We start from the raw sequence: 144,179 nt of genomic DNA, 5'->3' as shown, positions 1-144,179 counted from the left end.
ATAGATAACAGCAGCAGCTAGAAGTGGGCTGGAGCACACTGGAAGTTCTTGGGACAGAGGGAGGGCACTGACAGCTCCTTTAACAGTCTTGTAGGTGCTGACTCCTCAAATGGGTCTCCAGTCCAAACTCATTTAAACTCATATTCAGCTGCCCTACTGGATATCTAGTTGCACTTGAATATCTAATAGACATCTGAAACTTAAAATGACCCAGAAACTTTCCCCCAGAACCTGCACCTCCCATAGCTTTGGAAGAGTGATAACTCCATTCTTCCAATTGCTCAGGAAAAAGTCTTGACATCTCCTTCATTTTTCTGTTTATCTCATATCCCACATTCAAGCCATCAGCTTAATACTATGGATTTAACTTCAATATTATATCCGGAATCTGACCATGCCTCACCATCTAAACCACCACTGCTCTGGTCCAAGCCATCATCATCTCTAACCTAAATAATCTGAGTAACCACCTAACTGCTCTCACTAATTTGGTCCTGCCTCTCACAATTTGTTCTTAACCCAGCAGTCAGTCATCTTTTTAAAAGTAAATCAAATAAATGTGTTTCTCACAGGGGTTTGGGTTAGTAGTTCTGAAACCACTTTACATAGTAAAATCAAACCCATACATATATTGTAGATAATAACTGAGTTTCTCACTGTTAGAGAAAGATGTTTGCATATCAAGAAAGGGGAAAGGCTATAAAAAGAACCCTGTAGTGTTGGATTGAATCCAAATATCAGTGTAAATTTATGGTTTTAGTATGTAAAGGTGTTCTACTTCCTTTAGGGATGTAAGGGAAGGGAAAAAGTGGGAAGAAGATAGGGAATAAGGGAAGAGTAAGGTCCGCCAAAAATCTCCATAAAACCAATGAAAACAATGGCAAAAACTGTCAGAATAAACTTTTTCAGAACTTAGGAAATCAACTAAAGGCTTGCAACAAGCCAAGGATTGTTTGTTCAAGGAAAATAGCTGAATCTCAGGGAGAAAAGCCAATTGCATTTTAACCTCCCCTAAACCCATTCCCCTCGCCCTGTCTTTGTGGTAGCTTTGAAGACCAAAAGCACCATAACTACAGTACCTGTGAATGCAGCAACCACCGGAGAGAGCAGAATGGATATGGAGTTCCCCAAAATCTTCAGCGCCACAGAATTGCCACTGTTTGACCTGTGTGGCAGCTCACTGAAAATCTCCATCCTCATGGCTGGTCTTTATTCAACCTAACTCCAGCTCACTGTGCAAACAGCCCTACCTGCTGTAGGCAATCAGTGATGATTAGTTAATATTGCAGCTGCCTGAGGCAGCATTACTAAGGCCAACAAGAGAGTAACCCAGAAACTTAAAGAGAAACATAGGGGAAGTAGATGTCCATGGCAGCTTTGACAAGCTTGAACATGTTCCTAGGAGTCCAGAAGTTCGTGTGTATGTCAGAGCTTTGTGCATACTCAGGGAAGACCTGAGAAGGCCCTAAGCACTGACCTCTGGCTGACCTTGAAACTACTTGTGCAAGAAGTGAAGGCAAAGGCCCAGTTGTAAATTGCTCTCTGCAGCATTGACATGGCTGAACAAACTGTCTCTCACACAGACAAAGCTCTTCAACAAAAGCTTGGAAATTTATTAGTTCAAGGCATTAAAAGAAATCTCTGTCCAATCATCAATATACCACTAAGCTGAGACTTCAGTGACCACACATGAGAAAGAATACAGCTTTACAAAATTGGTCCAGGAAAGTCACTAAACAAAGCAACAATTACAAACCCTGGGGAGAGGGTAATCTGATTTTCAGAGTTAACACATATTACTCTTTTTGTGTGTGTGTGTTACACGGGCCTCTCACTGTTATGGCCTCTCCCGTTGTGGAGCACAGGCTCTGGACGTGCAGGCTCAGCGGCCATGGCTCATGGGCCTAGCCGCTCCGCGGCATGTGGAATCTTCCCGGACCGGGGCACGAACCCATGGCCCCTGCATCGGCAGGCGGACTCTCAACCACTGCGCCAACAGGGAAGCCCAACACATATTACTTAAAATGTCCAATTTCCAACAAGAAATTATAAGACATGCAAAGAAACAGGAATATATGGCCCATACACAGAAAAAAAAAAAGCAGTCAACAGAAACTGTCCCTGAGGAAGCCCAGATAAAGACTTTAAATCAGCTTTTATAAATATGTTCAAGGAACTAAAGAAAATCATGTGTAAAGAATTAAAGTATGAGAATGACATCTCACCAAATGGAGACTATCATTAAGGAAGAAGAAATTATTTTTAAAAGAACCAAATAGAAATACAGAGTTCAAAAATACAATAACTGAAATAAAAATTCACTAGAGGAGCTAAAAGGCAGATTTAAACTGACAGAAGAATCAGTGAACTTGAAAACCGCTCAATTAAGATTATCCAGTCTGAGGAACAGAAAGAAAAAGAATGAAGAAAAATGAACAGAAAGTCAGAGACCTATGAGACACTGTCAAGCATACTAACATACCAAGCCCACCAAGCTTCACAGGAATCCCAGAAGGAGCAAAGAGAAAGGGGCAGAAAGAACATTTGAAGAACTAGTGGCCAAAAAGTTCTGAAATTTTATGATAAATGTTAATCGTCATATCCAAGAAACTGAACAAACTGAAAAACCCAAATGAACCTTTCGGCCTACCCAACAGAATAAACTCAAAGACCCAACAGCTAATGTCATACTCATCAGTGAAAAGCTGAAAGCTTCCCCCTAAGATCAGGCACAAAACAAGGGTGACCATTCTTGCCACTTTTATTCAACATAGTATTGGAAGTCCAAATAGGGAGAAGTAAAACTGTCACTATTTGCAGATAACATGATATTATAACAAAAGAAACCCCTGAACACCATTAAAAAAAAACCTGTTAGAACTAATAAATCAGTAAAGTTGCAGAATACAAAAGCAATATATAAAAATCTATTCCATTTTTATATACTAATAATGAACTATCAGAAAGAGGAATTAAGAAAACAATCCAATTTACAATTGCAATAAGAAAGCATAAAATACCTAGGAATAAATTTAACCAAGGAGGTGAAAGACCTTTAAACTGAAAACTACAAGACACTGATGAAAGAAAATTGAAGATGACACAAGTAAATGGAACAATATTCCATGCTCATGGATTGGAAGAATTAATATTGTTAAAATACTTCCCAGGGCTTCCCTGATGGCGCAGTGATTAAGAATCCACCTGCCAATGCAGGGGACATGGGTTCGAGCCCTGATCCAGGAGGATCCCACATGCTGTGGAGCAACTAAGCCCGTGTGCCACAGCTATTGAGCCTGCACTCTGGAGCCTGCAAACCACAACTACTGAAGCCTGCGCACCTAGAGAAAGCCCACGCACAGCAATGGAGACCCAACGCAGCCAAAAATAAATAAATAAATAATAATAATAATAATAATAATAATACTTCCCAAAGCAACCTACAGATTCAATGCAATCCCTATCAAAATTCCAATGGCATTTTTCATAGCAATAGAACTAACAATCCTAAAATTTGTATGGAACCACAAAGCATCATGGAAGCATCATGGTCCCTAATCTCAAACTGTATTACAAAGCTATAGTAATCAAAACAGCAGTATGGTATTGACAAGAAAACAGACACATCATGGGACTTCCCTGGTGGTCCAGTGGTTAAGGCTCTGCACTTCCAATACAGGGGATGTGGGTTTGATCCCTGGTCGGGAGCTAGGTTCTCACATGCCATGTGGCGTGGCCCAAAAAAAAAAAAAAAAAAAAAAAGCCAAAAAACAGATACATTAATCAATGGAACAGAATAGAGAGCCAAGAAATAAACCCACACACATATGGTCAATTTTATGACAAAGGAGCCAAGAATATACAATGGGGAAAGGACAGTCTCTTCAATAAATGGTGTTGGGAAAACTGTACAGCCACATTCAGAAAAATGAAACTGGACCACTATCTTACACCATACACAAAAATTAACTCAAAATGGATGAAAGACTTGGACATAAGACCTGAAGCCAAAAAAGTCCTAGAAGAAAACATAGGTGGTTAATTCCTTGACATCAGTCTTGGCAACGAGTTTTTGGATTTGACACCAAAAATGAAGGCAACAAAAGCAAAAATCAACAAGTGGGGCCACATCAAAAAAGTTTCTGCACAGCAAAGGAAACCATCAACACAATGAAAAGGCAACCTACCAAATGGGAGAAAATATTTGCAAATCATATATCTGATCAGGAGTTAATATCCAAAATATATAAAGAACTCATACCACTCAATAGCAAAAAAACAACAATCTGATTTTAAAAATGGACAGGTAATCTAAAAAGACATTGTTCCAAAGAAGACATTCAGATGGCCAACAGGTACATGAAAAGGTGCCCAGCATCACTAGTCATCAGGGAAATGCAAATCAAAACCACATGAAATATCACTTCATACCTGTTAGAATGAGTGTTATCAAAAAGACAAGAAATAACAAGTGTTGGCAAGGATACAGAGAAAAGAGAACCCTTGTGTACTGTTGGTGGGAATGTAAATTGGTACAGCCACTATGGAAAACAGTATGGAGGTTCCTTTAAAAATTAAAAATAGGATTACCATATGATCCAGCAATTCCACTCCTGGGTATTCATGTGGAGAAAACAAAAACACTAACTTGAAAAGATATATGTACCCCATTGTTCACTGCAGCATCATTTATAATAGCCAGGACAGGGAAACCACCTAAATCTTCATCAACAGATAGGTGAATAAAGAAAATGTGGGGTGTGTGTGTGTGTGTGCGCGCACGTGAATAATTCAGCCATAAAGGAAGGAAATCTTGCCACTGCAATGACATGGATGGACCTTGAGGGCATTATGCTAAGTGAAATAAGTCAAACAGAGAAAGACAAATACTGTATGATCTCACTTACATGTGGAATCTAAAATACAAACAGAAAAACAGCTCATAGATGAAGAGAACTGATTTCAGGTTGGTAGAGGTGGAGGATGGTGTGTGTGTGTGTGTGTGTGTGTGTGTGTGTGTGTGTGTGTGTGTGTGAGAAATGGGTGAAGGAGATCCTAAGATTAAAAATTCCAGGGCTTCCCTGGTGGCGCAGTGGTTGGGAGTCCGCCTGCCGATGCAGGGGACGCGGGTTCGTGCCCCGGTCTGGGGGGATCCCACATGCCGCGGAGCGGCTGGGCCCGTGAGCCATGGCCGCTGAGCCTGTGCGTCCAGAGCCTGTGCTCCACAGCGGGAGAGGCCACAGCAGTGAGAGGCCCACGTACCACAAAAAAAAAAAAATTCCAGTTGTAAAATAAATAAGTCATGAGGATATAAGGTACAGCATAACCACTATATTTGCATATTTGAAAGCTAAGAGACTAGATCTTAAAAAGTTCTCATCACAAGAAAAAAAATTGTAACTACGTATGGTGATGTAACTAGACTTATTGTGGTAATCATTTTGCAATATATACAATTTTTGAATCATTATGTTTTACACCTGAAACTAATAATAATGTTATATGCCAGTTATACCTCAAAAAAAAAATCCCTCAAGAGATTAGCACTTAGATGCATCCTAACCAAACTGTCAGAAAACAAAAGAATCTTGGAAGGAGCAAGACAAAGCAGTGAAAAAGCCTCAATAAAATTAACAGTTGACTTCTCCTTAGAAACAGTGGAAACCAAAAGTCATACTGGGATGACATACTAAAAGGGCTGACTGTAACCAAGAATTCTATATCCAGTAAAATTATCCTTCAAAATCCAGAGAAAATAAGATATTTTCAGATAAAAAAAAACTAAGATAATTTGTCTCCATCAGACTTGCCCTACAATGCTAAAAGAATCCTTCAGGCTGAAATTAAATAAAACTAGACTTAAATACACATGAAAAACAGCTCCAGTAAAGGTAAATACACAGGTTAATATAAAAGTATAAATGTATTTTGGTTTATAATTCAGTTTTCCTATCTGATTTAAAAGATAACTGCATTAAGAATTAATTTAAACACTGTTGATGGGCTTATAATGAATAAAGATGTAATTTATATGACAATAATAGTATGGGGGAGGGGGGAGACTGGGCTATATAGAAGCTTTTTTTTTTTTTTTTTTTTTTTTGCGGTACGTGGGCCTCTCACTGTTGTGGCCTCTCCCATTGCGGAGCACAGGCTCCGGACGCACAGGCTCAGTGGTCATGGCTCATGGGCCCAGCCGCTCCGCGGCATGTGGGATCTTTCCGGACCAGGGCACGAACCCATATCCCCTGCATCGGCAGGCGGACTCTCAACCACTGCGCCACCAGGGAAGCCCTATATAGAAGCTTTTGAAATAGAAATTAAGTTGATATTCATCTAAGCTAAAATGCTAATTTGTAATCCCCAGGGCAACCTGGGGAAATAACAAAGGAAATAATTAAGGAAATAATAAATAACAAAGGAAATAATTCAAAAAACCTATAGTAGAAGAAACAAAGAAACTTAAATGGTATACTCAAAATTATCTACCTAACACAAAAGAAAGGAGTAAAGGAAGACTAAGAAAAACAATAAAGGCGTGAGACAGACAGAAAACAAATAGCAATTTAAAAAAATAGCAAAATGGCAGGCATAAATCCTACATTATCAGTCATTACACTAAATGTAAATGGACTAAAGATGCCAATCAGAAAGCAAAGGTTAGGAGAATGAGTTTTTCCAAAAAAAGTCCAACTGTATGTTGTCTATAAAAGACATGCTTTAGATACAAAGACACAAATAGGTGGAAAATAAAAGGACAGAAAAAGAAATTCCACACAAACAGTACTCAAAAGTGCTGGAGTGGCTGTACTATATCAGGCAAAATAGATTTTAAGACAAAAATTGTTACTAAAGACAGAGAAGGTCATTCTATAATGATGAAAAGTCAATCCATCAGGAAGACATAACAATTAAAAACATGTATGCACCTAACAATAGATATCTGAATGCAAAATATATGAAGAAAAACTGACAGAATTAAAGGAAGAAGTAGACCATTTCAACAGTAATAGTTGGAGACTTCATTAACCCACTTTCAATAACAGACAGAATACATAGAAGATCAACAAGGAAGTAGAAGACTTGAACAAAACTATAAACCAACTAAACCTAACAGATGCCTGTAGTACACTTCATGTACAAAAGCAAGATACACATTCTTCTCAAGTGACATGGGACATTCCCCAGGACAGACCATATGTTATGCCATAAAACAAGTCTCAAAAAATTTGAAAAGATTGGAATTGTAAAAAATATGTTCTCCTACCACAATGGAGTGAGATTAGAAATCAGTAACATAAAGACATTTGGGAAAGTCACAAATATGTGGAAATTAAAAGATACACTATTCAATAACTAATAGGTCAAAGAAGAAATTGCAAGGGAAAAGACAAAAGATTTTGAGATAAATGAAAATGAAAACACAACACCCAAAACTTATGGGATGCAGTGAAAACAGTGTTTGGAGGGAGGTTTACAGCTGTAAATGCCTCCATTTAAAAAGTAAAAGTGATCTCAAATCAATAACCTAACCTTCCTACTACAGACTGAATGTTTATATCCTCCAAAATTCATATTTGAAACTTAATCACCAATATGATGGTATTTGGAGGTGGTGCCTTTGGAAGATTATTAGGTCATTAAGGTGGAGCCCTAGTGAATGGGATTAGCGCCCTTATAAAAAAGACCCCAGAGTGCTTCCCTTGACCCTTCTACCATGTGAGGATACAGCAAAAGGATGGCCATCTCTGAACCAGAAAGCTGGCCCTCACCATACACCAAATCTGCCAATGCCTTGATCTTGGACTTCCCAGCCTCCAGAACTTTGAGAAATAAATTCTTCTTGTTTAAGTCACCCTCTAGTATTAAAAATACCAGTCTATGGTATATTTTTTAACAGCAGCCCAAAGCAGTTAAGACAGAAATAAGTACCAAGAGTAAGATGCTGCTATAACAACCCAGAGAATATACAAATGGCCAATAAGCACATAAAAAGATGTCCAACATCAGTAATCTTTAGGGAAATGCAAGCAAAGCCATGATTAGGTATCACTTCACATCTGTTAGGATGGCTATCAAAAAAACAGAAAATGTGTTGATGAAGATGTGGAGAAACTGAAACACTTGGGCACTGTTTGTGGAAATGTAAAATGGTGTAGCCACTATGACAGTTCCCCAAAAATTAAAAATAGTATTACCATATGATCCAGCAATTCCATTTCAGGGTCCATATCCAAAAGAACTGAAGTCATGAGGTCATACTGATATAAACAAGTGCTTAATTAGACAAATGAAAGAGGGATAAGGAACAGCTCTTCTTTACAGTAGAATTACAAATGACAAATGTAGAAGAAAAGAGGCAAATAGAAAAATCACCATTAGGCAAATACCACAGTAAAAAATTTTTCAGACAAGATCCACTGATGGGTGCTAATATTAGTGGGCACAATTTGAAAAGAAACAGAATTTATATAGTCTCAAACTATCAATATATTTATTAACTAAAAAGAGAAAGTAACTTTATAGCAGAGAAACTTCGTAGAAACCAGTTTAACCAAGTGACAAAGGTCAACATCACCAAAATAAGATATACTGGCATCAGGAATCCTGTGATGTGCACTGAGGACACAATTTCATTTCTGTGATATTGTTGCCAAAAAAACGTTTAACTTTATTTCACTTATGAGAAAACATCAAGATTGGAATTGAGGAACATTTGACAGCATAACTGATCAATACTGAAAAGTGTCATAGGTTATGAAAGACAAGAAAAACTAAAGAACTGTTACAGACTGCAGAAGACTAAGAAGAACTAATAATTAAATGCAATGTGGGTTCCTGAGTTAGATCTTGGAACAGGAAAAGGACATTAGTGGAAACACTGTTGAAATCAGAATAAGATCTGGGGACTCTAAAGAGTCCACCTTCCAATGCAGGGGACGTGGGTTTGATCCCTGGTCAGGGAACTAAGATCCCACATGCTGCGGGGCAACTAAGCCCACGTGCCACAACTACTGGGCCCATGCACCTCAACTAGAGAGGCCACACAGTCTGGAGCCTGCATACCACAACTAGAGAGAGAAAACCCGCAAGCCACAACTAGAGAGAAGCCCACACACTGCAATGAAGAGCCCACATGATGCAACTAAGACCCAACACATCCAAGAGTAAAATAAATAAAATTAATTAATAAAAATAGAATAAGGTCTGTAGTTTACCTTATATTAGTAAACCAATTTTTCTGTTTTTTTATAATTGCACTATGATTATTGTATACAATATGATATACACACACACAGATTGTTGTGTGAATTATTTGCATAAAACATGTCTTTCACACTAGGCTGAATATTTACAAAGGCAAAGATTTCATTTTTAGTTTAGGAATGAAGTACTTATCATATATACATACACCTACTAGAGTGACAGATACCAAGATATTACAATGATTATTATCTGGATGCTGAGATTATGGGGGTTTTTCTTTGCACATCTGCATTTTACACAACATTTCTGTGTATTTTTTAAAACGCAAAATACTGATATTGGAGAATGCTCTTCATATATGTTGACTGAAAAGAAAAAGATGGTAAAAGTTGTGTAGAATATAATCCCATTTTTGTAACAAAATATAAACGTACATAAAAAAGGACTGTTAATAGATACTGAGGTGTTATCAGTGTCAGGTCAAAGAGGTGCAAGGTTAGTGTTTCCTTCTCATTGCTTGTCTCTTTAATAAATTCTCTACATTAAAAACATATATTCCAAGTAAAAACAAGGGAATGAACACATAAACTCCCACCTGATAACCCAGTAAGATGAGAGTAACTGAATCTTTAAAGGTTTAAACTCACCAAAATGGGAGAAAGGAACAATAGCAACAGCAGTTTGAAGGGTAGAAAGCAGGCTGACAGCAGACAGACTACTTGGTTGACCCCCCAAAACTGAATCCTAAACCAGCCATAGAGAAGGTGAGACCTATTCTGATGTATAGATTCCTCAAATGCTCAGGAACAGGCAGAAGACCAAGTACCTCTGGATGGGGAGTGGTTAAAATAAGTTGGAACTTGGTTTAAGGAGCAGTTAAATCCCCATTTCCACTCCTCAAAGATGAGTGACCCCACTCCAACAGAAGATGGAAGTGTTTTTTTCTCTGGAGAGGGTAACTAGACCAAGAAACACTAGGCACAGTTGAGAGGGGCCTAGCTGTGCTAAAATCAGGGCACTAAGTGAATAATTAACAGATGCTGGGACCCCCATGCCCAGCCCTCTACGCACCCTTGGCTGCCAAAATGCTGTCAGCCAGGCTGGAGACATGGTGATTCTATTCTGGGGAAGTTGCCCCACCTGCCACAAAATGACCTAAAGAAGCTCGTGTGGGAAGTCCCCCAATGAAACAACAAGCCAATGGCCCTCTAGTAAACACCACCACCACCACCACCACCACACACACACACACACACACACACACACACACACACACTCAAGGCTTTCAATCTACTGTTAGTCCTCCACTCTTAAATATGATCAGGGAATCCCGGATCACATGATATCCAAGGAAAGTCCATAACATGAAAGAAAAAGATCAAAATAAATTTAAAAGAAAAAACATGGAGGAAATAGAGACTATGTATGGAGAAGGAAACTTTTAAAAAATACCAATTATCAGTAAAAATTTCAGATTGCTAAGAAAAGATATCCATCAATGAAATAAGAACTTGATGCAATTAGACACATGCATATTCAAAGAAAAGTATAACACCCTTGGGATGGAAGATAATGTTATGGAAATATCCCAGAGGAGAGAAAATTTTTGAATAAAAAATAAGAGAAAAAGATAAAATCAGAGCACTAGTCCATGAGGTATATAATCCAAAAAATGTTAGTTCCAATAAGAGGGAAGAGATAGAATAGAGGGAAAAGTCATAAAACATTTAAAAAATATCCCAATCTAAGTGTGAATATAGAAATATCTTCTTATAAAAAGTGAGAAAAAGCAAGGTGCAAAATGTATATAGGATGCTACCTCATGTGTAGAAACAAGATAAAAATAAGACCATATATTCATAGCTGCTTATATTTATATAAACTCAGGATACACCAAAAACTTAATAAAAAATAGTTATTTGGGGGGGAGGGTGTTGAGGCATTTCACTGAATTTTTTCATATATTTCATTTTGATTTTTGAGCCATGTGAATGGAATACCTATTCAAAATTAGAAGTAAAAATAAAATTACTCTGCAGGAACCAGTGTTGTGGTAGGGAAACTTGAACTATAACTGATGAGTTGCTGGAGACTCAGCATGGTCAAGTCTGAGAGATAAAAACTCCAGGGGACCCAGTCATGGGGGGCACACTTTTGTGAGTTTTGCCTCCAGGATCTCACCAGGTCCTCACAGTGAATATCAGAGAAAAGTCACCTCATGCTTCAGGCAGGGGGAAGGGAAATGAAATATTTTGAAACATGCCAGAGCATTCTATTCTACTTAACAAGTCTGCCCTCAGGAGAAACTATTTTTTTAATTTATTTTTTTATTTTTGGCTGCATTGGGTCTTTGTTGCTGTGCACGGGCTTTCTCTAGTTGTGGTGAGCGGGGGCTACTCTTCGTTGCAGTGTGCAGACTTCTCATTGCGGTGGCTTGTCTTGTTGCAGAGCACTGGGCTCTAGGCGCGTGGGCTTCAGTAGTTGTGGCACATGGGCTCAGTAGCTGTGGCTCGCGGGCTCTAGAGCAGAGGCTCAGTAGTTGTGGCACACGGGCTTAGTTGCTCCGCAGCATGTGGGATCTTCCAGGACCAGGGCTCGAACCCGTGTCTCCCGCATTGGCAGGTGGATTCTTAACCACTGCGCCACCAGGGAAGCCCAGGAGAAACTATTTAACTAAAGCCTAATCTGCTGGAGTTTTATCAGAGCCTGACTGGCCTAAGAGAAGAGAAACACCCAGCTCCAGCTGGCTCTAGCCATTCTGTCCCACTGAAGGGTGAGGGAACTTAGAGGCATGTGTGAAGTTCATAGTCCAGAGGGACAGGCTCACTAAAAGACTAAGACCTACTACTCATAGGACTACAGAAAACTACGCCCCCAACATACACAATTTACCATCACATTAACAAAGGCATATTTACAGCAGTTCTTTTTACCCAATACATTATATCTGGCTATCAAGAAAAAACTATGACATACTAAAGGCAAAAAGCACAGTTGGAAGAGACAGAGCAAGCAAGAGAACCAGACTCAGATATGGCAGGGATGTTGGGATTATCAGACCAGGAATTTTAAACAACTATAAGATGCTAAAGGCTTTAATGGATAAAACAGACAAGATGCAAGAATGGATGGGCAATGTAAGCAGAGAAAAGGAAATTATAAGAATGAACCAAAAAAAAAAAAATGCTAGAGATCAAGAACAATGAGAAAAATGTCTTTGTTTTGCTTATTAGTAGACTGGATGCAGCTGAGAAAAGAATGTCTGAACTTGAGGATATCTCATTGGAAACCACCAAAACTGAAAAAAGCAAAGAGAATAAAAGAGAGAGAAAAAGAACAAAATATCCAATAACTATGGGACAACTACTAGAGGAGTAACATAAGTATAATCAGAATTCCAGAAGAAGAAAAAGAGAAGGAACAGAAGAAATATTTGAAACAATAATGATGGAAAAATCCCCCATATTAACGTCAGACACCAAACCACAGATCCAGGAAGCTCAGAGTACACTGAGCAGGATAAATGCCCCACCCCAACCCCTCTCTCCAAATACACATAGGCATATCATTTTCAAACTACAGAAAGTCAAAGATAAAAAACTCTATTTATTCATAGAAACCAAGACATGGAAACAACCTAAATGTCCATTGACAGATGAATGGATAAAGAAGACGTGGTACATATATACAATGGAATACTACTCAGCCATAAAAAAGAACGAAATAATGCCATTTTCAGCAACATGGATACAACTAGAGATGATCATACTAAGTGAAGTAAGTCAGAAAGAGAAAGACAAATACCATATGATATCACTTATATGTGGAATCTAAAGTATCCTGTGATAAACCATAATGGAAAAGAATATGAAAAAGAATACATATATGTATAACTGAGTCACTTTGCTGTACAGCAGTAATTAACACAACATTGTAAATCAACTATACTTCAATTTAAAAAAAACTCTAAAAGAAGCTGGGGGTGGGGTGTGGGAGGGATGCCTTACCTATAGAAGAATAAAGATAACAGTTACACTTGTTTCTCTTCAGAAATCATGCAAGCAAAGAGTGGAGAGAAATATTTTAAATGCTAAGAGAGAAAAAAAAAAAAACACCACCAACCTAAAATTTTGTACCCTGCAAAATTATCCTTCAGAACTGGAGGAGAAATGAAGACTTACTCAAGTAAAAATTAAGGGAATCTATTGCTAGTAGTCTGAACTTGTAAGAAATGACAAAAGAAATCTTTAGTGAGAAGGAAAATGATAAAACCCAGATCTGCATAAAGAAAGAAAGAAGGAATAAGTGAAGGTAAAATAAAAAACATTTATTTTTTCTTATTCATAATCGATCTCATAATAATTTGTTCAAAGTAATAATGGCAACAATGTATTTGATTATATATGCTTTTATTTAAATAAATAAATATCAATACACACACACACACACACACACACACACACACACACACAGTTGGTCCTCCATATACACGAGTTCTGCATCCATGGATACAGAGGGCCGACTGTAAAGGACTTCAGCATCTGTGAATTTTTGTATCTGAAGAGGGTCCTAGAACCAATCCCCTGTGGATACGAGGGATGACTGCACACATATATAAACATACATGCTTATGTATAAGTGAAATGAATGACAACAATGAAACGAGACGGAAGAGAGGAATCAGGATTATTTTGTTATTATAAGGTACTCACACTACCCATGAAGTGGTATAGTGTTATTTGAAAATGAACTTGGATTAATTGTAAATACATACTGAGAACTCTAGGGCAATCACTAAAAAAAGTTAAAAGTATAACTAATGTGTTAATAAAGGAGAGACAACTGAAGCATATAAAATGCTTAATTAAAACCAAAAAGGCAGAAAAAAAGTGAAAGGCAAAAATAGCAACAAAGAACAAGGAACAAATAGAAAACAGTAACAATTACAGTAGACATTAATTCAACTATATCAATAATCCTTTTGAACATCAATGGCCTAAATGCACCAATTATTTCAAAGTAGGTCAAGAAACAAGACCTAAGTATTAATCTACTTTAAATATAAAGACATATATAGAATAAAATAAAATTGATGGAGAAAGATATACTATGATAACAGTAACCAAAAGAAAGCAGGAGTAGCTATATTAATACTAATAATGTATTAATTTTAGACAGAGCAGACTTCAGACCAGGGAAAGTTATCAGGGATAAAAAGAGGCATTACATAATGATAAAAGGGTCAATTCTCCAAGAAGCCATATCCATCCTTAATGCATATGCCTCTAAAAACAGAGGATCAAAATGCATGGGGCAAAAACTGATAGAACTGCAAAAAGAAATAGATGAATCCAGTATTATAGCTAGGAGACTTCAGCACCCCTCTATCAGAAATGGAAAGATTCAGCAAGCAGAACTTCAGTAAGGACATAGTTGAATTCAACAGCACCATCAATCAACTGGATATAATAAATATCTATAGACTACTTCATCCAACAACAGCAGAATGTATATTCTTCTCAAGCTCGCACAAAAAGTTCACCAAGAACACCAAGACACCAATGCCTGCTGTCATACCACAAGGAAATTAAACTAGAAATCAATAACAGAAAGCTGGAACACCCCCCCCCCAACTATATGGGGATTAAACAAAATATGTCTAAATAACTTATGGGTTAAAGAAGAAATCTCATGAGAAATTGAACAATATTTTGAACTAAATGGATATGAAAACATAACATCAAATTTTGTGGGATGTAGTGAAAGCAGTGCTTAGAAGAATATTTATAGCAATGAAAACATACAGTAGAAAAGAAGAAAGATCTAAAATCAATCATCTAAGCTTCTACCTTAAGAAATTAGAAAAAGAAGAGCAAACTAAATCCAAAGTAAGCAGAAGAAAAGAAATAATAAGAATTAGAGCAGAAATCTACGAAATTGAAAACAGGAAAGCAATAGAGAAAATCAACAAAATCAAAAGCTGGTTCTTTGAAAAGATCAATAAAATCAATAATAGCCAGGTGAACTAAGGAAAAAGAGAGGGCTCAAATTACTAATAACATAAATGAAAGAGCAACATCACTATAGATCCTATGGACATTAAAAGGATAATAAAGGAACAATATGAACAACCCTACAGTGCTCGCTTCGGCAGCACATATACTAAAATTGGAACAACCCTATGGCCACAAATTTGATAACCTAGATGAAAATGGACCAATTCCTTGAAAGATACAATCTGCCAAAACTCACACAAGAATAGGCAATCTGAATAGGCCTATATCTAACAAAGAAATTAAATAGTACTTAATAACCTTCCAAAATAGAAAGTACCAGGCCGAGAATTCATGGGGAATTCGACAAAATGTTTAAGAGAGAAATTAAATAAATTCTCTACAATATCTTTCAGAACATGGAACTAGAGAGAATACTTCCTAACACATCCTATGAGGCCAGCATTACCCTAATAACAAAACAGACAAAGATATTACAAGAAAAAAAAGTACCGATCAATATCTGTGATAAAATGCAAAAATCCTCAACAAAATATTAGCAAACTGAATGCAAAAATGTAGCCAAAGAATTATACAGCACCACCTAGTGGGATTTATCCCAGCTATGCCAGGCTGCTTCATATTCAAAAATCAATTAATATAATCCATCACATCAACAGGCTAAAGAAGAAGAATCACATGGTCACATTAATAGATACAGAAAAAGCATTTTATAAAATCCATCACCCATTCATGATAAAACCTCTCAGTAAACTAAGAATAGAGGGGAACTTCCTCAATTTGATAAAGAATATCTACAAAAACCTATAGTTAACATCGTACATCATGGTGAGAAACTTGAAGCTTTCCCACAAAGATCAGAGACAAGGCAAGGATATCTCCAATCACCACTGCTTTTCAACGTCATACTAGAAGTCCTAGCTAATGCAACAAGACAAGAAAAGGAAATAAAAAGAATACAGATTAGGAAGAAAGAAAGAAAACTTTGTTTGTTGATGACATGAGAGCCTAAGTATAAAATCCAAAAGGATCAACAGAAACTCCTGAAACTAATAAGTGATTATAGCAGGGTTGCAGGATATAAGTTTCATACACAAAATTCGATCACTTTCCTATATACCAGCAATGAACAAGTGGAATTTGAAATACTGTTTACAGTAGTACCCCCAAAATGAAATACTTAGGTATAAATCTAACAAAATATGTATGAGATCTATATGAGGAAAACTACAAAATTCTGATGAGAGAAATCAAAGAACTAAATAAACAGAGAGATACTCCATGTTCATGGATAGGAAGAATCAATACTGTCAACATGTCAGTTCTTCCCAACTTGGTCTATGGATTCAAGCAATCCCAATCAATATTCCAACAAGTTATTTTGAAGATATCAACAAACTGATTATAAAGTTTATATGGAGAGGCAAAAGATCCAGAATATTGAAGAAGAACAAAATTGGTGGACTGACACTACCCAACATCAGGACTTATTATAAGGCTACAAAAATCAGGACAGTGTGGTATTAGTAAAAGAATAGACAAATAGATCAATGGAACAGAACAGAGAGCCCATAAATAGACCCATATAAATATAGTCAACTGATCTTTGGCAGAGGAGCAAAGGGAATACAATGGAACAAAGATAATCTTTTCAACAAAAAACGCAGGAACTGGATACCCACTGGCAAAAAATAAATAAATAGGGCTTCCCTGGTGGCACAGTGGTTAAGAATCTGCCTGCCAACGCAGGGGACATGGGTTCAATCCCTGGTCTGGGAAGATCCCACAGCCGTGGTGGAGCAACTAAGCCTGTGCACCACAACTACTGAGTCTATGCTCTAGAGCCCACGAGCCACAACTACTGAGCCCATGTGCCACAACTACTGAAGCCCATGTGCCTAGGGCCCGTGCTCCACAACAAGAGTAGCCCCCGCTCTCCACAACTAGAGAAAGCCCGCACGCAGCAACGAAGACCCAACGCAGCCAAAAATAAATAAATAAAATTTTTAAAAATAAAAAATAAAATGTTATATATATATATATATATATATATTTATATATATATATATGAATCACAGACCTGAATGTAAAACACAAACCTATAAAACTTCTAGAAGATAGCATAGGAGAAAATGTAGATGACTTTGGGTTTGGTGATGACTTTTTACATGCAACACCAGAGGCATGATCCATGAAAGAAATAATTGATAAACTGGACTTCATTAAAATAAAAAATTTCTTCTTTGCAAAAAACACTCTCAAGAGAATAAAGACAAGCCAGAGACTGGGAGAAAATATCTGTAAAAGACATCAGATAAAGGACTGTTATCCAATATATACTTAAAACTCAACAATAAGCAAATCAACAGCCCAATTTTAAAAAGAGGTCAATGACCTTAACAGACACCTCACCCAAGAAAATACACAGACGGCAAGTAAGCGTATGAAAAGCTACTCCACACCATATATCATCAGAAAAATGTAAATTAAAACAACAGTGAGATACCATTACATACCCATTTTGTCAAAATCCAAAACACTGACAACACCAAATTCTCACGAAGATGTGAAGCAACAGGAACTCTCATTCACTGCCGGTGGGAATGCAAAATGGTACAGTCACTTTGGAAGACACTTTGACAGTTTCCTACAAAATTAAACATACTCTTACCATATGATCCAGTGATTGCATCCTTTGGTACTTATGCAAATTGAAAACTTATGTCCACACAAAAATTTGTACATGGATGTCTATAGAAGTTTTATACATAACTGCCAAAACTTGATGCAACCAAGATATCCTTCTGTAGATAAGTGGATAAATAAACTTGGTACACCCAGACAACAGAATATTATTCCACGCTAAAAAGAAATGAGCTGTCAAGCCATGAAAAGACATGGAAGAAACATAAATGCATATTACTAAGTGAAAAAAGCCAATCTGAAAAGGTTACATAACGTATGATTCCAACTATATGATTCTGGAAAAGGCACAACTATGGAAAAAGTAGAAAGATCAGTGGTAGCCACGGGTTAGGAGTGAAGGTAGGGTGAATAATAGGTGGAGCACAGAGGATTTTTTAGTGAAATGAAACTACTCTCTGTCTCTCTCTCTCTCTCTGTCTCTCTCTCTCTCTATATATATATATGGCAATGGATATATGACATTACACATTTGTTAAAACCCATAGAATGTACAACACAAAGAATGAACCCTAAGGTAAACTATGGACTCTGGGTGATACTGATGTGTTCCTGTAGGCTCATCAATTGTACCACTCTGTTGGGGGATGTTGATTATGTATATGTGGGGTTAGGGAGTATACGGAAACTCTCTGTACTTTCTACTCAATTTTGCTATGAATCTAAAAAAATCTTTTTTTTAAAAAAGCAATGGCTTTACAATAATTTTTTAAATAAAATAATAACAGAGGTTTAAAATTTTTTTTAAATCAGAATGGTCATCATCAAAAAAGTCTACAAATAATAAATGCTGGGGAGGGTGTGGAGAAAAGGGAACCCTCCTACGCTGCTGATGGGCATGTAAACTGGTGCAGCCACTATGGAAAACTAAAAACAGAGTTATCATATGATCCAGCAATCCCAATCCTGGGCATATATCCAGAAAAGACGAAAGCTAATTTGAAAAGATGCATGCACCCCAATGTTCATAGCAGCACTATTTACAATAGCTAAGACATGGAAGCAACTGAAATGTCCATGGACAGATGAATGGATAAAGAAGATGTGGTGTATATATACAATGGACTACAACTCAGCCATAAAAAAGGATGAAATAATGCCATTTGCAGAACATGGATGGACCTAGAGATTATCATACTAAGTGAAGTAAGTCAGAGAAAGACAAAGATTATGACATCACTTAAATGTGGAATCTAAAAAACAGTACAAATTAACTTATTTACAAAACAGGAACAGACTCACAGACATAGAAAACAAACTTATGGTTACCAAAGGGAAAGGAGGGAGAGGGATAAATTAGGAGTATGGAATTAACAGATACACACTACCATATATAAATTAGATAAACAACAAGGATTTACTGTATAGCACAGGGAACTATATTCAATATCTTTAAATAACTTATAATGGAAAAGAATTTTTTTTAAAGATTATATATACAACCAAATCACTTTGCTGTACATCTGAAACTAACACAATATGGTAAATCAACTATATTTCAATAAAAATTTTTTTTAAAGAAAGAAAATTTCCCAGAACTTAGTGACATGTTTGTTTGAAAGAGCCCACTGTGTCTGGCATCATAGATGAAAACAAAGCTACACCAAGAAACATCACTGTAAAATTTGGGGCATGGGAACCAGGAAATTTTCCTACAGATTTCCAGAGAGTTAGAAAAGATCTGGATACAGAATGCTTTTGGACTTCTGAAGATAGGAGATACTGGAAGATAGGAGGCAATAGCACAGGTATTCAAAATTCTGAAGGAAAATTATTTCCTGCCTGAAATTCTGTGTTTACTTGGATGTGTTCCCCGCAAGAAAGAGGAAGACCTGGGATGCAAGGAATAGGAGAGCCACACAGGAAAGAGGAGAAGGGAATTCCCATGGCAGGATGACAGGAGTCCTCAGCACGACAGCTGTATAGAAGTTGTCAGATGGCAGCTGTCCATGTCTGAGCAGGTCAACAGGCTCCAGGGGAGATTTTCTTGAGAAGATGAAATTGTGAAAATAACTGATTTACCCAAATCTGTTAAAAGGAGATTTATGTAAGTGGCTGAGAATTTAGGATTAAATCACAGAGGAACATAGAAAAACTAAGCAAATGGAAAAATAAGACAATTATTAATTATTAGGAAAAAAGTTTTGAGGGAAGATTAATCTTAGGTAACTATATGTTTCAATTGAGAATATATTAGCATAATTATGTAAACAGTAAACAAAGCTTTTGGCCAACCCAAATTATGATCTACGCATATTGGTAGAATGAGAAAAAAGGAAAGATGCAGTGGAAGAAGGACAGCAAGGAGGAGAAGAATTAAATATTCATCGTAAACCACAGATACTGCCTGCATTTGAAAATCGAGAAATCCAGAAACATGGAGGAGGTAAATACCAAAAGAAGCAGTTACGGTCGTGGTTCCTCTGGAGAAGAGGCCAAGGGGGTAGGGGTGGGGAGCTGCTTGTCAACAACTGAAGGCTCTGAGATTTTATCCCACTTGCGTGCTAACCAGTCAGCTTGCCACAGTTTCATGGAGGCTGGCAGAAGACACAAGACTCCTGCATCAGAGACAAAGAACAGATTGTTAGACGCAGCACTAGTAGTATTAGAGTATTATCTTTTGTTTGGTTCCCTGAACCCCAGTTCTCACAGAGTGGTGCCAAGAGAGCCAGTTGGTACCTGTACACACAGTGTAAGTACAGGAGAAGAAGCCTGAGCTGAGACAGCCTGAATTGCTAATAATGGACAGTAAGTCTGCCTGCCTTTTTGCTTCAGAGGAAGATGCTGTCTCTTCCAAGGTTGCTTGCTATGCAAACATGTCGAAAAAGATTGTAGGGAACAAAGTAGGGCAGTCAGTGCCTCACTCACGAGACGTGAAGACCAATGGAGGAATTCTCAAAAGTGATGTTTTTCTTAATAAACCTCCTCGAATTATTTGATTTTTTAAAAATTACATGCACGTATAACTTTCATTAAAAAAATGAAAATTTACTTAGGAATTTTACGTTATTAAAACAACTTGCCTGACACTCCTACTGACTGGGTATCTCTTCTTTCCAATGGAGAGCCAAAGTCGGAAAAAAAATTGGAAAAGGAAGTTTTCTAAAACTTCGTGCAGGGCGGGCTGGCCCCAGTGAAGGGCGGTCCCAACCCCAGCTGTCCAATCTGTGCTGAGACCCAGGCGGTGAGGCCCGCGAGCCCGCCCTTCCCTGGCCCTGGCCTCGCATCGGGGCAGGCTCCATACGCCCCGAGCGCCCGGTTCTGCACCTGCAAGACCCGGATGGGGCGGCCCAACGCCGTGGCTGGTGGAGAGATGCAAGCCACGTGTGTCAGGTGCCCGGAGCAGCACTTTTGTAGTTGTGTTGATTGCAATGATCCAGGATGTGAACCAAGCCTCGCTGGAAAAAAAAAAAAAAAAAAGCATCATGGTCCAGTTGACTAGCCAGCGGGGGCTCATTCGGGGCTGAGGGCCAGAGCGGGTCTCCAGAGCACAGCGCAGGAAGAGCGGTGGGCAACTCTGCCGTGTCGCCGCAGGATCCCCGGGCCCGGGGGACGAACGCGACATCCCCTCGCTGGTGCGCACAGGCGCCCTGGCCCTGCAGGGCGCTCGGACCGCTCGCTCCCGCCCTTGCAGCTCCCTCGCCCGGCCTCTGACCCGCACAATCCCAGGCCGGGGACGGGCGTGGGCGCTTCTCCGAGAAGCGGGTCTGCACTCCTACCCCTCCCTCCCTCCCTCCCTCACCGGCCGAAGCCTTCGGCCATGGAGGAAGCCTGGCCTGAGCGGATCCCGTTTATCAGCCCCATCTCCCATTACATAAGGCGGCGCCTATCTCCAGGGCATCGCCACAACCGCGGGCCTTCTCCCACGCGCGGGGGCGCACCTACCCACCGCTTGGTTTTGCTGGTCCTGGAGGGGGAGGGAGGCCTTCCACTCATCTTGACGCAACCCACGGTGGTTCCCCATTCCTTCCGCCAACACAGGGACCCCCACGGGAGATTCTACTGACCCTAGTCTGCAGATAAGGAAACTGAGGTCACAGAAGCAGGCGGCGGCACTCCAGGCACTGGGGAGCCACGAGGGGCAGGGCCCAGCTTGCAAGCGTTAGGGCCTGCAATTGTGCTGGGAAACTTGGGGCTGGGAGAGAAGAGAGGGTGGGAATCACATTACCAGTGAGAGGAGAGGGTGGGCAAGGCTGGGAGTCTTCTAAGCAGGGGTGACAGCCCCAGCGTCCCTTGGAGGACCCTTGTGAGGAGGCTGAGCCCCATCGTCATTGGACAGAGAGGCAGCCTGAGCAGACAGAGAGGGGGCCGAGATGGGGAGGCACTGGCTTAGGGGAGGAAGTGGGTGAGGGAGAGACTTGACATCAGCACCCAAGAGGCAAATGCTGTGGCCTCAGTTGCACGGGTTTCTGGAGGACTTCTGGAGGAATGAGGGAAAAGCAGGGAAATGGCTACATGCCAGTGTCCCTGCAGGGGGTGGGCTGCCCACAGGGGACCCTGGAGTGGGGGCAGGCCCAGGAGTCACACTCCACAGCCTTCAATCTGCAAGGGAAACTTGAGGCCTCAGAGGGCAGAGGTGGTCGCCCCAGGTCTCAAGTGGCAGTGGGAACAGTGAGTCTCCAGGGCTAAGGCTGGGTTCACCTCTTGCCCGCCCCACCCACTGAGGGTCTCCCAGCAGGACGGACTCACACTGAAGGCTGGGTGGGGCACCCAGTGTCCAGGCTGCGCATGCTGAGAGTTATCAGCCAAACAACTTTTCAAAGGAAAGATCCCAGGAGGATCCCTGAGTCTGACTGGATCTTTCAATGGAGACCTGGGAATCTGCACTTCCATGGTCCTTCCCACAGCGGGGCCAACAGGGAATCAGGTGGGCCAAAAGAAGTGAACTTCACTCTTCTCCTTTTATCCTGTTTGAATTTTGTACCCAGAGCAAGTATTGTTTTGGTAATGTAACAGACCAGTTCACTGAAAAAAATAAAACCCCCAGATTCCCACATCTGATAGACTGTGGTCACAGCACTGTCTGCCCAGCATTTCTGGTGACCTAAAGGGATCTGAGGACAGGAGCTGGGTGGGCACCTAGGGTGGACACTGGGCAAAAGTGCTGGATTTCTAGCTGGCACAGTTGACACCAGGCTGCCCTCAGGGCCCTCTCACCTACCCCACAAGTAAGCTCATCCAGATCTTGGAAACTGCCCCAGACCCCTCTCAGTAATAAGCCTACAAGAAATCAAATTCTTTCCTTTATGTGACGCTGGATTTTCCACAAAGTAAAATCAAGATGAGTAAAGATGTGGTTTGTAGATAGTGCCCGACAAAGCGGAGACCAGGGTGTGAGGCATCACCACTTGGGCCTATAAAAGCTGCCACAAGAGGACAAGGCCACAAGATACTCAGCTTAGGCCAGCCTATGCGTCTGCTTCTCACTCTTCCTGTGCTGGATCTAGGCTCCATGGCGCTCTGGTTGACTGTGGTCATTGCTCTCACCTGCTTTGGTGGCTTCGCCTCCCTGGGCCCTGTGCCTCCCTCTACAGCCCTCAAGGAGCTCATTGAAGAGCTGGTCAATATCACCCAGAACCAGAAGGTGAGTGCCTGTTGGCCAGGGTCCCAGCTCTGGGGGTGCAGGGGTGGGGGACTCTCAGGAAGGGTACTGGTCATGGTCTGGGCCATGAATGCTGGGCCTGGTCCTAAGATGCCTGTAGGTCAGGAAGAAGCCCCAAGGACTAGGGGATGAGCCTGGCCATGGGGGAGGGGAGCCAGGTTGGGGTGGGGGATGCAGTAATATGGGCGGACCCAAGAAGGAATGTGGCAGAGTCCCCAGAGTTCACCTGCTCCCCTGGCCTGGCCCTGCCTGCCACGGCCAGCTCCTACTCAGCCGTTTCTGAACAGAGGAGACCAGAGAAGGGCTGGCAACCTCCTAGAACTATTTGGCATTTGCCAGTTGGCTTTGAATGTGATAATGGGGCCGTTATTCACAGCATCTTAGTTAAGTCCATTCTTATGGAAGAATCCATCAGTAGAATCAGCTCCTCTCCCCAGTGGTGACGGCCCACACTTTCTGAGCACTAATAATGTACCAGGGCCACTGCCGGGGCTTTACATCTCATTTCATCGCTGCCAACCACCTTAAGAGACAGGTACGATACCCCATTTTACTGACTAAGTGTCAGTAAGGTTAACTGACGAAAGTCAGATTAAACCAGTATTGGACGACACCAGAGGGCCCACGCTCCGAACTGCGGTATCCTCAATTCCGGAGGCGGGCTGTTTACACACTAGACCCACACGGCCTCCCATCTGATTGGCCTGGTCACCCCCTCCCTCACCTGACGCTGCCCTGGACCTTCCCTGCAGGCCCCTGATTGACTGGCCTGTGTCATCTGTCCTCCTGCCCTGGCTATGGCAAGCTTCGCAAAAGGCTTGTCCCTCACTGGCTGTGTTACTCAGTTTTTCTCTCTCAGCTCCAAGACCCTGTACAATGGGTCTCCCCTGCTGTGCGGAGCAGGAACTGAAGCTCAGGAACACTGAAGGTCCCAGGCCTGCCCCTGCTCTATGGGGATGCCTGTGGGGCCTGATCCCTGTGGAGACTTGGCCTGGGCTGGCTGGGCAGGTCTGGGAACCTGCCAGCACTCAGCTCACTGTCCTCTGCTCCCTCAGGCACCCCTGTGCAATGGCAGCATGGTGTGGAGTGTCAACCTGACAGCCAACATGGTGAGGACCCCTGGGCACTGGGGGGAGGTGGCTGAGGCTGCAGCCCTCTGCTCGTCTTTTCTGAGCCTTGCTCACACGGCTGGCGGTTCCAGGCAGGCTTCAAGAGCCACTCTCCACCCCTCATCATCTGGGCTCCCCACCACCCAGACCCACCTCCACCAGGCCTCCCAGCCCCCTCCCTCCTGCAAACTCACTGAATGTGCTGCCTGACCCCCCCACATTTTCGTCCCCACAGTACTGTGCGGCCCTGGAAGCCCTGATCAACGTCTCCAACTGCAGTGCCATCCAAAGGACCCAGAGGATGCTGAGCGCACTCTGTCTTCACAAGCCCTCAGCTGGGGTAAGTCCCCCCTGCCCCCCACCGACCCTGCACCCACTTCTCCCAGGCCTGGGCTCACCCTGGGAGCTTCAGGGGAAGTTGGCTGAGCATCTGAGGCATGTGTCCACAAAGGGGTGGGCCCACTGTAGAAGCAGGGGCGTGCCTTTGGGATTTCCAAGACGTGGCCTGAGGGCTCCTGACTCCTACCTGAGCTTCAGTTCCACATCTGTAAAATGTGGGTAATAACAGTACTCACCTCATGGGGGCTTTTGTGGGGATTGAACCAGCCGGTCCCCGGAAAGCCCCTGGTAGATGCTGATCGTCCTGGTTCTGGCGTTCCACTAACATGCTGGCCTCTTTGCCCTGCAGCAGGTTTCCAGCGATCACATCCGAGACACCAAAATTGAAGTGGCCCACTTCTTAAAAGACCTGCTCAAACATTCAAGGAACATTTTTCGCTATGGAAAATTCAGCTGAAGCATGAAGAGCTAGCATTATTATTTGCAGAGGCAGACCCTGACCATCTAAGTTGCAGATTTATTTTTCTTTCAGATGTCAAAAATTTCTTGGGGAGACTGGAGGAGGGTTAGGGAGGGGGGTAAGATTTCCTTAGCTTAGACCTGAGCCTGTGCTGCCTGCCTTGAGCCCAGCCAATCCCACCTGCCCTGTGCCTTGGTGCCCGGGGCTCAGCCTGGTGGGCCTCCTCCATCTGGGGCTCTGAGCTGGGTGGACAAGGATGGACATTGCCCCACTTGACCTCCACCTCCTCAGAACAAACTAGCATTACAATGGGTGCCACCCTCGTCAGACAGCCAGTGGAGGAGCCACCTGCTTTACACGGGGGCAACTGAGGCAGAGAGCAGCCCAGGCACATTTCTTCTTGGCCTTATTTATTATTGTGTGTTATTTAAACAAGTGTTTTTGTCTGTGGGGATAGGGAGGGACTGTTACTGCCAGAACTTGGAGCCAAGGGCCTGGAGACTTGGGGCTCCAGCACTAAAGCAGCGAGCATTAGAAATCCCTGGCAATAAGTACTGTATGCAAACTTCTGCTACCTCACTGGGGTCCTGGGGCCGGGGCAGGGGACAGGTCAGAGGGCCAGAGTAGCCACTCTCATCTGACGGCCAGCATTCGGCCCTCAGCCGAGTAATTTATTGTTTTTCCTTGTATTTAAAGTTAAGTATTAAAATATGTTATCAAAGAGTTAATAATATATAGGAGAGCAGCCTAGAACACGGCATGTGGTGTGGATTGTGGGGAGGGGTCATTGGATAAGTTGTTTCATTGACTTTGTCAAGCTGGAAGCCAGAAATAAAGATGGTGACAAGAGACCTGATGGTGTTTGCCTCTTATGTTGGCATTTGGGGACGCGGGCCTGTGTTCTGAAGACTCTGAGGAGCGTTTGGGAGGCAGGGCAGTTGGAGGGGGGCCTAGGATGGAGCGGAGGGGGAGTGAAGTACAAGACCTGGGCTGGAAAAAAAGCAAGCCAGTGCCTGGGGAGAGGGGACGTGGCCAGGAGGAGTTCCCCACCACCACCTGCAGGGAGGTGGAAGAAGCATGGGCCAGGGTGTCGGGGTTCACGGAAGGTGTCTGGAGCAGGTAGAGACCTCAGAAGTGGTCCCATGACGACAGCCCTGGATGAGTGGCCAGCCTGTGTCTGGCACCACCCACACACCTGCTGGTGTCACCCATAGAAAGCTCAGGGAAGAGAAGGTGGCTTGCCCAAGGTCCCACAGCTGGTATGGAGCAAAGCCAGGATTTGAACCCCAAACTCACTCCAACTCCAAAGCTCACACACTTAACCACCTTGCCTCCCTCTGTCCAAATGCCATCTGGCCTGAATGCACGACCTTTGTAATACTGTCACCAGCCTGTGTGGGCACCTCCCCTGACGGGGAGCTCACTACTTGCTCTCTAGGTACAGCCCATTCAATGTCTGGACACCTCTCATCACAAGAGAGTGCACACTCGCCACCTCTGTGAACAAAGACGCACCAATGACTTGTGGCCACTGGACTGTGGAGTGACTGGGGTGGAAAGCCAAGGTCACAGGGCCCTGATCAGACTGCTCCTTTCCAAGCAGGTGTTTTTGCTTCTCCTTCAGTCAAGGCTAGCACGTGGAGGGCAGAAAGCAGCAAGCCTCAGCAAGCCACAGCTAATGGGCACACCCATTAGCCACGGTTTACACTGTGAATATTCGGAAGGCAGGATGCCTCTTGCAATGGGTGGTGGGTCATCAGAGACCAGCCTCAAATGCTGAGTGGGAGGCAGGCACCCTCCCTGGGGGAGCCCAGAGCCCTGTGGGAACATCTATAGCGATGCTCACAAGTCAGTGGAGGCAGCCACTCAGGAGCAGTGAGAGCTCATGCTGTGTGTGATTCAGGCAGCAGAGGCCATGGCAGGGCCTGTCCAGGGTGCAGATGACTGCGGCAGACTGCTCCAGGGACCACTCTCAAATGGAGTGAAGCCCTCATTTCCACCCAGGCAGATGTGAGGGAAGAAGCCACAGTCAACTGTGCAGGGATCTGGGGATGCTCAGCCCAGGAAGGGAAGACCTGGGAGGAGGCACGGGAGCTGAGTGTCCCATGGGCTGCCCAGCGTGGGAAGTGACGGTCTCAGAACCTGTTAAGTCCACTACATTTGCTGAGGACTGCCTGAGGCCTGCACTGCACCAGCTGCCTGGGCCAGTGGTGACCAAGACACCACATGCACTCAAAGTTTAGCAGCAGAAAGAAGTCTTTAAACAGGGGGGTTCTGGAGAAGGGTGTTCTACCCTGGGAGGGTGGGAAGCTCAAATGTCAGGGGTGAGGGTAGGAGTGAGATCTCCACTATCCTCCTCCATCCAGAGATTCGAGGATTTTAAGGTCAGAAGAATATTTATGGAAGATTGATTTTTCTTCTTCTTTAACACAAAACTTAGCTATCCATTCTCTGGTAGCATCACCTTTGACCCACGTTCTCTCTGCCCAAGCAGGGCATTGGTCTGTCTGTCCAAAAGGAAGATGGAAAGGCTTCCGGTGAAATTCCCTGTGAATTTCTCAAGAACAAAGACTGGAATTGAGGTTGGCCTCAGGGAGGACCCCTTAGGATTTCCCAAGCCACAGTCAGGAGGGCCCTGCTGCTGGGGGCACAGTGCCGACAATGCCGCCTGGACCCCACCACTAGGGGTCTGCAGTGCACCACATCCTCAGCCACCCGCAGCTCCCTGCCTGCGCCTCCGCCTCACCCGAGACTGTCCCTAGAGAGGGGCCTGTGGTCACGGGGGCGTGTGCAGTGAGCCGGAGGGGGCTGGGGGCCTTCCAGGGATGACAGACCTCACAGAGCCACAGAACCAAGAGCCGCTGTTGCTGGCAGTGGGAAAGGGGCCAGTCAGGAATGAGAGACACGGACGGGGGAGGGGAAGACACGGGCACGTGCCAGCTCCGGTGGCTCGGAACAGCACCACCGGGACCGACCCTCCAGGTGTGTGCTGGAAGTGTTCTCCAGCCATGTGGTCTCACTGCTTTCATGCACAAGGCAAACCCCAAACAGGGCCCAGGGAGAAGGGGCATCAGGAAGAGACAGAAGGCTTGGTGAGTGGGAGGGAGATGCTGGTCATGGGGCCCAGGGTGGGGAGCCCCTTGGCCCACCGGGAACCCCAGGCCTAGGAGGTTTCACTGGAAGAGGGGCTGGGGCTCAAGTGAGAAGTGAGACACACACTCAGGTTTCCAGTGAACTTGGCACCAAACACCTCTGTTTGCCGCTCAGATGAGGTGTCAGAAAACACTCCGAGTCACCTCGGGGGTTTCTCTGAGGCTGGTCGTCTGAACTGCTCAGGACCCAGGAGGACAAGGGCCTGCATCTTGTTTCCTTGTGACCGAGCAGCTTGAAGGCTGGGGTTTATCGAATGCATCAGCTTATCGCTTTTTCGTTACGATCAACGGGGCAGTGCCTTCTGCTTATGATCTTAACTTAGCTGGTCAGTTTGAACAAACTCAAATCCTGTTCCTCCCTTGAGCTGACTCCCTTCTAAGGGAGTCTTAGAAGACCCAGACGAGTCTAGGCTGACCACATCCAGACAGGGCAGCCTGGCCTGGGACACACAGGCCAGGCACCCAGCCTTTCCAGAGGTCCAAGCTGGTGTCAGAACTGGTGGCTGTATCATCCCTCCCACACGTTGCCCACTCCTACTCTGAAAAATAAAAGTCACAAAGCCTCATTATCTTCACTCATTTCTCAGCTCCACCCAAAAGCAACAGAGCACAGGGTTTGCAACAAACTTTCCCCGATCAACTGATTTCTCAGCAGCAAGGGAGGGCCCCATGACGAAGCCATTTGAGATCCCAGAAGCGATTTTCTACTTACGACCTCACTTTCTGTTGCACCCTCTCCCTTCCCCTCCTGAGTGCCTTCTCTTGTGGAAAGTGATTCTCTCAAAGCATCGTTCAGAAACACCCCCAGCCCACGTGCTGCCTGGGCAGATGCTGCTGTGTGGTCGCCAGTGACGCAGACGCCATAATTAAATATAGCAACTCTCATCAGTTCCGCTCTCTGCATCACTTGGACAAGCGTGGGGCCCGAGGGCTCTTCCTGAAACCCACGAAGGTGAGAAGGCCCGAGCTGGCTGTGGCAACCCCTGTAGACCCAAGCTGATGGCCTCTGGTGGACCAGAGGGGCCTAGGCCAGAAGGAGTCACCTCACTAGAAAAGCAGTTTCTCATTCATTGTCTTCTCTTTCTTCTAATCTCTGTCTTCCCATATTTTCTATGAATAATGAGCATACATTCATTTCCCACTGGGGGACAAAGACAAATTTAGTTTAAAAAAATAAAGCAACAGAACATGGAATTGACACCTGGTCCATGAGGCAGGAGGGAGCTGATCAAAACTGGGGTTGGGAAGGGCCAGCAACGTACCTGGGAGGCACGAGCCCAGGACCCCTCATCTCAGGTCTAACTGCTCCCTGGGATCAGCTGTCTCAGAAGAGGAGGTGGGCCTTTGTAGGGGCCTGGGACGCAGGAGGTCCTGTACTGTTCCCCTCATGGGTTGGACCTCCTTGGGCCAATCAGATCCTGTGTTTCTGAAGAGAGAAGAAGACGTTCCATTCTTGGGGGTCTTTACCTCGCCTGACCTGCCTGGAGGTGGGGACAGGGGGATCAGAGGGGCAGGAGATGGGAAAGGGTGGGCCGCCAGCCCAGCTCTGAAGCTGAAGAGACATGGATGCCCTGCGGGTAGATGGACAGCTCCTGCAGACTCCTCAGCCAGCTTCCCTCTCTTCCAGGAGAAGAAGCTACTTTACCCTCCGCTTGGCAAAGCCCAAGTCCACAGCCGTGCCTGTCTCAGCTCCCTCCTTCCATTGTCCCCTCGTCTCCATGTTGGCGGTCCTCCCTGCGTCTATGCCCAGAATCCTATTACCCCTGCCTTCTACAGGGGCTCGGGGCAAGGACTTCAGGGTCCAAACCACCCTGGCTTCAAGTCCCAGCTGTCCCCTTGACTTCCCCTGTTGTGACTCAGGCAGAGTCTCAGCTGCCCCTCTGTGAAATGGAGCTCCATGCATTCATGCAACAAGGATTTCCTGAGGCCTTTATTAGGTGCCAGACACTGTTCTAGGTGTTGGGGACACATGGTGAAAAAAACAAGATTACTTCTAGTGGGGGGACAGGATGCACAAACAAGAGAATGCAGGGTGTGCAGGGGGCGGTGAGCGCTGCAGAGGGCAACGGAGCAGTCGGGGGCAGGTAGAGGCTGCTGCCATGTTGTGAGAGGAGGTCAGAGAAGTCCCCCTGGTGAGACAGGATAGAACCAAGATCTGGATGAAATGGGAGGAGCGGGGAGAAAGCTGTTCACACAACAGAGGGAAACGTCCAGGAAGAGGGGACAGCGAGTGTCAAAGTCTTAGCAATAGCAAGCACTCGTGTGGCTGAGCAGAGGACGGGCAGGACTGGGCTTTGCTCCAGCTCTAGGTGTGATGAAGCGACACTGGCTGCTGTGTGAAGACCAGACCATGGAGACAAGGGTGGGGCGGAATGACTAGTCAGGAGGCTCCTGTGGAAACCCAGGTGGGAAATGACAGTGGATGTGGCAATGGAGGGTGGGATGTGGTCAGATTCTGGAGATATCTGGGTCATCTATATAATATACACTTATTTGTATACATAATTTACATCAACATTATATATGATATATAATCATTGTAAATAAATGTATATAATACATAAATATAAATACTAAACATATATTTAATTTTTCTACCCATATAAGTCTTAGTAACTCCCAGGTATCCATTGACCAACTTCAACAGTTAGCAACTCATCTCTGCCCCATCTGCCCTGCTTCCGAGCAGGGCTGCACTCTGCAGGCAGAGGCTTTGGCGGCAGATTGGGTGTGGGGCACGGGAGGTTTGCACCATGATGTGAGCACCCTGAAGGATGGAGCTGCCATTTACAGAGCTGAGGAAGCCTGTGCTCAAGTGTGTCCCATTTAAAAAATAACTATTGATCGTGTGTGGTCCCCCACTCCTCGCAACTAGCACCCCAACATAGCTGGCCTTCCGAAATGCACCTACACCACTGTTTCCATTTCGTGAGCCTACTGCGCACCAGAAGCCCCCTCAGTGATGCCACCGATTTTCTCCCATCACTAAACCCAGCAGAAGCCCTTCTGCCCCTATCTCGCCTGACCCTGAGGAACATGTGACGCTGCTGACCACTCACTTGTCCTCGGAGGCTCATGCCTGGGTTCCCTCTCGGGCTCTTGGCTGCCTGCCTCCTCTCCTTCCTTCTGTGTTTCCAGTGCTGCAGTCATTTCCTGTTCCCTCTCTTCCCTCGTCCTCCCATCCAGGACCACACTGTTCCCTTGGCTTCCCCTCATCCTCTGTCTACAACGCAGACCCTCCTCAGCTCAGAGCTGCAGGCGCCTCAGTTCATGCTCCACCCCCGTCAACCTCCTTCCCTCCTCAAAGGCCATCTCTGTGAATGGCGGTTCCCCAAGCCACAAACCTGGGGGTCCTCTTCCTCACCCCCATATTCAGCCAATTCTGAGTGCTATTAATAATAATGATGATGATGATGATGATAACAATGATAATGGTGATAATGACAGTTGGCATTTATGGGCTTCCTACCTGGCAGGCACACCAAACACTTTATACGCATTACATCCGATCATCTTCCCACACCCCTATTATTAGCCTAATTTGACACAGAAGCCTGGACAGGGTCACCCTTTTCCAAGTCACCCAGGCAGTAAGTGGCAGAGCTGGGATTCAGAACGGCCAGGTCCCACTGACTCCAGGTCCCTCTATTGCTGCTAAGTAACACTAGGCCCACAGCACTGACTGCCTTACACTCCACACCAGCTCCCTCCTTCACAGAACAGCCGCAGTGTTCTAACTGGTTCCCTTCCCAGGCCCACTGGCTTTCTTTGGTTCCTCGGGGAGCTCCCCCCTTTAGGCCTCCCACTGCTGCCCCCTTGCCCTAGCACCAACCTCCCCCCCTCCACCGCCAGTCCCCGATCTATTCCAATCTCTGCTAAGTATCACTCCCTTGGAGAAGTATTACTTTTTTCATGAAGAAGCCCATGAGGAGTTGGAAAGGGCTCTGCTGCGTGTTGTCTGGCACAGCTGACAGAAGAGGAGCAGGGCTCAGGGAGCCTCTGACTGACCCAGCCAGGGCCCAGCAGTCTTCAACTTCCCTCTGCGCTTGAGTGCCGCCCCACCTGCTTCGCCATCCTGGCCCGTGACTCCCGCAGGCTGGGAGAGGCTCCTTCGCCTCTGTCCTCATGTGGCTGGGTGCTGGCTGCCGTCCCTGACAGGCAGGTCCCCACCTTCCTGGCCTCTGAACACCCAGCCACACGCACAGCTGCCATGGTGTCGCCCTGCAGGAAGGGTGGGGACCTTCTGGTCACTCCTGACAGTCTGGAGAGTTTATCCTTTTTTTCCCCTGGCCTCATCCAACCATTGAAACAAAGCAAAAAAGAAGCTGTATTCTGCTTCTGAGCTATGGATCCCAAATTGTATTCCTTTTCTGACTCACATCTTTGCCCCCAGAACCCCAAGCCCAGGGTTTGGCCCTCAGCAAAGGCTCATAAAACAACTGTTCAACACGTAGATAGCTTTTCTACTGCCTCCCACGCATGCTGGGGTTCTGCCGACCTCTCCTCCCCTCCAGCTCCACCTCAACCCTCAGGGCTGTGAGAGGTGTGCTCTGCACCCCAGACTCTTGTCCCGCGTGTCTGCACTTGCAAGGCTACTCCCGTTGTAACTTGAACATTTCCTTAAAAAAGGACTATGCACCATTTTACTCCAAATAATAGTTAATATGGATTTGAAGTCTCTAGTTATCCTGGAAGGAAGGCCGCCCTTTCTTATTGATTCCCCCCCATTTGTGTAGCGAAGAAAAAACTTACCCCAGCAAAAACACAAATAATCCAATTTTTAAATGGGCCAAGAACTTGTATAGACATTTTTCCAAATAAGATATACAAATGGCCAACGAATTCATGAAAAAGTACTCAACATCACTAATCATCAGGGAAATGGAAATCAAAACCACAATGACATATCACCTCACACCTGTTAGAATAACTATCATCAAAAAGACAAGAATGTTGGCAAGGATGTGGAGAAAAGGGAACACTGCTGGTGGGAATGTAAATTGGTGTAGCCACTGTGGAAAACAGTTATGGAGCTTCCTCAAAAAATTAAAAGATAGAACTACCATACAAACCAGCAATTTCACTTCCGGGAATATACCCAAAGGAAACAAAACCACTAACTCAAAGAGATATCTGCACTCCCATGTTCATAGCAGCATTATTTACAATAGCCAAGATATGGAAACATCCTAAGTGTCCATCATGGATAAATGGATAAAAAACTTGTGGTATATGTGCAATGGAATATTATTCAGCCATTAAAAAGGAAATCCTGCCATTTGTGAAAACGTAGAACCTGAAGTGAAAACTCAGATAGACAAATACTGTACAATCTCACATATGAATCTAAAAAAACAAAACTCATAGAAAAGGGATCAGATTTGCAGTTACCAAAGGTGGGGGGTGGAAGGAGGGGGAACTGGATGAAGACAGTCAAAAGGTACAAACTTCCAGTTGTAAATAAGAACTGGGGATGTAACATACAGCATGGTGACTGTAGCTAACACTGCAGTGTGGTGTATTTGAAAGTTGTTGAGAGAGTAAATCCTAAGAGTTCTCATAACAAGGAAAAACATTTTTTTCTTTTTTGTTGTTGTTGTATCTATATGAGATGATGGATATTAACTGAACTTATGGTAATCATTTCACGATATATAAGATAAATCATTATGCTGTACACCTTAAACATACAGTGCTGTATGTCAGTTACATCTCAATAAAACTGGGGGAAAAAAGAAATAGCTATTTAAAAAAAAAAGAATTAACTTACCCAGAGAGGTCTGATCTTTGTCCTGGCTCTTGGGAGGTAACCTCCAAACCCTTTAAACAAAGAATTTGACAGGTCTTTGTCACCAGTTCCTGGGAGGTAGCCCCTAAATCCTTGGGATTTTCCAAGTTATAGGAGTATCTTTGCTATTTGTGGCAGGACCTAATAGTTTATGCTAATGAGGCCACTCAAGGTGGAGACTGGTCACACCATTAAGCTGTTGTGATATCAGCCCGACCTCCAGGGAGGGGGCTGGAGGATGAGGTCAATCAAGTGGCCAAGGATTCAATCAGTTATGCCTACTGAATGACACCCCAGTAAAACTGGACACCAAAGCTCCGATGAGCTGTCCTGGTTGGCATGCTCTATGTGTAGTCACACATCAAGGTGCTGGGGAAGCAACATGTTGTGACTCCAGGGAGAGAAGACAGAGCAGGCTTCATGCCTGGGACCCTCCTAGACCTCACCCGCTGTGTCTCTTCTTTTGGCTGGGTCTGATTTGTATCCTTTTGCTGTAATAAAACTATAACCTTAGGTATAGTGTTTCCCTGAGTTCCGTGAGTCATTCTAGCAAATTATTGAACCTGAGAGGATAGTGGGAGCTCAAACTGGTAGCCAGTTGGCCAGAAGTGAAGGTGGACTGGGGACTCCCAAATTTTCAGCCAGTGTATGAAGTGAGGGCAGTCTTGTGGAGGCTGTGCCCTTAACCTGGGAGGTTTGGCCCAACTCCACACAGTTGGTATCAGAAGTCACTGCACTGAGTCCGGCAAATCCCCTGCACAGTCCCAACGGAAGGATCCTAAATATGGTCCAAGGACCTTTTTGATACAACTATCCAGATCCTTTCTTTCACGGAGTACAAATCACTGCAATAAGAGCCAAAACGCAGGAAGGGCCTTAGCCGTCATCTTTTCTGTGTGACCTTCCAGAGGAAATCAGTAGGGAGAGGAAGGTCAGAAACCACGAGAAGGGAAGTGGAGAGGAAAGAGAAGGAGAGGCTCAGGGAGGAATAAGCAGTCGCATACTGGGGCGCAGGCATCTGAGTGAACAATGGGGGCGTGCAGCGCCTCACCAGGTCCATAGAGATTAGACTGAAGCACCAGGGCAAGTGGTGGCAACTTGATCAGGACAACTGACTGGTAAATCTGTGAAATTATGGCTCTTTTCCCCTAATTAGCTGAGGTTGTATTTAAATTCCATTTTCAAAGTGGTCATTCCTTTTTTTTTTAATTACTCTTTCATCTTTTATTTATTTATTTTGCCACAAGGCACGTGGGATCATAGTTCCCTGACCAGGGATCGAACCCTCGTCCCCTGCAGTGGAAGTGCTGAGTCTTAATCACTGGACCGCCAGGGTAAGTCCCTCAAAGTGGTCATTCCTGAAAACTCAGGATAGGCATACTTTGCCTAGAGCCTCCTTATTGTTAAAGACCTATGGACCTGATGTGACCCTAACTAAGCCCCACCTCATATTACAAGTCCTTGGCCGAAATCCTAAATTTGGAAGAACGGCATGCCTGAGTGCTAGGACAGGAGAGAATCTGTGCCTATTACTTTCCTTCTACCCAGAGAAAGAACCCCAGATCAGCTTTTCCACAAAAGGAGAGTTTCCCAGATGCCACCCATACTTGGAAGAAGCCAGGTTGAAATACTAATCATGTCAAACTTTCTTGATATTACTCTATCTTTCCCCAGGAGGGCTGCACCGAAACAAATTCGGACACCTGTGGCCTCCTCTGTCTATGCAAAGCAAAAAGCCAGCAGCAACCCCAAGCTGATAAGACTAACCTAAAGAGCAAATTATGGTGTAATTTCCTATGCTGATACTTTGTAGTTAATTTTTTTAAAAAAAGGTTTCATTTTCCTACTGGTCTGATTTCACAGGAACATTTTACCTGTTTTTGTGAGGCATTTTTTCTCCTGGAAGAGAGGTGCTGATTGGTCCCACATGACTGACAACCTGGTGTAATGAAAATTTCCAATGTAAACATTTTCCCTCAGTTTCAGCAATTTTAAATCTATATATAGAGATATCTTTGTCAGAATTGCATTGTTAGCTTCTCCCGGTAAACTGATTGTCTCACATTGTCAGTGCAAATAGAGATCTATTAATGGGTCTCACCTCCCAACTGATCCCAATGCTAGTCTGCTTACTGGCATGTACCAGCAACTTCGTCCATGGACACAAGTGCGATATTACCTTAAAAGAGATCATCAAAACGCTGAACAGCCTCACAGCAAGAAAGGTGAGTAAGCTATCTGGCACCATCTCTCCAGATGTTCTGGTGATGTTGTGCATATTTCTTAGACTGTGAAAAGAACATAACAGCTTCTAGAGAGTTGGTAGTTGGTGACAGGATGGGGAGCAGTGTGGAGACTTTTCTCCTGGCACTTTTTTCCCCCGAGGGACCACAGGAAGTTTTCTCAGTTTGAGGGAGTCAGAGCTGCTCAGCAAGGCTTACCCTGTGCAGTTGGAGGTAACTCTGTCTCTTGCTCTCTCATTCCTGCCTGGGCCAAGAACTTGTGCATGGAGCTGCCTGTAGAAGACGTCTTTGCCACCCCAAAGGTAAGAGCTGTCCCGGGTCTGCTTTGGCAGATGGGTGACTTGGGGAGGAGAGCCATCCACAAGTGTTCGAACAAGAAATTTTTTTTAACATAAAGGGAACAGGCCCAAATTAACTATAATGGGTGAAACGTTTTCAAAGACTGAGAATTCTGATCTTTACTCTCAAATACATTTTGGTGTTTCTGGTTTCACTTGATTTAGAAGATGTATAATAGAAAGCTTGGGTTTTGTAGTCATAATTCAGATCCCAGTCCAGGAAAAAGCTCTTTAGGATTTACCCAACCCAGGTCGAGTACCTGGAATATAGGAGGCACTCAATAAATGCTGTTGAAGGAGAGAATTTTTCTGGCCCATACATTTCTGAAAAACCAAATATTCTCACAAAAACAGATATTGAGATTACAGGTTGAGAGAGCTTTCATTTTGTCTAAGAGACTTCCTATGGCAACAGAAAAGGTATCGACAGAGCCCCTCCTCTTCCGCAGCCTGGTCACCTAACAGCCCACCGGCTCCGGGCATGGCTGTCCAGAGACCCTCATCTTGCTCTGTCCTGCCAACTCCCCTCTGGCCTGTCCAGAACCGTCCTCCTGGACAGGGGCCGACATATCCCTGCCTCTGGCTGCTCCTGCCAGAGCATCTCACCTTTCCTCCTCCTGCTGCATCTCACCCCCACTCCCCGATCTGCAGTGGGAGGAGATAGATTTGACAGCTGATAGTGCATTTTTCTCTGACAAACACATGACTACAGCCATATCAATAGCTTTCTGCACATCAGTTCCTGTTTTCATGGAAACACACGACTGAGAATGAAAAACCCAAAGCTTCAATTTACCAGTGGTCTCCTAACCACCTGCTTTCCACATGTACTAGAGGGTAACTTGGCCAGGAGTGAAGCCCTATGGGTTGGGCAGGGCCACATCCCAGCACCCAGGCCACAGGGCGGGCCTGTCCTGCTCGTGAGCAGAGCTGGTCTTCAGGCCTTTATCTGGACTATCTCACTTTATTAAAGATTATTCCAGGAGTCTGATATACAATGATATATAATACTGTAATGTAATTATATAATAGTATATAATATAAACGTATAATATGTAATATTACATAATACATATTATATAATTTTATCCTTCAGAATCTCATCCCATATCAGACTGTATCTGTCCATCAGCAGGTTGGAAGGACTTGGAGATTTTATATATATATATAAATTTGTATATTATATATAATGTATTAATACTTTATATATCTCATATATTAATATTGTATATATATAGAAATAAAATAGCCAAGAGTCCACTGAGCTGTGCTCTGGGCTCTCCAGAGGTTGGCTGCACTGCTGGGAGGGTGCAACCAAAGCCAAGGGCAGGGCCCCAGCAGAAGTGCCAAGGGTTTGGAAATGAGACAGTCTGTGGCTTTAGCCCCAGTTCTGCCATTAACTAACTATGTGGCCTTTGGCAAGTCTCCACACCTCTTTGTGCCTCAGTTTCTACATCTGAAGATTTGAAAGCAATTTTGAAAGTTGGTTGGAATCCAACTCTTGAGTTAGTGGAAAATGTTATTGTATGATATAACTCTTGATTAAAGGCAAAAACTGGTTGTAGAGAAGCAATCATTCTAAGAAAGGGGCCAGCATTAGGAAATGATCAAACAATCCATGACTGTGAGCCCAGGGCGACCCCACCCTGGGCTGCTCTAGAAGACCCAGCCAGCCCTCACCCCCGCCCAGGTGCAGGCTAGTCCCCGCTGCCTTCCTTCACTCTAACCTATCTCACGCCTTCTCCCGAACTGCTTCTATTCCTCCTGGATTAACAAGCTCATTTTTCCATTCTTCTCTTTTCCTCAAAGACTCAGCACTGCTTACTTATCTATTAAGATACTTCAGAACAAAGAAAGGTTGTTATTTTCAAAACCCACAAAGATGCTATGTGGGAGGAAAAGTTACTTCTTTGTGTTCTCAAGAAGAACATCTTTCCAAAATCCAGCATATTCATTTTAGTGCTTTTGGGGATCCAGAGTTCCATTATGCCCAAATTGGGTGGCATCTTGCTCTTGGCAAATGCTGGAAGAATGTGCTGATCTAAATCCTGGGTTCCACATGGAATGCCTCCCGAGTGTCTCTGAAGTTAGGTAGTCTGAGGAAGAGAAAGGTGGAAAGCAAGCAAGCTGGCTGGCCTAGGAAGGACTTCTTGGTGGACCATTAGTTGGAGGTATTTCCTACTACCAAAGGGAGCAAAAGTCCATAATTTTTCAGAGAGCTCTATACCAACCCTCAAATCTTTTTTAAAAAATGAAAGTAGAGGATTTTTTCATACATCACATTTGCTGACTAAATTTGGGCATAAGTGGAGATAATGAATACAATACATATAGGATGGATCTGTATGTCCTTAAATGAAGCTAGTCAAGACCCGTTAGAACTCTAGCAGAATCCCTGCACAGAAGACGTCTCCCAAATGGTGTGCCACCATTGCTGTATTCCCATGAGGGGTGGGCTTCTTTCTGGCAGGAGACCAGGCCTCCCTTTTGAGCCTCTTTCCTGAGCAGTTCTGAACTGCAGAGTCCGCATGGCTCCTCAAAGTGTGCTAAGCTAAGGAAGACACACTCAGGCAGCGAAAGCTGGACAAGCAGTCGAAAAAGTGGGTGGTCAGAGAGTCATCCTGTTGCCACAATGCCAATGGAACTAAAACATTAAGGTCTTTAACTAAAACTGCCTTTAGAATTCCTTCTTTTAAAAGTTTTCCATTTGATTCAAACTCTTTTCTATACTTACCCTAATCACCTTTAGAAAGCCTTTTGAAAAATATCTTTTCGTTATTTTTAAAGATTTTTTCATGTGGACCATTTTTAAAGTCTTTATTGAATTTGTTACAATATTGCTTCTGTTTTATGTTTTGGTTCTTTGGCTGCAAGGCATGTGGGATCTTAGCTCCCTGACCACAGATCGAACCCGCACCCCCTGCACTGGAAGGCAAAGTCTTAACCGCTGGACTGCCAGGGAAGTCCCCGAAAAATATCTTTAGAGGGTGTTTTCCTACCTTAAATGGCTACATACTCAAAACTGAGACAGTATAATTTCTAAGCTCCTAGCCAACGTTTTAGAAAAGGCTCATCAGATTTTGATGGAAAAATAAGCAAAGGATCTCTTCTCCTTTTGGCATTCTTGAACCTCATTGTTCTCTCTCCAGCAACATAGGCATCTGCCTCCATCTGCGTACTCAGCTAGTGTCTGCCTTCTCCTTGGCCTCCCCACCTCTGCTCACCCACAAAGCCCCCCCAGAGGTATGGTGATTTATGGGAGGTTTCTTGACTCCCAGAGCCCAGAGATACTGGTGCTGCTCTTAAATTTCCAGCCAGAGTATATGCCCTTTGGAAGGACATGTACTTCATTAAGTACATACATGTCCTTCCAAAGGCCCTGCCCATGAGCCATCAAGCTCCACAGCGGAAAGGGGAAGCTTTCGTAGTCTAGGATTCTGGCGCCTCGGTCTGGGTCAAGATCTTCCTGGAAAAACCCTAAAATATGAACTGCACTCCTAGAATTTAGCCTAAAGAAGTAAGAGATGAACACAAAGATTTATACAGATGACTTGCTGCCACCTTATTTACAGAAGCAAAAAACTGCAGTGATAGAGGATTGATCAACTATGGCACAAATATGCCCCAGGTTCCTACACAGCTCTCAATCACATGTTCTTAAATATTACTGAACGATTTAAGAAATTGCTATATACATAAACATATGCTATATGTTAAGTGTAAAAAGGTTATAAAAGAGTATCAATAGCTTGTCCCTATTGCAAAAAAAAAAAAAAAAAGTATTAAAAAAATCTGGAGAGATAGTTACCAAAATCTTAACAGTAGTTCTCTCTGGCTAGTGGGATAATGAGTGAATTCACTTTTGTTGAATGTATATTACTTTTTTTTTTTGTGGTACACGGGCCTCTCACTGCTGTGGCCTCTCCCGTTGCGGAGCACAGGCTCTGGACGCGCAGGCTCAGCGGCCATGGCTCACGGGCCCAGCCGCTCCGCGGCATGTGGGATCTTCCCAGACCGGGGCACGAACCCGTGTCCCCTGCATTGGCAGGCGGACTCTCAACCACTGCGCCACCAGGGAAGCCCCCTGTATATTACTTTTATAGTAAAAAGTTTGGTAATCAGAAAAAATACGGAAGAACCTAAAAAGCTGCTTGGACAGTGCTTTTCATATAAATCCCCTGGAGATCCTGTTAATGCACATTGTGACTCAGTGGGTCCAGAGGGAGGCCTGAGATTCTGCATTTCTAACAAGTTCCCAGGTGACGCCCACGCTGCTGCTTCATGGACCATATTTTGAGTGGCAAGGAACAAGAGCAGGTCCTGGCAGAGGCTGGAGACAGGTTTATCTGAGCTGGATTGGGCTCAAGCTAAGACACCCTCCAGGCTCTGGGCCTTTGTTCTTCAGTGGAGAGAGAGAGGACACACCAGGCCTGACCAGGCTGAGACACATTCTCTCTCCCAGGTTCTCAAAAAGAGCTGGTTCCCCACTTGTACAAGCCCTCTTCTGAGGCTCAAAGGTCCCCAGGAAGAGCCATGTGTCCAGACTCACACCAGGGCTGCCAGCATTCCAAGGAGGTTCTGACCCTGCACATTCAAGGCTAGAAGCCCCTAACAGAAACTCTGTCCAAGGCCCAGCACCCTTTCTCTGAAGCTGCCCCTCATCTCCCCAGGTCACACTCCTGGGGCACCTAGCTCTGATCCTGGCACTCACCTCTAGCTGTGTGGGGACATGTCTTATCTCCTCATACTGCTACTTCCCATGGGGAGGGTTAAATGGAGTGCTGGCCAAAGTGGCACTGTCTAGGTCAAAGGATGGGCATTCATTTATTCAACAAATGTGGGATTTCCAGGGAACCTGGATTCAAAAACTATAAATTACGGGAATAAGACAGAGCAGACTCTGATTACGAGCTGATGTACATACAACTGCATCCACAGAAAAAAGAGCTTGCATGGGGTAAAGAAACAGACATGGGTTGTAGACAGATGGCCCTGCATGCAAATCCCCACTCTCCCATTTACTTAGTTGAGTGACTTGATTCAGGTACCCCTTCAGCAAAACCCTCCAAGGGAAAAGAAATTGGGAGGTTTCAGGAAAAGGCTGCTGCATTTGCAAGTAACTGGAAGAGGTTGTTTACTGTGACGAGCAGCCTCCATTCACATGGCAGGAATACTTGAATACCTGATCCACAGTTGAGCAAATTCACCTCCACTTGTCCTTCTGGAAAGAAGAAACCAGAAGGAAACATCTCTCTCCAATGTTCAAAATCAAGCTAGCAGTGGCTACCTGTGGAATTTCTCTTTCTAGAACACAACCGAGAAGGAAACTTTCTGCAGGGCCGCGACTGTGCTTCGGCATATCTACAGATACCACAAGTGCCTGAACAAACCCCTGAGTGGACTTCATAGGAACCTCAGCAGCATGGCAAACATGGTAAGCTGCATTATGCCAAGAGCTTGCCTTCCAATGGATGGCAGCCTTACTTCTAAGATATTTCTCCTTATGAATAGTAGTACCCTTGGTTAATCAACCCATTCATTCATTCGACAAATATTTGTTGAGGCTCTATGAGTGTTGCTTACAGGTACTGTTCTAGGCACTGGGGATACAGTTCTTGAGCTTACAGAATGTTGTAACGGGTGAGTGAGAAAAGCAAACAAGCATATGATTCCAGTAGTGATAAGTGCCATGAAGAAAAATACAGAAATAAAGAACATACAGGGGTCATGAGGGAGAGGGCTGATTTAGTAGTTGGTGACATCATCTGAGCAGATATTTGAATTAAGTGACAGAGCCGGCCATGTTACTAATTTGGAAGGAACATTCCAGGCAGAGGGAACAGCTGTGCAAAGGCCCTAAGGTAGAAATGAGCTTCATGTGTTCAAAGATCAACAGGAGGGCCTGGATCAGAGTGAGGGAGGAGGATTTTAATAGGAGATCACACAGGGCCTATGGATTCTGCCCCAAGCATGGTGGGAAACTCCCACAGGGTTTTAAGCAAGGCAGAGACCACGATCTGATTTATGTAATTTTTAAAATGATCATTCTGGCTACTGTGCAGTAAATAGACTGAGTAGGGGTAAGCATAGAAGCAAGATGGCCTGTTGAGAGGCTACCACAGTATTCCGGCCTGGAGATGATGGTGGGTGTGACAGGGTGGAAGCGGCAGACATTGTTAGATTTGGGATATAACCAAAAATAGAGCCAGAAGGACTTGCTGACACATCTGTTGTGGGGGTGAGGGAAAGAGTAAAACGTGGCCTCCTGGTTCCTAGCCTGGGCTCCTTGGGGAATGGTTGGTGCTGTTATCAGATATGAAAGACTGGGGGTGATCAGGGCTGGAGGCTGAGCTTAAGGTCAGGAGTTGAATTTTATACATAGTAAGTCTGAGGTACCTACTGAATAGTCAAGTGAAGATGTTGATAAGACTGTTGAAAAAGTCTGAAGCTTAAGGGAGATATCAGAACTTGTGATATTAAGTGAAGAGTTCTTAGAAAGATGTTGTTTAAAGCCACAGGCCTGGACTTCTCTGGTGGCGCAGTGGTTGGGAATCCGCCTGCCAATGCAGGGGACACGGGTTCGAGCCCTGGTCCGGGAAGATCCCACATGCCACGGAGCAACTAAGCCTGTGTGCCACAACTACTGAGCCTGCACTCTAGAGCAAGCCACAACTACTAAAGCCCACACGCCTAGAGCCCGTGCTCCGCAACAAGAGAAGACGCGGCAATGAGAAGCCCGCGCACCGCGAGGAAGAGTAGCCCCTGCTCACCACAACTAGAGAAAGCCCACGTGTAGCAACGAAGAACCAACGCAGCCCCAACGCAGCCAAAAAAAAAAAAGCAGGGAGGCTTTTTAAAAAAAAAAATAAAGTTACATAAAGAAAGAACAAAATCCAAGGACTGAGCCCAGAGGCACTCTAACATATAGAGGTCAGGAAGAGGAGGGTCCAGCAAAAGAGACTGAGAAGTAATCAGTGAAGTAGGAGAAGTCAAAGAATGCGTGGCACCCCAGAAGGGAGTGATCAACTGTGTCAAATGTACTAAAAGGTCAAGAATGATGAACACTGAGAATGGCCACTGGATTTGTCATGAGGGAGGTTACCGGTGATGCTGATATAAATGGAGATTCGGGAATGAAAGCCTGACTAGAGTGGATTCCATAGAGAATGGGGCTGGGGAGGAGTGAAAAGAAAGGGGCACCGAGTATGAAAACTCCTTCGAGGTGCTTTTCTATAACGTCGCAGAGAAATAGAACAATAGCTGAAGGGCAGGTATGGCGTGAAGGAAGTTCTTTTAAGGTGAGGTCTATACGGAGCATGTCAGTATACCAGTGGGAATGATCCAGTAAGAGGGGAGAACTGATGGTACGGAAGAGGCAGAATCAAGAGTGGATGTTATCTAACGCCAAGTAGAGGAATGGGGGACATTCATCCACCGCCCCCCCGATGCCTTCTTTACAAGGTAATAGAACAGGGAGATGACACTACATTCATTGTCTCTTTTGAGCCTCTTAATTATCTTAGGAAGTAGGCGCTATTGTTCCCCTTTTACAAAGGAGGAAACTGAAGCTTTTATAAACGAAGTAGTTTGTCCTAAGCAATGCAATTAATAATTTGGTAGAGCTGAGATTCCAACTGAAGCAGTGGCCTGGTGGTAGGTACCAGGAATCCTTTCCACCTGAAGGGCTGCCAAGCTATGATGTTTCTGGTTAATGGGCAGGGAGGCAAATGGACTGAATCTCTCTCTCAGCAGTCCAGATGGCCACGGGCTCAAGATGGCAGCAGGCAGGTCTGAGCCTCCACCTTCATGTTACGCCCCTGAGCAGAACCTAGCTGTGACACACGTCTCCAGGGATGGCCACACCCTGAAGGCAGACAGTTAGTGATGGTACAGTGGCCATTTCTAGGAGTGTAAGTAGCATGCACCAAAAACAGGCAAACCCTGTTGGCCTAGTGGCAGAGTCAAGCCAGACTGGAGGCCCTGGTTTGATCACTGTTCAGGTGGCAAGTGGCAGCATAGGCTTGACCCAGGTAGACAGGCATGAGCAAGAGTCAAATACTTAGCAATGCAAACTAATGAAATGTTTCTTTTGTAGACCTGTTCTGTGAATGAAGCCAAGAAGAGTACGTTGAAAGACTTCTTGGAAAGGCTAAAGACGATTATGAAGGAGAAATACTCAAAGTGTTGAAGCTGAATATTTTAATTTATGAGTTTTTAATAGCCTTATTTTTAAAATATTTATATATTTATAACTCATCATAAAATAAAGTATATGCAGAATCTGACAGCATGATGTCATTTTAATGGCACAGACTATATTTACTTGCCTACTTTTGGGGAAAACAGTTTAATTTACTGAGAGACTAAAATTGGTGTGGGAATTAAAAAGGAAAGACCACTTCCCTCTCAAGGAGTTCCCTCTCTCATTGGAGACATAATGCATGAAATGATTAAAGAATACAAGGCCACACAAGATGTAAATGATAATTAAAAGAGCTTGCAGAGTGGGTCCACAAGTCCCACTGACTACCAAGTAATTCTGAATTTAAAAAGTGTCAACTGGGGGCCTCCCTGGTGGCGCAGTGGTTGAGAGTCCGCCTGCCGATGCAGGGGATACGGGTTCGTGCCCCGGTCTGGGAGGATCCCATATGCCGTGGAGCGGCTGGGCCCGTGAGCCATGGCCGCTGAGCCTGTGCGTCCGGAGCCTGTGCTCTGCAACGGGAGAGGCCACAACAGTGAGAGGCCCGCGTACCGCAAAAAAAAAAAAAAAAAAAGTGTCAACTGGATGCTTAGAACATTCTTTTCCCATTGGCACAAGGGTTGCTATATTTAGTCCACGGTGGGGAAATAATTCTAGCACACTACCTGCAGTGAACAATACTTAATGTCCTAATAATGTAAATTCTTTTGATTCTCAAGCCTTCGAACCAACCAATAGACAAAGCATGGAAGACTTAATTATGGTTACAGAACAGACTAAATGCTATCAAACTGACAACAGAAAAGGAGTAGCTCAAAATGACTGAGAGGTAAAAGCAAAAGGAAAGAGAGAGAGGTGGGGCACCAACACTGTCTAAGGTTGATGGAACAAGAACAAGAGACTTAAGTATTTATTCAAACTTGGAAACGTAACAGAAGATCTAAAACTAACTTACTATAAAAAATTTGGAAGGGGCAGTATAAATAAGGTAAACTCTCACTTTTCAATGGGGAAATCAATACAAAATATCTAAAGTTGATAAAAAAAATAGTTGGCAAGGTGGTCATGAATTGATGAATGTTGTAGTTGGGGATGGGTACATGACGGTTGATTACTCTGCTTTTACACGTGTTTGAAAGTTTTTATAATAAAAAGTGAAAAAACCAATAAAGTAAAACCAATAGTAAGTAAATCAAGAAATCTTTGGAATTATAATGGTAACCACCAGAAAAACTAAAAACAAAAAAGGGAGGGTGGACTGTTGGGAATGGGACTTGGAATAAGAAACAGTGAAAGCAGGGCAGGAGATTTTTGGCTTTCTATTTAAAGTCTATGAGTGTGACCATGTGCATAAGTGATAAAATGTTTTTAAAAGTTAAAGTACTGGGCTTCCCTGGTGGCGCAGTGGTTGGGAGTCCGCCTGCCGATGCAGGGGACGCGGGTTCGTGCCTCGGTCCGGGGGGATCCCACGTGCCGCGGAGCGGCTGTGCCCGTGGGCCGTGGCCGCTGAGCCTGCGCATCCGGGGCCTGAGCATCCAGAGCCTGTGCTCTGCAACGGAAGAGGCCACAACAGTGAGAGCCCGCGTACCGCAAAAAAAAAAAAAAAAAAAAGTTAAAGTACTAAAATTAAAAAGACAGACAATAACAAATGTTGGTGAAGATGTGGAAAAACTAGAACTGTCACACATTGCTGGTATGATTGGAAAATGGTGGCCATTTTGGAAAACAGTGGGGTAGTTCCTCAAAAGATTAAACATAGTTACTATATGATCCAGTAATTCTAATCCTAGGTATCTACACCAAGAGAACTGAAAACATATGTCCACATAAAAACCTCTACACAAATGTTCATAGCAGCATTATTCATTTATAGCAAAAAAGTAGAGACAACCCAGATGTCAATCAACTGATGAATGGATAAACAAAACGTGGTATAGCCATACAATGAAATATTATTTGACAATAAAAAGAAAAGTACTGACACATGCTACAGTATGGATGAACCTTGGGAACACTATGCTAAATCAAGGAAGCCAGATACAAAGGTCATATATGGCATGATTCTATTTATATGAAATGCCCAGAAAAGGCAAATCCATAGAGGCAAAAAGTAGAATATTGGTTGCTAGGGGCTGCGGGGATGAAGGAAGAGGGAGTGACTGCTAATAGACATAGGGTTTCTTTTGGGAGCAAGGAAAATGTTTTGACATGAGATAGTCAATAATCGTTGTACAACTCTGTGACAATACTAAAAACCACTGAATTATATACTTAAAAGGATGAATTTTATAGTATGTGACATATCTCAGTAAAGCTGTTATTTTAAAAAATTAAAGGAGAAAAACAAGTGTCAAGTCATTAAAATTTGCCTTTTAAAGACATGTTCTCTGCAAGAATATGGATCTAGTAACAGTGAATGAGCATTCTCTTTTCATTCTTGCTCACACACGTATGACAAAAATTAATACTAGTACTAAAATTATACCAAAACATGCAACATCTTTTTAACCCTTTCAAAATAAGGGAACAAATCAAAAGCTTCAAGTCTCACCCTGACCACAGCCAGTTTCACCCTGCCCACATAAAATGCCAAGGGCAACAAGTAACTAAGAGAGTCATGGAGCCTTCTAAGGCCACAATGAAAATTTTAATTTCCTTTCTTCTTTGATTGAGACTCATTTGCATTCAATGGCTAATGTGAGCTGTAGTCTGCCACAGGATATGACTTGTGGGTTATAGTTTGTGTATGAGGCCAGAATGGTAAAAGGAAAAGCAGTCGGAAGAAAGATTTAGAGCAGGCCATAGAAGGGACATATGCAGGCTCCAGGCAGGTCCGCCATGGACGGAAATACCCTGGAGTTTACCAAGGGAGTGAGAGAACATGCATCAAGGAGGACATACATAAGAAGAAGGAGCGAAGAAACTTCAGGATTAAGTGAAAGTTGAGATGCTTGTCGCTTAAGCACATTCACTTAGGAAACTTAGTTACAGCCCATACCTACTTCATGGGACGGGCCTCTTATCTGTGCATGGAATGTGTGACACTGAGAGCAAAGGCTGATCCCCTCCCTCCCTGCTATCAGCTACTTCCACCTTTTACCTATGAATACATTCTATCTCTAACTGGTATTTGTAGGTAATAAATACTTATTGAATAAACGAATGAAAGAAAAAAACATTTTGCTCAAATCTATGGCTGAATGTCTTTCATTGAAACATTCTTGGGCAAGTTAGAAATGCCGGCCTCTGATAAAAATGCCCCAGGGGCTCTCTTGTTGCTATGAGCCAGTGCCCTGTCCAGGTTTCCCACCCTCCTCTGCATGTCATCTTGATCGGCTTCTCAGGGTGCCCAAATCATCTGAGAACAGGGAATTTCAGGGCAGAGTGCAAGGTGCAGCTTTCTCATGGCCTGGCCTCCCAGCATACAAGGTTAGACTCGCAGTTCCTACCACTTTCCACTGAGGGCAAGGCAAGCACTTTCTCTAGTTTCGGAGCCGATTTCCTGGTTCAAGTCATCAGTTCAACTGGAGCTCCATTCCCAGGTAGAGTACTAAAACCTCCTAGTTAGCTGTCTTTGCCCCGAGCACTCAGATGTTCTCTCCTCAGCTCTCTAGTGTTTCTCTTCTAATCCATCCTTCGTGTCAACTTCTTCCTAGTTCAACGTTCAGTCTCTAACACCGTGTCAGCTGCTAGGAAGGAATGCTGTGCCTGGTAGCTCACCATTCACTCTCCTTCACTACAGCCCTCAACATGCTGCACTGTCATTCTCCACTTACATGGTCATGAGCTTTGCAAGGACCTTCTACTCAGCACAGCATGGGTCCACAGTAAATACAGAAGACACCTGGTGACTGAGTGGCATAACTCATGATGGAGTAGAAATCAAGGCAAACATAGTATTTCTGTAATGACTCTGGTAGGTTGGGTTAGGCAATATCCTCTTGTGAAGATTGGTATCAACTCTGAGAAATATTTTATTCAGTTGTAAAGTCCCAGTTAAATTCCTTTGTAAAACTGGAGAAATAAAGGCTCTGATTAAAAACTAAAATTTCCCCAGCCCTCTCAAAAGGGGTAGGGGAGGGGAGCAGGTGTAGAAGAATGTCTGATCTGTCATATTCTTTAGTCAGAGCCATAAACGTGTTTGGGTAAGACAAAGTGATGTTCTGATAACGTTGATAAAAGTAACTTGAAGACTGGGTCACAGGAAGCCCAAGATAAATGCTGAGAGGAAACAGGTTCTTTTTGAAGTAGCCTCTTCATAATCATTTTCCCACACATTTGTTCAACTTCCGAAGGAGGACTGAATACTTGATTTGCTTTGCAAATGAAAAAGCTTAAGAATGAGACATTCAGATAATGTTATAACATGTGCTTAGAAGGCTCCTCCAAGCTTGCTTTAAGTTTAGGCTGCAGCTTCAGAATCGTGTGAACAGTTCCTGCAGGCACATACTAACCGTGTTACCTTAGGCTGGTACTTGGGGTTTTTATTTTGTGTTTTTTGGTACTTGGTTTTAAAAAGAGATTCTTGAGGGTCTTCATAAGAAGGTGGGATGGACAACGACCTCAGCAGCATCCTGACAACACAGGCACTAATAGGTTCCCTGAGGGTGCACCTCAGTGGTGTCGCTTGGTGATAGTACCACAGCTCCAGAACTCAACTGGGGAGGAGGGGCAGTGGGTGGGAAGGTGAACTATTGCTTATCTTGCTTACACTATGGCAGGCCTCTAATTTTATTTCCATATTCTACAAACATGTGTAGGAGTTTTACACCAGCTAGCAGTTGGGAAGAGGAAGAGAGCAAGACCTGAAATGGCCAGAGAAGTCTCTTCTCTACACAAAAAGCAGACTGAAATCCTTTGAAACTTGCTGACAAACCAAAACTTCTCAATGTCCTCTGTGAACTTCTTGAGGCTGCCTAGCACAGTGCCTGGTAATCAATAAATGTTTGTCCAAACAACACATGATTAACAATAATCCGAGCAATGTTATTGTTTTGGAGATATTTTAAGCTCATTAAAAGTTTTTGAAAGAGATCATGATATCGTTACCAATAAGAAACGTCTCCTTTTACCTTTATTTTCCATACAGACTTCTTTGAGTTTCTGTTCTCAAACACCTAATGACAAGGATAACAAAACTTGGATTAAAATATTTTTGGTGAAAATAAATTTTATCAATGAGAAGGGGCATTTTAAAAAACATCTCTCCCAGGTTTCTGTATAATGATGATTTCTGTTTAAAGACCCACAACATTAAGAGTTTCTGGTGTGAAATTACACAGGTCTCTCTTAACCTCATGAAACTGAGAGCCAAGCACAAAGAACCTGCCTATTAAGATCAGGATGGACATAAACACAAAAATAGCTCAGTAAAGAAGCAGACCACTATTACAAGCATTAGGTAAAGATTTTTATTTCTTATTTAACCATGCTGTATGTATACATACAATATCAATATATACAACTTGAACAAATACAATATATACATAAAATACAATGAAAGTTGGCTTTTGAAATTAATACGACAAACTTATCATATGATTTGTAATTTTGGCCAGTATACAGTATTGTAGTAATGCTACTGAAGTTATTAATGATTTAAATTAGACTACAGTATAAGTTCAAAGGCACTAGGAAGATCTATGTTTTCTTCTAGCATTTTAGATCAAAGAATAACTAAAAAGGAAAACAAATGCATACATTAAGAAACTGGGCAGACACTGGCATACTTAAATGTAAACTCTACCCGTTCTTTAATTCACAGCCCTGTAGGAAAGGGAGGGACTTTCCTTAAGATAAGGGTTAAGGGAAAAAATATTTTTAAAAGACTAGAAAGAAACAAAACAACCTAAACCTATAATCATAATTTTAAAAACATGTTACAGTTGAAGTAGCACCACCCTCTCCCCCAAAGTAACCTTAAATTTCTTGCAGCAAAAAAAAGTCCCCTTTTCCCAGAAAGTAGATGCCACAGCATGTCAAATGGATTCTACTTGTGGAACGAACACATAGATGTAGACCCGCCACCTTGATTACTCTTATACTTCACAAGAATCTAGACAAAAATGGGGAATACTATTATATTTTAATATCATTATTACTACATGTAATTGCAAGGTTACTAAAGAACATACCACAAACAACATTCTACCAAGGCTCCTTTTAATAAATATTACTTTTTTAAATTAAAGAGAAAAATAGCCATTCAATAACCTACTTATATGTGACACTCATTTTAAATCTGCTTCTTATATCAAATAATGAGCAAGTTTGTTCATCTATAGCCTTTCATGAAATTAACACCAAAGTTACAAAATATTTCATTTGTGGACAACGACACAAAGTAACTGTGAAGAAACCATAGAACTACTATGATTAGACCTAAGTGAAGAGCTCTAAAGTCAGGTTCCCATGTTTTCACATGGATACTCAGGCCTGGCTCCAATATCTAATCTTGGTATTATATAAGATGAATATTTAATGCCCATCTGGTATAATCAGTTCTAATGTAAATGTTTAAAAAAAACTGCTAAAGTAGCCTGTTTTTTAAATTTCTCAACGTTTTGACTTTTTATAGATTTCGTTTTGTTACTGCTGTGGCGTGGAAAAGAAAAAAAAACCAAACATACTGGCTTAAATTTTCTATAATGTTTTAAAGCTTAATTCTAAAGTTATTCCTTTTCTATTAACTGGATGGTTAAAGGGTACACACGTGCATTTTTTAAAAAGAAGAAGTAGTCATATTTTTTTCCTACTGGTAAAATTAAGATTTCTCTAGAGTTATTATTAACAGAGTTAAATATGCATCTACAATTGCCAAGATATCTGCTTACACAAAGCTTTTACAAGACATAAATTCACAAGTCTTCACGGTACCTAAACAATGCCCCACAAAGTTATAAATGTCTAACTATCTTACATGTTATAAAGAAAATGCTGCCAGTTAACTGCAATTCTTATTACCTAGAAAATATTCACCATACACAGGATATTTAGTACATCACCTTTGGAATGTACTTTAAATTTATGGACACATTTTTACCACCACCTTACAAATAACGCTACATTCGCTCACTCCCATTCTATATACATCTTTGTAATTATAAACCAATATTGAACCAACTTACTAAAATAATGTTAACTTAATAAATACTCATTTATGAAGTCTTAAAACTTGTAGCCAATGTGTTTCAGGGCTGATTACAAAATTTTAAAACTCATAAAAGATATATATATATATATATATATATATATATATATATATATATATAGTGGTTTTGGAGTAGCATAACTTTAAAAAAATAAAAATTTTGTAAGCAGTCAACAAAAGAACAAACAATTCTATGACTTTTTCTTTTACTATAAAATAAAAATAATTTTTATTTTAGAGGTATGGTCTAACTGGATTTGTCAATGGAAGAAATTCAGGGAAGAATATTTTCTTTATAAAATAAGAAGAAAGACAAAACAAAGTGTTTTAAAAGCAAACAATTAAAAGATATTTTTCTTGCTTTGTCTGTATTTTCTAGAAAACAGAGACCTTTCTCAGTTGGGAGAAACAGAGCAATTTTCATCAAAATTTAGAACTCAGACACAGGAAAGCATCAGTTAATCATGTTTCAAAGTGAATTAAAAAAAAATAATACCCATAGAGGCAAATATTAGTGACCAGTATTTAGCTTCTTAATTTTCTGCAGCTGTGACTCCTTTATATTCAGGTACAGATTCAATGTTTCAAGAAACATGAAACCAAAACAAACAAACAAAAAATTTGACTTGAAGTCAAAGTGGCAAAAAAAAAAAATCAAGAGAGGTCCAGATGAAACATATCTTCAACTTTTGTTTTTAAAACATGTATACTTCTAAAGATTGACTATCGAATTATAAAATTTTCTATAGATCAATAAGATCCCCCATCTCATATTTTAAATGCAATGAATGTTAGTATAAAAATTGAACATATTTTAAAAGGCCAGGTGGGTGTTAGGATAGAATCATTTCTTAGATTTGCAGCCCATACATTCATATATAACAGGAAAACATAGGACAATTAGACCTGCAACTTTCTATGTGCAAAACATGACTTACATTTTTTTTTCTATTTTGAATATCCGGTTATCTAAATATACAGTAGTTGAGTAAATCACTAGCAGATTTATGTATACATTTAAACTGCAACTCTCTATAGTATAAGCTGCTCTCTCAACTTCCCTGCACAGTATAAGTTGAAAACTAATATGACAATTTGAACAATTACCAGTTGTACAATTTTAATGTTATATTAACTTAATATATATAGACTAAAAGTTATTAGGCAAATTATTAGTTCCAGTCTTACTGCATGATCTACAGCTTCCATTATTTGAAATAACACAAAAGTCTTCAGTGTTTTAATTAAAGGTTTTGTCCAGGCATGAGGATATCACTAATTTTTATTCTGACTTTAAGTCTGTAACATTTACTGAAGTAAAGAGTCAATTACAGTTTCAGGCTTTGCAGAACGCTTTCTGTTTGGAGAAGAGAAAAAGAAAACATGAATGCCTTCCTAAAAGACTGAAATGCAAACACTTTACATTATGTAGTAGATAATACCAGGCAGCCATAGAGTCTAGAAACAGGCCAAGGTTTGACATGCTTGACCATGAGATCAATTAATGTCTGCCTTTTCAGGCTAGGGAAAGGTCACCTCGAGTGAGCACAAGAGCATGGCCCTCCACTCCACCACCCACAGTGATGAAGGAGTGAGTGAATGATAAACTGGACTAGACAATGTGGACAGGCCAAGCGGTCTGCATGCTTGCCAGATTTGAACCCCCTGATTATCTCTTCTGGGGTATGCTAAAGATGCCGGCTTATTCAGTGAAAATCAGAGTCACAAATCATCTGAAGCAACAACTCACAGATGACTGTGTAGGAAATGATGGAAATGTTCCATTAATCTATCATGTTTATTGCAGTTTTGCTTATTAGCACACTGAAATATGTGCTTCTAATGAGGAATATCACATTGAACATTGTCAAGCAATGTAATGTAGTATCAATAAACTATTTATTGTGTATATTTGTCTATAATTATGGCCACTTACTGTTTTCATAATACAGCAGGCTAATTCTGGTACACAGAGATGCTGGGTTTGTCTTGTCGAATGTTAGCTCACATTTTTTTTTTTTTAGATTAAACCGAAAAAGTATATATTTTAAAACAAGCATTCTGAAAACTGTATCCAAATACCTTATCAAATTATTTGCTTGTTTGTTTTAGGTCCACATAGCTTTTAAAAAGTGACTAAAGATGGAGATCTCATGTAAATAATCCTGATTTCTGGCTTCTCCTTTGAAACAAGAAGATCCAGAAACCATGGGCCCTCTTTCCCCAAACTAACTAGAAGCAGGGTAACAGGCCACTCACTCCAGACAGAACACGCTCTGTTTTGCCCCAGCCCACACCACTGCCTATTTTTCTCCCACACTGAGAGCAACTGTCTTACCATTTATCATCATACTTGCACTGTTACTTTTCTTACTAACTGCAGAGTTAAGAGGAAAATACCTCCATTAAAGTGGAAAAGTCAAAGACATAGAGGAATTGGTGTTTCTTTGAACTGATTTGCTTCATTCATTAATATTACATGCATGGCTTCTGTTGGCATATGAAATGCTTTTAATGTCTGACATCTAAATGCTGAAGAATGTAAAAATTTGTACACTTTTAATATGCTACTGATTCCTCCTCCCCAAATTTATAAAACTTAGGTTATGTCTATGAGATTATGTTACACAAAAATATTAAAACTTAGACTTCACCCTACATGTAGCTCAAAAGTCTAGGTACTCAAAGTAGGGAAAAATATAAGCTTATTATTTCCTATCATTTCAGGAGCCCCAAAGTCTGTTAGTCAGTTTAAATAAGCTGAACAGTACTTAATGTAGGGAAGGGAGAGAAGAAATAAGCTCCAGCCCAGGGCTTTCACATCCTCATTTCTCTGGGCTATGTTACAATACATATAGACTACTCAATAGTCAAAAGAGAGGGAAAGACAGAGAAGTTTTATTTAACTGGTGACTGAGGAAATCAAGGTTCTTGGGGCAGTATTCATGACAGAAAAATGAATCAGCTGAATACAATACCTTGGGAGTCTAACGAGGCAAATTAATTAGCATCTCACTAGAATAATTAGTGTAAGGATTAAGGAATTAAAATAGTAATGACTTATACATTTGGAAAGAACAAAGTAAATTAACAATAAATTCTACTACTCAGGAGGGCTAAAGAAGTTGGAAGACCTTAATTCTTTAGTCAGATTTTATTTACTCAAATCGTAACTACATAGGACTTCAATATTTAGTTAAATATATCAGACAAAATACTTATCATATTAACTAAATTTCCTTTAAATGTACTTAATTTGAAAATCTCACTGCCTTTGGCTCATGGGACTCAAAGACAGTTCTTACCTTCTCCCTGTCTTTGGCCTTGCTTTCCCCTTTGAAGTCCGTGGCCTCTCTAATTTCATCAAGGACTGCCGTAGGCTCTCCTCAGTATAGGCAAGATACACATGGGAAAGGTCCACTTCAAAGGGCTATATGTAAAGGAAATAAACACAAGACATTCTTACAGAAGAATTTAAACCAGATTTGGGGGAAGATTTAAAATACTAAATAAACTCTTACGAAAAAAAGCCAAAGACAAAACCAAATAAATATCTAAAGATATCTTTTTCTAATGCCATTTATCTCAAATGTATTCACTAAGTGTTGGTGAAGAAGCCCTGACACACTATAAATTCCTTAGCAGTAAAGAAAAACTGTTGCTGTTTTCCCTAAAGCTGCTACTTCCTCTTGTTGACCTAAGACTAGGACCAGCTTTGAAAAGGACAGACTTATTCTAGTCTCTAACCAAATTCCCAAGGCCCAGAGAGATGGTGAAAAGAGCCTCCAAAGAGAACTACATGTCACGCTTGTCGTAGAAATGCCTGCCATCACAACTAAAGGTGAACAGAACTGTCCTAATAATCACCCCATCCTAGAGCCTCTATTCTCAAAATAGTAGCCTATTTTTCAGCTGAGCTGATTAATAGATATCATGATGATAACACAATTTAGTGACCCACATTCCTATAAAGAACCAACTGTAGTTTTTTTTTGTTTTTGTTTTTTAAAAAAGCACTCTTACGTCTTTCTCCTTTTTATCAGGAACTGGAGTCTGCTTTCTCATGTTATTTCCTGTGTAGGCAACACATTTCTCAAAAAAGGAAAAAAGAAGGGGAGGAGAATTATCTTAATTAGCAATTAATACTATGAATGAGGCAAATTACTATGAGATATACTGATGGTACACTCATAAAACATGATTTAAATGCTGGAATAGAAAGGGACCCCAGAGGTCATTCAGTCCTATACACCAACCTACACCATCTCTACTATGTATAACACACAGAATATTCTGTGTGTTATAACATAATTATTAAAACATCTTGTCCACCCCAGTGGCTTCTCATTTGATTCATCCTCTGGACCACCTTTCTCCACATTGTAGCCAGTACAACTCCAGTCTACAGGAAGTATTCCGTAAGTATTTCATGAAAGGATGAAGGTTAATACTCACTAGTTGCCATTCCCCTATGTCTTCATTCCAATGGACATAGTTTTCAATCATTTCCTTTTAAAAGAGTCAGAGATGATCTACTTTTAATATTTAATAACATTTAAAATACTGAAAAATATTCATGGAACTAAAATTTTAATATAGTAAGTAAAAAAAGTTAAGCCTCAAAACATTATATGCTACATGATGCCCCTTTTATATATTTTAAATTATATACTTTCAAGGAATATATGTAGATTCAATTAAACTGTATAAAAATAAAAAGCAAGGAAATAAAGAACATGGCATTCAGGATGGTGGTTACCTTGAGTGTGAAGAGGTAAAGGGATAGAAGAGGCAAGAGGGAAACCATTTGGTTAGAAACAGGTCACTACCATGGTCCTAGCTTTTGTTTTGGGTGACGAGTTCACTATAAAATAACTAACTAACTAAACAAAAGTAGGCCATCCAAGGACCATCAAGGACAGTATACTGTGAACCAAATACTAATTCTGTGCAGCTGAGGTCCAAAGGAAAAAAAATACTAAGGCTTATATTCAGACAAATTTCTTAAAGCTGTATATAGATTCAAAATAAATTTTTAAAAATCAATGTTAGAAATTAAAGAGGATACAAATAGATGGAGAGATATACCATGTTCTTGCATTGGAAGAATCAACACTGTGAAAATCACTATACTACCCAAAGCAATCTACAGATTCAATGCAATCCCTATCAAACTACCACTGGCATGTTTCACAGAACTAGAACAAAAAATTTCACAATTTGTGTGGAAACACAAAAGACCCCAAATAGCCAAAACAATCTTGAGAAAGAAAAACAGAGCTGGAGGAATCAGGCTCCCTGACTTCAGAGTATACTACAAAGCTACAGTAATCAAGACAGTATACTACTGGCACAAAAAAAGAAATATAGATCAATGGAACAGGATAGAAAGCCCAGAGATAAACCTACTCACATATGGTCACCTTATCTTTGATAAAGGAGGCAAGAATATACAGTAGAGAAAAGACAGCCTCTTCCATAAGTGGTGATGGGAAAACTGGACAGCTACATGTAAAAGAATGAAATTATAACACTCCTTAACACCGTACACAAAAATAAACGCAAAATGGATTAAAGACCTAAATGTAAGGCCAGACACTATCAAACTCTTAGAGGAAAATATAGGCAGAACACTCTGTGACATAAATCACAGCAAGATCCTTTTTGTGACCCACCTCCTAGAGAAATGGAAATAAAAACAAAAATAAACAAATGGGACCTAATGAAACTTAAAAGCTTTTGCACAGCAAAGGAAACCATAAACAAGACGACAAGACAACCCTCAGAATGGGGGAAAATATTTGTAAATGAAATGACAAAGGATTAATCTCCAAAACATACAAGCAACTCATGCAGCTCAATATCAAAAGAACAAACAACCCAATCCAAAAATGGGCAGAAGACCTAAATAGACATTTCTCCAAAGAAGATATACAGATTGCCAACAAACACATGAAAGAATGCTCAACATCATTAATCATTAGAGAAATGCAAATCAAAACTACAATGAGATATCATCTCACACTGGTCAGAATGGCCATCATCAAAAAATCTACAAACAATAAATGCTGGAGAGGGTGTGGAGAAAAGGGAACGCTCTTGCACTGCTGGTGGGAATGTAAATTGATACAGCCACTATGGAGAACAGTATGGAGGTTCCTTAAAAAACTACAAATAGAACTACCATATGACCCAGCAATCCCACTACTGGGCATGTACCCTAAGAAAACCATAATTCAAAAAGAGTCATGGACCGGGCTTCCCTGGTGGCACAGTGGTTGAGAGTCTGCCTGCCGATGCAGGGGACACGGGTTTGTGCCCCAGTCCGGGGAGATCCCACGTGCCGCGGAGCAGCTGGGCCCGTGAGCCATGGCCACTGGGCCTGCGCGTCCGGAGCCTGTGCTCCACAATGGGAGAGGCCACAGTGGTGAGAGGCCCGCGTACCACAAAAAAAAAAAAAAAGAGTCATGTACCAAAATGTTCATTGCAGCTCTATTTACAATAGCCAGGAGATGGAAGCAACCTAAGTGTCCATCAACAGATGAATAAAGAAGATGTGGCACATATATACAATGGAATATTACTCAGCCATAAAAAGGAACAAAACTGAGTTATTTGTAATGAGGTGGATGGACCTAGAGACTGTCATACAGAGTGAAGTAAGTCAGAAAGAGAAAAACAAATACCATATGCTAACACATATATACGGAATCTAAAAAAAAGAAAAGAAAAATATGGTCAGAAAAACCTAGGGGCAAGATGGGAATAAAGATGCAGACCTACTAGAGAATGGACTTGAGGATACAGGGAGGGGGAAGGGTAAGCTGGGACAAAGTGAGAGAGTGGGATGGACATATATACATTACCAAACGTAAAATAGATAGCTAGTGGGAAGCAGCCGCATAGCAGTGGGAGATCAGCTCAGTGCTTTGTGACCACCTAGGGGGGTGGGATAGGGAGGGTGGGAGGGAGGGAGATGCAAGAGGGAAGAGATATGGGGACATATGTATATGTATAACTGATTCACTTTGTTATAAAGCAGAAACTAACACACCATTGTAAAGCAATTATACTCTAATAAAGATGTTAAAAAAAATCAATGTTAAAGTTTACTAAAATATACTGGAAAGACAGAAATTTGGGGAAAAGAATAATAGAGGCTGAGATTTTAAAATTTTACTAGTATTTAGAGTTAGCATATATCTAGAGATGGATGGTAGTGGTTACTGCACAACAGTGTGAATGTACTTAATGTCAATGAACTGTACTCTTAAAAATAGTTCACTGCAGGACTATTTACAATAGCCAGGACATGGAAGCAACCTAAATGTCCATCAAGAGATGAATGGTTAAAGAAGATGTGGCACATATATACAGTGGAATATTACTCAGCCATAAAAAGGAACGAAACTGAGTTATTTGTAGTGAGGTGGATGGACCTAGACTCTGTCATACAGAGTGAAGTAAGTCAGAAAGAGAAAAACAAATACCATATGCTAACGCACATATATGGAATCTAAAACCACGGTACTGATGAACCTAGTGGCAGGGCAGGAATAAAGATGCAGACGTAAAGAACGGACTTGAGGACACAGTGGGGGAAGGGGAAGCTGGGACGAAGTGAGAGTGGCAAGGACATTTATACACTACCAAATGTAAAATAGATAGCTAGTGGGAAGCTGCTACATAGCACAGGGAGATCAGCTCAATACTTTGTGACCACCTAGAGGGATGGGATAGGGAGAGTGGGAGGGAGATGCAAGAGGGAGGTGATACGGGGATATATGTATACTTATAGCTGATTCACTTTGTTGTACAGCAGAAACTAACACACCATTGTAAAGCAATTATACTCCAGTAAAGATTAAAAAAAAAAAGTTAAAATGGTAAATTTTATGTATGTTTTACCATTCCCCTGCCCACACACACACACAGAATTAGCATCCATAAACAAGGAGAAAAGGTTAGCACAGTTTTGTTTATTCTAATTATAGGATAAAGAATGTTGAAAGAATAAACAGGACTTATACCTTTACATGAATTACATGAATTTGGCCTTCCTCCCAGGACTAAGAAACTCTTAGTCAGATACTTAGTTACTCAATCAGAGAATTGTGTATTAAGAACAGTTAACAGCTGAAGTGAAATGTGATGGCCATTAGTTCAAGAAAATTTTATCATCAGCAACCTAAATGTAAATATTTACCATTACGTAAATTAGAAATTATATTTCTTTAGTCCTTAACCCCAGCCAGGTGACCTAATACCTAAGACAGAGAAATTCCCAATTACCTGATAATCCTGAGGTATAAAGTTATCAATAATAAGCATCTGAAGTCGAAGCTCCCGGCTAAGCTGTCGAATGTTCTCCAAGAGGCCTTCAATTTCCCTCTGATGTTCCTGTTGGAGATCGGCCATCTAACAGAAAATCAATGAAAATACTAAGGACAAACAAGATTTTAAATACAAAACAATTCCATCTGACATAGGGCAGTGGTCTAGGAAACCTTGTAAGAGCTTACCCAGTTCTTTCACAAAAACAATGGACAGAATAACACTATCTATCATTGTCTATTCCATGTTATTAGTTAAGGTTGGAAATAAACAATTTAGCTTAACAGCTGAAATTAAAAATTGCAAATAAAGGCAAAAATTTTTTTTCTATAAAATTGTAAGCACACATTATGATTCCTTTAGGATTCTTAATCATACTTAATCAAAGAAATTCTTTTCTAAAAAATTCAAACTACAATAATAGGTAACTTCTAAAAGACCAACCTCTGACTTCGCAGCCATCAGCATAGTCCAAACTTTCTTTAATTTCTTGGTCTTTCCTTGCGCTTCTTCTTGCAAACTGGTATACTTTTCTTCAATATCCAAGCGTTCTTGCTATGACATAAAGTGATAAACTTCAGAATAATTTTCTTCATTAAATCACAAGTTTAATTATTTAACAAATGACATAAATGTTTAGCAACTATTATCTTTCAAAGCAATCCACAGATATGCTTTAAATTTTTATTAAGGGACTTCCCTGGTGGCACAGTGGTTAAGAATCCACCTGCCAATGCAGGGGACATAGGTTCAATCCCTGGTCCGGGAAGATCCCATATGCTGCGGAGGAACTAAGCCCATGCACCACAACTACTGAGCCTGCGTTCTAGAGTCCACAAGCTACAACTACTGAGCCCACGTGCCACAACTACTGAAGCCCACATGCCTAAAACTCATGCTCCACAACAAGAGAAGCCACCTGAAGCCTACGCACCTGGGACTTCCCTGGTGGCACAGTGGTTAAGAATCCACCTGCCAATGCATGGGACACAAGTTTGAGCCCTGATCCAGGAAGATCCCACCTGCCACAGAGCAACTAAGCCCGCATGCCATAACTACTGAGCCTGTGTGCCTAGAGCCCGTGCTCCGCAACAAGAGAAGCCACTGCAATGAGAAGCCTGTGCACTGCACAAAGAGTATCCCCCGCTCTCCGCAACTGGAGAAAGCCCACGCGCAGCAACGAAGACCCAACGCAACTAAAAATAAATAAATAAATATATTTTAAAAAATTTTTATTAAGATTATAGATATTCAGCTTTTTACTAGAAAAGTTAAATACCTTAGGTGAAGCATCAACCAAAAACAAAAATTTACATTACCTCTTTTTCCTCAAGTTCTCTGCGAAGTTGCTCTGCTCTTTTCCTCCTTTCTTCCAGTTCCATGTTGGATTCTTCAAGAAGTTTCTCTTGTTCCTCAGCTTTTGCCAACAAATCAACACCACCAACAATTACCTTCTTCTCCAGTGCAGATAATTTCTCTAGCAAAGACTGATGCTCTTGTCTGTTAATTAAAATGAGAACACTCTGTATCCATCAATTATCTACTATTCTACTAAATTTCCCCAAATTTAACAAGGATTTGGATGTAAAATTTCAAAATAGGAATATAATTATGTAACATCTCTAGCAAACTACACAACTGTGCAGTATTGCTTTTTATTACTATTCAATTTTCTTGCTTATACATCCTATGAGAAAAAACAGGAAATTTAAATCACAAATCCATCTCAATTCAGTAATACTCACTGGGCCTTAAGAAGATCTTTTTCCCGTTTCTCTAACTCAGCTCTAGCCTTGTTTCTTTCTTCTTCTTCCATGTCAAGCTTTGTTTCAAGTGCTTTTCTCTCCTCATCAATTTTTGCTTGCATTTCAACCATTTTATCTGGGGAAACTTTCTTTTTACCTATTTGAGTCATTTAATTCCAACAGTCACTTCAGAGTCAATGCTTCAGACACATAAATTATCTTCAATATAAAAGATTCATTCCTCATGAAGAGAAAATCAAATGTCAACATTTTAAGGAAATCAACTGAATAATATATTTTATTTGTATTTATTATGTCCCTAGAAGATCTTTTTAACTAACTGCTAAATTCAAACTGTTGTCCAACTGTGCAATGATAACTAAGAACAGAAGTAAGTGAAAAAGAAGCATAAGAGATTAGCAGGGAAAAAAAAGAGAAAGATAAACAGGAAAACTAAATAAATTAAAAAAAGCAAAGATATTTGTATGTCCCCAAATAACACACATCGTCAAAAAAGCAATAGGATTATTTAGTTACTTTTTTCTGATAACGAGGTACAAAATCAAGTGGCTTCTCAAAACACCTCCCCACAAAATTTATTAAAATAAATGAATAAATAAAAGCCACAAAGGGACTTCCCTGGTGGCACAGTGGTTAAGAATCCGCCTGCCAATGCAGGGGACACGCATTCAAGCTCTGGTCTGGGAAGATCCCACATGCCGCGGAGCAACTAAGCCTGTGCGCCACAACTACTGAGCCTGCGCTCTAGAACCCACGAGCCACAACTACTGAGCCCGCATGCCACGACTACTGAAGCCCGCGCACCTAGAGCCAGTGCTCCGCATCAAGAGAAGCCATCACAATGAGAAGCCCTCGCACCACAATGAAGAGTAGCCCCTGCTCTCCGCAACTAGAGAAAGCCCACGTGCAGCAACAAAGACCCAACGCAGTTAAAAATACATAAACAAATAAATTTATTTTTTTTAAAAAGGAATTTCCCTGGTGGCACAGTGGTTAAGAATCTGCCTTCCAAGGCAGGGGACACAGGTTCGAGCCCTGCTCTGGGAAGATCCCACATGCTGCAGAGCAACTAAGCCCATGTGCCACAACTCCTGAGCCTGTGCTCTAGGGTCCGTGAGCCAAAACTACTAAGCCCACGTGCCATGACTACTGAAGCCCGCGCGCCTAGAGCCCATGCTCCGCAACAAGAGAAGCCACCTCAATGAGAAGCCCACACACTGCAACAAAGAGTAGCCCCCGCTCACCGCAACTAGAGAAAGCCCACGTGCAGCAACGAAGACCCAACACAACCAAAAATAAATAAACAGAATTGATTCTTTAAAAAAAAAAAAAAAAAAGCCCGCACATCACAAAAAACAATAGCCCCCTCTCGCCGTAACTAGAGAAAGCCCACGCACAGCAATGAAGACACAATGCAGCCAAAAATAAATAAATAAATAAATTTATAAAAAAAATAAAAGCCCTATATAGGTATAAAATGTACAAATAAAAATATCAGGCAGAATTTATAAGTAGTTTTTAACATATATTTTCAGAAGTTTCCTAAAATTGTGTTTGATAAAATTACTTGAAAGTATTTTATTTCATAGTATACTTTTAAAGGAAGTAACTCTATACTAATTATATAACAGTTACATATGAATTAATCAGGCATTTTACAGTTGCTGTCACAATATATCATCATATCTTAAATGAACTAAAATAGCTTGTTATGATGTCAAACTCAGGATCCTAAATCTCCCTAAGTCAGATTAAACATTCCAAGTGTCAAATATAAGTAGAAATACTACAAAATAATGCAGCTAGAAATACAGCTTCAAAATGATTATTTTGATTATAATGTATAGTAGAGTGTTTTATGTACATATAATAGACGTTCAATAAATTTTATTGAATGAATTTCAAAATCATGAAATTAAAATGAAAAACCAAAAAAGAGAAAAGAAAAACTAGCTTATTAAAATGGTTATGAAACTGAATCAAAGATCATTCATTTCTGGTAATACAATTTCTTTGAAACATACTTTCCTTCAGAAAAACAATCAAATTTTTCGTAGAATTGGTCTGAGGCTCTCCTGAAAGCTTTCTGTCATTCTTAACTTCCTTCCCAGAGGACTACAGAAGAGTGTAAAGAAGAAGAGTTTTTTATAAACTGTTAATGTCTCCACCAAAAGCCAAACCCTCATGCTAACAAGGAAAGAGAACGGAAAAATAAAGATGATGGAGATATATATCTGAATAAACTCTTTCAGGAACCATGAGACCATGAATCATTCACAGGCTTTAATTCTTTGGGTTAAAATCATATAAAACCCCCAAAGGTTTAAAATACGTTACCCTTCACTTCTATAGAAATACAAGAAAGTCCAAAGCAAACTAAAGCCACAAAACAAATAAGTTAAATAAAAGAGTAAACAAAAGAACTGATCCAAATTCATGCTCTGGTGTGGTGTGATGCACTACAATCCCAAAGTCAGGCCATAGACCTGACTCTGTTGGATTCTTTGGCACAATCACCTATACTGAACATTCTGAATTACACTATTAATAAATAATTTTAAAAAGTAATCTAACTCCTATTCCCAATGAATTCCTAGAAAGGATTTCCCATCAGTAATACTATTTCTTAGAAATTTGAGGGGGGAAAGTGTAAGTTCAGGTATAAAGTAAGTGTATGCACTAAAAAATTATAACTTCCTTTCCACTTCAAAATTATAAATATTTAAGAAAAAATGGCAAATATGTTAAGATTAAAAAATGTATGTGTGAAAATCATAGGGGTATAGAGTAAATGGTCTGATTGACACATGTACATTAATTTTTTAGGTTCCTAGGGTTGCAACTGTTTTGTTAGTTAAAAACATACAGTTTCCAAACCCATTAAGAAGCAGTAAAATTAAAAAAAAATGTATAGGTAGAAATACAAAAGCACATGCATATTGATGAATTACTACTATGCTTGAATTGCATTAGTTATTCAAAACCATTCAGGTAATATTTTCAAACTGATGTTTTAGCAGCAAAAATCTTATTGTGCTCTCATACCATTTTCATAAAGATGACCATGCATATAAATAGCTAGGTTCAGTTTCAAAACTCTGATATTCAAGTAACATATTATTTTAGCCAGAATCAGTCTGATAAATCATATTTCTCCCCAAATAATATTTTAAGCTAAATGTGAATAGGTACCAACTCTCCTAACCAGGCACTTAAAAACATGGTATCATGAAAAGTTACTTTTACACTGGGTTTTTTTAAAGATTTTAAAAAAATATTAATGAACCAAACCAATCAACCAACCAACCAAAAAAAAAACACTTTCTTTTTCTAAAAGTGTAAATTTTCAGCACAAAATTTCAGGTAAAAAAATCTAAAAAGAATTTTAATGTCATAGAGTATTTAATTGAGCCAAACCAGAGTGGTAATATTTTAACTTCTCCTCTACCATGTGCTCTAACCAAAACTGTGAAGGTGAACTTTGGCAAGTAAAGTTAAAGAGAAGAATTTCAGGAAGTGTTAACTGAATTAATTTCATTTTCATTATACGAGCACCCATGAGCTTACATAACCAGACGTTTGATTCCTCGCTTTAAAAAAAAGTAAAAGGTTAAGTGAAAGGTTAATGGTGAAATTATGGTCATTATTTTCTGGTAAGAAGGCAGGGATGAGTATGATACAATGTCGATGGATTTCCATCAAAACTTAGCATTAGGTATGGTAAACAATACAGCCTTAAAGGGACCTGTAACAGAATATCTTTTTTAAAGTAATGAGCTATGAGTTTGCAGAGGGTAAGTCAGATAATAAGGGCCTTGGAGTGCTATTTCTCAAGCAGTAAACTGTGTGATAAAAATTAAAGATGAAGAAGAGCACGCCAGCACTTCTGAGCCCAGGAGATTTGAGTGGAAGCAGGAAGACCAGAATGGACACTTGTACAGGGGTTGAGGTATTATCCTTGAGAAATGGCTAGGCTTATGAAGAAGCAGCAACATTCCTGGGAAGCATCTTGTATGAAAAATTGATAGTAAATGGGAAGAGACTGGCAAGAAAAGGGAAGATTCAGAGCAAATGTCGTGAGCTCTGGTGAAGGAAAGGGCAGTGATGCCATGAACGCTGATTGGAGAGTTGGAAAGGGAGCTGCTCTGAGTTAGGGCAGGAGGGACTGCTTTGACACAGTCATGTCAGGTGTGTCATGTCACTCACCTCTATATTCATACAGATTTTACTTTCTATGTATGAATGAAGGGACACTCATTCCCACTCAGAACAACACTCTTTTTTAAAAATAATTAATTAATTAATTATTTTTAAAAAAGGAGAAAAATGCTTGAATATGAAATCACTTATACTTGTATTTCTAAAATTTGGCTTATTGGGTCTTTAAGAATTTAGAAAAATGATTATGCCATGTGGTTTTGTTGTCTATTTTGTTAATTAGGTCTAGAATATCCAATGTGTTTGTCACTATCAATCTAATTATTTCTGAACTGTTCCTTTAAGGAGATTATTTGGAAACAAAAATGTTCCTAGAGGGCAGACAGCAGAAGCAAGAACTACAATCCTGCAGCCTGTGGAACAAAAACCCACATTCACAGAAAGATAGACAAGATGAAAAGGCAGAGGGCTATGTACCAGATGAAGGAACAAGATAAAACCCGAGAAAAACAACTAAATGAAGTGGAGATAGGCAACCTTCCAGAAAAAGAACTCAGAATAATGATAGTGAAGATGATCCAGGACTTTGGAAAAAGAATGGAGTAAAGATCGAGAAGATGCAATAAATGTTTAACAAAGACCTGGAAGAATTAAAGAACAAACAAACAGAGATGAACAATACAATAACTGAAATGAAAAATACAGGGAATAAATAGCAGAATAACTGAGGCAGAAGAATGGATAAGTGATCTGGAAGACAGAATGGTGGAATTCACTGCTGCAGAACAGAATAAAGAAAAAAGAATGAAAAGAAATGAAGACAGCCTAAGAGACCTCTGGGACTATATTAAACACAGCAACATTCGCATTATAGAAGGAGAAGAGAGAGAGAAAGGACCAGAGAAAATATTTGAAGAGATTATAGACGAAAACTTCCCTAACATGGGAAAGGAAATAGCCACCCAAGTCCTGGAAGCACAGAGAGTCCCATACAGGAGAAACACGCCAAGACACATAGTAATCAAATTGGCAAAAATTAAAGACAAAGAAAAATTATTGAAAGCAGCAAGGGAAAAACGACAAATAACAAACAAGGGAACTCCCAAAAGATTAACAGCTGATTTCTCAGCAGAAACTCTACAAGCCAGAAGGGAGTGGCATGATATACTTAAAGTGATGAAAGGGAAGAATCTACAACCAAGATTACTCTACCCAGCAAGAATCTCATTCAGATTCAACAGAGAAATCAAAAGCTTTACAGACAAGCAAAAGCTAAGAGAATTGAGCACCACCAAACCACCTCTACAACAAATGCTAAAGGAACTTCTCTAAGTGGGAAACACAAGAGAACAAAAGGACCTACAAAAACAAACCCAAAACAATTAAGAAAATGGTCATAGGAACATACATATCGATAATTACCTTAAACGTGAATGGATTAAATGCTCCAACCAAAAGACACAGGCTCACTGAAAGGATACAAAAACAAGACCCATATATATGCTGTCTACAAGAGACCCACTTCAGACCTAGGGACACATACAAACCGAAAGTGAGGGGATGGAAAAAGATATTCCATGCAAATGGAAATCAAAAGAAAGCTGGAGTAGCAATACTCATATCAGATAAAATAGACTTTAAAATAAAGAATGTTACAAGAGACAAGGAAGGACACTACATAGTGATCAAGGGATCAATCCAAGAAGAAGATAGAACAATTATAAACATATATGCTCCCAACATAGGAGCACCTCAATACATAAGGCAACTGCTAACAGCTATAAAAGAGGAAATCGACACTAACACAATAATAGTGGGGTACTTTAGCACCTCACTTACACCAATGGACAGATCAGCCAAACAGAAAATTACTAAGGAAACACAAGGTTTAAGTGACACAATAGACCAGATAGATTTAATTGATATTTATAGGACTTTCCATCCAAAAACAGCAGATTACACTTTCCTCTCAAGTGCACATGGAACATTCTCAAGGACAGATCACATCTTGGGTCACAAATCAAGCCTCAGTAAATTTAAGAAAATTGAAATCATATCAAGCATCTTTTCAGACCACAACGCTATGACATTAGAAATCAATTACAGGGAAAAAAACGTAAAAAGCACAAACACATGGAGGCTAAAAAATACGTTACTAAATAACCAAGAGATCACTGAAGAAATCAAAGAGGAAATGAAAAAATACCGAGACAAATGACAACGAATACACGACAATCCAAAACCTATGGGATGTAGCAAAAGCAGTTCTAAGAGGGAAGTTTATAGCAATACAAGTCTACCTCAAGAGACAAGAAAAATCTCAAATAAACAATCTAACCTTACACCTAAAGGAACTAGAGAAAGAAGAATAAACAAAAGCCAAACTTAGTAGAAGGAAAGAAATCATAAAGATCAATAAAACTAAAAGCTAGTTCTTTGAGAAGATAAACAAAATTGGTAAACCATTAGCCAGACTCATCAAGAAAAAGAGGGAGAGGATTCAAATCAATAAAATTAGAAATGAAAAAGGAGAAGTTACAACGGACACCGCAGAATTACAAAGCATCCTGAGAGACTACTACAAGCAACTCTATGCCAATAAAATGGACAACGTGGAAGAAACGGACAAATTCTTAGAAAGGTATAACCTTCCAAGGCTGAACCAGGAAGAAATAGAAAATATGAACAGACCAATCACAAGTAATGAAATTGAAACTGTGGTTAAAAATCTTCCAACAAACAAAAGTCCAGGACCAGATGGCTTCACAGGTGAATTCTATGAAACATTCAGAGAACAGGTAACACCTATCCTTCTCAAACTCTTCCAAAAAATTGCAGAGGAAGGAACACTCCCAAACTCATTCTACGAGGCCACCATCACCTTGATACCAAAACCAGGCAAGGATGTCACAAAGAAAGAAAACTACAGGCCAATATCACTGATGAACATAGATGCAAAACTCCTCAACAAAATACTAGCAAACAGAATCCAACAACACATTAAAAGGATCATACACCACGGTCAAGTGGGATTTATACCAGGGATGCAAGGATTCTTCAATATACGCAAATCAATCAATGTGATACAACATATTAACAAATTGAAGAATTAAAATCATATGATCATCTCAATAGATGCAGAAAAAGAAAATTCAACACCCATTTATAATAAAAACTCTCCAGAAAGTGGGCATAGAGGGAAACTACCTGAACATAATAAAGGCCATATATGACAAACCCACAGCAAACATCATTCTCAACGGTGAAAACCTGAAAGCTTTTCCTCTAACATCAGGAACAAGACAAGGATGTCCACCCTCACCACTATTATTCAACATAGTTTTGGAAGTCCTAGTCACGGCAATCAGAGAAGAAAAAGAAATAAAAGGAATACAAACTGGAACAGAAGAAGCAAAACTGTCACTGTTTGCAGATGACATGATACTATACATAGAGAATCCTAAAGATGCCACCAGAAAACTACTAGAGCTAATCAATGAATTTGGTAAAGTTGCAGGATACAAAATTAATTCACAGAAATCTCTGGCATTCCTATACACTAATGCTGAAAAATCTGAAAGAGAAATTAAGGAAACACTCCCATTTACCACTGCAACAAAAGGAATAAAATACCTAGGAATTAACCTACCTAGGGAGACAAAAGGCCTGTAGGCAGAAAACTATAAGACACGGATGAAAGAAATTAAAGATGATACCAACAGATGGAGAGATATACCATGTTCTTGGATTGGAAGAATCAATACTCTGAAAATGACTATACCACCCAAAGCAATCTACAGATTCAATGCAATCCCTATCAAATTATCAATGGCATTTTTTTTTTTACTGAACTAGAACAAACATCTTAAAATTTGTATGGAGACACAAAAGACCCCGAATAGCCAAAGCAGTCTTGAGGGAAAAAAACGGACCTGCAGGAATCATACTCCCTGACTTCAGACTATACTACAAAGCTACAGTAATCAAGACAATATGGCACTGGCAGAAAAACAAAGATACAGATCAATGGAACAGGACAGAAAGCCCAGAGATAAACCCACACACCTATGGTCAACTAATCTATGACAAAGGAGGTAAGGATATACAATGGAAAAAAAGACAGTCTCTTCAAATAAGTGGTGCTGGGAAAACTGGACAGCTACATGTAAAAGAATGAAATTAGAACACTCCCTAACACCACACACAAAAATAAACTCAAAATGGATTAGAAACCTAAATGTAAGACCGGACACTATAAAACTCTTAGAGGAAAACATAGGAAGAACACTCTTTGACATAAATCACAGCAAGATCTTTTTTGATCCACCTCCTAGAGTAATGGAAATAAAAATAAAAATAAACAAATGGGACCTACTGAAACTTAAAAGCTTTTGCACAGCAAAGGAAACTACAAACAAGACTAAAAGACAACACTCAGAATGGGAGAAAATATTTGCAAATGAATCAACGGACAAAGGATTAATCTCCAAAATATATAAACAGCTCATGCAGCTCAATATTAAAAAAACAACCCAAGCAAAAAATGGGCAGAAGACCTAAATAGACATTTCTCCAAAGAAGACATACAGATGGCCAAGAAGCACATGAAAAGCTGCTCAACATCACTAATTATTAGAAAAATGCAAGTTAAAACTACAATGAGGTATCAGCTCACACCAGTTAGAATGGGCATCATCAGAAAATCTACAAACAACAAATGCTGGAGAGGGTGGCGAGAAAAGGGAGCCCTCTTGCACTGTTGGTGGGAATGTAAATTGATACAGCCACTATGGAGAACAGTATGGAGGTTCCTTAAAAAACTAAAAATAGAATTACCATATGACCCAGCAATCCCATTACTGGGCATATACCCAGAGAAAACCATAATTCAAAAAGACACATGCACCCCAATGTTCACTGCAGCACTATTTACAATAGCCAGGTCACGGAAGCAACCTAAATGCCCATCGACAGATGAATGGATAAAGAAGATGTGGTACATATATACAATGGAATATTACTCAGCCATAAAAAGGAACGAAATTGGGTCATTTGTTGAGACGTGGATGAATCTAGAGACTGTCATACAGAGTGAAGTAAGTCAGAAAGAGAAAAACAAATATTGTATATTAACGCATATATGTGGAACCTAGAAAAATGGTACAGATGAACTGGTTTGCAGGGCAGAAATTGAGACACAGATGTAGAGAACAAACATATGGACACCAAGCGGGGAAAGTGGTGGGGGGTGGTGCTGGGGGGTGGGATGAATTGGGAGATTGGGATTGACATGTATACACTAATATGTATAAAATGGATAACTAATAAGAACCTGCTGTATAAAAAAATAAATAAAATAAAATTGAAAAAAAAGTTCCTAATAATCTTCCTCAATAAAAACTGAAATAAATTTTTTTAAAAAGAATTTAGTAAAAAAGGAAGTTTTTTTTTAAAAAAAGCTAAAGTTGAAAGATATTTTAAAATACAAAGACAGATACTTACCTTGCAAAAAAAAATCATTAAATAAAAAAAAATGTAATGTGGTTAAACAACAAAGTTTTTTATAGTTTAAATAATTGTACTACATGGAGTGCAAATCAATCACACCAACCTGCTTGATCTTTCAGTAAGAAGTAGTAAGCAAACCGTAGACAGGAAGCATATGCACAGAGATGAGGAGGAAAAAAAGAAAAAACATTATTTCTTTTGTAAAACAAAGAAAAATGTATGACAGCGTTTATTTATAGTATAAGTATAGGATAAATCATTATAAAAACTGAAATAGAGCAGTTGTATGCAAAAAGAAAAGTATATTCAACATAATCAAAGATAATAATTTAAGCAAGAAAATAAGATTTAGTGTAAGATTACAATTCAAATCAATCTTAAGAGCTCACACTGACTCCCAAACTCCTGCAAACATAACAGTTCAGCAACAAATGGTGGACATGGAATTGGGAACCTGCTAAGACCTGGGAAGTAATCTAAAAGGGCAAACAGAAAATTAAGCCAATTTTAAATATTAATAAGTTAAAAGTAGCAAAAGTCACATTGTTCATGTTCAAAATTTCCCAATTCAATGACCTTCTAATAGAAGGATACATTACAGGTGTGCCCCCTTTAAGAAAATCCAACACAAAAACTTCCACCAACTAGAGTTTAGAGTAAGTAATCTGTAGTGATTATGTGATTAACAAAAGCATTTAATAAAGAATTTTTAAAGACAGCAAGTTCTCCCAATACAATTGATTTCCCAACTTGATTTATAAGCAACTTTTTCAGAAAAAAACATTTATTGCATAAAGTGAAGTACACCTGTATAACAACAAACTTGTATTCAACCTATTAGTAGACTGTTAAGGGTAATTATAATAATGATTCTTTAGAAGTAAATGATCAACTGATAGTTCAAACAAAGAACACCTTAAAAAAAAAGGCCATTCATATTTTTAAAAGGAAAGGTACGCACAGCAACCACATGCTGGGACAACCATCTCTCCACTTCACCAACACATCCACAGTGCAACAAAAGAATTCAATGTTATATGCCAGATATATAAAGAGTAACTAAAACTGCTTGAACTGAACAAGGTACAACTCATTTCTTAATATACTTTGATGTAACTACTTTCTAAGGATTAAAATAAAATTTTAAAACAGAAAATTAAATTATAATGCCACGCACTCAGATATTTTCTATATTTTGCAGTTTGTAATACAAAATGAGACTTCTGCATGGTTTCTAAAGCAATTTCATGTATTTTATAGGTTAGTCTATGAAATTAATTGTCTTGGTAAAATGTAAGAATTGCAATAGAGAAAATAATTCCTAATATTCTTGGAAGTCTTCCTCTAGCAAGCTAAAAGCATAAGAACAATAACCAAATGTTTTTGTTATTAGTTTTGGAAAGGCAGGTATACAGATAATGCTTTAAAAAGCAGTAAGCTGCAAACTAGTACAAGAAAGCATCAATTCTCTTTTCTTCTGAAAACTAAAATATAAATACAATTAATAATACTTTTCAACTTAATTTATTAAATTACAGTTTAAGAAAAAGCCTTTAGGTTTGAAATAAGTCTAGATAGATCCTGCATAACAATTTCGTGTGGATCTGAATTCTCTAATCACACCTTAGAAAGTTTCTTAAAATCAATCAGGTAATTCAGAAATAGGGATAAATGGCCATTTGAAATAAAATACCATTCAATTTATCTTTACTTGCTTCAAACTTTACATTTTTCTTTATTAGGGAGTTTTCAATCTTAAGCTACCCCTAAGAACAGGACACCAAGGAGTAAAATCTTTGTAACTATAAGACATGTTATAAAGGGCACTGGTGTACTTCCAAATATAAGGTGTACCTTAAGAAATTCAGGATTTTGTTATTACAGGTCCCTTACCTGACTAGGATGTATCATGAAACATAAAAAGGAACCAAGAGTTATTCTCTTATACAGCTTACTAGCTCTCTTTACATTATCTCAACTGCAAAAGCATGACTCTCTCTTCCATTGTCTCAAACATAAGCGTAAGCGTATGTTTTAACAATTATGGTTAACTGGAAGCAATGAAGAGGGGAGCTAAAGTCATCACATGCTTTGTTTTACTAAGAAGTCCAACATGTATTCTTTAGTAATGACAGGGAGCGGTGCAGCATTTCTCAAATGAAGCCCATGGGTTATGGAAAAGCCAAAGCTCTGTTAGACAATTTAAGAGCTACCACTCACTAGGCAAGAACTTATCCAGAGGTTTCTCTATGACAGAACATGTGGAGTCTGAACTACTGCTGCTGCTACTGCCTGGAAGACAAAGAAATGAGCCCAACGGGAACCAAAGAAAGAGGAAACAAGAAAATGAACACATACACAGAGAAAAATTCAATTCCAAAGAAAGAATGTTAAAGGACAATCAAGCTTTGTATTAAAGAACCAAAACCTACCTTCCCTTAAAACCAGTCTTGGTAGTCTATGCAGTATTCTCTAATTACAAAGCCATACAGGGGTATTAGAAAGTCTATTCCTTTAAGTATCTACTGTGGGCAAACCCCACTATTCACTTAAAATATAGTAATTCAGAGGGTTGGAATGAAAAGAATAAAAATAAACAAATCATTTGGTGACATTTAAGTCTATTTAAACCATTTAGGTTGATAAGCTAAAGGAACTGAGTTTTAAATTTTAAAGTCACGAACAATTAAAATTACAGGAATGATAAATTACCCTTTAATACAGACAGTTTGGTTTGTCTTCAGTTTCACTCTTTCACCTCCAAAACATCAGACTATCAGATGTGATTATATATGTTTAAGGTTTCACAGCAAAACTTTGAAAGGCTTACTGAAATTTTTAAAATTTCTAAGCCTGGAAGGAAGATATGTTACTATTAAATATTTTAACATATTAAGCAGTGGCATTTTTTTCTATTTAAAACTTTATTTTTAACAAATCTATCATCTGCTTTAACTTTGAATACTTTACTCTGAAAAAATAGATGTGAACACAAAACCACTTCTCTAAATCAGGGGTCAGCAAACATTTTCTGTAAAGGGACAGACGATAAGTGCTTTAGGCTTTGTAGGCCATACAGAGGCATGTGAAGGCAGTTGTAGACCATATGTAAACAAATGAGCATGGCTGTTTCATAAACTTTTATTTACAAAAACAGGTGGTGGGCTGAATTTGGCCAGCAGACTACTTGCCAACTCTTGCTCTAAATTATATTTTTCCTGTCTTTTGAAGGACTCTTTATGGCTTTTAAAATTGGGACACCTGATCAAACAGCGATGGGTTTATTTTCAGCAAGAACATTTTAATAAGACAAGCAAAATATGCACCAGCTTGAAAACAATGATCTACATTAATGGAAGAGAGTTCTGAAATAAATATTCAGGGTTAAAGGATTTGAAATGTAGGCCATTATAATATGTCTCTCTCTTTTGCATGTCATCTATATCTTTATCACAAAGAACACAGTCTCAATTCATACTTAGCAACAAGTGCCCAGTGTAACAGGTGAGAATGAGAGTACATTTTATAAAGAAAATACATTTTACATTCTATTAAAAATACAATCCTTCTACAAATTTATTACTTAAAAATTCAATGATTAAAGCATAATCATGTTTGAAAAAAAAATTCCACATTATCCTAATTTCCTAAAAATTTAGATTCCTAACATAGATAAAAGTCCTCACATTAAATTAAAACCCCATGTGAAATTTTAAAATGGTATATCCACTATCACAGATTTTTATAATTCTAAATTGTAAAACAAAACAAAACAAAACCAGAACATATTATATGCTAATTCATCTAGAAATAGGAGATCAGTATAGGAGGAAAAAATAATGCAAAGTTAACCAGGTATATGGCATACTTCCTCTGTTCTAATTGCTACCACAATTTAAAATGGCAAAATAAAAGGCATGCACTCGACAGCCTTAGGAATGTTAAACCATCATCAGGCAGCAATCTCATTTAATTTCCAGAACACTAAAATGAACTTACCCCTTCTTTTTTTCCTTTTCTCTCCATCTTCTCCAACCTCACCCTCTTCATCATCCTCCTCCTCTGACCCACTGATATCAGAGCCTGATATTTCTTCCCCTTAAATAGAAATTTAATACAAAGATGTTTATTCTGTGCCAGGTCACTGGCTATTTAGGAAATGCCTATATAAACTTTCTACATTAAGTTTTTGTGCCCTAAACAAACCTTATTTTAATATTCCTAGACAGTATATCAGATATGCTAACCTCAGAAACAGATAGATTTACACAGAGGCTTTATTTTTAAAGTTCCTAAAGAGAAGTTAGATTCTGATCCGTTTAAAATTTAAAGTGATTAGTTTATGTACAGTTCTAAATGTTACATGTTAGAGTTATTATTTCAGTCTTTAAAAAATATGATCACTTTTGGGGAGTATTTTCTTAGTTTTCTGTTTAAGATTTTAAATTCATTCAATCTGTTTATTTTTTTAAGGGTCATAAAACTGTCATCGAACACAATGATCCCACTTTTAGGACTATATCACATGAAGTAATTAAAAAGAAAAAGGGCTTATTTGTACACAAATATGTTAACTTAAAAAATTAAAAAAAGGATTAAGCTAATATTAATGCAAATAAGTGCTATAATACCTTCAAAGTAGTTATTTAAAATTACTACTGTCCATATATGAAATGTCTAAGAAAATAAAGGTAACTGGGGGAGGAGTAAAATATACACTAATCATAATGTAATATTTGAACCTGCAAATAAAAGATGGAAAGAAATCACAGAGTCTTGGGAGAAGAAATTCATTAAACATATTTTGTTCTTTAAGCCTAGACACAATGACACCCTGGTAGCAATGAACACACCTAATGCCTAAATCTTGGTTTCTAAATACCATTCTCCAATGAAAGGAGCCAGGGAGAAATAAATGACTTTAAGGCCAGGGTAGGGAAAATAAAAAAATGAGCTCTAAGCATCTGTGGTGCCAGAAAGTGAGGAAGTGCTCAAAAACCAAGTAAACAAACAAACTGATAGGAGCGTGCTGACAGGATATATGAACTACCCTGAAGGAACTCCTAATGGCCAAAGCTGGAACAATCTGAACAATAAAATAAATAATATTATTGTATTATAAACCCACAGACTAAAATAATTATCCATGAGTCCATACTGACATAAAAAATACTCAAATAAATAAACAAGTTGGGGAGAAGAGACTGCTTTTCCTTACAGTAGAATTCCAAACACTCCAAACACTAAACATTAGAAGGAACAACGGGAAAAGAATGCCACCATTGAGCAAATGCACAAACTACTGCTGGATGCTAACATTAGTGGAAGAAAGGATGATGAGAAACAGGACCTTCGTATAGTCTCAAAGTATTGGGTTGGCCAAAAGGTTCATTCGGCGGGTTTACAAAGCAGAAATAGAGACACAGATGTAGAGAACAAACGTATGGACACCAAGCAGGGGTTGGGGTGGTGGTGGGATGAACTGGGAGACTGGGATAGACAATATATACACTAATATGTATAAAATAGATAACTAATAAGAAACTGCTGTATAAAAAATAAAATTTAAAAAGTAAAAAAATAATTTAAAAAAAGGTTCATTCAGTTTTTTTCCATAAGATGGCTCTAGTAGCACTTAGCTGTCTTTAACTTCATTCTAAACAATTTTGTTAGATTGTATGTGACAGCTGTCACATCAATGTGTATTTAAAAAAAGACTTATCAAAGCTGGTGAATTTTTGTGTACCAATTTTAATATTGAAGATGGAAGAAAAAAGGAACATTTTTGGCATATTATGCTTTAACATTTCAAGAAAGGTAAAAACGCAACTGAAATGCAAAAAAAGATTTGTGCAGTGTATGGAGAAGATGCTGTGACTGATCAAATGTGTCAGAAGTGGTTTGCGAAGGGTCGTGCTGGAGATGTCTAACTGGATGATGCTCCACAGTCTGATAGACAAGTTGAAGTGGATAGCAATCAAATCGAGACAGTAATTGAGAACAATCAACGTTATACCATGCGGGAGACAGCCAACATACTCAAAATATGCAAATCAAGCATTGAAAATCATTTGCCCCAGCTTGGTTATGTTAATCGCTTTGATGTTTGGGTTCCACATAAGTTAAGCGGAAAAAAACCCCAACTTCTTGACAGTATATCCTAATGCAATTCTCTACACAAACGTAATGAAAACATTCCATTTTTAAAACAAATCGTGGTGGGCAATGAAAAGCGGATACTGTACAATAATGTGGAATGGAAGAGATCGTGGGGCAAGCTAAATGAACCACCACCAACCACACCAAAGGCCGGTCTTCATCCAAAGACGGTGATGTTGTGCATAGGGTGGGACTGGAAGGGAGTCCTCTATTATGAGCTCCTTCCAGAAAACGAAACGATTAATTCCAACATGTACTGCTCCCAGTTAGACCAACTGAAAGCAGCACTCGATGAAAAGGATCCAGAATTAGTCAACAGAAAATGCATAATCTTCCATCAGGATAACGCAAGACGGCGTGTTTCTTTGATGACCAGGCAAAAACTGTTACATCTTGTCTGGGAAGTTCTGATTCATCTGCCATATTCACCTGACATTGCACCTTCGGATTTCCATTTATTTCGGTCTTTACAAAATTCTCTTAGTGGAAAAAATTTCAATTCCCTGGAAGACTATAAAAGGCACCTGGAACAGTTCTTTGCTCAAAAAGATAAAAAGTTTTGGTAAGATGGAATTATGAAGTTGCCTGAACAATGGCAGAAGGTACTGGAACAAAAAGTTGTTCAATAAAGTTCTTGGTGAAGACGAAAAATGTGTCTTTTATTTTTACTTAAAAACTGAAGGCACTTTTTGGCCAACCCAATATCTCTCCACAAGATACACATTAATTACAAAGGAAATAATAAAACAGTAGATTTATAGTGGAGAAAATTTGCAGAATAATTATGAGAAAACTATAAATAAATACAAATTGAGGAACATTCTACAAATACATGACCAGTACTCTTCAAAAGCATCAAGATCATGAACAACAAATAAAGACTGAGGAATTGGAGACTGGTGGAAACTAAACAGACATGACAACTAGATGCAATGTGTGATCCACAACTGGATCTTGGACTAGAGGAAAAGGGCATTAGAGAGAAAACTGTCAAAAGTCTAGTAAGGTCTGTGGATTAGTTAATAAGTTTGTATCACTGTGAATTTCCTGGTGTCCATAATTGAACCATGGTTATGTAAGATGCTAACATTAGGGGAAACTGGCTAATAGGTATATAAGAACTCTTCTTGCTATACTTGTGAGTTTTCTGTAAGCCTAAAATTACTTCAAAATAAAAAGTTAAAAAATTATTCTTTTAATGTTTCTGCCTATTTTTAATTGTTTTTATGATTAACTCTATTAACTGGATTATTAAAACAATATGTCCTAAGAGCATAAATAAAATGAAATTTATTAAAAATAAAGTCAGTATTACCATATTACCAGCAATTCTACCTCTGGGTATATACCCGAAAGAACAAAAGAATTGAAAGCAAGGACTCAAACAGGAATTTGTACACCCACGTTCATAGTAGCATTATTCACAATAGTCAAAAGGTAGAAGCAACCCAAGTGTCCATCAACAGATGAAGGCATAAACAAAACATGGTATATACACACAATGGAATATTATTCAGTCTTAAAAAGGGAGGAAATTCTGACACATGCAACAATATGGATGAACACTGAGGACATTATGTTAAGTAAAATAAGCCAGACACAAAAGGAGACATATTATATGATTCTACTTACATGGGGTACCTAGAATAGTCAAGTTCATAGAAATAGAAAGTAGAACAGTGGGTTACCAGGGACTGAGGGAGTGAGAGGGATGGGGCTCTAGTGTTTAATGGGTACAGAGGTTCATTTGGGATGATTAAAAAGTCCTGGAGATGGATGGTGGTAATGGTTGCAGAATAATGTGAATGTACTTAATGCCACAGAACTGTACACAAAAATAGTTAAAACGGTAATTTTTATGTTATGTATATTTTACCACAATAAAAAAATGTAAAAAAAAAAGGGTAAGCAAAATAAAGATATGAACTCAATATTAAGAAATCTAAGAAACTTTACATCTTTAAAACATACTGACTATAAATACCACCTAGTGGTCACATTTAAAATACCAAATTCCATTATCTAAGAGGCAGCTCAATTACTGCTTTTCCTCAATAATCTTACTCAGATTTATTGAATCAGCACCTTCTCCAAATGTTTGTGATGCTGGCATCTCTGGATTTCATATCTGATCTAACCAGTTTCCCCACAGACTGAAAAGAGGCAATTTCAAAGCCCTTTATTCACCTGGTATGCAAAGGAGCCCTATGCCAGTTAGTTCTTAGCATGAAGATTCAGGGAGTCACTGACTGCCTAATGATGGTTGGTAAATTTCTCGCCCTAATGAATAAGGTCTGCAAATTTTCTAAACTTCTGACATTATATCTTGTTAGAAAAGAATTTCCAAAATAGAATCTCATGTTCAAATTTAAACATGAAAACATATTTTCAAGGTCATGCAATGAATTTTTACTTAGAGTAAACTAGGTTTACCCATGACTCTCTGATTGCTTTGTTTACTTCAAACAATAGTGACTGATACCTATCACAAAGAACTCTGGTCATTTTCCCTAAATACATGTATGGTAGAACTTGCTCTTATATAGAGACAAATAAAAATTCATTATTTAATAAGTGGACATATGAAATCTTTACAAAAGATCATGGGGACTGAGATGAAGGTTTAAATTAAATGAACTTTTTAAAAAAATCAATACACAAATATTATATAATTCTACTTGAGCTTAATATGGAAATGTTAAAGTATGTAAGTATCAATTTACCCTGCAGAAATATCCCCTTAAATATCAATGTTAGAGGTTCAGAGAATTTTTAATAGGTGGCTTTTTATTAGAACACTTACTGGTTAAACAACACGTTTTTAGCCAACATTAAGATTAATATTTTGAGAAAACATTACCTTCTTCAAGCTTTTTTTTCAGTTCTTCTATTTCTTTCTGAAACTGACGAAGCAAAGCATCCTTTGGATCTTCATTAATTCTAGCTTTATTTTTAATATTCTTAGCACGATTAGCATACCGCAATGTACTGATGGTTTCATCATAATTGTAATCTGCTGGTCCAATATTTGCACACTGTTGAATTAGGAATACAAAACGTTTTACACTTGACACAAATTAATACTATCATTATGAACATATCAAAAAGAATTTTGGAGTATATTTCCATTCCAGTCTTCCTGAAAAAGAGGTTTCCAAACAATACAATTATAGACTCGCACACATGGTGTGCTAGAAAAAATAACCACAAATTTTAAAAAGTAAAATAATCAATAGTTTAAAAAATGTTACGAATATTAACTACTGGCATAAACAGGAATCTTAAATTTTCCTGATGATAACTATACCACCAATTAAGTCTTACCATCATGGTTTTTGAATTTCCTCCTAAGGAATCCTGAAGAAGACGCGTCAATTTAGAGTTACGATAAGGCACATGAGTGCTTTTTCCATCAACCAAGGCAGAAATAACATTACCAAGGGTAGAAAGTGAAAGATTGATTTTTGTAGCTTCTTTCAGGCGCTGCCCAGTAGCTCCAGTTTTTGCTTGTCTTTCTGAACCCTAACAATAAACAGAGATAGAAGTAAAGCTAAAATAAAAAATACAGAATATTCTTCCCAAAGTTAAAAAAAGTATTCTAACAGTAAAAAAATCTAATATGATTATCTGGAATTCACTTCAAAATAATACTGGAAGGGAAGAAGTGGCTGAGGGTAGAGATGAAATAGGACTGGCCATGAACTGATAATTGCTGAAGTTGGGTGATGGGTACATGGGAAATCATTATACTAGTCTATCTACTCTATACAGGTTTGAAATAGTCCATAATTAGTAGTAAGTTAAGGGGACTTCCCTAGTGGTCCAGTGGCTAAGACTCCACACTCCCAATGCAGGGAGCCCAGGTTCAATCACTGGTCAGGGAACTAGATCCCACATGCTGCCACTAAGAGTTCGCGTGCTGCAACTAAAGATCCCGCATGCCACAACAAAGATCGAAGATCCCACGTGCCACAATTAAGACCCGATGCAGCCAAATAAATAAATAAATATTTTAAAAAAGAATAATAAGTTAAACACATACATAAGTAAAACTTAAAAATTATATAATCACTCCTTTTCACTTGAATTATTATTTATTTATAAAATAAAAAGAAATCACAAGAGTTATTCTTAAGTAGCATCCTGTTACTCACAGCAAGATCTACAAGATGGAGCTTCCCCATCCTGACATGCATGTTACCATCAACGCCTTTTTCACTGCATTCTATAGTAATTGTAAAGATGGCATGGGAACGGGAACTATGTTCATTCATATTAGTTGCACCAACAGAACCTTGAATAAAGGGAGGAAATTATTTAAAACTACAACAACAGGGAATGCCTTTAAAAATAATTAAATATCCAGAATACTGAATTTCATCAGAGCCAACAGCCAGAGAGCATGGCTAAAACATAAAAACTTAGGTATATTTAGCCATTATTAGAAATTTCTGACAATTTATGTTGATAACAAGAAACTGTATTTTTTTCACATGAAAGAGGGGATTTGAGGACAAAATACTTAATTTCAAGTATTGCTGGCTTAAAAAATTAATTAATTTACATAAAAAATACATGTTAAATAATTCAAAAAATTAACTGCTGTTTCAGCTGTCTCTAAAAAGTATTATTGATATGTTCTGGGAATCAACCACAGGAATACTTGCATATATACATTAGATGATACAAAGATATTCAGGGAAGAACTGTTTGCAACAGTGAGAGATCAGAAACAACCAATATGACAGTGGTTAATCAATTATAGAATAGTCACACTATGAATTACTAAGCAGTTTTTTTTTAAAAAAATAAGGTAGATCTGAATGACATGGAAAGATACCCATAACATATGAAAAAAAGAGAGGAATATAGAGTATAATCCCATTTCTGTAAAACAAAAGCATCCATTCAAAATATGCTAAGAATTTGAGTGTGTATAAATATTTTACATGAATATATTGTGCAAACAAAGAAAAAGATCTGTTTTGTTTTTCACAATAGGCATGTATTGGGGATTTTTTTCTTAAATTCCAAAGTATTTTAAAAACAGTATGTTAATTTCATCCAATGCCAAAATGATTTTCCTACTATATTCATGTAGAGCTTCTCCATGTGAGCTGTGATTTTACAATTTAAACATTAAAAGGGTACTCTTTATTAGCAAATGGCTATATTATAAGTCAGATAACTAGAAAGTAAATTGTACTGGTAAAGAAAAGTAAAGCCCAATGAAAGAAGGTAAATGGAAAATCAGTGAGGGAAAATGCAAGGATCTGTGATTCCATACTATACTTTTCTGTTTTCTTTTAAATCAAGTTATGAATTTTTAAAATCAAATTTATGATTTTTTTCCAAAAATATAAAAAACTAATAAATCTGACACCACTTCAAATCATCTATTCAGAAGTAACACACTATACATATTTCCACAGAGTAGTAGTAGGTCTTATTTTATCTTGTTTTTTTTCCACTTAACATTATCTCCTACATATCTCCTACATATATTTCCATGTAAAAACCAACTTGAAATTTTTACTAAAATTGATTTTGTTATTATCTTACTGGGAGATATTTGGGGTTGTTTCCTATTTTAGTTCTTCATAAGGGACACTAATATGAGCATCTTTGAGCAGATACTTTTCTTTCTCTTTAGAATTATAACAATGGGTTCTATTTTCCAAACTGGAACTACCTTATGAAAGGATAGGAATAGTTTTATAGCTATGTGATTATCAAAACAAGCTATAGCAGTGTTTTTCAGTTTGGAGTGGGAGAGAAAGTATAATTTGAAAAAGTCATATTAAATATTTTAATACCCATTGTTTTTGCATTATAAGTAAAGCATGCTATTTATGATTGTGATTTTTCTATATTTCCAGTTATGAAAACAAAGCAATGCAACAGACATTATGTCAAAAGTGACCTACACTGAACTTTAGAATCCCTAGGAGAGAACAGCTTGCAGCAATCAAGTAGACTAAATGATCCAACCTAACACACTGCATAACGGAAATAAAACATTTCCATAGCTGTAATTTTTGTCAAAATATTTATTTTGGAATAAAAAATTAAATTTTTATGTTTTTCAAGGAGGTACAGAAAAACTTATCCCAATCCTTCTCTTCCCCACCCCCCTCCTCCTTGGCAACCACAAGTCTGTTCTCTGTACCTATGAATCTGTTTCCATTTCATAAATATGTCCATTTGTGTTGTATTTTAGATTCCACATATAATTGATATTATATGGTATTTGTCTTTTTCTTTCTGACTTAATATGATAATCTCTAGGTCCATCCTTGTTGCCACAAATGGTATTATTTCATTCTTTTTTATGTCTGAGTAATGTTCCATTGTGTGATATTCCTTCTTTATCCATTCATCTGTCGATGGACATTTAGATTGTCTCTGTGCCTTGGCTATTGTGAATAGTGCTGCTATGAACATAGGGGTGCTTGTATCTTTTCAAATTATAGTTTTGTCTGGATATATGTCCAGGAGTGGGATTGCTGGATCATCTGGCAACTCTTATTTTTAGTTTTCTGAGGAACCTCCATACTGTGCTCCATAGTGGCTGCACCAATTTACATTCCCACCAGCAGTGCAGGAGGCCCCCCACTGCAGCTAAACCTTTAATTCTTGAACTCAATCTATTTATTAATGAAGACTATTTTCCTCTCTGCTATCTTAGGTGTTCAAATCTCTTTACCTTCCTTTCATTTTATTTCTCTCATTAGAATTTTTTCATTTTTCCTTAGACAAATCTCACATACCAAGTTAAATTAATTCTTAGGTAGTTAATGGAAGGTTTTGGTCACTATTGTGAGTGGAATCTTATGTTAAAAATTTCTTAAGTTAAATAAGCAATACATGAACATATTCCTGGTATAAAAAATTCAAAAATACAAAAAACATAAAGTGAAAGCTCCCTATATCCCTTTCCCCCACTCTTATTTCCCCTTCACTAAAGGTAACCACTATTAAATGTCCTTTCATTTTGTGTTTCACATACATACATGTGAACACACACACACATACACACACACACACACAAAATACCCAAATATGTAGTTTGATAATTTGGCTTTTTTTACACATGGGATGATGCATTACATACTGTGCTAGTTAGCTTTCTTTTTCCCTTAATATATATCTGGAAAGTCTTTTGGGTCTCTACATGTAAATTTAACTCACTGTTTTGGTTTTTTTTTACAGCTTCATTATAGTCCATAATATTTTTGCACCATAATTTATATAACCAATGTTTTATTGACAGTTATTTAGGTTGTGTCAAACTTTTTGCTATTACAAGTAATGCTGTAATAAGGTATTTTTTTGTTTACACCAAAAAATATTTTTCTAGAATATATATCTACAAATAGAAACAGTGGGTCAAAGGAATGCATTCTTAAAAATTTCAACAGATACAACTATACTGCCCTTCAAAAAGGCTGTATATTCCCATCACCACTGCCCATTTCCTTAGAGCCTCACCAACCTGGATATCCTTTCATCCAAACTGATGGGTAAAACATCTCCTACTGTTGTTTTAATATGCATTTTCCTGATTACTTGTGAAGTCGAACATCCTTTCATATACTTACTGCTGTGTATAGTTCTTCTGTGAACAACATAGTCATAAACGTCTTTTGCTCATTTTCCTGTTAAAATTTTGGTATTTTTCTATTATTTGGTTTATAAGAATACAATTGAATTATTTTAATTTTTGCTTTGTTTCCTTGAGTTTGCTAGATTTTTAGTCTAGTCACAAAAATCTAAAAAAAAAAAAGGTTATTTCCTACGTTCTTTTCTTTTACCTCTCATCTCTAATTGCTGTTAGCAACATCATTAGTACTGGGCCTGGGGCATCAGCAATATTGCTGAAACTTTTTATTCTTTAGAAAAAACTTGAAATGATTACTAAAAAGAATGCCACTTTATTTAATTTTGTTTGCTTTTCTTGTCAACAAAAGGGAGGCATTATAGTGCCTGGTTAATGCTGACTAATGGTATAGATTCAAATACTCACTCTACTACTTATTAATTAGTATATGACCTGGACAATTTACTTTCAGTCTCAGTTTCCTCATTCATAACATAGGAATTTAATACCTTCATAGTCCATTTCGAGGATTAAAAGAGATCACTCTTATAAAGCATTTGCACAAGCACTTGCCACACAGTAAGTACTCAATAAATGTTACCAATATTATTATTACTAACAAGAGACAACAATATGAGAGTCTCAAATATATAGCACTATTGCTAAGTAACAAAATTTTGGTCAGCATGGAAAGCAATCTGTGATATCTTTCATTCATATATGCTTTCCACATAGTAAATAGTCAAAGAGGAAAGGTTTCCAAGAAACCTAAAAATCCAATCCTTACGGCGCAAAATGCCATACCAGGTTGGCTTCGAAAAGAGCCGACTCCACACATAAATGTTTAATCACAATTAAGCAATATACTTACGATTTTTGTGGCCCAGTGTCATAATTCTATCCATATCATCAGCATTATTTACCACATAAGCTGATAAATCCTTGATATAAACTCCCACATCAGGTCTTTCTTTAACCTAAAAAAAAAAATCATACAGACTTTACACATATATCCATAATTCTTCCACAGTTATTTATTGAATATCTACTACATGCTGGACACTGTGCTAGAGAGTGAGGATACAGTGATGAACAAGGTAGACAGTTTCTACACTAGTGGAGGTAACAATCTACAGGGAGAACATACAAATGAATAATTACACACACAAATTATTTTATTTTATTTTATTTCAGTTGTGATAATGCCATGAAGAAAAAAAAATACAGGAAAGTATAAGAATACAACATAGGGACTTCCCTGGTGGCGAAGTGGTTAAGAATCCACCTGCCAATGCAGGGGACACGGGTTCGTGCCCCAGTTCAGGAAGATCCCACATGCCACGGAGCAACTACGCCTGTGTGCCACAACTACTGAGCCTGCACTCTAGAGCCCGCGAGCCACAACTACTGAGCCCGTGTGCCACAACTACTGGAGCACCTAGAGCTCATGCTCTGCAACAAGAGAAGCCACTGCAATGAGAAGCCCGCGCACCGCAACAAAGAGTAGCCCCCGCTCTCTGCAACTAGAGAAAGCCTGTGAGCAGCAATGAAGACCCAACGCAGTCAAAAATAAATAGATTTATGAATTAAAAAAAGAATGCATTATAGACAGACTTAAGCTAGTGAAGCAGGGACAGGATAAGTTCCCCAAGATGATGTTTAAGCTAAGACTTGAAGAAATAGGCGGTAGACAATCTGTGTTAGAACAAGAGGAAAACAGTATGTGCAAGAATCCTGAAATGAGAAAAAAACTAGGTTTTTTTTTTTTTTTTTTTTTTTTTTTTGCAGTACACGGGCCTCTCACTGCTGTGGCCTCTCCCGCCATGGAGCACAGGCTCTGGACGCGCGCAGGTTCAGCGGCCATGGCTCACAGGCCCAGCCGCTCCGCGGCACGTGGGATCTTCCTGGACCGGGGCACAAACCCATGTCCCCTGCATCGGCAGGCGGATTCTCAACCACTGCACCACCAGGGAAGCCCGTTTTTTTTTTTTTTTAGTACTCTGTAAGAGTTTATTGTGCACGAAAGAACAGTTTGTGAACTGGGAATCTTCAAACTCAAAACCAATGTGAAGCTCAGAGGCATGACATAACAGGATGACTTAGGAAGTGAAAACCAGGAAGTTGTCTAAACGAAGACAGAGGTTGCCTCCTCTTAATCAATCACTTGGAAGTAAGGCCAGCCTGGCTTGGGAGCTCTATGAACATAACCTGGGGAGGCAAGTAGTGCAGGGGCCGCGTTCCAGGAGATGTGAGCTCTGGTCCCAACAACAGCTCTCAACCTAAAAACTAGGTATTTAAAAAAATAAAAACCAACGAAACAAACAAAAGCCAGGGAAAGAGTAGGCGGCAGGGGGGGAAATAGGTGGGATATCTGGCTACAGAGGTAGCCAGATAAGATTAAGAGGCAGAGATAAGATTAAGAATAGTAATTGGTCTTTTTTTTTAAATTATTGAACTGTAGTTGATATACAATATGTTGGTTTCTGGTGTACAGCAAGGTGACTCAGTTATATATATGTATATGTATATACATATATATACACACACACACATATACATATATATTCTTTTCCATTATGGTTTATTACAGGATATTGAATATAGTCCCCTGTGCTATACAGTAGGACCTTGTTGTTTATCCATTCTATATATAATAGTTTGCATCTGCTAAGCCCAGACCCCCAATCCATCCCTCCCCATCCCCCCTCTGCCTTGGCAACCACAAGTCTGTTCTCTATGTCTGTGAGTCTGTTTCATAAATAAGTTCATTTGAGTCATATTTTAGATTCCACATATAAGTGACATCATATGATATTTGTCTTTCTGACTTACTTCATTTAGCATGATAATCTCTAGGTTGATCCACATTGCTGCAAATGGCATTATTTCATTCCTTTTTATGGCTGAATAGTATTCCATTGTGTGTGTGTGTGTGTGTGTGTGTGTGTGTGTGTGTGTGTATATATATATATATATATATATACCACATCTTCTTTATCCATTCATCTGTCGATGGACATTTAGGTTGCTTCTGTGTCTTGGCTATTGTAAGTAGTCCTGCTATGAACACTGGGGTGCATGTTATCTTTTCAAATTATAGTTTTGTTTGGATATAAACCCAGAAATGGGATTGCTAGATCATATAATAACTCTATTTTAAGTTTTCTGAGGAATCTCCATACTGTTTTCCACAGTGGCTGCACCAATTTACAGTTCCACCAACAGTGTAAGAGGGTTCCCTTTTCTCCACAGCCTCTCCAGAATTTGTTATTTGTAGACGTTTTGATGATGGCCATTCTGACCAGCGTGAGGTGGTACCTCATTGTAATTTTGATTTGCACTTCTCTGATTATTGGTCTTTATCTTAACAGCAATTTGAAGCCACTGGAGTATTTCACACAGCTGAATGAAATAATCAGATCTATGGTAACTATGTAAAAATATTACCTTTCCATGAGTAACTTTATGAGAACTTTTACCCAACTTGAAGGCTGTATTTGGGATATATTTATTTAAAATACAGATAGTATTTTAATACTATCTGTAAAATACAAATAGAAATACAAAATTCACTTTTCAAGGCCCTAGAAGTCACATCCACAAATCAACAGAATAAAGTGAAACTGAGGCAGAGGCCTGTGGCTGCCAGTGGGGCAAGCCATTCCAAAGGCAGTAAGACCGCACAAAGACGACAAACAAAAGTTTATATCAGAAACAAAAGTCACAAAGGCAAATACTCTAAATTCTAGGTGTTGATTTTAAATCTAGTTAGAGGTTTTGGGTTTCTTTAGTCTCTTTTATGATATATTTATACATTAGGAAAAATTACCTTTTTTCTGTCATGAGATATACATTAAGCCCTAATTTTACTAGTAGTAAAGAAATGTGTTGGTCTCTATAAACCAGTGGGTTTCAAACTGTGCTCTGACAAGCACTAGAGGGTCCATGGTGGCAATGAGAGGGCCACTGTGTGAGTTTGGGGGTTCTCAGATCCAGACACAAGTTCTAAAGAGAGCTTTACTTTCATGTATTTTATAGATTGGGCTTCCACATAAGGTTTGGTTTGATTCAACTGTTTAATGGCTTTAAATCTTTTAAAATGTTTGAATATTACTGGTTTATATCAATCCTTCTCAGAAAAATCTATGGTAAAGAATTATACATATATTTCTAATGTGGAAAGTGATATCTCTGAAAAATACAAAAATCATGCACTTGGATACCATGACAATGTCAAATTGCTATAAAAGTTTTTAAGCATGTACTTTCATTTACTATTCTCATCTCATTGCAGAATGAAAACAAACATTCTTCAAACTGGCATCAGTCTGCAAAGTCTATGGTCATTCCCAATCACAAGATATTAATTCTATATTCAATTATTAATTGTAGATAATTAGACATGAAATATGAAGAAACTGAATATGATTCTGAAATAAAGCAGGACCCTGAGACAAGATGGCAGATAGAAGGACATGAGCTCACCCTGTATCAAGAAAACACCAAAATCACAACTAATTGGTGAACAACCATCGAAAAAAAAAAACACTACAACCTACCAAAGAAGATATCCTACATCCAAAGACAAAGGAGAAGCCACAACAAGACATTAGAAGGGGCTCAATCACGATAAAATCAAATCCCATATCTGCTGGGTAGGTGACCCACAAACTGGAAAATAATTATATCGCAGATGTTCTCCCACAGGGGTGAAAGTTCTGAGCCCCACATCAGGCTCCCTATCCTGGGGGTCTGGCATCGAGAGGAGAAGCCCCCAGAGCATCTGGCTTTGAAGGCCAGTGGGGTTTGATTGCAGGAATTCCACAGGACTGGGGGAAAGAGGAACTCTACTCTTGGAGGGCACACACAAGGTCTCGTGCACACCAGTGCCCAGGGGAAAAAGCAGTGACTTCATAGGAGCCTGGGCCAGACCTACCTGCTGGTCTTGGAGAGTCTCCTGGGGAGGCAGGGGTTGACTATGAATCACTGTGCGGACAAAGACACTGGTGGCAGTAGTTCTAGGGAGTACTCACTGGCATGAGTCCTCCTGGAGGCTGCCATTTTCTCACCAAGACCTGGCACCACCCAACAGCCTGTAGGCTCTACTGCTGGGACTCCTCAGGCCAAACAACCAACAGGGCAGTAACACAGCCCCACCCATCAGAAGACAGGATGCCTAAAGTCTTCCTGAGCCCACAGCTGCCTGCTAAACAGCCCCCTTGACACGGCCCTGCCCACCAGAGGGACAACACCCAGCTCGACTCACCAGTGGGCAGGAACCAGTTCCCCCCACCAGGAAGCCTGCACAAGCCTCTTAGACCAGTCTCATCCACCAGGGGGCAGACAGCAGAAGCAACAAGAACTACAGACTTGCAGCTGGCAGAATGGAAACCACGATCACAGAAAGGTAGACAAAATGAGATGGCAGATGACTATGTCCCAGATGAAGGAACAAGATAAAACCCCAGAAGAACAACTAAGTGAAATGGAGATAACCTACACGAAAAAGAATTCAGAGTAATGATAGTAAAGATGATCCAAGATCTCAGAAAAAGAATGGAGGCACAGACTGAGAAGATACAGGAAATGTTTAACAAAGAGCTAGAAGATCTAAAGAACAGAGATGAACAACACAATAACTGAAATGAAAAATACGATAGATGGAATCAATAGCAGAGTAAATGAGGCAGAAAAATGGATACATAAGCTGGAAGACAGAACACTGGAAATCACTGCTGTGGAACAGAATAAAAAAAAAAAGAACGAAAAGAAATGAGAACGGTCTCAGACACCTCTGGGACAACATTAAACACACTGACATTCACATTATAGAGATCCCAGAAGGAAAGAGCGAGAGAAAGGACCTGAGAAAATATTTGAAGAGATAATAGCTGAAAACTTCCCCAACATGGTAAAGGAAACAGTCACCCAAGTCCAGGAAGTGCAGAGAGTCCCAGGCCAGGTAAACCCAAGGAGGAACATACCAAAACATGTAGTAATCAAATTGACAAAAATTAAAGACAAAGAGAAAAATATTAAAAGCAACAAAGGAAAAGCAACAAATAACTTAAAAGGGAATCCGCATAAGGTTATCACCTGATTTTTCAGCGGAGACTCTGCAGGCCAGAAGGGAGTGGCATGATCTATTTAAAGTGAAATCAGTGCTTTGTGACCACCTAGAGGGGTGGGATAGAGAGGGTGGAAGGGAGACGCAAGAGGGAGGGGATATGGGGATATATGTATAGCTGATTCAAAGCAGAAACTAACACACCATTGTAAAGCAATTATACTCCAATAAAGATGTTAAAGAAAACAAACAAAAATAAAGTGATGAAAGGGAAGAACCTACAACCAAGAATACTCTATCCAGCAAGGCTCTCATTTAGATTTGACGGAGAAATCTAAAGCTTGCCAGACAAGCAAAACCTAACAGAATCAGCATCACAAAACCAGCTTTGCAACAAATGCTAAAGGAACTTCTCTAGGCAGAAAAAAAAAAGGACGTAAATACACACCATAAAATTATGCATGGAAAAGCTCACCAGTAAAGGCAAACATATGTTAAAGGTAGGAAATCATCCACACACAAATACGATATCAAAACCAGCAATCATGAGAAGAGGAGAGTACAAATGCAGGATACTAGAAATGCATTTGAAATTAAAAGACCAGCAACTTAAATCAATCTTGTTTATATATAGAATACTATATCAAAACTTCATGGTAGGGCTTCCCTGGTGGAGCAGTGGTTGAGAGTCCGCCTGCCAACGCAGGGGACACGGGTTCGTGCCCCAGTCCAGGAAGATCCCACATGCCACGGAGCGGCTGGGCCCGTGAGCCATGGCTGCTGAGCCTGTGCGTCTGGAGCCTGTGCTCCACAACGGGAGAGGCCACAACAGTGAGAGGCCCGTATACAGCAAAAAAAAAAACCCCAAAAACAAAAAAACTTCATGGTAATGGCAAATCAAAAATCTGCAATAGATACACACACAAAAAAGAAAAAGGAATTCAAACACAACTCTAAAGTTAGTCATCAAATCACAAAGGAAGAGAACAAAAGAGGAAGAGGAGAAATAACACCTACAAAAACAAATCCAAAACAATTAACAAAATGGCAATAAGAACATACATATCAATAATTACCTTAAATGTAAATGGATTAAATGCTCCAACCAAAAGACACAGACTGCTGAATGGATACAAAAACAAGACCTGTATATATGCTGTCTACAAGGGACCCGCTTGAGATCTAGGGACACATACAGACTGAAAGTGAGGGGATGGAAAAACGTCTTCCATGCAAATGGAAATCAAAAGAAAGCTGGAGTAGCAATACTCATTTCAGACAAAATAGATTTTAAAATAAAGACTGTTACAAGAGACAAAGAAGGACACTACATAATGATCAAGGGATCAATCCAAGAAGAAGATAACAATTCTAAATATATGCACCCAACATAGGAGCACCTCAATATATAAGGCAAATGTTAAGACCCATAAAAGGAGAAAGTGACAGTAACACAGTAATTGTGAGGGACTTGAACACTCCACTTTCAACAATGGATAGATCATCCAGACAAAAAATCAATAAGAAAAAACAGGCCTTAAATGACATATTAGAACAGATGGACTTAATTGGTATTTATAGAGCATTCCATTCAAAAACAGCAGAATACCCATTCTTCTCAAGTGCACATGGAACATCCTCCAGGACTGACCACATGCTGGGCCACAAAGCAAGACTTGGTAAATTTAAGAAAATTAAAATCATATCAGGACTTCCCTGGTGGTGTGGTGGTTAAGAATCCACCTGCCAATGCAGGGGACACGGGTTCGAGCCCTGGTCCACAAAGATCCCACATGCCATGGAGCAACTAAGCCCATGCACCACAACTGATCCTGTGCTCTAGAGCCCAAGAGCCACAACTACTGTGCCCACGTGCCGCAACTACTGAAGCCATGCACCTAGAACCTGTGCTCCGCAACAAGAGAAGCCACTGCAGCGAGAAGCCCGCTCACCACAATGAAGAGTAGCCCCTGCTCGCCACAACTAGAGAAAGGCCATGCACAGCAACAAAGACCAACACAGCCAAAAATAAATAAATAAATTTATTTTAAAAAGTCATATCAAGCATCTCTTCCAACCACAATGCTCTGAGATTAGAAATCAATTATAAGGAAAAAAAACTGTAAAAAACACAAACACGTGGAGGCTAAACAATATGCTACTAAACAACCAGTGGATAACTGAAGAAATCAAAGAGGAAATTAAAAAAATACCTAGAGACAAATGAAAATGAAAGCACAACTATCCAAAACCTATGGGATGCAGCGAAAGCAGTTCTCAGAGGGAAGTTTATAGCAATACAATCTTACCTCAGGAAACAAGAAAAATCTCAAATAAACCTAACCTTACACCTAAAGCAATTAGAGAAAGAAGAACAAACAAAACCAAAGTTAACAGAAGGAAAGAAATCATAAAGATCAGAGCAGAAATAAATGAAATAGAGATGAAGAAAACAATAGAAAAGATCAATCAAATTAAAAGCTGGTTCTTTGAAAAGATAAGCAAAATTGATAAACCTTTAGCCAGACTCATCAAGAAAAAAAAGGAGAGGGCTCAAATCAATAAAATTGAAATGAAAAAGGAGAAGTTACAATGGACACCAAAGAAATACAAAGGATCATAAAAGACTACTACAAGCAACTATATGCCAATAAACTGGACAACCTGGAAGAAATGCACAAATTCTTAGAAAGGTACAACCTTCCAAGACTGAACCAAGAAGAAATAGAAAATACAAAGAGACCAAACCCACACACCTATGGTCACCTAATCTATGACAAAGGAAGCAAGAATATACAATGGAGAAAAGAGACAGTCTCTTCAATAAGTGGTGCTGGGAAAACTGGACAGCTAAAAGAATGAAATTAGAACACTCCCTAACACCATACACAAAAATAAACTCAAATGGATTAAAAGCCTAAATGTAAGGCCAAATACAATAAAACTCTTAGAGGAAAACATAAGCAGAACACTCTTTGACATAAATTGCAGCAAGATTTTTTTCAATCTACCTCCTAGAGTAATGAAAAGAAAAATAATCAAATGGGACCAAATTAAACTTAAAAGCTTTTGCACAGCAAAGGAAACCATAAACAAAATGAAAAGACAACTTACAAAATGGGAGAAAATATTTGCAAACAAAGCGACCGGCAAGGGATTACTCTCCAAAATATACAAACAGCTCATGCAGGTCTATATCAAAAAACAAACAACCCAATCAAAAAATGGGTAGAAGATCTAAATAGACATTTCTCCAAAGAAGACATACAGATGGCTAAAAAGCACCAATTATTAGATGAACAAAACACTAATTATGAGAGAAATGCAAATCAAAACTACACAGTATCACCTCACACCAGTCAGAATGGCCATCATCAAAATTTCTAGAACCAATTAATGCTGGAGATGGTGTGGAGAAAAGGGAACTCTCCTACACTCTTGGTGGTAATGTAAATTGGTACAGCCACTATGAAGAACAGTATGAAGCTTCCTTAAAAAACTAAAACATAACTACAATATGATCCAGCAATCCCACTCCTGGGTATATATCCAGAGAAAACCATAATTTGAAAAGATATACACACCCCAATGTTCACTGGAGCACTATTTACAATAGCCAGAACATGGAAGCAACCTAAATGTCCATCGACAGAAGAATGGATAAAGAAGATGTGGTTGGGGCTTCCCTGGTGGCGCAGTGGTTGAGAATCTGCCTGCCAATGCAGGAGACACGGGTTCGAGCCCTGGTCTGGGAAGATCCCACATGCCACGGAGCAACCTGGCCTGTGAGCCACAACTACTGAGCCTGCATGTCTGGAGCCTGTGCTCTGCAACAAGAGAGGCCGCGATAGTGAGAGGCCCGTGCACCGCGATGAAGAGTGGCCCCCACTTGCCACAACTAGAGAAAGCCCTCGCACAGAAATGAAGACCCAACACAGCCAAAAATAAATAAATTAATTAATATTTTTAAGAAGATGTGGTACATTTATACAATGGAATATTATTCAGCCATTAAAAAGAATGAAATGATGCCATTAGCAGCAACACGGATGAACCTAGAGATTATCATACTAAGTGAAGTCAGTCAGAGAAAGACAAATATCATATATCACTTCTAGGCAGAATCTATAAAATATGATACAAATGAACTTATTTACAAAATAGAAACAGTCTCACAGACTTAGAAATCAAATTTATGGTTACCAAAGGGTAAAGGTTGGGGGGAAGGATAAATTGGGAGTTTGGGATTGACATATACACACTAATATATTTAAAATAGATAACCAACAAGGACCTACTGTATAGCACAGGGAACTCTACTCAATATTCTGTAATAAGCTAAATGGGAAAAGGATTTGAAAAAGAATAGAATTATATGTATATGTATAACTGAATCACTTTGCTGTACACCTGAAACTAACACAACATTGTAAATCGACTATACTCCAATAAAAATAAAATAAAATAAAAAAAGCAGGACCTTGCAGGACCCTCCCAGGTAAAAAAAAAAAAAAAAAGCCCCTCCATGTCCCCCAATTCTCTTTGTAGAAAAAGGATTTAGTCTCCCAGGCTTTTCCTGAATTCCAAAGAGCAGAGTCAAGCAGTTACTAAGGAAGTGAAGGAATGCAGAAACAAAAGAAAAGCAGTCAAAAAACTGCTTTTTATAGCTGAAACAATAGTTCAGGTATAAAACAGAGTTCTAGTTCCTCCTCAAGGAATATATAAAACAATCTGATGTGTATCTTGGAGTTGTTCTGTAGAAACCAAGACCCCCATCCAGGTTGAGGATGATGACTACAGTCTGACCACAAGCACTAGACCTCAGACTGGACTAAACCAGGAGGTTGATGATTAAGATTCCCGAAATATCATCTGTTACCTCACCACCAACCAATCAGAAGTCATGCACCCTGCAACACTCACCGCAAATGTTGCCTTTAAAAACCCATCCCTGAAAAAAAGCCATTAGGGAGTTTGAGCCTTCTGAGCATGAGCTTGCTTGGTGCCCTGCAATAAAACAGTGTACTTTCCTTCAACACAACCCAGTGTCAGTAAATATGCCTTGCTGTGTGGCAGGCAAGCAGACCCAAGTTTGGTTCAGTAACAATTTTGGTGACCATGAAGGGACAGCCATCTTGAGTGGCATCTCACTCATGGCACATCAGCCCTGGGCTGACACTGGCACTCAGATCTTGTCCAGCAGGTGCCTGAGTGCTTTTGTCTCAGGGACAGCCCCAAGTGCTTGCCACTAACCAGGCAGCACTGGCCCATGGTGTTTTCGATTCCCTAGTAAAGGAAACAAGGCTCTGGTCCTGGTGTAAGACGTCTCTGGCAAGTGGTGTAACCTCGTGTGTGACGACAGCAGGGCATTCTTCCCTATTGGGTTTCCTTGATTGGAATTTTACTTTTTTGTGGGGGAAGGTGTATGACATGGTCATCTTGTTTTGAGCAGAGTACCACTTTAATTGGACTTTCCGTTCTGGGTCAAGGAGTCCCTTGGCCATCCAGCACTGCCTGAGCAGTAATTGAGAAACTCCCTGTTAGACCAAGGCTCATCTGCACCCCTGTCTGGAATGGTAGGTAGGAAACTTTCCATTCTCATGCTAGGAAACTGTGACCCTGAGAAGACTCTGGATACTGATCTGCCAGTCTGTCTGTTTCTGGTAATAGCAGCCGTGTGAAAGAATAATGGGTAATGAGAGCTCTGTTCTATCTTGTAGTCCCCTAGGGTGCATTTTGCAAAACTGGAAGAACTGCAGCTATGCTCCCATGAAAAGAAAGAGAATATTTTACTGTAACACCACATGGCCCCAATATTCCTTAGGCTCTGATGAACAACGGCCCCTCAGTGGTCTTTAGACTATAACACCTATATTTAACTAGAACTGTTTTTTAAAAGGGAAAGAAAATGGGATAAAATTCCTTATGTATAGGCTTTTATGATATTGTATCAAAGTGAGCCTTCTGGAATTAGTTTGACTTTTATCTCGGGTGTCTTAGTACATGAGTATGAATCCTGTTTTCTCTCTGGTTTTGACCCTAATTAGGGGATCCTGGCCCTGGTTTGGGAGGAGATCCCACCAGGAGGAAAGAAAGGAAATTAAAGGATTAATCGTTCTCAGAGACACCGCTGATATTGACTCTCATTAGAGGGCCCTGGTCTTTACCTTTGTTAGAGAGTCCTGGTAACTTAAATGTGGTCTAGACACTCCTAAAAACTAATAGCTTAAATTCAGTCATGAGTCTGAGTCAGTGCCAGCAAGTTCACCTAGAAATGAGGCACGTGAATGTGAGTGAGTGGTATGTATTACTGTCTATTACTGTTATTTGTTTATGAAAGTTTTTTAAAAAATTGGATGGTAATGCTAGCAAAGAATTTTTATCATGAAAACACAGAAATTTATTTGTGTAACAATTTATAACACCAAAACAATGACTCTCAATGGCAGCAGTTACTCCCCTGCCCAGAATGTTTTAGAAGTTTGTGGGGGAGTTTCTGGTTCACTTGAGGACACTATTAGTATTCATAGGCAGGGGCCTGGGATACTAAACACCTTGAAATGAAATGGGTCACAGTCAATGAATTGTCCCATGCAACTTTGAATGTCCTACCAGATATTAACATGGGTGAAAAAACAATTTATAATTACCTGAATCTAAACCCTAACTCTATTGTACATATGAAGACAAAGTGCTTTCCCATGGTAATAATAATAACATAGGAATGCAGGAAAACTGAGGAAAGAACTACTTTATTTTCCTCAGAACTCTACCAAGAGCTAGTTACTATTTTAAAAGACCATGTCATTGACAATAACACAAATCAAGGTGTTTAGATCACCAATACAATATACTTATAACAGTCTGCATTTGTAGCTGCTACAATCATGATGATTATATATGCTTCTGACTACTTCATTATGTCATTGAGTATGATCACATTTAAGCATTTATATATTGAAATACAAGCACTTTATTTTTTAATTTTATTCTCTTTTATATTACAATAGGGCAGTATATTGATAATTTTTAAATTATGTGTGTAGATAGATTTCATCATCCATGAAATTTATTTCAGGATAGTCAAAGGGGCATTACAAGATATATGTTATAAAAAAGGGGCATTGGGTCTAATGTGGTTGAGAACCATTGACAAGACTGTTCCTGAGAATAAATCTGATCTATAATTACTGTTACAAAAATGGAAAATCTGTCCAAATGATTTTTATTCTAATAATTTATGCAATAAAACAATAAACTTTTAAAAGGTAAAAAGCACAGAATTAAAGTATCCATCAAAACCAAAGATGACAACTAGCAAAAATGAAACTTATCTCTGTGTTTGCTGTCTACACATTATCATTATAGATTAAGTCTTCATTAAGGTCCAACAAACACAAATAATACCTAAGCCTGTAATATACTGCTCCAAAAGCTCAGCTTATATAGTAAACTTAAAAAGAAAAAAAAGCTAAAACGTATTGAATACTTTATTACGTGTCAATCAATGATTTTAAAACTTTGTATTAATTTGTTAATGTTGGCAATAATCCTATAAAGTAGATACTTTTATGATTTCCATTTTCATGTGGCAAAGCTAAGGCTCATAGAGGGTAAGTAACTTGCTTAAGAACTCAGAGCCAGAATTCAAGCTAAGATGGTAAAACCTCAGAAATCACCCTTTAATCCTTAATCCACTTACCTGTGACACAAGCAAGTCAGGAAACCCCTCTAGGTTTCATTTTTTACAATAACAAAACTGAACTGCTGAAAGATTAAATGAAATAAAGTATGTGCTACTACCACAATTTACTGTACTGAATGCCTACTGCCACATTATAAAAGCTTAGTAATAGTAGCTGCTGTTATTCTAAGTGTATTCTACACCATTCTACAATGGTGACTACTCTTACCATTATTCTCTAATTATTTTACTGACAATGCAATTTCTATCAAAATTCCAATATTAATATTTTAAAGGCTAACCTTTTGTCTCATACACTAAATCTAGTGTCTCATACACTATATTAATATATTTGGCAATAGTTACTAATCATTTATCACATGACTCAGCAACCCTGCTTCAGGAATTTATCCTCAGATATGCCTGCACATGTATGAAATGCTGTATGTACAAGGCTATTCAGCACAGAATTGTGTGTAACAGCAGAAGATCTTAAACAACCCAAGTGTTCATCAACAGAGGGCTGGCTAAATAAATTTAAATTATGTGCATACAAAGGATATTATGAACCTTTAAAAAAAAAAAAAAGGAATGAGGAAGGTTTCTCTGTACTGATGTGGAAAAATTGCCACAATCCATTGTTCAGTGAAAAAAGCAAAGTGCAGGGGCTTCCCTGGTGGCGCAGTGGTTGAGAGTCCGCCTGCCAGTGCAGGGGACACGGGTTCGCGCCCCGGTCCGGGAGGATCCCACATGTCGCGGAGCGGCTGGCCCCGTGAGCCATGGCCGCTGGGCCTGTGCGTCCGGAGCCCGTGCTCCACAAAGGGAGAGGCCACAGCAGTGAAAGGCCCGCATAGCCCCCCCACAAAAAAAAAAGCAAAGTGCAATGAGGGGAAAATAGTCTTTTCAATAAATGGTGCTGAGACAACTGGATATCCATAGGCAAAAGTGAAGTTGGTCCTCTACCTCACATGGTACATAAAAAATTAACTCAAAATGAATCAAAGACATAAATATAAGAGCTAAAACTATAAAACTCTTAGAACAAAGGCATAAATCTTCATGACCTTGGATGAAGCAATGATTTCTTAGATACTACACCAAAAAGCACAAGCAACAAAACTAAATATAGATAAACCAGACATGATAAAAATTTTTAATTTTTATGCTCCAAAGGACACCATCAAGATAGTGAAAAGACAATCCCACAGATGGGAGAATATTTTTGTAAATCCATATATCTGTTAACAAACTTGTATCTAGAATATATAAAGAATTATTACAACTCAATAACAAAAAGACAAAGACCCAATTATAAATGAGCAATGGATCTGAATGGAAATTCATCCAAAGAAGATACACAAATGGCGTGAAAAGATATTCATCATTATTAGCCATCAGGGAAATGGAAATCAAGCCCACAAATGAGGTACCACTTTACACCCTCTAAAATGGCTATAAAAAAGACAGATAATAACGAGTGTTGATGAGGATGCAGAGAAACTGGACTTCTCTTACATTGCTGATAGGAATGTAAAATGGTACAGCCACTGTGGGAAACAGCCTGGCAGTTCCTAAAAAAACAGTTACCACATTATCTAACAATTACATTCACTGATATATAACCAAGAGAACTGAAAAAACATACAGTTCAAAGATATTGCAGGTTCAGTTCCAGACCACCGTAATAAACTTAGTACCATGAATTTTTTGGTTACTTGTTGCATATAAAAGTTGTTTACACTATACTGTAGTCTATTAAGTGTGCAACAGCATTATGTTTAAAAAAATGTATGTACCTTAATTTCAAAATACTTCATTGCTAAAAACTGCTAACATCACCTGAGCCTTCAGTGAGTCATAATTTTTTTTGTTGATGGAGAGTTTAAAATATTGCAGAATTACCAAAATGTGGCACAGAGACATGAAGTAAGTAAATGCTGCTGGAAAAATGGAGTTGAACAGAATTGTTTGATGCAGGGTTGCCACAAACCTTCATTTTGTAAAAAACACAGTATCTGCAAAGCATAATAAAGTGAAGCACCATAAAACGAGGTATGCGTGTATTCATATAGAAACGTGTACAGGCTGTTAAAACAAAACAAAAACATGAAATACTGATTCATGCTACAACATGGGTGAATCTTGAAAACATTATACTAAGTGAAAGAAGCCAGTCATAAAAGACCACAATTGTATGATTCCATTTAAATGAAATGTCCAGAATAGGCAAGTCCATAGAGACAAAAAGTAAATTATGGGTTACCAGGAGGGAAAGCGGGAATGGTGAGTGGCTCCTAATGGCCATGGAGTTTCTTTTTGGAGTAATGAAAATGTTCTAGAATTAGATAGTGGTGATGGTTGCATAACTTTCTGAATATACTAAGATCACTAAGTTGTACACTTTAAAAGGATGAATATTATGCTATGTAAATTATATCTCAATTAAAAAATAATGAATGTGAATCAGCTATACTTGTCAGTTAAAACCATAATGTACCAATTCACAAATTTTGTTATTATCTGACATTTATGCATATAATCTCACAGTTCCCTTTTCTAAGATGCTGGATGAAAGTAGTCTTTAGTGCCAATCTATTACCCAAAAGTAAACAAACTAGAGTTTCTCAATCAGAAAGTTTGGTTTTTCCTTCAGGTAAAAGAAAGACTGAAAACACAAGTATTCATGACTACATTCATGATTAGTCTTAATACCTATATTTTTGACACTGTAAAAACTTCTGACTTAAAATAAATTCCGGAGTATTCTTGGGCATTCATACCAGAGAATGAAAACTTACATTTGCAAAAACATCTGTGTGTGAATGTTCATAGTGGCTTTACTCATGATAGCCCAAAACAGCCCAGATGTCCTTCAACAGGTGAATGGTTAAATATGCCATGCAATATTACTCAGTAATAAAAATGAATGAAGAATCGATACATGCAACAACTTGGATGAATCTCTAGGGAGTTATGCCAAGTGAAAAAAGACAATTCCAAAAGGTTACATATTGTATGTTTATATTTACATAACATTTTGAAATGACAAAACTGTAGAAATGAAAGCAGATCAGGGGTTGTCAGGGGTTAGGGATGGGGACAGAGGGGAGTGGTCACAGGAGAGGTGGATGTGGTTATAAAAGGGCAACATAAGGCATATCTAAGATGTTTAGTACCTTGCTGTGGTAGTGGATATACCAATCTACACATGATAAAATAGTATACAACACAAATGACTACAAGAAAAACTGGGGGCATTTGAATAAGATCTGTGGATTGCATCAAGGTCAATATTATGGTTGTGATATTGCATTATAGCTTTGTAAAATGTTACCACTGGGGAAAACTGTGTGAAGGGTAATCTCTCTGTATTATTTCTTACAACTGCATATGAATTTACACTTATCTCAATAAAAATTTTAATTAAAAAAATGGTGCAGGGCTCCCCTGGTTGCGCACTGGTTGAGACTCCGCCTGCCGATGCGGGGGACACGGGTTCATGCCCCGGTCCGGGAAGATCCCACATGCCGCGGAGCGGCTGGACCCGTGAGCCATGGCGGCTGAGCCTGCGCGTCCAGAGCGTGTGCTCCGCAACAGGAGAGGCCACAACAGTGAGAGGCCCGTGTACCAAAAAAAAAAAAAAAAAAAAAAAAAAAATGGTGCAGATCAATGTATACAGTGTCCTACTTTTGGAGTAAAAATAAAATTGTATTTGTTTGTATTTACATAAACAACACTGAAAGGATACTGAAAGTGGTTATCTTAGGGTTGGGAGAAATGAGGTAGGAACAAGACTTTTCAATGCATAAATGTTTAAAATACTTTTAGTTTTGAACTATGTTATATTATCTGGTCAAAAAATAAGTAAAATATTTAAAGTACCTTTTGTTCAAAAAAGAGCTTAATTTAGTACACATTCTATTGCTTTGGAAAATTCTCCAATTTCAATTATCCATACCTCTAACCTCTGTGTCTGATCCTTGCCCAAAAGGTCACGAACTTCTTCATTATATATTTCCAAATAAGACACTCGAACCAAAAATCTGTAAATAAAACATCATTAAAAAAAAAACAGTGAAATATCAGAAGTTTTTAAAATGTGTTTATAAAATTTATACATCTTTCTTATGCTTGTACTTCTAAATATTAGAAAATATTAAGAATTCTCTTTTACCTTGTATCACCCTCTGCTTTTGCAATATGACCAAATATGTGAGCAAATGAATTTGGAATGATTCCTCTAAGTTCAGGAACAGCTCGAACACCTTCCATGGTAAAAGTTTTACCTGTTCCAGTTTGTCCATATGCAAAAATAGTCCCTGAAAATGATGAAGAGAATCAATCACTTCGCAGAGTCATGCTACAGACCAATAGCTCTTAAAATTAATTCCTTTGACACTGTGATGCAATTTCTAGCCTGGATTTAAAGTTTATTCTAGTACAAATTTCACCTTTATTATCAGCAATTACAAGATGTACTGTATGCCACATGAGCATAGCACTGTTAAAGAATTAGAGTCAATGAAATAAATATAAAATCTGACACTTTAGCTAATCATAAGAAATTTCTTTAAATGTGTATATTAATTACTTAATGTGGACGTTAAATTGGAGAAGGTAGTATAATTACAGCAAGAGAACACAGGTTCTAGAATAGAAAGACCTCAACGTGAATCCACACATCTGCCATTTTTCAGAGACTTGACCTTAGAAAGTATATACCCAGAGATTATCTCCTCAATGGCAAAATGGGGATAAGAATGAATACTCTACATTGATAGTAAGAACCAAATGAAACAATTTATTTCAAGTGACCAACATGACACCTGGCAAATGGTAGTTTTTTCTTCTTATTCCTAAAATAAGTACATTATTTCGAAATAAAATGTTTTAAGTAACAGTTGTAAGGAATAGGGGGAATTAACAAAAAAAGGTGACAATACAATTATTACAAGTAATTACAGATACAACTTAAAATTTTCTAAATACCCAAATTCATTCATTCAACAAATACTTACTACACACCTGTGTCTGGCATTGTGCTAGGCACCGGGGACACAATGACAAACAAGGCAAACACAATCTTTAATCTTATGATATGTCATCTTGGGGAGGACATACTAGCCAAATAATTATAAGCAGGATGAGTGTTGGGAAATGAGAAACACAGAGCTCTAGATGAGAGTAAGGGACATAATCTGGGCAGGAGAACTGATGCAGGAGGAAAGGGGAAGAGGTCAGGGAAGGCCTTCCAGAAGAGGTAAGGTTTAAGATACGATCTGATATATGAGCAAGAGTTAGATAGGAACAGAGTGGACAGCAAGAGGCAAAAAATAGAATGGAGATTTTGAAGAAATGTAATGAGACCAGAATGGAAGAAACAGAGATGGAAAAGGACAGTGGATGCAGATACAGCTAAAGAAATTGACAGGGGCCTAATCACACAGGACGATGAAGAACATCTTAAGGCTTTTAGAGCTTATGCTAAAAACAAAGTGAAGCCATAGAATGATTTTTCAATTAGAGGAGTGACATCATAGTCACTTTGGCTATACTGTATACGAAGAATTGGAAGAAAGCAAGAGGAGACGTGAAGAAATAAGTTAGAGGGCTGAAGTAGTTAGCCAGATGAGAGATGGTGATGACAATAAATAGAAGGGGATGAGAAAGGTAGAAGGATTTCAGAGATATTTAACAGTAGGATGTCAGAGATATTTAACAGTTAGAATCAAGAGGACCTGGAAAACAACTAGTCGTAAGGGGACCAGGGAAAAGGAAGAATTGAGGGTGACTTTCAATTTCTGGCTTGACCAAAGGGATGTATGGCTATGCCATGTACTGAGATGGTGAACAACACTAGAAGAAATAACAGTTTGAAAGGGAAGATCATGAATTTAGTTTGGGGGTACTGAGCTTTAAGTCTACGATACACCCACATGGATGTGTCAAGCAAGCAGGAGGATGGATGAGATTCATTTGCCACTGAAGCCATGGAGGTGGATGAGATTTCCTCAGGAGACAGTATAGTATGAGAAGATAGCCTAGAAAGTGACAGCATAAATGAAAAAGGTTTCTCAACTACCACCACTCTATTCAGTTAACAACAACTTGTCATCATTTTTGGACTTTCTATGAAAATAAATTAATCACAACAGAAACCATTCTTTTTTTTTTTTTTTTGCGGTACGCGGGCCTCTCACTGTTGTGGCCTCTCCTGTTGCGGAGCATAGGCTCCGGACACGCAGGCTCAGTGGCCATGGCTCACGGGCCTAGCCGCTCCGCGGCATGTGGGATCTTCCCGGACCGGGGCACGAACCCGTGTCCCCTGCATCGGCAGGCGGACTCTCAACCACTGCGCCACCAGGGAAGCCCAGAAACCATTTTTATACATGGGAATAATTTAAAAGTCTTAATTTTTTTCTAACTCACTAAATATTTCAAACTCTTGCATTAAGAATATAACTTACTGCATTCCAAGGAGCTGAAAATATCATGAACTCATATACTGCATTTTAGAAAAGACACCACAGCTACCATTTACTGATCATTTGCTATGTGCTATGTCATGTACTTTACATGCATTCCTATTTAATTTTCACCCCAATCCTAAGAGCTAGGCAATGTTTATATTCCCACAGTTTAGTTGAGGAAACAAAGGCTTAGAGAGGTTGAGTTACTTGCTCAATGACATAGTAAGTGGTAGAAACAAGATCTGAACACACTCCAGTTGGCTCCATAGCCCATGTTTTTTACCAGTATGTAATGACCCAAAAAAATTTTGAGCTCAAAATTAATACCTAATGCAATTTCTATGAATGCATTAAATATATGAAGATTACTAATTTTAAAAGGATATTATGGGGCTTCCCTGGTGGCAGAGTGGTTGGGAGTCCGCCTGCCGATGCAGGGGACGCGGGTTCATGCCCCGGTCTGGGAGGATCCCACATGCTGTGGAGCGGCTGGGCCCGTGAGCCATGGCCACTGAGCCTGTGCGTCCGGAGCCTGTGCTCCGCAGCGGGAGAGGCCACAACAGTGAGAGGCCCGCGTAACGCCAAAAAAAAAAAAAAAAAAAAGGATATTAGGTAACTAGAGAAAGAAGAACAAACAAAACCCAAAGTTAGTAGAAGGAAAAAATCATAAAGATCAAAGCAGAAATAAATGAAACAGAGAGGAACAAAACAATAGAAAAGATCAATCAAACTAAAAGCTGGTTCCGGGCTTCTCTGGTGGTGCAGTGGTTGAGAGTCTGCCTGCCGATGCAGGGGACATGGGTTCGTGCTCCAGTCCGGGAAGATCCCACATGCCGCAGAGCAGCTGGGCCCGTGAGCCATGGCCGCTGAGCCTGCATGTCCGGAGCCAGTGCTCCGCAACGGGAGAGGCCACAACAGGGAGAGGCCCGCGTACCGCAAAAAAAAAAAAAAAAAAAGCTGGTTCCTCTGAAAATATAAACAAAATTGATAAACCTGTAGCCAGACTCAACAAGAAAAAAGGGGAGAGGGCTCAAATCAATAAAATTAGAAATGAAAAAAGAGAAGTTACAACAGACACCACAGAATTACAGGGCATCCTAAGAGACTACTATAAGCAACTATATGTCAATAAATGGTCAATCTAGAAGAAATGGATAAACATATAACCTTCCAAGACTGAACCAGGAAGAAACAGAAAATATGAACAGACCAATCACAAGTACTGAAATCAAAGCTGATTTTAAAACTGCCAACAAACAAAAGTCCAGGACCAGATGGCTTCACAGGTGAATTCTACCAAACATTTAGAGAAAAGTTAACATCTATTCTTCTGAAACTCTTTCCAAAAATCGCAGAGGAAGGAACACTCCCAAACTCATTCTATGAAGCCACCATCACCCTGACACCAAAACCAAACAAAGATACCACACAAAAAAAATAGGCCAATATCACTGATGAATGTAGATGCAAAAATCCTCCACAAAATACTAGCAAACTGAATCCAACAATACATTAAAAGGATCATACACCACGATCAAGTGGGATTTATCCCTGGGATGCAAGTATTCTTCAACATCCACAAATCAATCAGTGTGATACACACATTAACAAACTGAAGAATAAAAACCATACGATCAGCTGCCGATTCTGGAGCTGAGGTTGCCACTGCAGCCGCCGATTCTACCGCCACCACCACTGCAGCCGACGCTGGAGGAGTGGGCTTGGGAAGGAAGCGGTCACCATGCCCGGAGCTCCGCTAGTAAGTGTCTTTGTCCCCTGCAGTCCTCCCACAGGAATGACCATGGATAAAAGTGAGCTGGTACAGAAAGGCAAACTCGCCGAGCAGGCGGAGCGCTACGATGACATGGTTGCGGCCATGAAGGCAGTCATGGAGCAGGGGCACGAGCTCTCCAATGAAGAGATAAAACTGCTGTCTGTTGTCTACAAGAACATGGTTGGTGCCCGCCGTTCTTCCTGGTGTGTCATCTCCAGCATCAAACAGAAAACAGGAATGAGAAGAAGCAGCAGGTGGGCAAAGAATACCGTGAGAAGATCAAGGCATAGCTGCAGGACATCTGCAACAATGTTCTGGAGCTGTTGGACAAATACCTTATTCCCAATGCTACACAACCAGAAAGTAAGGTGTTCTACTTGAAAGTGAAAGGCGATTATTTTAGATATCTTTCTGAGGTGGCATCTAGAGACAATAAACAAACCACTGTGTCGAACTCCCAGCAGGCTTACCAGGAAGCATTTGAAATTAGTAAGAAAGAAATGCAGCCTACACACCCAGTTCAACTGGGCCTGGCACTTAATTTCTCCATCATTTACTATGAGATTCTAAACTCTCCTGAAAAGGCTTGCAGCCTGGCAAAAATGGCATTTGATGAAGTGATTGCTGAACTGGACACACTGAATGAAGAGTCTTACAAAGACAGCATCCTGATCATGCAGTTGCTTAGTGACAATCTCACTCTGTGGACGTCGGAAAACCAGGGAGATGAAGGAGATGCTGGGGAGGGAGAGAACTAATGTCTGTCATGCCCTGGGATCTCTTCAGTGTCACTCTGTACCCTCCACATATATCCATTTGTGGAATTAAAAAAAAAAGAATCGTATGTCAACTTTCAGTTTTTCACAGCCTCAGTCTAGCAAAAATGGTCCATGGGATAAGCAGCTGGTATTTGTATCTAAAACTCAGATTGGTCACATAAATGCCACAGCATTCTGAAGTTTTGATTTTGATTAACATTGACAGGAATACTGTGTGTTTAATTTTTTTAAAAAACAACACTGTGATTATGGGGTTTTGTAATTTAGCAGAACTCTTACTGGTAGAAAACAAAATAGACCTGAATTACGTGTAACTTTTTGGAAAGTTTAATTCAAAATAGTCACTGAAATACAGTTCCATTGTAAAGTACAGAAAGTTATAAAGATTATATTGTGACACTGGGACTTGGAGTGAGAAACCTCTAGTTTGGCACTCGAGTTTCATGGTAATTCACAGTGATTCTGCCTGTTCTGTTCAGGGCTTGTAGACACTTGACCCGTTGGGGCTGTTGCCACTCAAAAGTTCATGACTGCGGATGGCCACAGTGTCTTCCTCTGAGGAAAGTCGAAGCCAGAAATTAACATTCTTGGTGGCAGATAACTGGGTTATGACACCATGCAAAGGTCCAGTGCTCATAGACCACATGTGACTCCAACCCCTTTCCTACATCAGCATGTTACTGATTGGCAGCTTGCGCTTCCGTAGTGGAATCTGTTTTCCCTGTAACCATGAGCTCAAGAAGGAAAAAAAAAGGCATGTATCTTACTAATGGCCTTATCTGTTTCCTGGGTAACACCTCTAAGAATAATGTTCTGCAGAGATTGCCTTTCACTTGAGTAAGTACTCAGCCTTTGGGTTCTTCCTAGCTCGGGGCTTTAAAATTTTGAAATCTAAACATTCTTTCCCACTGTCCTTTTTGACTATTGATTTTGATTTTCTCTTCTCTCTCTAAATTTGTCCTTCTTCTTCCTTACATTTTCTTCTTTGTGCATTCTCTTTGCCTTTTGTTCATGGTTTAGTACTAGATGAGCAGGGACAGGGGGCCTGGAGGGGGTGAGGGATGTTGGTGAGCACTTCGGTGAGCCAGCCTTGCTATAGAGAGTTGAAAAGAGCTTCCTGCATCTCAGCTCTGTCTTCTTCCAGTTCTCAGAATGGTGGTTCCTCTTCAGTCACACCAAGATCTGACTCAAAAATGTATTTTTAAATATCCATGGTTTCTCCTTATACTGCAGCCAGACCTGATAATGCTTGTTAGCACCTGTCACCAGCTCTCCCAAGTGTACCCATCCCATCAAGTTCACAAACACGTTTCAACAAGACCCTAAATGCAGGGAAGTTGCATGAACACTGTGATGGAGAGAGTTGGGAATAGCCAGGCCTAGCAGTCTCACAATATCCCCCTCCCTCCCCTGAACATTCCCCATAGCCGTAGTGTCCATCTGTTTGTCCATCTGCTGAAATGAGAAACATCCATGCACTGATTTCAAACAAACCAAAAGGGAAAAAAAGAAAAAGAAAAAAATCCCTCTTCTTTCTAGCTGAACAAAAATGTGCAGTTAATACTTGGCACTTGAAAACACAGTAGTGAATGTAGAACGAGCCTGTCTGTATATCTGATAGCTCTCTCTCGCTTTTTCCTCACCAGTATTCTGCCTCACATTTGCTTCTGTGATGGTTATATTGCCTAGCAAGCACACCTGTGGTTATGAAAATAGTAATAGCAAAAAAGAAAAAACCCTGGTTATTGATGTACTTGATCTGTGTATGTCTTTTAAACAGTTCTAGTTTCCACCTTACACGGAATAATCAGGAAAAGTGTAAAAACTCAAAAGTGAAATTAAAAATTTTATCAGTTAAAAAAAAACATATGATCATCTCAACAGATGCAGAGAAAGCTTTTGACAAAATTCAAAACCCATTTATGATAAAAACTCTCCAGAAGTCAGCACAGAGAGAACTTACCTCAACATAATAAAGGCCATGTATAACAAACCCACAGCTAACATCATTCTTGACAGTGAAAAGCTAAAAGAATTTCCTCTAAAATCAGGAATAAGACAAGGATGTCCACTCTGACCACTTTTTTCAACATAGTTTTGGAAGTCTTAGCCATGGCAATCAGAGAAGAAAAAGAAATAAAAGGAATCCAAATTGGAAAAGAAGAAGTTAAACTGTCACTGTTTGCAGATGACATGATACTACCCATACAAAATCCTAAAGATGCTACCAGAAAACTACTAGAGCTCATCAATGAATTCGGTAAAGTTGCAGGATGCAAAATTAATTTGCAGAAATCTTGCATTTCTATACACTAACAATGAAAGATCAGAAAGAGAAATTAAGGAAACAATCCCATTTACCATCACATCAAAAAGAATAAAATACCTAGGAATAAACCTACCTAAGGAGCCAACAGACCTGTACTCAGAAAACTATAGATACTGATGAAAGAAATCAAAGATGACACAAACAGATGGAGAGATATACCATGTTCTTGGATTGGAAGAATCAATATTGTCAAAATGACTATACTACCTAAAGCAATCTACAGATTCATTGCAATCCCTATCAAATTACCAATGGCATTTTTCACAGAACTAGAACAAAATATTTTTTAATTTGTATAGGAACACAAAAGACCCCGAACAGACAGAGCAATCCTGAGAAAAATAAACGAGCTGGAGGAATCAGGCTCCTTGACTTCAGACTATACTGCAAAGCTACAGTCATCAAAACAGTATGGTACTGGCACAGAAACAGAAAAACAGATCAATGGAACAGGATAGAAAGGCCAGAGATAAACCCATGCACCTATGGTCAATTAATCTAAGACAAAGGAGGCAAGACTATACAATGGAGAAAAGACAGTCTCTTCAAAAAGTGGTGCTGGGAAAACTGGACAGCTACATGTAAAAGAATGAAATTAGAACACTCTTCAACACCATACACAAAAATAAACTCAAAATGGATTAAAGACCTAAATGTAAAGCTGAGTACTATAAAACTCTTAGAGGAAAACACAGGCAGAACACTCTGACATAAATTGCAGCAAGATTTTTTTGGATCCACCTCCCAATGAAAATAAAAACAAAAATAAACAAATGGGACCTAATGAAACTTAAAAACTTTTGCACAGCAAAGGAAACCATAAACAAAATAAAAAGACAACTTACAGAATGGGAGAAAATATCTGCAAATGAAGTGACCAACAAGGGATTACACTCGAAAATATACAAACAGCTCATGCAGTTCTGTATCAAAAAAACAAACAACCCAACCAAAAAATGGGCAGAAGACCTAAATAGACAGTTCTCCAAAGAAGACATACAGATGGCCAAAAAGTACATGAAAAGGTGCTCAATATTGCTAATTATTAGAGAATTGCATATCAAAACTACAATGAAGTATCACCCCACACCAGTCAGAATGGCTATCATCAGGAAGTCTACAAACAGTAGATGCTGGAGAGGGTATGCAGAAAAGGGAACCCTCCTACACTGTTGGTGGGAATGTAAACTGGTACAGGCACTATGGAAAACAGTATGGAGATTCCTTAAAAAAACTAAACATAGGAACTTCCCTGGCAGTCCAGTGGCTAGGACTTCTTCACCTTCCAATGCAGGGGGTGCGGGTTCAATCCCTGGTCAGGGAGCTGGGATCCCACATGCGTTGTGGCCAAAAAACCAAAACATAAAACAGAAGCAATATTGTAACAAATTCAATAAAGATGTTAAAAAGGGTCCACATCAAAAAACAAAAAAAAACCTAAAAATAGAACTACCATACAATCCAGTGATCCCATTCCTGGGCATATATCTAGAGAAAACCATCGTTTGAAAAGATATATGCACCCCAATGTTAACTGCAACACTATTTACAATAGTCAAGACATGGAAGCAATCTAAATGTCCATCAACAGAGGAATGGATAAAAAAGATGGGTTACATATATACAATAGAATATTACTCAGCCATAAAAAAAGAATGAAACAATGCCATTTGCAGCAACATAGATGGACCTAGAGATTATCATACTAAGTGAAGTCAGAGGAAGACAAGTATCATATGATAGCACTTCTATGTGGAATCTAAAAAAAAATTATACAAATGAACTTATTTACAAAATAGGAACAGACTCACAGACTTCAGAAACAAACTTATGGTTACCAAAGGGGAAACATGGTGAGGAGGGATAAATTAGGAGTTTGGGATTAACATATACATATACTATATATATAAAATAGATAATCAACAAGGACATACTGTATAGCACAGGGAGCTCTACACAATATTCTGTAATAATCTATATGGGAAAAGAATATGAAACAGAATGGATATATGTCTATGTATAACTGAATCACTTTGCTGTACACCTGAAACTAACATAACATTGTAAATCAACTATACTCCAATATAAAATAAAAATGAAATTAAAAAAATTTTTAAATAAAAAGATTACTAATTTACAATATTAGAGCTGAGAAAGGAGGACCAGGAATCCCCTAAAATTAAAGAATCTCATTTATTTTCAGAGATGAGAGTCCAAATTTCTAGTTTTTAAATGCCAAACTTAACAAATCTAATGCTATCATTTTGTTCAATATGAACTTCTTTTAAAATGTTAGTTTTTAAAAACTAAAAATGACCTGAGATTTTACCCAGTCTCCTCATTTCCAAACTATATATTTAAAATGGCAGAAGGTCCACCAAAAAACCTACATGTGGATATTTATAGCAGCTTTATTCATAACTACCAAAACTTGGAAGCAACCAAGATGTCCTTCAGTAGGCAGGTTAACAGATAAACAGTTCATAAGGACAATGGAATATTATTCACTGATAAAAAGAGATGAGTTAACAAACCATGAAAAGGCATGGAGGAAACCTAAGTGCATGTTACTAAGTGAAAGTTATCAATCTGAAAAGGCAACACCCTATATAGAGTGAAACAATTTTGTATGATACTACAATGGTGGATAGATATCATTATATATTTGTCCAAACCCACAGAATGTACAAAACCTAGAGTGAACCCTAATGTAAACTATGGGCTCTGGATGATAATGATGTGTCAATACAGGGTCATCAATTTTAACAAATGTAACCATTATGGTGCAGGATGTTACAGTGGAGGAGGTTGTGCATTCTGGGGACTAGGGATCTATGGGAACTCTCTGTACTTTGCTCAATTTTACTGTGAACATAAAATTGCGCTAAAAATAGTTTATTAATTAAATAAAACTTTTTTAAATGGTAGAAGGATTACGTACTTGTTATTTAGAGTCCAAACAGTTACAGCTAAACTACATTTGAATAATGCACAGTAAACTGCATTATATATTATAGAATTCTATGGGACTTCCCTGGTGGTCCAGTGGTTAAGATTCCATGCTCCCAATGCAGGGGGCACGGGGGTTTGATCCCTGGCCAGGGAACTAATATCCCATGTGCAGCACAGCACAGCCAAATAAATAAATAAACAAACAAACAAATATGGAATAAAACAAACAATCCAGAAATAAGCCCACACATTTGTGGTCAGTTGAATTTTGACAAAAGCACCTAGTTAATTCAATAGGGAAAGAACAGTCTTCTCAATAAATGGTGTTGTAACAACTGGATATCCATAGGCAACAAGGGAAAAAAAGGGGGTGGGGGGGGAAAGAAAGAAAAAAACTCAGACCCTCACCTCACACCATATATAAAAATTAACTCAAAATGGACCAGAGACTTAAATGTAAGACCTAAAATGTTTACAACTTCTAGATAAAAACATAAGAGAAAATCTTTGTGGTCTTGGATTTGGAAAAAATTTCTGAGCTATGTCACCAAAAGCATGTGATAAAAGAAAACTTGATAGCTGAACTGAATCAAAATACAAAACTTTTCCCTTCAAAAAAACACCACTAAGAAAATGAAAAGACAAGCCACAGACTGGGAAAAATATTTTCAAATCACGTATCTGATCACAGATATGAATCCAGAATATATAAAGAGCATGACTCAATAATAAGAACACAGGCAACCAATTTTTAAAATGGGTAAGATATTTTAAGAGATATTTTACCAAGAAGACATACAAATGTCCAATAAGTACACAAACAGATGTTCAATGTTGTTAATTATTAGGGAAATACAAGTTAAAACAATGAGATACCACTACAGATCCTCTAGAATAGCTATAATTAAAAAGAACTAGAGTCTAAATGTTGGTGAAGATGTGAAGAAACTGGAACTCTCATACCATTCTGCTGGGAAAAAAAGTAGTAAAATCACCACTGTGGAAAACGGTTTTGCAGTTTCTTCAAAAGATAAACATACATTAACCATAAGACCCAGCAATTTCACTCCTAGGTATCTATCCAAGAGAAACTTTGAAACGTACCTGCACAATGACTTATAAAAGAATGTTCCTGGGACTTCCCTGGTGGTCCAGTGGTTAAGAATTGGTCTTGCAATGCAGGGGATGCTGGTTCGATCCCTGGTCGAGGAACTAAGATCCCTCATGCTGTGGGGCAACTAAGCCCAATGCGCCACAACTACTGAGCCCATGTGCCACAATCAGAGAGCCCGCGTACCACAACTACGGAGCCCACGCGCTCTGGAGCCCACACGCCACAACTAGAAGCCCATGCACCACAAAGGGCCCGTGTGCTGCAACTAAGACCCGACAGAGCCAAAAAATAAATAAATATTTTAAAGAAAAGTATGTTCCTAACAGCATTATTCTTAATAGCCAAAAAACTGCAATCATTCAAATTCCCATCAAAGATCATAAAAAGTGGTATATTCATACCATGGAATACAACTCAACAGTAAAAAGGAACTACTGATACATGCAACAACATGGATGGCCCTCAAAAATATTACGCTAAGTCAAAGAAAACAGATAAAGACAAAATAGTGTCTGATTTGATTTATACGAAATTTTGAGGAAAGGCAAAACTGTAGACAGAAAGCAGGTCCATGGTTGCCTGGGGGTGGGACTGCAAATGGACATAAAAGAACTTATGGGGGTGATAAAACTGATGGTTTCACAACTGTATGTATTTACTAAAACTTAAACTGTACAATTTGACTGCACCATTACAAGGGGTGAATTCACTGGGTATTATTAATAGCTTGATAAAAGTTGTTTAAAAGTAAACTACGGCAGGGAGGAGTCAAGATGGCAGTGTGGGAAGACACAGAGTTAGCATCTCCCCACAACTAATGCACCTGCTGGCCGCTGGTGGAGGACCCTGACACCCAAGGAGACAGGAAGAACCCCAAAGTGAACCGGTAGGACGTACAGGGACCAAAGGGGGAGGAGAAGTGGAGGCCAGACCGCATCAGCACCCCTGAGGCCATGGAGATCAGGAGAGGCAAGTGGGAGGCGCCCTCCGGGAGGAGCAAAAAAGGAGAACGCGACTGCCCCGCCCACTTGGGCATGGGGAGCCTGCTGAGTGCCCAGGCCAGTCCCCTCCAATCCAAAGCCCCCTCCAGGCTGCATGGGTCATGGTGGCATAGGAGGGAGGCTGGGGAGATCAGGAGAGGCAGGCGGGAGGGGCCCTCCCAGAACCCAGACTGAGAAGCAGGAGAGAAGCAGAGGGTGTTTGCCCCGCCGACTCGAGCCCAGGAAGCCTGCTAGGCTCCCAGGTGAGGTCCCCTGCCCTCTAAGACCACGATGGGGGGCACGCCTGGCCCCCTTCTGTTCCTTGAGCCTAAGCCCCACCCCCACACAGCCCCCAGAGCCTTTTCCAGCCCCATAGGTCCTGAGCACTGGCCCTGCCCACCACCCAAACCTCACCCTTGATAGGCCCCACTCTCCACAGCCAAGTCCTTCCCCCTCCCCCCCTTTTTTTTCTTTCCTTCCTCCTTTTTCACTATTGTGGTACTGAGTTACCTTCTGGTTGTTGGTTCATCTATATTTTTATTTTTATATTCTTTCTAACATATCTTTTAGTTTCCTAGTCTAATTTTATTTTTTACTTTGTTATTTTTCTCTTTAAAAAAATTTTTTTTTGCCACCCACATGGTTTTCAGGATCTTGATTTGCAAGCCTGGGGTCAGGGGGAAGCTCCTGCAGTGGGAGCTCCAAGTCCAAACCACTGGACTAACAGAGAACCTTAGACCCCAGGGAATATTCATCAGAGTGAGGTCTCACAGAGTTCCTCATCTCAGCACCAAGACCCAGCTCTACCCAATAGCCTACAGACTACAGTTTGGGAAGCCTCAGGCCAAACAACCTGTAAAACAGGAACATAATCCCACTCTTAAAAAAAAAAAAAAAATTAGATGGCAAAAAATATGTCACAGATGAAGGAGCAAGGTAAAAACCTACAAGACCAAATAAATGAAGAGGAAATAGGCAATATACCTGAAAAAGAATTCAGAGTAATGATAGTAAAGATAATCCAGAATCTCAGAAACAGAATGGAGGCACAGACTGAGAAAACACAAGAAATGTTTAACAAAGATCTAGAAGAATTAAAGACCAAACAAACAGAGAAGAACAACACAATAACTGAAATGAAAATACACTAGAAGGAATCAATAACAGAATAACGGAGGCAGAAGAACAAAAAAGTGAGGTGGAAGACAAGATGGTGGAAATAACTGCCAAGGATCAGAATAAAGAAGAAAGAATGAAAAGAATTGAAGGCAATCTCAGAGACCTCTGGGACAACACTAAACACACCAACATTTGAATTACAGGGGTCCCAGAAGAAGAAGAGAAAAAGAAACGGTCTGAGAAAATATTTGAAGAGATTATATAGTGGAAAACTTCCCTAACATGGGAAAGGAAATAGTCACCCAAGTCGAGGAAGCACAGAAAGTCCCATAGAGGATAAACCCTAGGAGAAACACACCAAGACACATTAATCAAACTAATAAAAATTAAATTCAAAGAAAAAATATTAAAAGTAGGGAGGGAAAAACAAAAAATAACATAAAAAGGAATCCCCATAAGGTCATCAGCTGATTTTTCAGCAGAAACTCTGCAGGCAAGAAGGGAGTCGCAGGATATACTTAAAGAGATGAAAGAGAAAAACCTACAACCAAGATTACTCTACCCAGCAAGGATCTCATTCAGATTTGATGGAGAAGTCAAAAGCTTTTCAGACAAACAAAAGTTAAGAGAATTCAGCACCACCAAACCAACTTTACAACAAATGCTAAAAACAATTCTCTAAGTGGGAAACACAAGAGAAGAAAAAGACCAACAAAACAAACCCAAAACAATTAAGAAAATGGTAATAGGAACATACATATCAATAATAATCTTGAATGTAAATGGATTAAATGCCCCAACCAAAAGACACAGACTGGCTGAATGGATACAACAACAAGACCCATATATACGCTGTCTACAAGAGACCCACTTCAGACCTAGGGACACATACAGACTGAAAGTGAAGGGATGGAAAAAGATATTCCATGCAAATGGAAATCAAAAGAAAGCTAGAGTAGCAATACTCATATCAGATAAAATAGACTTTAAAATAAAGACTTACAAGAGATAAGGAGGGACGCTACATAATGATCAAAGGATCAATCCAAGAAGAAGATATAACAATTATAAATGTTTATGCATCCAACATAGGAGCACCTCAATACATAAGGCAAATGCTAACAACCATGAAAGGAGAAATCGACAGTAACACAATAACAGTAGGGGACTTTAACACCTCACTTACACCAATGGACAGATCATCCAAACAGAAAATAAATAAGGAAACACAAGCTTTAAATGACACAATAGACCAGATAGATTTAAGTGATATTTATAGAACATTCTACCCAAAAGTGGCTGAATACACTTTCTTCTCTAGTGCACATGGAACATTCTCCAGGACAGATCACATCTTGGGTCACAAATCAAGCCTTGGAAAATTAAAGAAAATTGAAATCATATCAAGCATCTTTTCTGACCACAATGCTATGAGACTGGAAATCAATTACAAGAAAAAAACTGTTAAAAAAAAACACAAATATATGCAGGCTAAACAGTACACTACTAAATAACCAAGAGATCACTGAAGAAATCAAAGAAGAAATTAAAAAATACATAGGAACAAATGACAATGAAAACATGACAACCCAAAACCTATAGGATGCAGCAAAAGCAGTTCTAAGAAGGAAGTTTATAGCAATTCAATCTCACCTCAAGAAACAAGAAAAATCTCAAATAAACAATCTAACCCTACACTTCCATCAACTAGAGAAAGAACAAAGAAAACCCAAAGTCAGTAGAAAGAAAGAAATCATAAAGATCAGAGCAGAAATAAATGAAACAGAAATGAAGAAAACAGTAGCAAAGATCAATAAAACTAAAAGCTGGTTCTTTGAGAAGATAAACAAAATTGATAAACCCTTAGCCAGACTCGTCAAGAAAAAAAGGGAGAGGAGGCAAGTCAATAAAATTCAAAAGAAAAAGGAGAAATCACAACTGACACTGCAGAAATACTAAAGGATTATAAGAGACTACTACAAACAACTACATGCCAATAAAATGGACAACCACGAAGAAATGAAGAAATTCTTGGAAAGGTACAATTTTCCAAGACTGAACCAGAAACAATTAGAAAATATAAACAGACATATCACAAGTAATGAAACTGAAACTATAATTAGAAAACTTCCAACAAACAGAAGTCCAGGACCAGATGGCTTCACAGGTGAATTCTATCAAACATTTAGAGAAGAGCTAACACCCATCCTTCTCAAACTCTTCCAAAAAATTGCAGAGGGAGAAACACTCCCAAATTCATTCTACAAAGCCACCATCACCCTGATACCAAAACCAGAAAAAGATATTGCAAAAAAATAAAATTATAGACCAGTGTCACTGATAAACATAGATGAAAAAATCCTGAACAAAATACCAGCAAACATAATCCAACAGCACATTAAAAGGATCATACACCATGATCAAGTGGGATTTATCCCAGGGATGCAAGGATTCTTCAATATATGCAAATCAATCAATGTGATACACCACGTTAACAAATTAAGGAATAAAAACCATATGATCATCTCAATAGATGCAGGAAAAGCTTTTGACAAAATTCAACACCCATTTATGATAAAAAACTCTCCAGAAAATGGGCATAGAGGGAACCTACCTCAACATAATAAAGGCCATATATGACAAACCCACAGCAAGCATCATACTCAATGGTGAAAAACTGAAAGCATTTCCACTAGGATCAGGAAGAAGACAAGGATGTCCACTCTCACCACTCTTATCTAACACAGTTTTGGAAGTCCTAGCCACAGCAATCAGAGAAGAAAAAGAAATAAAAGGAATACAAATTGGAAAAGAAGAAGTAAAACTGTCACTATTTGCCAATGACATGATACTATACATAGAAAATCCTAAAGATGCCACCAGAAAACTACTAGAACTAATCAATGAATTTGGTAAGGGTGCAGGATACAAAATTAATGCACAGAAATCTCTGGCATTCCTATACACCAACAGCGAAAAATCAAAAAGAGAAATTAAGGAAACACTCTCATTTATCACTCCAACAAAAAGCATAAAATACCTAGGAATAAACCCACATAAGGAGGCGAAAGACTTGTACTCAGAAAACTATAAAACACTGATGAAAGAAATCAAAGATGACATAAACAGATGGAGAAATATACCATGTTCTTGGAATGGAAGAATCAATATTGTGAAAATGACTATACTACCCAAAGCAATCTACAGATTCAATGAAATCCCTATCAAACTACCAATGGCATTCTTCACAGAATTAGAACAAAAAATCTTACAATTTGTATGGAAACACAAAAGACCCCAAATAGCCAAAGCAATCTTGAGAAAGAAAAACGGAGTTGGAGGAATCAGACTCCCTGACTTCAAACTATACGATAAAGCTACAGTAATCAAGACAGTATGGTTCTGGCACAGAAACAGAAATATAGATCAATGGTACAGGATAGAATGCCCAGAGATAAACCCACACACATACGGTCACCTAATTTACGACAAAGGTGGCAAGAACATACAATGGAGAAAAGACAGCCGCTTCAATAAGTGGTGCTGGGAAAACTGGACAGCTCCATGTAAAAGAATGAAATTAGAACACTACCTAACACCATACACAAAAATAAACTCCAAATGGATTAAAGACTTAAATGTAAGAACAGACACTATAAAACTTTTAGAGGAAAACATAGGAAAACCACTCTTTAACATAAACCACAGCAAGATCTTTTTTGACCCACTCCCTAGAGTAACAAATAAAAACAAAAATAAACAAATGGAACTTAATTAAACTTAAAAGCTTTTGCACAGCAAAGGAAACCATAAACAAGACAAAAAGACAACCCTCAGAATGGGAGAAAACATTTGCAAATGAAACAACAAATGATTAATCTCCAAAATATACAAACAGCTCATGGAGCTCCATACCAAGAAAACAAACAATCCAGTTAAAAAATGGGCACAAGACCAAGTAGACATTTCAACAAGGAAGACATACAGATGGCCAAGAGGCACATTAAAAGATGCTCAACATCACTAATTATTAGAGAAATGCAAATCAAAACTACAATGAGGTATCACCTCACGCCGGTCAGAATGGCCATTATCAAAAAAGCTAGAAACAATAAATGCTGAAGAGGGTGTGGTGAAAAGGGAACCCTCCTACACTGTTGGTGGGAATGTAAATTGATACAACCACTATGGAAAACAGTATGGAGGTTCCTTTAAAAACTAAAAATAGAACTAGCATATGACCCAGCAATCCCACTACTGGGCATATACCCTGAGAGAATCATAATTCAAAGAGAGACATGGACCACAATGTTCACTGCAGCACTATATACAATATCCAGGACATGGAATCAACCTAAATGTCCATCGACCAATGAATGGATAAAGACGATGTGGCACATATATACAATGGAATATTGCCCAGCTATAAAAAGAAACGAAACTGAGTTATTTGTTGTGAGGTGGATGGACCTAGAGTCTGTCATACAGAGTGAAGTAAGTTAGAAAAACAAATACAGTATGCTAACGCATATATATGGAATCTAAAAAAAATAAAATAAAAGGTAGTGATGAACCTAGTTGCAGGGCAGGAATAAAGAGGTAGACATAGAGAAAGGACTTGATGACATGGGGTGGGAGGGTGAAGCTGGGGCGAAGTGAGAGTGGCATCGACGTATATACACTACCGAATGTAAAACAGTTGGCTGGTGGGAAGTAGCAGCATAGCACACGGAGATCAGCTCTGTGCTTGGCAATGACCTAGAGGGGTGAGGCAGGGAGGATAGGAGGGAGGCGCAAGAGGGAGGGGATCCGGGGACATGTGTATGCATATGGCAGATTCCCTTTCTTGTGCAACAGAAGCTAACACGGTATTGTGAAGCAATTATACTCCAATAAAGATCTATTAAAAAAAAAAGTAAACTATATAAAGTACTCACCATTGTAGCCTTCAAGAACAGAATCAATAATAGGTCTGGCAGTTAAGTTATAAACATCTAGTTGTTTACTCTCTGGTCCAAAAACAGTATCAAAAGTAAACGTCTTTGGAGGTTCATTGGAAGAATCAGTCTTATGTACAGTGATAGTTCCCCTCATCTCATCCACACTGACAGCCTGTTTGTAGCACATTGATTTCTCTCTGTCATTCAGGGGCCGGCACCTAACCACCACCTTCACATTATCGCAGCTTTCCGGCTTCTCTGATTTATTGATCTGGTGGAGAAAATATTTACAAACAATGAAAAGAACATTTACTTTTACCTTCAATAGATTAAATTTAAAATTTGAAAAAGGCTACTTTGGCATCCTAGTGCCTTGCATACATTAAGCACTCCATAAATAGTTGTTAAATGCAATTAAAGATCTTACAGATATATAGAAAAAGCTTATTTAAAAAGATATGAAAATAGTTTCTTTTACGATACAAATGAGGGGAGAGGAAATCTTATTTACATTTACAGTTAATGCTATTCAGGCAGAAAATGAGAAAGTATATTAGAGACTTGTCTTTCTGCACAAAGTCCCTGACTTGCTCTGAGTTTCCTGCCTGTAGGAAAACACGTGTGAATATGGTTAATAACTTTAATCAAGAATCTAGTAATAGGTCCTCTGCTCCCCCTGAGACTTTTAGTGTTATTGATATTTTCTACAATGCATTAGTAAAAAAATTTTTTATCAAATAATATATGCAGGGCTTCCCAGGTGGCACAGTGGTTAAGAATCTGCCTGCCAATGTGGGGGACACGGGTTCGAGCCCTGGTCCGGGAAGATCCTACATGCCGGGGAGCAACTAAGCCCGTGTGCTACAACTGAGCCTGTGCTCTAGAGCCTGAGAGCCATAACTACTAAAGCCCTCGAGCCTAGAGCCCGTACTCCACAAGAGAAGCCACTGCAATGAGAAGCCCGCAAAACCCAACGAAGACCCAATGCAGCCAAAAAGTAAAAATAAATTAATTAATTTAAAAAATAATAATAATAATATATCCTCATATAGTCTACTTTTTCTACAGAAGACAAGTGAAAGACAGAAAAGAAAGCCCAATGGCAGAAAAATGTTTTAGCTTGACTCTAACCTTATGAACATTTGTAATATGTAAAGTTTCAAATTTTGAAATTTTATGATTAAGAATCTATATTAAAATACAATTATTAAAGTGAAGAAGTTCAACAGCTTGGTTGAACAGATATTAAATTCCTACTGTTTCAGATACTCTTCTAAGCATTAGAGAAACAAACGTGAGCCATTGTCATTGACAAGGAACAGATTATATCAATTCAACACACTTCTTTCCATCTCTACTTTCAGCACCTTATTCTAGGTCACCATTATCTCACCCCGAACTATAAGAGACTCCTACCTGTACTACTGTATCTAATTAGGTTCCCCTATAGTCTGTTCTCTACTTGGCAGTCAGTTTCAACACAAATCTAATTATATCACTCTCCTACTTAAAACTCTTCAATGGTTTCCCACAGATCCTGGGATGAAGATCGAAATCCTTCAGGTGGTGTGTAAGATCTGGTTCTGGCCCATGTCTACTTCTCCAGTTTTCTTTCACAAGCTTGGCTTTCTTAGCCACAGCCACACTGGTTTTCTTTTAGGCCTTTTCTTGTCCCCATGATCCCTCTCACCACACTCCTTCCCAGGTGTGTTCCTTATGCCTAGAACATCCCCCACCCTCCTCTTCACTTACCCTGCAGACCTCAGCTCAATAGCCCCTTCATCTGGGAAGACTTTCCTGATTAGGTCAAATCCTTGTATAGGCCCTGATAACACCCTTCTCTCTCCTTCTCCGTTGGTTAAAATTTTACTTTTTTTTTTTGGCTCCTTATTTGATTAATGTCTGTGTCTCTATTTAACCCATAAGTTCCAAACTGGTAGTCAGTCAAGGGGCTGAATTCAGCCCACAAATGTCTTTTGCTTGGCTTATATTATTTAAAAATCTTTTGAATTAGTTGCTAAAAATTAAAAATTGAGAAATTTCACAAAAATAACAATTTCTAGATTCTCTTGGAAAAAATAGATGATCTGACATCTGTAGGTCAGCATTCCTACATGGCAACACTTAATTCACCAGAATCTATTTCTGTCTATTGTATGACACCCATCCACTTCATTCATTAATGTTAAGTGTCTTTGTCCCTGTATGTATGTATGGTTTTCACCTCCGCCCTAGAAGGCGTCTCTCTTCTCAAGTTCAAGAACCTGGCTGGTTTTGCTCAATATTGTATCTCCAGTGCCTAGCATGGGGTTGGTGCCCAATAACTGTTGAATGAATTGATAAATAAATAGAAAGCAACAAGTAGCAAATATTAAGCATTTAATGCTAAAAGTCAAGCACTGTCCTTCAAGTCTCCTGCCTGATAACCCCAGAAGGAAAAGTTTAATTACATAGGAATGAAGGGCCCAGAAAGATTAAATAATTACCCAAGGCTTCGCAACCAGTAAATAACCAGCCACTGCTCAACTGTTCTTCATTACCCTATAATGGACTTACGACGCCTCCTCATTAGGTGGACGATAACAATCTGTGATAGCCTACAAGACAAACATACCACCACCCACCACTCACCCCCCTCACGTAAATAGCCGGCCATAACTCAAGTGTTCTCCATGACCCTATATTGGACTTAACGACGGCCCCCCTTTTTTTTTTTTTTTTTTTTTTGCGGTACGCGGTCCTCTCACTGTTGTGGCCTCTCCCGTTGCGGAGCACAGGCTCCGGACGCGCAGGCTCAGCGGCCATGGCTCACGGGCCCAACCGCTCCGCGGCATGTGGTATCTTCCCAGACCGGGGCACGAAACCGTGTCCCCTGCATCGGCAGACGGACTCTCAACCACTGCGCCACCAGGGAAGCCCACGACGGCCCCTTATTAAGTGCAAGTTAACAGTCTGTGAAATCCTACAAGACAAACATACCGCCACCCACCACTCACTCCCCTCACACACAAAGACACCTACGGGTTACATTCTGCACTGTAAGCTAGAGCGCTACGAGAGGAATGACAGCTCTAGTCAGCAGCCTGGGGTAGAGGCAGACAGCCCGTGCTTTGCTGCCTTCCAGAGCTTGGCTCCTCGGCGTAGAGACCCCACGGGGTGCGAGGCATCAAAACCCGACCCTCCGTGGTTGCTCCTAGAGGCCCTACCCAGAGGACAGGGCTGGGAGCGAGAGCGCATCCTCTGGCACAGTGCCTTTATGTCAAGCAGCCCAGGCCTTGCGGGATGCAGCAGCAACGAAGACCGCAAGGCCTGCCGCGGGCCCCTCCCAGGGTCGGCTGGACCCCCCCAGTCCAGGGCCCACCGGCCTGGCTCCCCAACCGCTTGGCCCGCCCGGCACTGCCCTGCCCTGCCCTGCCCTGCCCCGCCCCACCCCACCCCGGCCGCCCGCCTGCTCCGCGCCTCCATGGTAACGGCCGCGCCACCCGGCCAGGCCGCAAGGATGAGGAGAAACCCCAGCGGCTGAGTGACCCTACTCACCGGCATCGTTGCTTCCTCCCGTACTCGGCGGACGTTCCCGCCCGGGGTGCAGTCCAATGACGCCGGGTTCGCAGGAGAGGCGGGTCAGAGATTATCGAAAGACCGCCTGGGCGCTCCCGAGACTGCGGCTCCTCTGGCGAGAGCGCGCTGTGCGCAGGCGCACTCCGAGCTCGCCCCGCCCTATCCCCTTGCCCGAGGCGTCTTCGGTCTCTTGCATTGCGCCTGCGCCGAGACTTTCGGAGTCCGTCTCCTAGGACGCCAGACTGAGGCTGCGCCTGCGCAATGCCGCCATTCTACTGTGTTGGAAATCTGGCCTGATTTTGGGCTGGGAGACCTGCCTACCACCGCGGGGGGGGAGGAGGAGGCAATCCTAGACCGGCAATGCCCATCTTCTAGCACTTGCAATACTCCGAATATTAAAAACAACAATAGCAATTGTACATTGTGTCCCCTCTGAAGAGCCAAAAACTTTACATACATTATTGCGCTTGATTGCCGACTTGTTTATCACCTGTCTCACCATTAGGTGAGGTCGTGAGGGACTTTGTCGGTATTCTCACAATTACCTCCAGAGCCTAGAATACGACCTGGCACAGAGTAAGTTTTCAATAAATATTCGTGAAAGAAAGGATGATCTATCCTCTTTCTTGTCCGAACCTGTCTCTGAACACCACTCTGCTTGGATATGTAATAGACATTTCAAGTTTATCGTGTCCAAAATTGAAACGTTGATTCCCGCTTCCCATCCCCTGGTAGTACCCACATCACCCCTGTCAAACATAAAATAAATAAATAAGTAATTTAAAAGGCTAATCGCAATAAATGTAAGCTGAATTCTGACAATTTCTCAGGTCAAACCACAGTCTTTTTCTCTCATACTCAATGCCCAATCTTTCTATAGAACTAGTTGTCTCTATCTTCAGAATAGAACCAGAATCCGACCACTTCTACCACCACCATCTCTCACCTGTGTTACTAAACAGCTCAGAGCTGGTTTCCTTGCTGTTCATCCTTGCCATCCTAGTCTACTTTCAACACAGGAGCCAGAGGGCTGGTGTTAAAACATGAATCAGATACTGTCTTTTCTCCATTCAAAACCTGCCAATGATTTCTCATCTCACAGAATAAAAGTCACAGGCCCTCTCCCGGTTTCCTGCAATGTTCTCTCTTACTCATTATTGCAAGCTATCCCCCTTGCACCAGCTCCACCTGGCCTCCTTGATTCATCTGACATTGCAGGCATGGTTTCCTGTTAGAATACAAGGGCTTTTATGCTTCCAGTAGGAGCTAATAAAAATACTTAGTGTCAGCATACTGTTTTAAGTGCTTTAATTCATTTTTAAATTATTAATTTAATTTACATTATAACCTTTTGAAATAGGTACTATTAGTCATTTTAATAGAAAACAGGAGTAACTATTTCACAGATTTAAAAAACTGAAGCATAGAGCCATTAAGTAACTTGTCCAAGGTCATACCTACAGGCAATGACAAAGCCCAGATCCAAATCCAGGCCCCGGAAAGCTCCCCCTGTAGATAGCTGCTTGACTCCCTCACCTCCTTCAGAATATCTTTGTTCACACATCACCTTCTCAGTGAACCCTACCAATGATCTTTCTATTTCAAATTCCAACCTTCAGCCCCAGTCTTCTTATCTCCCCTCCCTACTTTATATTTCTTCATAGTACTTATCACTCTCTGATATACTGTAAATATATCAGCTTTATTGAGATATAATCACACATCATACAATTCACCAATTTAAATTGTACAATTCAATGATTTTTACTATATACAGAGTTGTGCAACCATAACCACAATCAATTTTAAACATTTTCATCCCCCCAAAAAGAAACACTACACTCATAGCCATCATTCCTCCTTCCCCCGCTGCAACATCCCAGCCCTAGGAAACCACTACTCTACTTTCTGTATCTATAGATTTGCCTGTTTTGGACATTTCATATAAATGGAATTATATAATATGTGACCTTCTGTGAAATGACGTCTATCACTTAGAATAATGTTTTCAAGATTCATCCCTTTTGTAACACATATCAGTAATCCTTTATGTTTTATGGCTAAATAATGTTCCATTGTATGGATATACCACATTTTTATCTATTTGTCAATTGATGGACATTTGGGTTGTTTCCACTTTTTGGTACTATGGATAATGCTGCTACAAGTTTTTGTGTGAACGTTTCATTTCCCTTGAGTATATACTACAAGTGGAATTGATGGATCATTTGGTAACTCTAAATAACATTCTGAGGAACTGCCAAGTTGTTTTCCACAGTGGCTGTACCACCAGCAATGTATGAGGTTTATAATTTCTCCACATCCTCACCAACACTTGCTATTGTCTTACCTTTCTTATTACAGCCATCCTACTGGTATAAAATAGCGTCTCATTGTGGTTTCTATTTGTACTTCCTTGATGACTAATGATGTTGGACATCACTTCATGTGCTATTGACCATTTGAATATCTTCTTCAGAGAAATGTCTAGTCAATTCTTTGCGCTTTTCATCTGTCTTTTCATTATTAAGTTGTTAAGAATTCTTTATATATTCTAAATACAAGTCTCTTTTCAGATATATGATATACACGTTTTCTATTATGTGTGTTGTCTTTTTAATTTCTGGATGCTGTTCTGTGTGCTCTTACATTTAGATCTATGATCTATTTTGAGTTATTTTTGTATATGATATGGTATAGGGATCCAGCTTCATTTTTCCACATGTGAATATTCATCTGTCCCATCACCATTTGCTGAAAAGACTGTTTTTCCCCCCACTGGATTATTGTGGCAACCTTGTCAAATATCAATTGGTCATAAATATGAGGGCTGTTTTCCAGACTCACAATTCAATTCCATTGGTCTATATGTCTATCCAATACTATACTGTCTTTTTTTTTTTAAGGATTGGGTATTTTATTTTTTTATTTTTAATTTTATTTTATCTATTTATTTATTTGGCTGTGCCGGATCTTAGTTGCAGCATGCCGGATCTTTTAGTTGTGGCATGCAAACTCCTAGTTGCAGCATGTGAACTCTTAGTTGCGGTATGTGGGATCTAGTTCCCTGACCAGAGATCAAACCCAGGCTCCCTGCATTGGGAGCCCGGAGACTTAGCCACTGGACCACCAGGGAAGTCCCTATACTGTCTTGATTACTATAGCCTTGTAGTAAGTTTTGAAATCAGATACTGTGAAGCCTCCATCTTATTCTGCTTTTCCAAGATAGTTTTGGCCATTTTGAATTCCTTGCATGTTCATAGAAATTTTAGAAACACCTTGCCAATTTCTGAAAAAAAAGACAGCTGGAAACTTAACAGGGATTATGTTCAATTTATAGATCAATTCATGTAGTATTGCCATTTTAACAATTTAAATCTTCCAATTCATAAACACGGAATGTCTCTCTATGTATTATATTTAGGTCTTCTTTAATTTCTTTCTGTGATGTCTGTAGTTTTCAACATAGAAATATGCCCCCAAGGGTAACCACTGCCTTGACTCTAACATTATAGTTCCCTTCTTTATACTTTGTATAAATGGAATCATACAGTATGAATTCTTTGTATCTGTCTCCCTACATTCAATATTGTTTGTGAGATTCTTCCTTATCGGGTATAGCAGTTCATTCTTTTCCAATGTGGTGTAGTATCCCATTGTGTGAATATACCACAATTTGTTTATCCGTGTTTATCCCATTCAACTGTTAATGGACATTTGGGTTGTATCCAGTTTGGGGCTATTACAAATAGTGCTGCTGTGAACATCATGTAGGTGTCTTTTGGTGCACACACATGCATTTCTGTTGGACATTTACTTAGGAGTGGATTTGCTGGGGTTTCCATATATTCTACTCGTGTTTGTTGTCTCTTTCCTGACTAGAATATAAGTTCCACGTCTATTCTATCCACTGTTATGTCCCAGCGCCTAACGCATTGCACTGCTTCAATAAATTACCTTCTCAAGGATGGCGTGGTCACCAGCTGCTTCATCCCGGGCTAGGGACTCCGCTCGGGACTCTGCGCCTGGGGCGCGGGCTTTGGGTGGGGAAAGAGGCGCTCAGTGGAGGGATGTGGGGGTGGAGTAAGAGCCCGCCCCGCCCCGCCCGGTCCCGTGGCAGCCCCAGCTGCAAGTCCCGGGCGCTGGGTTAGAAAAAGCCGAGCTAAGCCGGGACCCAGACCCGGGATCTGGCGCTGCCATGGCTTCCGGCGGGCGGCCCGCGCCGGAGACGTCCGCCTTGGAGATAAGATCCGTCCGGCGTCCAGGTGAGAGTCCGGACGAAAGTCTGGGCGAAACAGTCCTTCGCTGTCTTCTCCCGCCGCCTGCGTGGAAAGTCTCTCTCCCCGCGGCGATCCGGAGAAGTTTCCCGGAGGCTTGCCTGCGCGGAGCGGTCAGTCTCCCGGAGCCGTCGTGGACCAGACCCATGCGGAGGGCAATGCGGCCTCGGCCAGCTGCGCGCCCCGCCCCCGGCGCCGCTCTGGGGCCACCGCCCCCGCCGCCCCCAGTTCCCAGCCGGCCCGGGCTGGTGCGGAGAGACTGGGGAGGCGTCCTGGACGAGCGCCAGCTGGACGCCCACCTGACCCAGGCCCTGGGCCGCGAGGCGCGCCTGTGGCTGGGGGGCCGACTCCAGGTACCGGTTCCCGCGGGGGCCCCTCCCGAGAGCACGTTCATCCTCCTCCTCACGCGCGCACGGGACGCGGCCGGGTTCCACCTGCACCCGCGATCAGGTGAGCCGCACCCTGGAGCACGCACCTTCCCCAGGTGCGTCCCCCGCACGAGGCAAGAGTCGAGATTCGCCAGCTTCTCACTGAGACGGTGCTTCTCTAGTAGGTGTTTTGGAGGAGGGCTTGAGTTGGGGAACTCTGCTGAAGACCAAAAAACGGGCACAGGAGGGAGAGGGTCTGAATGGGGGAGGCGCTGGGTAAGAGAGGCCCTTTATCCGACAGCGATTTAAGGTGAAGAGGCTTCTTACAGCCCCTCTGGTCACCGTAAGCAGCAGACCGTCCAGCCACTGATAGACCGAGACTGGCCACCAGCGACCTTCCCTCCTCTGCCCCACCTCCTCCTTCCAGCAGGTGGAGATTTGCGAAGCTTTCCAGGAAGTCGTGTTGGGGCTCCTGAGAGTTGAGAACATCTTTGGCTTCTCCCAGACCACTCTTAACCTGGCTCTCACTATCTTCAGCCGCCTCATAGTTTCAGTAAAGGTAGGGAAGTCTATGAGGGATGGTGACAGATGTTGGGGGCGCAAACTGACCTCTATTTCCCATTGCTGCCTAAGAGGTGAGCCATCCCAGGTGCTCAAACTGAGCCTCATCAATTCAGTAAATGGCTCCAAGTGGTAGAACTGGAATTGAAACATCCTACCATCTGCCTGTCTGACTCTGTGTTGTGTGGCCGTCAGGGGTCAACTTGGGGAGCATGAGAAGACCTAGCTGGGAAAGGACTCCCTTTGTGATGAGGTGGGGTGTGCTCGTCTGGACCAGTACAATGCAGCCTGAGGTCAGGATGGGACTGTGTGTTCCCTGAGATGGTGCCATATTTCCCACCTCCAGTCAGTCCTCTAACAAAGGACTATTGACGAGTTATCTGTGGTTCTGAAACCAGGAGGTTTTTACTTGTCACATCTAAAAATGGGGGTAACCTCCTTGTGGATAAATACAATCAGTCTTTTAAAAAAAGTTAAAAAGGCAAAACTTAATTTCTTAAAAAAAAAACCCACAGACGCTTTACAGTTAGTTTCTGGCATTCATATTCTGATCATATGTGTTTCTTCCATACTGCAGATAAAAAAGTGTTTACTCCATTGTGTTACAATTACTTCCTTGAGACTTGCTGCAAAAGTTAATGAAGAAGAGGAGGTATGCATCCCTGGAAGCTCATTCAGGGCTGCTTTTAAGGTATAGGGGTGTGTAACACTGGAAACACTCAAGTTTCCTGAAAGGTCTGTGGCCTTGGGAATGGGCATTTTGGAAAAGTCATACCTTCTAGGATTTCTGCTGTCCCTTCCTTAGGCTTGTCAGACTTTGGGACCCCACAAATGGGTAATTAGGACAGCAGAATTGTCCTGGCCCAGCAAACCCAGAGGTCTGACTTCCTAGCAGACATAATCTTGCCTCATTGGTTGATGCCACATGCCACCTCCCATTAAGCAGAAGAGAAAGGCCTCCCAAACCATATGGCCTAATGACCACCCCCAGAAACTACATCTAAGAAAGCTGCTTGAGACTTAAGGACTTGGCTGTGTCAAAGAAACGTATTCAGGGACTCTAGGACCCTTCTCCAAGAGCGGCAGGAGGGCCACGTGCAGTGGGTGGAAGAGAAGCCCCCATAAGTGCTTCAGGCTTGCTTGAACTTCTCAGTTTCACTGTGGCTTCTTTTCAGAAGATCCTCTCCCAATATCCTTCCCAGACCTCCCTTCCTTCCTCCCTCCCCCCAAACCTGTCCCCCTTTGGGGGATAGTGGAACCACTGCCATTTCTACAAGGTCTCCCTTGGCTGATCTCAGGGTCCATGGGGGCAGAAAAAGTCACTTGTGTGTCCAGTTCCAAACCTTCAATAAAATTTATTTTAACCCTGTTTATGAGAATATAATTTGTGCCCCCAAAGATGCTTTTATCCAACTAAAAATCAAGTAAATAACCCTTAAAAGAAATATTTCTAGAGGTTATAGTAGTAATACTACTATACAGTTATATAGTTATATAGTAATACTTTTTTATCTAAAAAAGTAGGACCAAGTCTTCAGTGCACTTGGTACTTGCATGTTTACTCATAGACAAGCCTTATTAGTTTCTCTGGGGAAAAGTCATAGTTTTTCCAGAACTGAACTGCCTTCAATAAGGGCTGAGAGGAATGTGTTTGCAGCTATGGTGTTGCCAAAACCATGGGAGGTTTTATCAATGAGTCTGTCTGACGCAGACCAGGAAGCTCAAAGGCATACTCCTCTCTATGACAAGGAATCATGGTAGGGATTGGGAACAGGGAATGGGTGGAGCCCACAGCTGGAAAGCTTTGAGTGCGTTCTTACAGCTGAATGGGGGAGACGGCACAGCCCCAGCCTCCAAAGCACCTTCAGGTATGAGCTGGAGTGCAGTTGGGGATCAAGACCTGTTGGCAGCAGGTGACCATGTGACATTCACTACATATTGTCACAATACCTGGGGACTTGACAGATAGCCAAGATCTGGTTTGGTCTTTCTTTCAGAAGCATTTTCTGTGGTCACTGGAAGACAACTCTACTTGGGTCATGGATGCCCAGTCCCCAGGGATAAGAAAACAAAAGCTACCATGACATGGTGTAGGGCTTTGGCCTCTTTATTTTCTTTTTACAGTTAATTCCACGCATAAGAGAATTCATAAAGCACTATGGCTCTGGCTATTCCCCGAATGAGCTGCTGAGGATGGAGCTGGCTATTTTGGACAAACTTCACTGGGACCTCTACAGTGGGACACCGCTGGACTTCTTGACCATAGTAAGTACGAGTCTACCCTGGACTCACTGTGCCTTTAGAAAAGCTGTTCACAACATAGGATGGCAAAGCACACGTCCTTGCATATGCAGCACAGTGAGGTGACCCACAAGGCTCGCAACATATGGAAGAGTGAAATGTTGTCTTAAATCCAACACAGTTCCACCAGACTCCCACTTCCAAAGGACATTAAATTACCTTTACAAAGATATTTAGATGGCACTATTATGGTGAGTTTCTCTTTTAAATACACACTGCAAAAATATTTAACTTTCCATTCTATGAATACTGTACATAAAAATCTGTCTGCTTTTGCTACACTTTACACACATTCACTTAGCTGTCTTTATTCACCTACACACAATCCTTATTGAGGCTTTAGACCATATTGATCTGGCACTTAAAAATGTCGTATTCGTTTGTATTTGTTTTAGTTAGAGAATGATGGTCATCCTTTAGAATATGATTCTGTTAGTAAGGCAAAATTATGCAATGTGGAAATGTCATGGGGTTTTGGTCTGTTATGAAGCATGAAGATTAAATCACTAAGGGCTGTATCAGTATGAAAACTGGCCACTGTTGCCAAGCTGCAGAGTTTCCTCTCATGTCAAGCAGATACAAGTTAACTTTTCTGCTACCTTAATCTTGAGTCGTATGCTTCTATTTTTCGGAATTGAAACACTGTCATCTGGGTACTTTAGGCTCTTAATGAGCATGTCACAAAGCAGACTGTCTTTTTCTCTCCAGGGTTGAAGCTGAGCTTGGCCACAGAGTGGGTATTAAGCCTCAAGCCCCTTGGGGGGCCATGAATGGGAATGAAAAGGGTTGGGCAACATTTGATATTCCCTGATGAAAATTTAAATTGTTTGCACTTTTGGTCATTGATATATGAAAAGTATGGGGTTTTCTGTTCTAACATTAAAAACCACGGTCTCCAGTTCCACGCCCTGGTGGTCCTGGGCTGGCCCCATGTGAAGGAGCTGCTGCCTCAGAGGAATCCTTCCCTCCACGTCGCGTCCCTGACCAGGCAGCTGCAGCACTGTATGGCGGGCCACCAGCTGCTGCAGTTCAAGGGCTCCACACTGGCCTTGGTCATCATCACCTTAGAGTTGGAGAGGCTCATGCCCGACTGCTGTACTCCTATATCTGATCTGCTAAAGAAAGCACAGGTAGACATCAACTTTGCCCCAGACCAGGCTCTCAGTTTTGCCCCTTCAGCTGATGCACTCTGCCCCCAAAAGGGTACCTGTGGCTCTTCTTGGCCCTTGTGGGCTCCAGAAGATGCTCTGGCCATGATGACTCTGAAGAGTCTTCCTAAGGGCTAGGCTTTCCACACATGGCATATCCTCTGGACTTGAGTATTAGATACACATTCCCTTCACCAGAGTGGGTTTCTCTGACAGTGAGTGAAGCTTTATCTCAGTAGCAGCCCTTGTAGTCAAGAGGATGTGGGGACATGTCTAGCTCAGGAGGAAGCAAACCTGAGCTTAATACTAGGGAGTGTAAATTTCAGACCCCTCACCCTCTGTATGGTACCAGGCACCAGGATACCCTGAGTAGGCAATGGGAGGTCAGAATCACTCAGGATGGACAGGGTAAGATGGAATGCAGTTAGAATAATGACAGTTTTTGCTGAGGCTGAAGATGGGTGTTCCTGAGATGGTGGGGTTAATTTTCTTAAGTTGGGTGGTTGGACCTTCCTGAAATTGCTCCATGCTAATATTTCGGCACTGAGTTGCTCATTCTTTAGAATGTAAAATGATTCTGCCTCAAGGATGACCACTCTGTTTTAATTACAGGTCGGTATTAGGCAGTGGAACCACTGCAAAGAACTTGTAAAGCAGCAGCTGACAAGTTTTTAGTCATCCTCCCGCACAGACAACTTTCTGGTTCACCTGCCAGCCTCTGTGCCCCTACCCCAGTGCCCTTTAGAGCATAATGGCAATCCCTCCTTGCTTGGACTCCTCTATATTGTAGGCTTTATGGATCCTATAACAAGAAAAGGTGGCCCTGAAAGAGCAACTGAGAAAACATTCCTGTCTTCAGAAAAAAATAAGGGGGCAAAAAAGACAGGTCAGGGTCCCTAAAGGGAAGGGTAATCTGACAAACTGAACCCCCGCCTCCCTCTGAGCCCTGGGCCCGAGACCAGGGAGAAGGAGTAAATGCTCATACTGCAGCTTGCTTTTTCTTCCTTCTCCAGCGAGGGCTGTATCAGCCCCTAAGAAGCTGGACTATGAGGCCAGAGGTAGGCCTTGCTCAGGGCCGAAGGGCTGGGCTGGTGCTGACAGACAAGTTCTTGCTGCTCCACCTGCCAGAGCTGGCCAGGTCCTTCCAGCTTCCCAGGCTTGTACCAAGAACATGTGCAGGTTTCAAGTCCCAAGTACTCTGTCCACCCCTGCAGAAATGGGATAGTCTCTCCAGATAGATTTACCTCGACTTGGCCAGGATTTAAGTCTTTTCTTCATAAGGACTCGATTTATAAAGTATGCTTTATTTAATGTACAGCAACTTGATCAAGCTTTAGGCCAATTTCTCCTTTGTTACTCTTAAGCAAAGTAGTTTATTAGCTTTAACTAGAGGGATTCTTGTGTTAAAGCAGAACACTTCAAGGTGACCCTTGTGATGGGGAGAGACAGCTCCCAGAGCTTTTGGTTGAGGTGAGCAGGTGCTGAGGCTGAGGCCGCCTCCACCAATGCCAGGAGGAGGGAGAGATCACTGACGTGGCTGAGGGAGGTGAAACTATAGAGCCATTCTCTAGGCAGTGGAGTCCAGCTGGCAGCGATGCCCACTGGGGCTGTGTAAGTAGTGCTGGGGATATGAATGACTGAACCACACATTTATAGGTAATTTGTGAAGTCCTTCCACTGTGAACAGTTTTTTGTAAACGTGCTAAGCCATGCAGAGTGTGATCTGCTACCAGCTGCAAAATAGCCGAGGACTAGATATATATAATAGTGTCTGTACTGTAGTCAGCACAAATCTCTACCTTTTGTTGAAACAAATTTGCTTGTTGGAGCTTTTGTTAAAATACACCTTAATTCCTGAATTCAGCCCTGTCTGAGTCTTATTTTTTATGTATTAGATACCTTGCATTTAGAGTTGATAGAGTCAAATACACTTGAAATACATCTCTCGAGCCCTGTCAGTAACTGTCCTCTAGTCCAGCACAGAGGGACATGCTGAGGGGCAGCCTGCTGCTCATGGCCACAGCTCCCTCTGCCTCCTTCCTTCCATCGGGAGTGGGCACTGTCACTGGTGGGGCAGGGGCTCATCCTGAGAGCCCACACCAGCTCACGCTGTCTCTGACTTCAGGAAACTGCTGAGAGGTATCTGGACCCCCTTAACTAAGTAAGCTGCATCCCCAGAGCTAAACCAACTCTCAGTCTCTTGGAAAAAGGAGATAGTAGACCTGTGAGCCACAGTATGGGGGTAAGGGATAGCCTTGCTGCTTCATCTTTCTGTAAATAATATTCCCCTTCTTTGGGGAAGCAAACTTCTGTATTGCCAAAATACCACTTGTGAGATTTTTTGTTTTTAAAGTTTTATGCTGTTCAAGCTTGCCTTGGAATCCTAGGTCCCATCCTACTCTCCTTTAACATTTTTTTCCTGCAGTTAGGAACTCATATCCCACCTCAGATTAGAGACTGGGGATCACTGTGGTGGGAGAAATAAAGACACATCCATCTTCCATTTGTCCCCATCTGCAGAGGGCAGGGATTGGTAAAGGACTGTGGCTGCAGAAAACAGAGATGGGAGAGAGCTCAGAGGCAGATGGGCTAAGAGAGGAGCACGGTGGATGAGCATCATAGACCTGTCCTAAATTTGTCCAAATATCACCTCCCCCAATTGGGTGAGCCAAGATCCTTCCATCAGTGTGGCCCTATTCCCCCTGGCTTCCTAGAGAGTCTCTGTCCTTCTAAGCTTGATGAAGACTTTGCGTCCCTGCTACCTGCCTCCCTGTGGGGAGAGTAGGGATGCCTGCATGCCAGTCTCCCTGCTGGGCTGTCAGCTTCCCCACCTTAGTCCCCCATCTCCTCATTTTGGTCTTCCCAGAGATTAGCCTAGTGTCCAACAGAGAAAGCACCTCAACAATGGGCCCAGGAGATTGCCATCACTTCCTTCGACCACCAGTCTGCCCTTCCTCAACCAAACATTTGCCTACTTACCAGGGCATCCCATCTCTACAAAACCATCTCAGGTCCACCAACCTACACTGTCAAGCTGCACAGGAATTAAGGATCCAGGATACCAATATTGAAACCTCAATTCCTCCAGTTACGAGCTGTGTGACCTTGGGTAATTACTTAACCTCTCTGTGCCTTGCCTATAAAATGGGGAAAATGGTACCTAACCATAGGATTATTGTGAAGATTAGAGGAATTAATACATGTAATGCACTTTAGACCAATGACTAGCACACAATAAGAACTCAAATGTTAGTTGTCGTATGTCAAGCCTCCTCAACAAGGAGGTAAACTTTTCAAGGGCAGGGTCTTCCTTCTCTCATGTCCTGCTGGATAAAGTCACCTGATAAAGATTCATTAACCACAGGCTGCGTCTTCTCTTTCCTATCTTTCCTCCATCCCACACCCATTCAAGAGCCTTTCACAGATGCCCATGGCAGGATTCACTATTAAAACACAACTCCTATAGAAGCTGATCAACCCCACAAAGTTCATGGAAAAGACAAGCTGTATTTTACCACAAGTGTAGCAGATTAATAGGCTAGGAAACATTAAATCAGAAAAGCCACTGCCCAAAAAAGACACCACAAAAACTCAAAATAAATGCAAAATTTAATGGGAAAGAAATGAGTACAAAGTGAATGGAAAGGAACAAAAATTGTCAATGAATGAAGGAGTAAATGAATTAACAAGTGAAGCAGTTTTAGAAAAGCATGTTAACGTAACAGACTAGCAAGCCACACTTCCCTTGGGCCTCTTATCCAGTAATACGAGCCCCACTTAACAGGGAACCCACACAAAGACATACACACAAACATACATGGAGTTAGTCTGCACAAGTGCAGACCACCTAGACTCAGGTTACCCATAACTTGGGTGACCATACATCCCAGTTTGCCTGAGACAGTCATGGCTTATTATGCCTGTTGACTTGGCATAATTATAAATAGCATTTCCTTTCACTCTCAAAAGTCTCAGTTTGGGCAATAAATTATACGGTGATTCTACCCAAAACCAACTTGGTTCATGAAAGACATGATAGTAAATGCCAGCGTGATCCCACTGACTGTCCTAAATGCCAACAGATGATACTGAGACAGAAAAGGAGGGGTAATGATATCCTGCAGACAGGGGGCACATTCCGTGACGGGGAGCTTGTTAAATAATGGCAAATTCTAAGCCCACCTTGGGCACCAAGGATTAATTTGGTCTCAGCTAAAAATGACAAAATTCCAAACATAAACAGCATGGGAGAAAAGTGCAGTAAGGCTCGCTGAAGTCAATGGGTCCTGTGGAGGCAGCTCAGACCCCAGAAAATGTAACAATGACAGGTCTCCCCGAGATTCTGGGAAGGCTTGGGCCCACAGGCAGATAACCAGCCATAATTCTGGCCTCCCAAGTATGCCCTGGGTGCAGCCTGCAGGCGGCAGTGGATGGGTGGCAGAATCTGCCCACTCCAAGAGTCCCCAGATTAGCCCATGAATCAGGAGTCCTCATTTCTTATATAACCAGTGAACCTGCTGGGTCATTGAGCCTCGTCTTCAGAAATACATTAGCTGACAGAGGCTATCTTAAAGGTCATACTTCCACCCAACTAAATACATTTTCAGACATATAATTACCCTAAAGTTAAGCCACTCGCAGTCCACATCTGCCTTAGATATGCTGATTTACCTTTTTGGATACCCACACTGAAGCATCAGTTATAGCCAGAGGTGGATTTACTCTGAAGCTAATGAAGCTTAATTCTCAGTGCCCTTTCCAAGGCCCTGTACCTAATTTTATACTCATATCCTTCTTTTTTAAAAAAAAAAAAAAAAAAGGTTTCTCAAGTAGTTCAAGCTTCGAGCCCCTCAAAAACCTGTATCCACCCCTGGTCATGGCATAACTTTGGAGAATTTTCACTTTGAGCATCAATAAAACCTGCTCTGCTCCTGGCGAGGAGAAAAGACCACCTTTTCCTGGTCACGCCTCAGTGGATACATACAGCTCACCCTCCACCCCTCTCTGAATGGAACATGGTCTCAGAAGGGCAGGAAGGAGCCAGGACCTTGTCCTGGAAATCAGTAAAGCAGGCCAAGGCAGAAAGAGGGAAACAACGATGGGAGAGAAGATGAAGGACGTAAAAAACAAAATGCCAATCCAACAATATATTAGCGCAGCTTCCTAAGTCTTCCAACTAGGGAGTGCACTAGACTGTAAGCTCCTTGAGGACAGAGCTGCACGTTAACTCTGGGTAGCCAGTGCCCAGCACAGTGCTTCATCAACATTAAATGAAATCCTTCCTCTCATCTATTCATTTCTTGTGTACCATATTATCAGCCTATATTTTCAACCCTGATATTCTCAATGGCTTGCAAACCAACAGGAACATAGAAGAATGCTTGTACTTTCTTAGAATGTTCTCTTTAAGAATGCCGGTAAAGGGGAAAAGCTCCTCCGCTGGTATTTTTTTCTTAAATTGTTCACAACATCAGACACATTCATCTCTTTCCCTGTGACTCAGCCAAGAAAAAGGAAACAATGACCTGGAGAAAAACCTGTTTCCGCTGAACACTCTCTGCATTTGGAATATGCAGGATTGGTTTGGGGGTCTTAGTTAAACAGAATCAAACACTTAACACGCACACATGGGGTTGGTCCCTGTTTACAGGTAGCACCTCTGGGGCACAGAGACAATGGTTTTGGGCTGCTGTTCCATTTACATTCACAGTAAAAACACTGGACGTGGTCTTGTTCATGATCCACTTTCATCCATAAAGAAATTCCAAACACTGTCATTACAGGATGTTTATTACCCACCTCTCCCTATATTTTATAGGGATACTTTATACATAAGAAAGGTTTAGAGATATTTTTAGTTTTTAAAAATCAGGGAATCTGTTACTTATGAAAATAATGGGAGAGGGTATTATTTGTCTTTATGCTCGTGCCAAAATAAAAATTTAGAAGTGCTTTAAAAGTTATTATTGAAATTAAGCTCTAGGTTAGAAAAATTAAAATGAAGGGGAATCAGGTGAATTTGCAGCATGTATACCACACCACGTGGCCACACCTAGGGCACTGCATGAGATGCCATCTTGACGCTGAACAATTAGGCCGAGCATCGCCGGCTGGGGCCTTCGCTAGAGTGGCACAAAACTGCTCCGTCAAGGAATAGTGACACTGTAAATGGAAGACCAGCCACTGGCTCTGAAAAAAATAAACCTCATCAGTTTTGGATTCCAGCATTCATGGCTTTAACGAGTTTGCATAGAGAGGGCGGCCCGCCAGGCCCAGGCAGCCTGGGGGATGGCAGGGTTGGCGGGGGACAAAGCAAGGCTGTAAACACTGGAGTCTGTACCAGCTCCCAGTCCGTCCTCACACCATGTTATGGGAGAAGGGTCACAAGGTGTAAGTCAAGCAACTTAACACATGAAAGTCTAAAGTCCACTCTTGACATGTAAGTCTGTGCGTGCGTTAACTGAAAAATAAAAATAAAACAAACAGAACAAAAACAGACACATTAAAAGGTACACAGACGACCAAATCAAACAGAAGCAAAAGACAGCAAGATGAACACTGGGAAAGGACAGTCAGTTTGGCATTTGTAACAAGCAAAGCAGAGAATTCGCTTCAGTTTATGGCATCCCAGGCTGAGGGTCTGATAGGGAAGTAATCTTGCAAAGATGAATTAAAATTTGAAGAATAAGTACAGTCAATCAAAGCCATTCAACTAAATGGTCACAAAAAAATGTCCCCCCAAATGCACTCCTGACTCATCCCATTCCCCTGACCAGGGTGGGGGGAAGGGGTGCTCCCAGCCACCCCACCTACCCCACTCCTGGCCTCCACAAGGCCAGCATTGGAGGAGAGGGCTCTCTCCCAGAGGCCAAACTGACTGAAGCTTTCTGGAATGTCCAGCAAACAGAAAAGACCTGTTTTCCAGGCCCAGGTCACATGAAAAAAGCAGGGAGACCTGACACCAGTGATGAGCCCCACCCTGAGCTGTGCTGGTGCCCTTGCAGCCAGCCTGCACCCCACCCCATTGGCCCTCATCCCCTGACCCGGCCACGGGTCCTTTATCTTCTGTTTTTGAGGGGTTTCTCCATAGCTCATTTCCTAGGGGACTCTGCCTGCCTTTTTTTTAACGAGATGGCCTGGGATAAGCTGGCAGGGAGCACGGCAAAGTCAATTCAGGAGCCAGCATGTGGTTCATAGAGTGGCATACCCCCTCCCAGGAAAAACCAGATTTCTGAGCCACTAGCTTGAAATCCACACAGGTTCCAATTCACTGAGCCCTCACACTCACTGAGCTCACCAAGACCTGGACATGGGACCAGGGCTTGAAGCAAATGCAAAGCAGAAGGGAAATTTACATGGCTGAGGGGAGTGTGGGGCTGGGGTCCTCCCTGGGGACGAGCAGGGGCTTATCTGTCGCAGCCGTGCCAGCAGCTGGGGTGGAGCCACCAGTCAGCAGGATGCGGGAAACTACAGGGTCTATTCCAAAGCAGAAGACAGGCCTCGGGAATGAGAACTAGCATCCAGTTCCTAAATGCCTGGCTTTGTCCCCCTGGTCTCCCCCAGAAGCTCCTTAAGTTTATTTTCCTTAGATGTGTCTGTGCCTCTGTGCGTGTGTGCCTTGGGGACTGTGTGTGTTAGTAGATATGTGTCTGAGTCTATGTATGTGATGGGGCAGGAGAGAGTAAGACAGTGTACATGTGTCATGCGTGTGTGTGTGTTAGGGAGCACAATATTGGGGGGCAGGTGGAAGGCCAAGGCCACAAGCAGCATCCCAGGGCTACAGCTAGCCATGCGCTGCATGTCCCTAACCACAAGGCTCCACTGCCACCAAGGAAGGAAGTGCCTGGACACACACATTCCCAAACACTCCAGGAGGAAATGGAATTCCAAGAAGAACAAGAATGAGGACCAAGATGGGTACACCTGGCAAGAGAAGTAAGGTACCTGACACAGACCAGGGGCAGGGAGAAGCAGGGACAGACGAGATCCCCACGGTGTGATGCTGTGTGGGACACTGAATGAAGTGGGGTGGGAGAGGGAGACTCCCCGGGAGCCAGGGCATCTGGACTCCAGATGTGAGTGTGGAAACAGGCTATGAAAAACACCAAGGAGAAGGGACTTAGAGTGGCCCCCACCTGGCCAAAAGTTGACTGTACTCCTGGAAAAGCCTCCGCCTCATCCCCCATAATTCTCTCTCCTCGGAGTACTCTCGGAGGAACAACTCCAGCCTCTACTTGAGGGGCAGCCCCCTCTCCAGTAGGATTCACAGGGCCCCTACAGGGAGCTTCTGTCCTTCCTTTAGCAGGTCAAGATCATAGTGTCCAGGGGGTTAGTGCTGGCTGGGCTCAAGTCTCCACTGTCCTCAGTCACCACCTGCCTGCCAATATGGGGCCCACGTCCACAGCTTCAGGACTGAGGGGGAGGCACCATGGCTGTCCAAGCAGAAACCAGAATTCCAGAAACTGGAATCTGCCCAGAAATGCCAACATTCCCAGGCCCTGACCGTCTCCTGGCCTGAAAGACTTTCCCTGAGACCCTACACCCTCTCGGGGGCCACTCCCTGCCTGTGTGGCCCAGCCTTCTCCACCCAGCTCTTGAGGGGGCTGCAGGAGAGAGAGAGAAAGACACAGAGAGAGAGAGAGAGAGAGAAATGGGGTGTGGGGTAGAAGAGGGGCCACTCATGCACAAATACAAGAGTGGGCATGAATGCTTGATATCTTGAGATATGAAGATCACTAGTGAAAGAAGAAAGGTGAGCAAGAATGAGGTGGGAGAGCAAGTGAAAGGAGAGAGCAAAATGGTGAACCAGCGAGAGTGAGCGAGAGTGAGAGAGAGCGAGCCAGCGCAGGGCAGGGAGCCCGCCACCTACTTCTTCTTGTCCTTGTCCTTCCTCAGAGGCTGCTGCGAGGTGGCGTGCAGGGCCTGAGACTGCAGGGCCTCCACCGCCGCCTTCCTGCGGTTGAAGGCGTTGGTCTCCTCCTCCAGTTCCCGGCGCTTCTCCTCCACCTTGCGCTTCTCTTCCTGGTGGACCCGCTTGAGGTGTTCAAACTTCTCGTGGAGCTGGGAGCAGAAGGCGGGGAGGCCGGGCTTCATGTGGGCCCAGAAGGAGCCCGGGCCCTCCCTGGCCTGGCCTCACCACAGCCCTCAAGCCCCGCACACACCTCTCTCTCCTTCTCCTTCAACTCCAGCTCCGTCTCCTTCACTTTGTTGACGAACATCTGCCTCATCTCCTCCTCCTTCCTCTGCAGCTCGCTCAGGAATTCTTTCCTCTTGGCCTCGTATGTCTCCTGTAGGCTGTGGAGACCCAGAGAAAAGAGGCCAAGGTGGAGATTATGGCGGAACGGAGTGGGAAGAGCCAGAGAAGCGAAATCACGTGGGCATGGGGGGTCGGGGGAGAGGATGCTGGGGTCCCAACGGCCTCTCTCCCCAGCTCACAAGCCCCCAGAACAGATGCCGATGTGGCAAGTCTGGCTGTGGCTGGGGAGGCAGGCTGTCACCTGAAAGGCTGGCTGTCACCATCGCTGTCCTGGAAGCCCATCTCCTCCAACTTGCAGCGCCGGTAGAGCTCGTAGTGCCGACTGTGGGTCTGCTCGCGGAGGTCCTCCATGTTCACCCGGATCAACATCTCCCGCAGCTTCACAAAGTCGCAGTGATTCTCATTCTCCACTGAAAGGAGAGGGCACGTGGGCATCAGGCAGGCTCCCAGCCACCAGCACAGGAAGGACGGGGCACAGGACAGCGGTTAGGGTGTTAGAGGTAGACTCCAGGGGGAGGACAGGCAGCAGATGGTCACGGGGAGGACACAGGACAGGGGACTGAGTCTGGGTCCCCAGCCGGGGCTGTGCTCTCACCACCACACTCACCCTGCACCACGCCCCAGGGGTACTGCCGCGCTCGCACCAGCTTGTTCCCCACCTTCACCTCCTCG

General features: G+C 40.6%; 5 protein-coding genes and 1 pseudogene across 9 annotated transcripts in view; 4 read left to right on the top strand and 2 right to left on the bottom strand.

Annotated features, from left to right (window-relative positions):
- Window positions 1-23,334: 23,334 nt before the first annotated feature.
- Window positions 23,335-25,431, top strand: IL13 (interleukin 13; the record flags this gene model as incomplete). Its single annotated transcript, XM_079703170.1, has 4 exons — window positions 23,335-23,508; window positions 24,582-24,635; window positions 24,871-24,975; window positions 25,324-25,431. The coding sequence occupies 4 exons, from the start codon at window positions 23,335-23,337 to the stop codon at window positions 25,429-25,431; spliced, it is 441 nt and encodes a 146-aa protein (XP_079559296.1).
- Window positions 25,432-36,464: 11,033 nt separating this feature from the next.
- IL4 (interleukin 4) lies at window positions 36,465-45,143 on the top strand (the record flags this gene model as incomplete). The annotated part of the gene is made up of 4 exons (XM_079704119.1): window positions 36,465-36,599; window positions 36,872-36,919; window positions 42,264-42,389; window positions 45,051-45,143. The coding sequence occupies 4 exons, from the start codon at window positions 36,465-36,467 to the stop codon at window positions 45,141-45,143; spliced, it is 402 nt and encodes a 133-aa protein (XP_079560245.1).
- Window positions 45,144-53,572: 8,429 nt separating this feature from the next.
- KIF3A (kinesin family member 3A) lies at window positions 53,573-125,581 on the bottom strand (the record flags this gene model as incomplete). 2 transcript variants are annotated; one of them, XM_079703604.1, is made up of 18 exons in its annotated part: window positions 53,573-53,662; window positions 55,611-55,735; window positions 56,329-56,397; window positions 56,761-56,814; window positions 60,598-60,723; window positions 61,084-61,194; window positions 61,959-62,139; window positions 62,385-62,541; window positions 74,292-74,363; window positions 76,071-76,169; window positions 81,091-81,265; window positions 81,555-81,752; window positions 82,385-82,524; window positions 86,702-86,807; window positions 103,540-103,624; window positions 103,756-103,900; window positions 122,036-122,309; window positions 125,198-125,581. In XM_079703604.1, the coding sequence occupies 18 exons, from the start codon at window positions 125,579-125,581 to the stop codon at window positions 53,614-53,616; spliced, it is 2,550 nt and encodes an 849-aa protein (XP_079559730.1). In that variant the 3' UTR covers window positions 53,573-53,613. The 2 variants fall into 2 exon arrangements, with proteins under 2 accessions (XP_079559730.1, XP_079559731.1); XM_079703605.1 differs by lacking the exon at window positions 74,292-74,363 and having other exon boundaries at window positions 125,192-125,275.
- LOC307052325 (14-3-3 protein beta/alpha-like) lies at window positions 107,853-108,583 on the top strand (annotated as a pseudogene). The gene has a single exon. The product of its transcript is annotated as a 14-3-3 protein beta/alpha-like (transcript).
- Window positions 125,582-129,794: 4,213 nt separating the features above from the next.
- CCNI2 (cyclin I family member 2) lies at window positions 129,795-135,476 on the top strand (the record flags this gene model as incomplete). The annotated part of the gene is given in 8 exon segments (XM_079701560.1): window positions 129,795-130,226; window positions 130,669-130,800; window positions 131,380-131,454; window positions 132,927-133,067; window positions 134,003-134,233; window positions 134,864-134,923; window positions 134,927-135,137; window positions 135,265-135,476. Coding segments are annotated over 8 exon segments (1,494 nt in total).
- Window positions 135,477-140,023: 4,547 nt separating this feature from the next.
- The window catches only part of SEPTIN8 (septin 8), a gene marked incomplete at its 5' end in the record, with an annotated part of 19,207 nt that continues 15,051 nt past the window's right edge, over window positions 140,024-144,179 (bottom strand). For 2 of the 3 annotated variants that reach the window (XM_079702644.1, XM_079702645.1), the window contains 5 exons: window positions 140,024-140,440; window positions 143,121-143,311; window positions 143,413-143,545; window positions 143,749-143,917; window positions 144,115-144,179. The exon at window positions 144,115-144,179 is cut by the window's right edge and continues 32 nt beyond it. In XM_079702644.1, the coding sequence (XP_079558770.1) occupies window positions 140,398-140,440; window positions 143,121-143,311; window positions 143,413-143,545; window positions 143,749-143,917; window positions 144,115-144,179 (601 nt within the window). In that variant the 3' untranslated portion in view covers window positions 140,024-140,397. Of the gene's footprint in view, window positions 140,712-143,120; window positions 143,312-143,412; window positions 143,546-143,748; window positions 143,918-144,114 lie in introns of all 3 variants that reach the window. The other variant, XM_079702646.1, reaches the window with a different exon arrangement.

The sequence above is a fragment of the Hyperoodon ampullatus genome (assembly GCF_949752795.1).
Source record: "Hyperoodon ampullatus genome assembly, chromosome: 4".
Taxonomy (NCBI): domain Eukaryota; kingdom Metazoa; phylum Chordata; class Mammalia; order Artiodactyla; family Ziphiidae; genus Hyperoodon; species Hyperoodon ampullatus.
Note: the sequence above shows the minus strand (reverse complement) of the source record. Positions and strands in the feature narration are given on the sequence as shown.